This window comes from Onychostoma macrolepis, chromosome 18 (assembly GCF_012432095.1).
Source record: "Onychostoma macrolepis isolate SWU-2019 chromosome 18, ASM1243209v1, whole genome shotgun sequence".
Taxonomy (NCBI): Eukaryota; Metazoa; Chordata; class Actinopteri; order Cypriniformes; family Cyprinidae; genus Onychostoma; species Onychostoma macrolepis.
In genome coordinates this window covers 15,754,299-15,898,477 of record NC_081172.1, presented here as the reverse complement: position 1 = coordinate 15,898,477, position 144,179 = coordinate 15,754,299, and the positions used below count along the sequence as shown (strand labels likewise).

The following is a 144,179-nucleotide window of genomic DNA, read 5'->3' as shown; positions in this document are numbered from 1 at the left end:
CATTTAGGGCTACTCAAGATAAATAAAAAAGCACCAGTTATGTTCTGTACTTTTCTTTTCTGACCTGGAATTAAACATTTTTATAATATCACTTTTTAGGTAGCAAGAAGACATTTTTATTTTCATTTTTGTCTTCTGTGTCTGTTTATCACGCAAACTATGGCTCTATAAGATTTAAAATATAGACAGTAAATGTTTTGACAGCTAAATAAAATATATATTCCATATGGTAACATCTAAATTAACTGGTTTTATTCAAGTCAAAAATGTTTTATAACACAAAATAAATAAAATTGAATAAAAGTGACAGCTTATTTAAATTAAAAATGATTTATATTCATAATTATAATTTTTTTTTTTTTATAAATGTATTATTATTACTTTAAATGTATTAATTTTATTACTGTTTGGGTTATCTATCATGCATATTAAATGTTTGTTTTTTGTTTTTAATTAAAGTTGAAGGTTTTTACATTTTAATAAAGCTCCATATAAAAGAGTGAGCCATCTCATCACTTTTACTGTAAATACTTAAGTAGAACACCTGGATATGTCTTTATTTTAGGAGCAAAATATGAGGATGTTACCTTGCTATTTAATGCTTGGATACTAGCACTACCTTAGCAACAACATTGCCGATGGCTACATCTGGTAGAGGTGTGCACAGTTGGCTACAACTGTCAGTAGAGGAGCGCTATCTCACTTTTCATTACTGCTAGCAGTCAATTCAACTCTGCACTTCTGAGCTCATCTGGAATGAACTACCTGTCTGAGCCTTCAGTCAATCGAGCATAAAAAGAAAACATACTGCCATATGGCCAAAAATATGTGGACTTGTCATTTTAATTGAGGGGGTTTCCTGTTTAAGCTACTCATTTTACTAAGAGATAAAGAAAATCAAGTCTACAGCCATACAATCACATTAGTCTAACATTTTCAGTAGAACAAGGTGCCACTTGGACTATTTTTAGGGCCTTGAACGTGGTAGTTTGCTGTCTACGCGAGGTCAGAAAGCTCTCAAAGTTCATCACAAATATCTTAATTTGTGTTCCAAAGATGAACGAAGGTCTAACGTGTTTGAAACGACATGAGGGTGAGTAATTAATGACAGAATTTTCACTTTTGGGTAAACTAACCCTTGTACATTTGTAAAAACTAAAGGTCCCAAAAGGTGGTTTTCACAGCAATGCCATTTTGGGTTCCCCAAAGAATCTGTCAGTAAACAGTTCTTAAAAGAACCATTTTTTCTTAGTGTGAAGAGCATTTTAACCTTCTGTACAATGGTAAGGTTTCATGGGTGTTAAAGGTACTTCATGGATCCATGGAGGCCAATAAAGAACCTTTATTTTTAAGAGTATGTTGCTGTTTTGTCTCTGGGAAGGTTTTTGGGAACAGCTATGTGGATATTAGTTTAAGCAACCTGGAATACACATCACAACAGCAGTTAACATGGTGACAGAATGAAAATGATCCATAAAAGTACATGGACACATGTTCTTCTTTTTGAGATAATGCTTGCCTTACTGAGCCAGACGAGTACTTGGACATGTTTCTTCTTTCCTGTTCAGACACAGCTCCAGCATTGTTGGACTGAGTTTTAGCTCAACCCCTCTTTGGCAAGCTGAAACTGATCCGAGTCATTATAATAATAACTGCCTCTAAGGGGAATGCCCAACAACATTTGTCATGCACCGAGCCAAAATAAAATTGCGAAATTTCTGTAATATGATTCATTATGGCAGCCCCTGTGTGAGGGGGCTGAATGTGTGAGTGTGTTAGTGAGAGACAGAGACAGACATTTCAGGTCTCTAGACTCCTGCTTATCTACATAGACGACTCAGGCTTACGGTAAATTGCAAAGACAACGATCAATAGTTTGGAGCCTGTGTCTAACAAATAATTTTTTTCAAGACAACAGATATATTGACTTTTGAAATGAGTGGGTGGGTCATTTAACTCTTACGCTTGAAAGCTGCCTTGCTTTTTTACCATTCAACAACAGAAAAAAAATACTGTACTATTTGGGGTCGGTAGGATTTTTTATCATTTTCTCTCATGCTGTCCAAGGCTGCATTTGTTTGATTAAAAATACATTAAAATGCTTTATATTGTAAAATATTATTACTATTTAATAATGTTTTAATAATAAAGAAAATATGTAATACTGTACATACAAAATACTCTACATTACATTATCATTCAAATGTTTGGGGTCAATATAATTTTTTTTTTTTTAATACTCACCAAGGCAGCATTTATTTAATCAAAAATTTTATTATTATTAAATATTATTACAATTTAAGAGAATTGCTGTCTATTTTAATATATTTTTAAAATGTCATTTATTTTTGTGATGGCAAAGTTGAATTTAAAATCTACTCCATGCTTCAGTGTCACATGATCCTTCAGAAATCATTCTAATATGCTGATTTGGTGCTCAAGAAACATATATTATAATCAAGAACAAAACCTAGACAAAATATTCAATACTGAAAATACTGCAAAAATGGGTTATGTAATTGAATTGTACTACTTTACCCCAAAATTTGTGGGTTGTATATATTTTATGCATAATTTTTGTATGCTATGCTTATTATAGTAAAATGCTGGTAACACTTCAGTATAGGAACTAATTATCATAGTTGCTTATTAGCATGCCTATTATTAACATATTGGCTGTTTATTAGTACTTATAAAGCACATATTCAGCATAACCATATTCTACATCCCTAATCCCAATACCTAAACTTAACAACTACACTGTAAAAAATGATATGATGAAAAAGTCATGACAACTTATGTTTTAAAGTTACTTTAACTCATAAAAATAATTTAAGCAATTTCAACTTTTTTTTGTAAGTTATGCTAGATTCAACTTGATTTTTGAAGTCCGTTTAATGTTATTGAAATTCAAGGAGACCAATTTAATTCAGTGAATTTAACATTTTAAGTTCTAACTTACTGGCACACTGTAAAAAAAAAAAAGTTGAGCCAACTTAAAAGTTTGCTCGACTTATTTTTGTGCACTGTAAAACCCGACAAGTTAGGTTAACTCAAACTGTTTGAGTAAACTTATTGCCTTAAACCATTTAAGTTTTTAAAAAATTACAATTATGAGTGCTCTGAACTTATTTCAGTTGAGTTCACTAAAATAAGATATACATTGCAATTAAGTGATTAATTGAGTAATAATTGAGCATTAGTGATGAACACTTGCTGTTAACAAACATAATCACTGAAGAAAAAGAAACACAAGAACAACTAACTTTAGTCACAGCCTTAGATGAAATCAACTGAAATAAAATACACTAAATCTCTCAAGATCTGATTAAACAACCCCACAATCAGCATCACCAGCTCCATTTATTAATAATCAGACTGACTTTATTTCTGTCAGACATCTACAGAAGATCTTATTGAGAATTAACTAAGGTTTAGATGTTGATTTATTGTTTCATTTGAAGTAACCATGTTAGAGATCAGTGTCTGCTTTAGTTGGGCTCTTGACCCTTGACTTCTGTTTTAGTTTTTTTTTCCCTCCTATTTTCCTCTGGCTGTTGTAACCATGTGTTCCTCAAACATATTTGTTATAACTCAAAAGCCCAGAGAAAATGATCAGTAGTTGGTTGTTATATGTTTATAATGACAATCATCTGTTAGCAAACTGATCTCATCCCAGCTAACAAATTTATGTTCTGAGAACGTTTTTGTAACGTTCTGTTTTGGTTGTGGGAACGTTATTTGGAATGTTCCAAAAATGTGGAAATGTCCAGTTTGTTTAACGTTGCTAGAACGTTATTTGATGGTTAGCATAACGTTCCTACAACGTTCTTGCAACCTAAATTTCACTAAAAATATAACGTTCTATGAAATTTTATTTGGAACATTCCAAGAACGTTAAAATGTCCAGTTTGCTTAACGTTCCTACAACGTTATTTTTTTTGTTAGCATAATGTTCCTACAACGTTCTTGCAACCTAAATTTCACTAAAAATATAACGTTCTATGAACGTTTATTTGGAACATTCAAAGAACGTTAAAATGTCCAGTTTGCTTAACGTTCCTAGAACGTTATTTTATGGTTGGCATAACGTTCCTGCAATGTTCTTGCAACCTACATTTCATTTAAAAATATAACGTTCTATGAACGTTTATTTGGAACATTCCAAGAACGTTAAAATGTCCAGTTTGCTTAACGTTCCTACAACGTTATTTTTTGTTAGCATAACGTTCCTACAACGTTCTTGCAACCTAAATTTCACAAAAAATATAACGTTCTATGAACGTTTATTTGGAACATTCCAAGAACGTTAAAATGTCCAGTTTGCTTAACGTTCCTACAATGTTATTTTTTTGTTAGCATAATGTTCCTACGTTCTTGCAACCTAAATTTAACTAAAAATATAACGTTCTATGAACGCGTTTATTTGGAACATTCAAAACGTTAAAATGTCCAGTTTGCTTAACGCTCCTAGAGCGTTATTTTATGGTTGGCATAACGTTCCTGCAACCTACATTTCATTTAAAAATATAACGTTCTATGAACGCGTTTATTTGGAACATTCAAAACGTTAAAATGTCCAGTTTGCTTAACGTTCTTAGAACATTTTATGGTTAGCATAACGTTCCTGCAACCTAAATTTAATTTAAAATGTAACGTTCTATGAACTTTTATTTGGAACATTCCAAAACGTTAAAATGTCCAGTTTGCTTAACGTTGCTAGAACGTTATTTTATGGTTAGCATAACTTTCCTGCAATGTTCTTGCAACCTAATTTTCATTAAAAATATAATGTTCTATTAACGTTTATTTGGAACATTCCAAGAACGTCAAAATGTCCAGTTTGCCTAACTTGGCTAGAACATTATTTTATGGTTAGCATAATGTTCCTACAACTTTATTTCCACCTACATTTTCTTAAAAACACAACACCCTAAAAACATTTATTTGGAACATTACAAAGTTTAGTTTAATAAAATGTTATTTTAAGATTAGCAGTATTGCAACATTCGCTTTCAACATCATTTTTATTAACACAACCTTCCAGATACGAGCAAGTATATAATTACATGTGCATTTCAACAGGTATCTGAATTATTAAAGATAATCACTTTCAAAAAGTTAATTAACACATTAAACAAATTGGTGAAATTTGCATATCATGTAAAATAATAATAATAATATGTAGTTTAATATTTATGACAATGAACTATAACTTCACAGCTAAATATAAACTATGAAATTAACATTTAATAATTGAGAACTTCTATATGAATTTGAGTGTGGGGTGTGGGTGCTGAAAACTGTGGTCCATGTCCCGTCTCCACGCTCCATCTATAAAGTAAACAGATTGGCTGATGTTACAAAGTGATATTACAAAATGCCTATAAAATAATTAGTGTGGCTATGCCAAAAAAATTATTAGGATCTGTGCTGCGAGTTCTACAAATATTACATTACTCAAGAGTCAAAGGTAGTTTCATTTGACTTGGCATATGTTACTTTCAATGACAAGCTTCTAGCAGCATTAAGAAAACGTCTTCTGAAGCATCATTAGATTAAGAAAAATATAAACATTCAAATAATACATTTTCATTGTGTCACTTCCGAAAAACAATTTTTAGGTCAACATAAATTGACCTAATTTATTCATCTTGATAGGTATACACATGCACACTACTGGAAATACATCATAATAGGGTAGTTAAGTCAACTGCAATTTCCATTTTATACCAATTTGAAACAGGAAAAATCCTTCAAATATAGTTAACATTTAGAAGTCATCAATAAAGTTATTAAATGGCAAAAGTTGCCTTGTTACATGTTATTAGCTGATAAACTGTTACATGAACTCAGTTAAGGAAGGAAACTCAGAGATAAAACAGGTAAGATTAATAGGTTCTAGTAGGTGTTTCTGGGTAGGGATGCTAGCATTGACCCATTAACTGACAGTAAGAATTTTCGCTATTAACACATCAGTTAAATTGTTAAGGAATAATTTGTAATGTTTTCCTTTAAAAAAATGCTGCATGGATTAAAAAACTGCATTGTCAAAATGGCATTGAGAGCAAAAAAACAAGTTACACTCAAGTTGTTAGTTAATCCTTTAAATTTTACAGGTATTCAGAAACAAGATAAATAACAGAAGGTATAAGTAGCTTTTTTTATTATGTGTCAAAGCCTAAACTATAAACTTTTAGAAGCTTGAAAATAAAGACTTCCAATGGAAAGACAAAATGATGAATGAAAATCAAAAATAAAAACATTTGTTTGAAGATGAATGAAATTCATTCAAAATGAATTTGGAACAACATGAGGGTGAGCAAACCATGACAGATTATTATTATTTTTTTAACTATGCTGATCTCAGTTAAAATTTTTAAATGTTGCCAAGTAAATATAAAGTTGTCCTGACATGTGTCCTACCTTGTGTATCTTGAAACAATCTGCAGAGACTACTTTTCAGATAGTAGTAGATCTGCCAGGATCATAACTTGAATGGCTGATGCCATTATTGTCCCTGAAGACAAAACACAAAATTAGAGAAATTTAACTCACAATTAAGCAACATTTATGGACAGCTTATTTTTATGAATCATAAGACAATTTTTAACCACTACAAACTTAGCATTAGCAATTACCTGACATCTTTATAAGAAAACAAAGCAACTTTAGGATAAGGGAAAGTAGAAGTTTTTTTTCCCCCATCTATATTAGTTAAGTATATAAATGTATAACTATAATCAGAACTTAAGACTTCACTGGTATTTTTCTGAAGCAACACAAAATACCAAAAGACTTTGACGGAATGATAGACAAACTGAAATTTAAGATGTTATTCACTCTGCCAATTCAGTCTGCATCAAATTGGTGGCACACTACATTACATCAAACATGACTGGTCTTTAGATGTCATTCTTGTGGGATGTTAGTTTGTTATTTTTCATCTGTATTGTGTAACGTTATTCACAATTTGATCTTTAGGTTTAAATTTCAATCTAATATTCACAAAACAAAAGTATACTATTGCTTCAGAAGACTTAACATTTGTGCTGCTGGTCATTTCTGGTCATCATTACATCTGCATTAATAGCAATTCATCAAAATATAAAAACTGAAGAACGATGAATTTAAATAACTGTTTATAAGGTGACAAATTACATCTTGTACAACACTAAAGCCCATCAATTTGTTTAATGTGAATTCTACTTACTTTATTTTAGGCTCATATTAGTATCAGCCGTCTTGTTGCAAATGACATCACACCACCCCTCGCTGCCTTTGCTCTGAAAAGATTGATTTCAAAAGCATGACAACAATTTGTTAGTATGAATTTTAAGAAAGACAGTGAGGAGCAAATAACAGTGTAAAATGTTAACTAAAGTTAACAAAACAGCCATTATAAATGCTCCTCAGCCCCTTTGTTCACTGCGTTCGGCGGATTTAGTAAACTTGATCAGCATCACATGGATATTCTAGATGAAACTGACAAAGCGGATAATAATGATTAACTAAAAGTTTAAAGGCATTGTAATACAGAGAAAATGTCTTTGCTTTACCTTACTTGAGAACTGTGGCGAGTGACGGTTACAGATGACGACATCCTGTCAGCTGTCTCTCCAGTTTAAAAATACAATTCGCGGGACTCGTTTGTCTGTGTCCAGCTGTGAGAAACCACACACACACACACACACACACACACACACACACACACACACACACACACACACACCTTAATTTATCACTGACAAACTGTTGTGTATAACACTGCATATTTAACACTTGCCGTTGATAACTTTGATGTGGTTGTCCTTGCTTCTTTGCTAGCTAACATTACAATGATAACTGAGCTGGTTAATCTTCAGATAAAATTGACAAAACACAAAATAACGTTCAAAAGTGCTTTAAATAGGAATAAAAAAGTGAATGCTTACCTGTTATTTTCCGTGACGGCGTCGCGAGCCGCCCGGCTGTGATCCAGTGACTGTGAGCTGTGGGGGAGGGACGGATGTGTCTGACTGAAAAATGCGCGGTTTTGAAAAACACCGGATAATATTTTGTCTCGAGTAAAATTAATTTCTTTAAAAGGATTGATCTATGCTTAATATGAAACAAATTGATGTATTTATTGTATTATCTTTAGTTATGAAGGCTATTTAATTAATATTGAAAGAGATAAAGCAAACGTGATTTCTAGAAAAACAATGTTAGAAATCATGAATTAAGCAAATTTTTCTTTAAAATATTTTGTGGTCAGCCATTTAGACATAATAACCATATGGTAGATTAAATTAATTTATACTTATTTAGATTGAGTTCCCCTTAACCTAATTAGATTTTGAGTTCACATCACATATATATTGAGTTGAAATAACTTTTTTTGTTAAATTAACTAATTTAATTTAGCAAATGCCACTGATTTACAGTGTATGACATTTCACTATAGGCCTATGACTTCAAAAAGTTATAAAAGATATATAATTAATAATGATAAAGTATATAATTATAAAAGATTCAGTGACTTTGCCACATCCTAATCGAGGTTGTAGTTTCATATTTAAATACATTTTATTTTTCTATCATATTCTGTTCTATTCTTGTTTTATATAGCCTATAAGTTTTTTTTTTTTTTCTAAAGATGTTTCTCCCAACATTATGGTAATGTTAATAAAGTAGCCTGAAATCATAAGGACATGAATACTGTTCTCAGAATGTTTTGATAACAACATAATAACATTTAGCAATTAATTATTAATTTAGAAATTATATTACATTACAATAACGTTCTAAGAATGTTGTTCTAAAAATGTTTTCTCTCAACATTATGAGAACGTTCATTAAGTACAAATAACGTCCTAAAGACGTTCCAAGAACATTGTTCTAAGAACGTTTTCTATCAGCGTCATAAGAACATTCATCAAGTACAAATAACGTCCTAAAGACGTTCCAAGAACGCTGATTTTAGAATGTTTTCTATCAACATTATGAGAATGTTCATTAAGTACAAATAACGTACTAAAGACGTTCCAAGAACATTGTTCTAAGAATGTTGTTCTAAGAACGTTTTCTATCAGAGTTATAAGAACATTCATCAAGTAAAAATGACGTCTAAAGGCGTTCCAAGAACGTTGTTCTAAGAACGTTTTCTATCAGAGTTATAAGAACATTCATCAAGTACAAATGACGTCCTAAAGGCGTTCCAAGAACGTTGTTCTAAGAACGTTTTCTATCAGAGTTATAAGAACATTCATCAAGTACAAATAACGTACTAAAGGCGTTCCAAGAACGTTGTTCTAAGAACGTTTTCTATCAGAGTTATAAGAACATTCATCAAGTACAAATGACGCCCTAAAGACGTTCCAAGAATGTTGTTCTAAGAACGTTTTCTATCAGAGTTATAAGAACATTCATCAAGTACAAATCACATCCTAAAGGCGTTCCAAGAACGTTGTTCTAAGAAAGTTTTCTATCAACGTTACAAGAACGTTCATCAAGTACAAATGACGTCCTAAAGGCGTTCCAAGAACGTTGTTCTAAGAACATTTTCTATCAGAATTATAAGAACATTCATCAAGTACAAATAACGTCCTAAAGGCGTTCCAAGAACGCTGATTTTAGAACGTTTTCTATCAACATTATGAGAACGTTCATTAAGTACAAATAACGTCTAAAGACGTTCCAAGAACATTGTTCTAAGAATGTTTTCTATCAGAGTTATAAGAACATTCAAGTACAAATGACGTCCTAAAGACATTCCAAGAACGTTGTTCTAAGAACGTTTTCTATCAACGTTACAAGAACGTTAACAACGTTATAAGAACGTTCCAAAAACATTATTTTAATAACGTTTTGTACTAACATTAACACAACTTTTAAAGAACGTTAGTGAATGTTCTGGGAACGTTCCCTGTTAGCTGGGATTGTGTGTCTAATCTCTGATTAAATGGATGTTGTATTGATTATAGTAAGAGTGATTCTAAGAGCCAGTGGTTCCGTGACAGTCAGTTAATAGAAAGGACTTTCCAAACAGTTTGTCCACAAAAAGTTTTAATCTATGGTAGCAATTAGACTCTTACTAACTATTAATAAGCAGTAAACGGTTTGTTAATAGTGAGAATTTAGCTGAGCTCTGTTTGATTTACTGTCTGTGTAAAGCAATACAAAACAGTCACTTATGAAATGACATAACTATAATGATGCTGTTTTAGAAGGCAGCACCCTGTGTAGTCAGTAGAGAAGTAGAGAACTGCAGGCCACAGGTCTCTAAAAGACTGAAATCATTTCAACTGATTTGGGAAGAGGGCATCTGTAAATGAGCTCGTACCTCACACCTCTAATGTGATGCTCCCGTTGAGACTTGCTTCCTCTTATTAAGCTGTTTACACCGAAGAAAACACATTGTTAATTACTGCTAGCAGTAACGGTCCCTATACTGCCACAGGGCCCTGCTTAATAATTGAGGCACATTTCCTACTCTCTTGGTGATTATGTGACAACACACAAGGCTTAAAACACAAACTAATCATGGTATATTTCTTTTTAGCTCTGATGTACAAATGACACCAGGTAGTGAGCAACAGGGAACAATAGCAGAAAATAATGAGAGCCATGTGACATGTGTTTGGTTCATTTGTGCAAACGTTCCAGTGAAGCTTGAGATGCTCTATGGATCATCTTAAATCATGCTGGAGGATATGATCATAAGGTTTGATACATGCTTGTTCTTGTAGCTTGAGTGCTGATACCATTAAAATAAAGGGGAGAGAAACCAAATGTAATAAATGTATGAAATATTATTACAATTTAAAATAACTTTTATATTTTAATACATTTTAACATGTAACTCTTTTCTATGATGGCAAAGCTGAATTTTCAGCAGCCATTACTTCAGTCTTCAGTGTCACATGATACTTCAGAAATTATTTGAATATGATTAATTAATTCATTTATACTGGAAACCACAATAGATTTTTTTTTTTTTTCAGGAATTCTTTAAAGAAGTTCAAAAGAACAGCATTTATTTGAAACATTATAAATGTTAATACTGTCTCTTTTGATTTAATGGATCAATTAAAAGCATGTTTTTTTTGTTTTTTGTTTTTTTTGTGGAAACCACCGATTTTTTTATGTACCAATATTTCACTCACATTGTTATCCTATTACATTTGCAGTGAAACATTTCATATGAAATTAATAAAATCTTTTTCACTCATGTTCTCAGAGTTCTCTAACTCACAGTATCAAACATTTTTACTCCGATTTCCATTTTAACCAATGAATTGCAGATTCTACTATCTGCTGTGAACATCTTCATGACAATGTAACTAATGTAATTCATGACAGTTACAGATTATCAAGTCCACTTAAAATAGCAATTACTTAAAATGGAAAGACACACTGCTTAACTCGCTCTTCTGAAAAATTATTTTCTCCTATTCAAATTCATAAGAGTCCATTTAGAACTGAGGAAAAGCCTATTTTTTGTACTATCCTATTAAATAATGTGACACACTTTTAAGCATTGAGGGAGGAATAAATGAAGAAGGGGGAGAACAAAAACAAAAATTAAAAGGAAATACAGATTTCTGAGACAGGCCTAGAGGAAAAAGACTAAATGTACAAGTGTTTTTACACGCCGGATGTAAATGTGTCTGGAAACATTTGATATTAGGTGAGGATTGTTGAATTGAAATATCAAGACTTCTGTTTACTGCTCTGCGGTGAGCAGATAAAGACTGAACCCAGAAACAGAAAAGGCTAAAGAGGTTTCAGTCTAATCATGTGTTCTGGATTGCAGACTTGCGACTCAATACGCAGAACATCATCAGCGCATTCAAAGTGACAATGGCTTATCCACTAGAGTGGGTGTTTCTGGAAGACCGGAGAAATATAAAAGAGGTTAACAATCTCTTCAAAATATGCACACATGCTTCATTTATGCAACCATACATGTTGAAATACTTTAAGTGCAGATCAAAACAAAACGATATCAGTATCGAAAACCATATTAATATTTATAGTCACGCTATCTATACTCGTAAAGATACAGCACTACTGTGAGCTTGTGTTTAAGAGCTATACATGCTACTTTGTCTTTGTCGCCATGACAACAGAGAGTTGGGAGCCAGAGAGGGCTATATGGCTCCTGACACCGAGCATTCTTCTAACAAAAGAAGCAAAAATTCCATACCATCAATGTGTATCTGACCAAACATGCACAAGGCATGCATATTAATGATGAAATATACAAAAATTGACACAGAACACATGCAATGTGAGCTCTTGTATGAGATCAATGAGGTTTTAAAATAAATATAATATTTACTAATCATCGGATACAATGCACCTTATTGTGTACATACATGCTTTTACATTACTTAAATTTAATATTTAATTTATATATAAACTCATTAATGCATAGTGTGTAGTGTATACCTTGGTTAAAAATAAGCATACTTTTTTTTTGTTTGTTATCAACATTTTTATTTATTTTTTATACATAACATCCAAAATAAAAAAAATAAAAAATAAATAAATAAAAATAAAAAACAACAACAGACACATACTCAATATCTCAAAGTCCAATCAAAGGGAGGGAAAGAGGGAAAGGCAAGAAAAACACAAAAGTCACTCCTTTATACAGTCACGTATATCAAAAAGAAAGCACTGCCAAGCATCGATGGTAGAAGGCTTGGCCCCATTGATTCGTGCTGTTGTACATTCACAAGCCACTATGTGTAGGAGACTACGGATCCAATATGTTTTTCCACACATGTGCGGTGTAAACCAGTTTTGTATTATTGTCTTCTTCGCAGCTGTAAAACCAGCAAACATCATTCTCTTTTGCATTGAGGTTATACAGAGATCAGAATCATCATTAAGAAGACACAAACTTGGATTAACAGACCAATCCATTTGCAATAAGGATGATAAAACCAGGTTTACATGTGTCCATAGACTGATGACGACAGGACATTCCCAAAACATATGCAGAAAAGTACCTGATGATGTAGTATTACATATATGGCAGTTGAGATTCGGTTGTAGTTTCATTTTAAATCTTTTGTAAGGAGTTATGTATGCTCTATGAATGACTTTGAAGTGAATAAGACGATGAGCCAGATTTTTAGATGTTAAACTGAGATTAGACCACACTCTCTCCCAGTCGACAGATAAATTAAGGTCAGATAATTCCCTATTCCAAATAGTTTGAATAGAAAGAGGTTTTGTAACGCAATCAATAATCGTATTATATATTAAAGACACAGACGGCCGACCAACAGATGGTGCAATCCAATCTTGCATAGGATGAGAGGAGATGGGAGATGCCCAAGGAACTCCATACGCTTTGAGAGCAGAACGTAACTGAAGAAAGACAAAATATGCGGATGCTGGTAGACAAAATTTGGTTCTTAATGTCTGAAATGAACATAGGCCCTGGTTATCATATATATCACCGCATGTGTTTACACCTAAAGAGGACCAAGAGGGTTGGACAAATGGACGATTTCCGCATACAAAATTAAAATAATAAGCATACTTTTAAAAAGAGTACTTATTACCGTAATAACGTTACGTTTTTGGACACTTAAGTGCATGTTTATGATATTTACAATTAAATGGAAATGTATTATAGTTTGAGTTTAATTAAATGCAGTTAGTTAAACTTAAAAGTTAATTTTAACCCACTTACTGTCAGAGAACCATCAGCCTCGTCAGGTCCCAACACTCAGCCAGCACAATCACTCTCACCTGAATTCTAACCACGCGCACCTGGTACCTCCTAATCAAGACCAGTGTTGGGCACGTTACTTTAAAAAAGTTATTAGTTATAGTTACTAGTTACTTCTCACAAATAGTAACTGAGTTAGAAACTGAGTTACATCATTATAAAAGTAACTAATTACCAGGGAAAGTAACTATTGCATTACTTTTTTTTTTAAATGTTCAAATGTCAAATAACTTGGATGCCCCCAATATTAAATATGTTAAATTAATGAAATGGACACTAAATAGAATAAATTATTATTATAAAACATTGTACATTAATCTACACTATTTATCCACTAACACTTCATCAGTCAGTCAAGCATTATAATATGATATTATGATAATTTAGCATTATATGATGATAGAACTTTAGTAATTAGAATAACCAAGTATGAATGCATATTTGTCATGTTGACTGAACTTATGACTGGTGGTGGTGCTTAAGATAAGATAACAGAACTACTATGAATTCTACTACTAATTACAATATAAAACGCACTAAGGATTAATGAGCTGCTGGGTTCATGAATATTAATCACATAGTCTGCGTTCGCTCTAATTGATTTGCTGAAATCAAAACAGGGACGATAATAGGTGAGTGCCAGCCAATGAGATTGCCGTTTGTGCATTAGTTCCGCCCACTATACAGGAGAACCCGGCAGTTCTTAAAAGCTGAAGAATTCCAAAAGGAACATACAACAAAGAATATCGTTTACATGTAGCTCGTCAATTCTGCATGTTATGAAAGACTCTCTTGCTCTGTATCTTTCTTTGCGCGTGTGAGACAGAGACGGCAAGCCGCGCGACTTCACACTAGAGTTTATGGTACGTCAAATACAGGTACCCTACACTGCGCATCCATTCAGATGAACTGAAAAATAAAATGATAATAATATTATAATAAATTATAGTAACGCCACATTTTATTGTCAGTAAAGGTAACGGCGTTATAACGGGGGAAACAGTAATTCGTTTGATTACTCGTTACTGAAAAAAATAATGCCGTTAGTAACGCCGTTTATTTATAACGCCGTTATTCCCATCACTGATCAAGACCTCCATTTAACCACTGTCACTTGCCACTCACATTTGTCTGGTCTTGATCGTCATGATCTTCGGACTCACCTGTCGCTACTACTTCTAAGTTCCAGATTAACGTTCGTCCGTTTAGACCAGATCCTCTAAAAAGGATTTCTACAAGACGGATCCACAGCAACCAAGCCCGCTCACCCTTCAGGATTTCATCCAAGCCCTCAACCCAGCACTCACCCCTCTCACCACGGCCACTACATCTGCCTCCGCCAGTCCCATGGCCCGACCTGCTACCTTTTCAGGAGACGCGGTGAATTGTAGTGGCTTCATATTACAGTGCTCGTTGTATTTTGAGATGCAGCCCGGAGCGTTCCCCACGGAATGATCTAAAATTGCCTTCGTGATTACCCTGCTTACAGGATGCGCTCTACAGTGGGCGGAGTCTCTCTGGAATTCCAACAGCCCAGTGACACAGACCTTCAATGCCCTCACAACCCATTTCAAGGAAGTCTTCGGGCAGGCTGATTCAGAGCTATCGGTGCAAGATCGTCTGTTCCGCCTCTGTCAGGAGAAGAGCTCGGTGTGGGATTATTCTGTTCAATTTTGCACCCTCGCGGCCTCCAGTGGCTGGAATGAAACTGCTCTTATCACTGCCTTTCATCGTGGTCTGAATCCCCATATTCGCCAACAGATGGCGATATACGATGACACTATCAGACTAGAGACCTTCCTCTCTAAGGCTATTCGCATCTCTCAACACCTTACTGCTTGTGAAGAAGACATACCTCTAGCTTCACCGCTCTCGAGGACATCAACAGCTCCAGCACAAGAGACTATGCAGATCAGTTTCAATCCCCTTACCCGTGTAGAGTGTAAGAGGAGAATTAACTCCGGACTCTGCCTATACTGTGGGGCAAGTGGTCACCTGCTCCAAACCTGTCCTGTGCGTCCACCCCGCCCAGCGGTGAGTACCATCCAATCAGTACTTTAACCTGTATGACCATACAACTTTTTTCTCCTCACACTTCCATTCCAGCGCAAGCTCTCGTCGACTCTGGATCGTCGGGGAACTTCATCTCAATAGAGACAATGAATCGCCTGCAGCTGAAGCAGAAACTTCACTCTCAAACATTGAACGTCCAAACTATCCAAGGGAAACCACTGGGTCGGGGCAAGGACCATTCTCCCACCATAACACTCCGTGTAAGATGTCTGCATGAGGAGATCCTTTTGTTCCTGGTGCTGGAGCATTCCTCCGTAGATGTAGTCCTGGGACGTCCGTGGCTTACACAACACTCTCCCAACATGGATTGGAAAAATTATGAGGTTCTTCAGTGGAGTGAGTATTGTCAATAACATTGTCTGCTCCGTATATATCCCCCTACCAGTGCGTCCATCCAGAATTGTTCTACCAGCATGGACAGTCCTGAGCCCGTAAAGAAATTCACCATACCTTATGAATACCGGGCGTTCCAGGACGTCTTCAATAAGCAGGCCACCACTAAACTACCACCACATAGGCCATGGGACTGTGCCATCGACCTGCTGCCTGGAACCAAACTCCCGAAAGGTAGAGTGTATCCTTTGTCCATCCCGGAGCAAGCTGCAATGGAGGAATACATTCAGGAGGCTCTCCAACAAAACTTCATCCGTCCATCTACTTCTCCAGCGGTGTCGAGCTTCTTTGTCAGCAAGAAGGATGGAGGGCTAAGACCATGTATAGACTCCCAAACTCCCAAACCATCAAATTCCTGTATCCTTTACCTTTGGTTCCAGCTACCCTTGAAGAACTTTGTGGAGCTCGCCTTTTCTCCAAACTAGACCTGCGAAGTGCCTACAACCTCATTCGTATCCGTCCGGGAGACGAGTGGAAGACGGCCTTCATCACATCCACTAGCAACTATGAATATCTTGTGATGCCGTATGGACTTGCAAACTCACCGTCAGTCTTCCAGGGATTCATGAATGAGGTGTTCCGGGAGTTCCTCCATCGGTTCGTCATCGTCTATATAGACGATATCCTCATTTACTCCCGGAACCTGGCCGAACATCGCCACCACGTGGAGTAGGTCCTTCAGAAATTGAGAGAATCCCAACTTTACATCAAACTGGAGAAATGCGAGTTCCACCGTACCGCCATCCAGTTCCTCGGGTATGTCATCTCTCCCCAAGGGTTGCAGATGGATAATAACAAACTGCAAGCCATTCAAGACTGGCCCATACCCTCTTCTGTGAAGGAACTACAGAGATTTCTCGGCTTTGCCAATTTTTATCGGCGGTTCATCCGATCCTTCAGCACCATCACGGCACCCCTTACCTCGATGCTCCGCCATTAAACTCAAGAATTTATTATGGTTTAAATTATGGAGGTCGATGCCTCTACAGTGGGTGTTGGGGCGGTACTCTCCCAACATCACAGAGAGCCTCCAACACGCCATCCCTGTGCGTATTTCTCCCGCAAGCTTTCCCCGGTGGAGCAGAACTACGACATTGGGAATCGTGAGCTGTTGGCCATCAAGCTCGCTCTGGAGGAGTGGAGACATTGGCTGGAGGGAGCTGTTCACCCTTTCCAGGTCATTACGGACCACTGGAACTTAGATTACCTCCGGGATGCGAAGCGGCTAAACCCCAGACAGGCCCGCTGGGCACTTTTCTTCACCTGTTTCCACTTTACAGTTACCTACAGACCGGGTACCGAAAACTCCCGAGCAGATGCTCTCACCCGTCTGCATCAGCCCATGCAAGACACTACCGCCCCGAGACCATACTCCCTCCAGCCCTCTTCGTAAGTCCTATTGAGTGGTCACTTGAAGACATTCGACAAGCCACACTCACGGAACCTGCTCCGCCGGGAGGCCCAGAGGGGAAAATCTACGTCCCTGCCTCTCTCTGTCTTTCCCTTCTGGACTCGCTCCATTCTTCTCCAGGCTCTGGACATCCAGGCGTACCCTCTCGCTCCTCCAACATCACTACTGGTGGCCCAACATGGCCCGTGAAGTTTCCCAATTCGTTAGGAGCTGCTCAGTTTGTGCCATTTAAAAAAAAACCTGTCATCTACCTCATGGTAAACTGGTTCCCCTGCCCCTACCAAAACCGATCCTGGTCCCACATCGGAGTCTATTTCATCACCGACCTGCCCAGGTCCGTCTCCTACACCTGTATCCTCGTAGTGGTGGATCGGTTTTCTAAAGCTTGTAAATTGATTCCTCTTCCAGGGCTACCCACCGCTATGCAGACTGCGGAATCACTCTTCAGTCATGTCTTCAGGAACTTCGGCATCCCCGAGGACATCGTCTCCGATCGTGGGCCACAGTTCATCTCAAGGGTCTGGCGAGCCTTCTTCAACCTTCTAGGGGTCTCCGTTAGTCTCACGTCTGGATGCTATCCACAATCCAACAGCCAGACTGACCGGAAGATCCAGGGCATTGGGAGGTATCTTTGGAGTTTCTGCCACCAGAACCAGCATGGCTGGAACCACTTCCGCTTCCTTCCTCCCGGCCGAGTACGCATAGAATTCACTCCGTCAGCACTCCACTGGTCTCACCCCCTTCCAGTGCGTACTCGGTTACCAACCCCCATTGTTCCCCTGGAATGGAGAACCATTAGAAGTTCCAGCCGTAGACTTCTGGTTCAGAGAGAGCGAGAGGGTCTGGGACTCGGCACACGTTCAGCTCCAACAGGCAGTCCGGAGACATAAGACCCAGGCCGATGCCCGTCGTCTTGCTGCCCCACCATACCAACCTGGCAATAAGGTATGGCTGTCTATGCGGGACATCCGTCTCCGGCTGCCCTGCCGTTTACCATCAGGAGGCAGATCAACGAGGTTACTTACCAGCTGGATCTACCACCCACATACCGCATCACACCTATCTTTCACGTGTCCTTGTTGAAACCCCACACTAATCCCATGTCTCCTTCCTCTCCAGGGCCTGACGAGCCGGAGATTCCCCCTCCTCCCGAGATCGAGAACGAGGAGTCCATCTACAGAGTCAACTCCATCCTGGATTCCCGACGTCGGGGCGGCCGCTTCGAATATTTGGTTGATTGGGAAGGCTTTGAGCCAGAGGAAAGGTCCTGGGTGCCTAGAGATGACAAACTAGACCCTCTCTCCTGTCAGAATTCCACCAGCTTCATCCACATAAGCCAGCACCTAGAGAACGCGGCCACCCTCGTCATCAGCAGCGGGCGTCAGGAGCCGCCCGTGGAGGAGGGGGTACTGTCAGAGAACCATCAGCCTCGTCAGGTCCCAACACTCAGCCAGCACGATCACTCTCACCTGAATTCTAACCACGCGCACCTGGTACCTCTTAATCAAGACCTGCATTTAACCACTGCCACTTGCCACTCACCTATGTCTGGTCTTGATCGTCACGATCTTCAAACTCACCTGTCGCTACTACTAAATTCCATATTAACGTTAGTCCGTTCCAATCCCTGCCCCATACTCCTGCAAGAGAGTTACAGTCTGTCATCTTCAGCCAGATAAGTCTGTCAAGCTTTTCCATGCTCACCTGCCACCGCTGCTCTGCGGCTCCCCTTTTTCCTGTGTCAATAAATATCATCTCCTTAACCTCATTCTCCTCGTTTGATCTCCTTCTGTTGTGTGACACTTACATCTTCTCTACAATTACATGTAATTTCATAATTACTTCTGCTGTTTTGGAAATAAGATTAAAGTGTACTGTCAAACTGAAACATTTATGGTAAACTAAAATATAATTCAATTCGATTCAAAAAGCTATATGACGAGGGGTGAGAACTAATGTAAGTGACATTTTTGGTGAAATGGAGATATATACATCAAATGAAAGCTCTTAATGAGCTCTTTCTACTGGTAAAAGTACTGTCATCCATGAGTATAAAAATTTGTATTATAAACAATTGAAATCAATATACAAAGTCAGATCAAACCATGGTGAAATTTTTGTTTTGTCCCTCCTGTAAAGTTGGTGAAATTTACACACTTACGCCCTTCTGGTTCTCGCCCCTCGATGTGACATATTTACTTTTGTCAAACATGTAGAGATGAAAAGATTTTGACAAGGAGGCATGTAAACACACACACATATACACACAGAGTGATTGCATACTGAGATAAGGCTGCCAGTACTGACATTTTTGAGCAGAAACATGATTTCTCTTTGCTTTTGACATTTCCCAAGGGGAGATGGTAAAAGCAAGAAGGAAAAAGAAAAAGAGCAAAGGGAAGAGAGAGAGTGGGGGAAGACAAGCTGCCCGAGGACAAGCGTTGAGTGTTATTAATGACTGGCAGCACAGCATAGCTCCACTCAGGAGAAGTCAGCTGAGTTACTCTAGACAGTGACAATTACGAAAGCCGCTCTGATAAAAATTCATTTCTCAAACACTACAGCAGACTGCAGGAAGAGGATAACCTCTTTCATGCAAGAAAATACAGAGGAGACCAATTAAAAAGAGAAGATTATTTCATTTTTTCCCTCACAATCTTTATCAAAGCAATGCGTTTGCTTATTTTCTACTAAATGAAGACTTCCAGGCCAGCTCTCCCTTTCCTGCACATGACTCTCTGCTAATTAAAAGGTTTTTCTGCCTCTTTCACTGAGTGACAGCAAAGAGGAAATCAGCACCATGCACTGAGAGCACAATAATGAGAGGATTTAAAAGCTGAAATCTTGCAGTTTTTACACACATTCACACTCAGTGAGGCTTAAAGAGCTTAATTCATATTTAATTAAATAGGAAGGGACGTCAACCTATAAGAGAAGTAGGAAGAAATAAGTAAATAAATATTAGTTAAACATGCAGAGAAACAGCTTCAGGGTATTTTTATGACCCAGGAATGGGAAAGTAACAGATTTAAATCTTTTTCTTTTTTTATAGGAAGGTCAGAAATATTCTTGGAAATGTTTTACCATGTTTTTTCATTACTTATGAAATGCCTTCTACCCTTCTTACTCTTGAAATAAAAAAAAAATTAAATACAAAAAAAATTATTCTTCTAAGATGACTGTCCCTCATTTGACATCAAGGTATAGTAATTAATTTTCCATTGACAGTAAATTCAGTACAGTCATCATTTCGGTACAGTCATCATTTTCATATTTTAGATAATTATCATGTATAAAAAGTATAAAAATATAGAAAAAAATCAACTAATTTGCAAAAATGTTACTTGTGTATATTTAGAATATATAAATTGCTACCTATGCAATAAGCCTTAGCAAGACAAAGAAGATGGACATTTTGTTTCAAAAATTTTTTAAATGTCTACTGTAATTTCTATCGCAGAATGCAAATAAACATAATACATCACTTGAGATGTGGAGGAAATAAAATGGCGGTGGAAATGTTCATGTCTAAAATAACACATTAAAGGAGACCTATTATGCCCTTTTTTACAATATGTAATATAAGTCTCAGGTGTCCCCAGAATGTGTCTGTAAAGTTTCAGCCAAAAATACCCCTCAGATCATTTATTATATCATTTTGAAAATGGCTATTTCGAGTGGAAGCAGAAACACACTGCTTTCGTGCATGTCTCTTAAATGCAAATGAGCTGCTGCTCCCCGCCCCCTTTTCCAGGGATGTGCCTTTATACTGTAGCTCATAGTGATGGGAAGTTTGGATCATTTTACTGACTCGGACCTTTGAGTCTCGTTCAGCAAAATGAACAAATCTTTTTTCGAGTCATTTCGTTCGTTTCGTTCATTTTAGCAAAATATAATTAAAATGTTACGTGTTACTTCCCTAACACATCTACTACTTATGCAAACGTTGATCACACTACAAACAATACAAACTATAATGCTATAAGAAACAGAAAAGATTAATTCATGGTTTACCTGGGTCTTGATTAGCTCACCTCACCTCTATCTGACAAGTCATCGGGTTTGAGTCGTTCATTCATCACGTGACAGCCCCATAAGCTAAACCAATGCAGTCAGAGCCGGAAAGAGAATTGATTAGTTCACCTACCGAGTCTTCGGGTTTGAGTCGTTCGTTCTTTTGTCACGTGACCACTTGCTGGATCAGTAAAATACTATAAAGTAAAACTGTATTTTTGTATTTTGGATCATATTTAAGAATTATCATAAAATTATCAAAATATGTGTAATAAGCATTTTCCTAGAAATAAAAATGGTCTGTTCATTTCTGTCACTATGTTTTTGTTACTGTTTCTTGAGGATCTGTGTTATTTTATAAATAAATAAAACCCTGTTATAAATAAAATATTGATTGATTTGTCCTTTCACTGTCTTTGTCTATCAATAAACATATAATATAACTATATAATAAAAAAATCCAAAATTACAAAGCACTTATAGTTTGTTCATTTTTACTCCAGTTTTGACTTTGCTGGTATAATTGTTTTTCCTAGGCAGACTTGACATATTGGTCTAATGTTTGTATAAGAAGATTGGTCAAAAAGGACACAATGACATGAAGTGAAAGCAAATAACATTTTGAATATGAATGATTAATGTTAGTTTAAAATATTAAGGTTATGATCTGACTCCGTGGCTTTAGTATATTTTAATTTTCTTGTATTTTTTATTTAAATTGTTTTAATTTATTTTGGAATAGTTATCCTCTTTGCTAAAGCTTTTTCTGGCACAAAAATAAACAATAAAAAAACAATTCAAGAGTGTGTACACAGTGTTAATGTCTAAAGTGTCATATGTTACAAAAGTATAACACTATAGTCTAATCTAAAGGGTTAACTCAAAAGACATAAATACAACAAGGTATTGTATTTTATGAAGATTAGACTCCAAAAAAATAAATTAAATTAAATTAAAGCATAACAAACTCTTTATTATCTTTATTACTACATTCAGTATTATGGAAAAGAACCATCGTGACAGAAATTAAAAGCAATAATTTGAGACCAGAAATGCATCACATAACTGTACGAGTAAATAATAATAATAATAATAATGACTATGCACCCGTTTGTAAGGAAGGTTGTAAATTAACTAATTTCTCTGCCCAAAGTCACGTCACGTGACAAAAGAACGAACGACTCAAACCCGAAGACTCGGGAGAGGAACTAATCAATTCTCTTTCCGGCTCTGACTGCATTGGTTTAGCTTATGGGGCTGTCACGTGATGAATGAACGACTCAAACCCGAAGACTCGAAACAGGTGAACTAATTCCAGTACAGAACCTATAGGATGTTGCGCATGCGTGACTGAACGAATCACTCCCTGAGATGACTCGTTCTTCCCGAGTCACATTAAGGATTCGTTCAAAATGAACGAAACGTTCAAGAACGACCCATCACTAGTAGCTCATACCTCAGATACTTTGCTAAAAAAAACATGTGTTTGGTTTTGATTATCATGTCTATCATGCTGAAATCATGTGTTTTAAACTTCTGATATACGGTTTTCTGAGTGCACACACCCGAAGCACGCACACAGAAAGCGGCTGTCACAAGGCATGTGAGTGCTAAACTAAAAGTTCTCTTTCATGTCTTATTGCGCTTAAACTGTCAAATACACATAAGTTTATGTTAAAAACACACAAGATAAAAAACAGTCGGTTATGTCTATTTAGGTAAGCAGCTGGGAAAGAAATCATATTAGATCTGTATGGAAGCAGCTTAATATCAACCTGATCTCACAGAATTCCGTGTAATGACCATGGACTCTTAAACCCCCGAATCTGTGGTGGCATCACGGAATCGCCGAAAATTCTGTGATGGGCTCACAGAATTGATACCAATGTAAGTCAGTGACAGGCATCAGCCGTGAACCACGCACGGATTCACTGGTTCAACACTTTAAATAGGAAAACCTTAGCATCAATATGCCGACGCGATACTAGGAATTTTATTGTCATAATTAAATTATATATTGGATAACAACATTGCCATTATACTGCTTGTTTATGGACAGTTTTTGCAATAAATACCTGTGACTGCACTTATATTTGCCTCTGAGTCTTTTAAATTGTTCAGAAGTGGGTAGGGTTAGGGTAGGGGTGGGGTTAGGTACTCCAGTGAAAGTATAAATTTATATACAAAATATAACTGCATCAGAGTCACTCTTTTTACGTGGTCCGATGCAGCGCTGGTGTTGAACCAGTGAATCCGTGCATGGACCACGGCTGATGCCTGTCACTGACTTACATTGGTATAACTTCCGTGAGCCCATCACGGAATTTTCGGCGATTCCGTGATGCCACCACAGATTCGGGGGTTAAGAGTCCGTGGTCATTACACGGAATTTTGTGAGACCAGGCTGCGTAATATACAATAAATAAATCAATAATAAATCCACTGCTCTCTTGTCTGCTCTGAGGCTGGGACTAGTGTTCTGTGCTCATCAGTGCAGGCAAAGACAGAGCAGTTAGCATGCTTTGCTCAAAATTTCACCTTGGCGTTAGAACCGGTGCACTGTTAATGCTTGCGAAAACACAGTGGTGGCATTGTGGGTGGAAACGTGCAGATTAAGGGGCGGTAATATAAAATCCCTTTTCTACGTCACGGGGGGAGCGAAATCTGAGCACCTCGTTTTTTCACAAGCTTGCAGAGATAGCCTTACCAAAAAAAATTACTGGGTTGTTCTTTTTCATGTTTTCTGGGTTGATAGATGCACCAGGAACCCAATTGTAGCACTTAAACATGGAAAAAGTCAGATTTTCATGATATGTCACCATTAAATAAACTAGCACGTGTAAAAAGTACGGGCTGTACGGGCCAAAAACACAGGGGCAAAGGTATAGCAGAACACACAAAAGAAACACACAAAAGAAACAAAAGATGAGGGCCCAGAGAGTGATACGGGATCTTAACAAAGGCTTGAAATTGATTCATTATTAAACATGACACCTCTAGCACAGAGAGAAGTGGAAAAGCTGTTAAAATGCATTTCTCACGCAGAACCCACTTCCAGACAGCAGCAGGAATGGAGTATCCGGGCAGGCTGTTCATGCTGCTGTGAAAACTGTGAAGACACACACATGTGCAAACAGACACACACGTGCTGAGAGATGTGTATAGTGCTTGGAGTTCAGTAAGAATCAGGGCAAGGATTAAAACTCTCTCACACACAGAGAGACATCACTCAACTCATTCAGTCTTGCTCGTCTAGGTCACCAATTAAGCCTGACCCACAAAAGCTGTTGGCTTGGCAACAGTGCTGCATAAGAAGTCCCCCTAACCAAATCTGGCCGGCATATAGCTGTCAATCATCTGTGACACATGTACACTCTGAGACCTAAATAACAGACAGGGGCATTGGCAGATTTTTTGATTGGAATCAAGGGCTGAACTCAAACAATTATTTCATGGTACTAGTCTTTATTAATATAATTTTCTAACACTTCATATTTTAAAATATTGCATGGCAATTCACCAAATAAATGAATACAAGTACACATCAATTTGAGTTTTGTTTTTGTTTTTAATCTAACCTGCATATTATCTCAAAGCTTCCACTAAAAAACAGTCCATTGCAATATAAAAAACAACCAGTTTAACAAGAAGACAAACACTGCATAAATATTACGGTAATATTAATAATAAAGTCCTCTGAGGTCATTTTTACTACAATTGATAACTGAGACACAATTGCGTTTGTACAAAACAAGAGATAACAAGAGTACAAGATATGAGAGACTTGAAAGTATTGCCACTATTTGCCGTAAGTTCAATGTTTTATAAAATTATCTCAAATTATGACTTGGTAAATCGCAATTTTGCATAAAAAAAACATAATTATGAGATAAAAAGCCAAAATGATAGAGTTCGACATAAGTCGAAATGATTAGATCAGTCATAATTATAACTAAATGTTCAACTTTTTATGTCATAATTATGATTTTTATCTCATATTTTTTTATTCATAATGACTTTTTTGACCAAATATGAACTTATGTCGGAATTTCAACTTTTCTCTCTCATAATTTATCTCATAATCGTGACTTCGTATAATTTTTAGTATTATTTATATATAAAAATCATGACAAAAAGTTGAAATGAAGAGATATAAAGTCATAATTTTTATCTCGTAATTCATACTTTTGTCATAATTTTTTATCTCATAATTATGAAAAAGTTGAAATTATGAGAGAAGTCATAATTCTAACTAAAATGTCGACTTATGTCATGATTGTAACTGTATGTTATTGTAACTGTACTTTTATCTCATAATTATGACTTAGTATGTAATTACGACTTTGTTATATATATAATTCGACTAATTACGAATCCATTGGCATTCACACAGTCAAAGTAGACAAAGGAATTTGTTGTTAAAAGGTGAAACAAAATCAAAACAGATCAATCTGAGGATGAGTCAGAAATATTTTATTGGGAATGAGGTTCTTGTTAACCTCAGTTAGAACTGACAGAGCAGAAACCCTGTTGAATCTTTCTGAGCATATGCTACTCTGTTGCTATCTTTCTTTCACTGTCCTTTTCTCCTCATTCTGTCTATAATCTCTGAAACATCCATCTTGGATTGGAAATGATTTGTAGCGAGTGAGCAGATTTGGATGAGCTGGGAGAAATTTCCACTCACCCTGGTGCCATGGCACATGTGCTGAGTTATTGAGCCAAGAAGAGCCAATGCCTGGCAGACGGTTCCTGTGGAGGAGAGCACCAGCTTCCACTGTCCACTTTCATCACAGCGTGCTCCTTCTGATCAGAAGAATTAGGAAAAGATTGGAACAGCTTTAATTTTGGTCATTTATTCAGTGTTAAAGTCATTTTAAGCAGATTTTCTGTCAGTCTGGCTCTAGCTGTGCTTTCTGGAAGACCTCATTCACTAAATATGCTGTGTAATCGTGCTCTCTGGTGATCTTTTCTTGTCTGTTTATTTCTGTTTTCTGTTATCACCCTCTCTCCTTTCTCTTTCAGCCTATCACTGCTCTTTTCACTTTCTTCCATTCATTTTCCTCACTCTTTTTCTCTGACAGCAGCGGTCAGACAGCCTCTCTTTAATAGAATCCAGATGAGTTAGAAAAACAGGCTGAGGAGAGGGGCCCATTAAAGTGTGGACCCTGTCATCATTCCTCACGTGCTTCTACAGTCCCGCCGGTATGAGCTTTACACTGCACAGTGTGTTTGGGTATCTACATATGCTTCTTAAATCAGACAGTCAGTAAAATTTTGTTATGATTGATTTACAGTCACTCCGATGCAAATTAAATCTGTTTGATTTTCTGTCAAGTCCCTCTGGAGTTCGGCCAGACTGACATTTAGCTGATCTGAATCATTCCAGAAATGCAGAAAATGCATAAGGAAGAGCCCACTTTATTAGTAGGGTACAAGGGATAGTTCATCCACCCTTGTGTCATTCCAAACCTGTATGACTTTCTTTCTACGGTGAAATATATATAAGATACTTAGATAAATGTCTTTATTTAGGGGGAAAAAATATTTTGTGTTCAGCAGATAAAAATAAATGCTTACAGGTTTGGAATGACATGATGGTTAGGAAATGTTGACAGAATTTTCATTCTCTGCTGGTCTATGCCTTTATAGGGAAAATGTCGTTTTTGTTTTTTTTAATGATTAATACAAATATATATTTTCATCAACTGGTTTTGGAGCAAGAATATATAAAAGATTCAGTGTTATGAAAATCCAAGTCATAAAAAACAACCTTAAATATCTTAAATGGAATGATAAATATCTTATTTGTTATTTTAAGAAGTCTTACATTTGGGGATGGAAATATAGGAAATGCAATACAGCCTAATGTGACTGTTAAAACTTCAAAAGGTCCTCATCTAAATAAATAAGAAAGGTGCACATTTCATAATAAAAATTCAGCACTTTTGTGCTCTACACTTTTGCAGTTTCAGAGCAGTTCGCAATCAATGAATATTGCAAATATATGCCAAATGATGGCTTATGATCGACTATTGATGAATTATGGCAAGGTTTACTTTATGGTGTTTATATTGTAATATGTTGTAGATGATAATAGGAAAAGCATAGACATTTCAAAATAAGAGTCCTGGGCCTGGGTTCACAGACAGGGTTTAGACTAGGCCAGGATTAGGCCATAGTTCAATTAGGACATTTAAGTAATTTTTATTGCCATAGAAAAAAACATTACTGGTGTGCATCTTGAGACAAAACAAAGGTACTGATACATTGTAAGATTAGTTAGTGCAAGTTTCTTTCAGTTTAAACAGCTCAGACTTACATTTTTGTCTGGGAACAGACTTAAGCCTTGTCTGTGAAACCCGGGGCTTGTGTATTTCGGGCTTGTTTACAATTAAGTCCATTATTTGACAAATTTTCAAAAGTTTTTATTGCGCTCCTAAATGTTCAACCTAGTAGCACATGTGCACATTGGGAAAAAGCATCAGGCCCTGTTTATAGAAGCCAGTTTCCCCATTAGAGTAAAAAATTAAGCAATTTATTTTATTATTTTAAAGCCATTTTATTTCTCATAATTCAGCTTTATATATCTCACAGTTGCAACATGACTTTTATCTTGAAACTGCAAGTCATGACAAATTTATCTTGCAATTACAATTTTGCTTCTTGTAATTTTGTTTCTCAAAATTTCACATAATCACAATGTGACTTCATAGATCATAAATGTGACTTTACATATCAGAATTGGGACTTTATATCTCACAATATGACTATTACTTATTTTAAACTTTCATCGCTTTCATTTTTTTTTTTTTACCCTGAAACAGGCTTCCTTGTTTGTTCTTATTTAGTGATTAGGGAGAAAACAAAATGTATAAACCAGAACCCTCAGTATTTGTATATAATTTCAGTAGAATTAACATGACTAAATAAGGATGGATTTACTAAATTTATTATAATCAAATTAAACTAAAAACAATAGACTAATTGCAACCAAATGTATTTATCTAAGTGTAGATCAACGTTCAATTTTACCTTAAAAACAATTTAGTAAATTTAAAAAAAAAAATCCCCAGTGTACTGATGTGTACTTTAATGCATGTAAAGAAAACAACGTTAATGGCAACAGCAGTATTTTGTATTCCAAGGGTAAATATGATTGACTGTAAAAAGAAACAATATTAAATGCAATATTGAGATTTCAAATTAAAAAATGTACAAATCTGGCTGAACTATTCATGGGGATAATGACATGCCACTGAAAAACTGTCTGCTTGAAGTGTACATTTTCACACTGATATGAGCGAGAATAAGTGAGAGATTGAGAAAAGATAGTGAGAAAGTGAGACAGTGAGTGCGGATGTCCCAGTAAATGGGGCGTTGAATAAAAAATGACCCATTCTTCATACACTACAAATAACTGACAGAATGTGAAAGAATAAAAGATGACCCATTCCTGTTACAAAGACTAAGCTAGTTTAATTGCCATGGCTGATTTATTGGATTCTACTGTAATTGCGAGAGGTTTATAGAGGCGATATGATGTAAACGGGTTTGCTCTATAAATGAGTGACAGATAAAGGCCCAGCAGCAGTTGGACTAATGTGTCTTTATTGCATTCCTATTTCTCACTAAGTCCACAAACAAGGCCTAGCTTGACAGGTGCTGTCAGACAGTTGGGCCACCTCATTTTCCTTGGTGGTAACACAGGCTCAGTAGTGTCTGTTCATGTCAGAGTGCCACAATCAGTTTGGTTTATTTTGGACACCATTACTCACAATGATGAGGCAAAGGGACAGATGGGCCGGTGTGTGGGAGTTCATGTTGTCTGCTCCCTGTCACTTTTCCTCTCATTTCCACAGGACGGTCTCTACATAGCATCCAAAACAGAGATGGAAAGAGTTAAGACAGCTGATGAGGGAGTTTTAGCAGGCTTATCCTCAATGAAAATATTATCCTGCAAGTGGCCGCGGCAGCCATAAAAGAAAACACAACAGCAATAAAAAGCTGACATTTCAATTAATGGCCGACTGCTTCTGCTGAGAATTAAAAGGGAATGGTCACAATCTGTCTTCTTCCAAGCCCACCTGTGTCACAAGGCTTTTATAGCAGAGCACACAATGTTTCCTTAATCACATCCATAGGGAAAGACACATCAACTGCTGGCTCATACATGCATCATTCTGTCAGATCGAGTCAAGCTACGTGCTTTCTCTCTAACTCCAAGTTGTTAGTTACATTTCAATAGGAAAACATAAAATATAGATTTTTAAAATAAATTATAATACATACATACATATATATATATATATATATATATATATATATATATATATATATATATATATATATATATACATATTAAATACACCTACAATAAAGGAAATATGTATTACTGGTCAAAAGCTGGAATAATGAAGATGCTTTAATGTTTTTGAAGAAAAAAAAAAGGATCTTATGCTCACCAAAGCTGCATTTACTTGATCAAAAATACAAACGGTAATATTGTAAAATATTTTTTAAATATTTTTTTTCCTGTGGTGGAAAAGCTGAATTTTCAACAGCCATTAGTCATGAGCGTCACATGATCCTTCAGAAATCATTCTGATATGCTGATTTGCAGCAAGAAATATTTTTATTATTATATGTTGAAAACATTTGTGATGCTTAATATTTTATGGAAATCGTGATGCCGTCATTTAAAAAAATTCAATAAATAATAATAATAGATTAATTAAACAGGCATGCATCAAATTGATCAAAAGTGGCAGTCTTTTTTTTTTTATATATATATATAATAAATGCTGTTCTTTTGAACTTTGAATTTTTTTCATTTTTCTTTTCTTATTTTTTTAAGAATTGAGCACCAAATCAGCATATTAGAATTATTTCAACATACCAAATTTACTAAAATAATCTTAAATAAATAAGTGTTTTTTTAAAAGATTATAGTATGCTTGATGGTAATAGCTCATGCAGGGTTTTCTTTCAGTGTTGGCCAAAGACTTTATTCACATCCTCTCATAGATGGATACCAGGTGCTAAAAGACATGAGAATCTTTTAAATATAAACTGCTTTTGGGGAACTGCAGTTTTAATATGGTTGTAATGGAAGAGCTCGATCCCATAAAGTCCATAAAGCAATAAGCCCTCTGCTCTGTTGTCTCTGTTGTAGGCTTGCTGAGCTCGGCTTGTAAAAACACTGAGATCTCATTGGCCTATCACTGGGATGCCATAGTCATCTGGTTGATGCCTGGGTGGCTTCAGTTTACAGGTTCAATAATGTGTTCAGTCATGCAACAAACAACGAATTTCAAGAGCAATTAAGAAGGTTATATGGTGGCTCTTGTGGTTATTTCCATGGCCTTTACGCCTTATTAATGTAATTGCATAGAACTGTGGGTTACTAACTGTAAGTCCTTTAAACTAAAGCAATTTAATCATTATAAGGTGTATGAATTTGATTATTTTTCACTATCCATAACCTCAGAGTTTTCCCTAAATCTTTATAGTAACGTTTTCACTAGTAATCTGCAAACCTACTTACAGTAAATCTTCATTTTTGATTCATTACCAAAAGTTTCATTGAGAGAAAAATTGAAACTTGAGTCTGGGGACTATTCGGGATGTCTTGTCCTTCGAATCTTCAGTTTAGCACTGCAACTCAGGCCAAAAAGACACATGAGAGGTGACGCTGAGATTGAGGAGACATCTGTGTGTGGGGAAAAGATTTAAAGAGCCACGCGAGTCTGCTGTTGTTAACATTAAGTCAATGGAAAGTAAATCAGAGTTCTGAATTCCTGTGACTTGTAGGCCCTGTGAAGCACTTCCAAATATAGGAAAGAGCTGTTACGATTCACTAAAGAGAGAAGTGATTCAAGAAATCAAATGCAGTTGGATGGTGACCCACTTACACTATCCTAGAAAATACATTGGTGTTCACATTATTGCTTTATTTGTTTATTTAAAGCTGAAGTGTGCAATTGTTTCAACATAAAGATACTTTCTCCAATGCAAGTTTAATGTCAGAGACAACCAAGTAAGCCATTTGTAGGCTATAAATAATGTGGCAACATAAATTGTTTTTTAAGCATCCCAGCCAGACCCACATAGCAAAACTGGTGCAACTAATGGTGAGTTTGAGGCTATTTTGGGACTATATGTTTGTCCAGACAATAACATATGGGTTTAGGGAAACCTGTCATTATTTGGCAATTCATTTGTGACTCTAGTTGCACAGAAATGACACACTACAGCTTTAAGAGAGGATCAGTATGCACTTAAAGAGTGAAGGAATTTAATTAAATAAGAAATTGAATGTTTTATAATTTGAATGTAATTTAATCTTAACAGGAGGTTTTAACTGGCTATCTATGTCCTTAGAGGCATATGTCCAGAGCTGCTTACTAAGCATTATATTGATGTAATTGTATCCACTCCTCCAATCTCATTGTGTGTAAACTATGCCCTTGGGTCTTTTCCGGGTCTCCTCCTCTCATCCCCAAGTCTTTACTTCCTGCCGCACGCTTCTTTGACTGCAGCCCTTAAACCAATGAGTGTGTTCAAGGAAATAATTAACACACTCCTTCCTCTCCACACAGAAACCTGATCTGTCCACAATCAGCCTCACGTCTACTTCAAATCAAATTCATTGACATAATCCAGCCACTGCTCAAAAAAAATGAAAGGAACACTTTGAAAACACATCAGATCTCAATGGGACAGGGGCTTGGACCAAAACCGAAGATGAACGAAGGTCTTACGGGTTTGGAACGACATGAGGGTGAGTAATTAATGACAGAATTTTTATTTGTGGGTTAACTATCCCTTTAATGATTTAATGGAAAAAAAATAAAGGTCATTATGCTGTGCTTTTGTCACAGGCAATAAAAATCTCTCCCTCTCTCTCTCTGTCTCTCTCTCTCAATTCAATTCAATATGTGCTTTATCGGCATGACAATTGTTACAATGTATTGCCAAAGCATAGTCTTTACATTAAATATAGAACAGATATGTATTTAAATAATAATAATTAATTAATTAATAAATAAACACATGCATGTATATATAATTAAACAAAATAGAACAAATCAATTAAATGAATTCTAGAATTATGAACAATTTAAAATTTAGTGTGCGTGCGTGCATGCGCATCACTGATTTGTTGACTCCTCCCACTTTTTGTGAGAGGCATCAATGTATCTTGCTGCTAGTAAGATACAATCTTGTTTTTCCCCTAATAAATATTGAAGTTGTGTTTTCTTGTTTAACATTTTGAAGATAAAATGTCTTTCTAATTTCTTCATAGTTAGGGCAGCTGGTGAGGAAGTGTTGCTCTGTCTCCACTTCCCCATGGGTACAGTATGCGGCTCTCTTTGGGCAGCCAGTGCTGTCGATATCTGCCCGTCTCTATAGTCAGAGTATGGTTGCTCAGTCTGTACCTCGTCATGTGTCTTCTTAATTTACAGACTTTCACTGTACTCAGGGCCAAATAACATTCAAGTTTACTTTGTTTTTCTGTTGTTTCTTTCCAATAGGTTAGATAATTTTCTTTTTGTGTTTTTATAATTTGGTTGGGCCAAATTTTGTGGATGAATATTTCAGTGTCCTGATGCTGACTGTTGTTAGTCATGTTAGTTTGTTTTTGCAGCTTCAGGACCATCTCTCTCTCTCTCTCTCTCTCTATATATATATATATATGAAACCATTTTATACTGAGATATTTCAAAAAGTACACTGCACAGGCTGAAAAAATACTATAAATATTACATATTCATAAATTAGTTCAGTGACTAATTAACTGATGCATTAAACATTGATTTACTCATCTACTCACTGATGACTGTTGAGGTCTTCAGTATAAGATCACAGATGGGTTCAAAGGTTAGGGACTATCAATGAGGTCACAGGTGATTTCATCAAAATGGATTCTGGTGAGGTCACCGATTACTTCCTGAGCGAGGTCACTACTGACCTCAACAAACTAGCTCATTGATGATGTCATTAATGTGCTCAGATTCAGTAATGATCCAGCAGCATGATCTGGTAGTTATCAATTCACAAACAAAAAAAGGGGTAACACTTTATTTTAAGGAGCAATTCTCACTATTTATATCCTATATCCTACTATTTATATAGCGCTTTATTGTGTATTGCAATACACCCAAAGCGCTTTATACAATCATGTTGGGGGGTCTCTCCTCAACCACCACCAGCATCACTTGGATGATGCGACAGCAGCCACAGGACAACAGCGCCAGTGCGCTCACCACACACCAGCTACAGGTGGAGAGGAGAGAGTGTCATAGAGCCAATCAAGTGGATGGGGATTATTGAGAAGCCATGATTGACAAGGGCCAGAGGAGGGAATTTGGCCAGGACACCGGGGTTACACCCCTACTCTTTACGATGAGTGCCATGGGATTTTTAATGACCACAGAGAGTCAGGACCTCTCATCCGAAAGACGGTGCTTTTTTACAGTACAGTGTCCCCGTCACTATACTGGGGCATTAGGACCCACACAGACCACAGGGTGAGCAGCCCCTGCTGACCTCACTAACGCCTCTTCCAACAGCAACCTAGTTTTCTCAGGAGGTCTCCCATCCAGGTACTGACCAGGCTCAGCCCTGCTTAGCTTCCATGGGCAACCGGTCTTTGGCTGCAGGGTGATATGGCTATTTACTAGCTGCTTATTAGTATTAGTACTTATAAAGCACATATCAATGCCTTATTCTATATGATCATATTTTAGATCCCTTAATCTGACTCCATACCTAAACTTAACAACTACCTTAACTATTAATAAGCAGCAAATTAGGAGTTTATTGAGAGTTAATTGGTTAGCTGACATTCAGGATCAGGGCCACGCCCCAAACGATCACCTGACTTCTTGAAACCTCCATATATCGGGCTGCCTCATACCATACTGTTAGTCTCTTTCTCTCGAACCCACCCTTCCCTCCCTTTCTCGTCCATTCAGCCAACCTTATCCCACATTCTCTTCTTTCAGGTTGTATTGGGGGGTCCTAATTGTCCGGCCTAAATATATGATCGAGACGGTACCCCCAGCCTGAGTCTCTCTGAGCCATCAATTCTAGATGCCCTGATCAACCTGATCACCATCCCATTCCCAACACTCTGTTCATCTAACTATTTCATAGCTTGTTTGTGGCGTGGTCCTAGTTAGTGAATAGTGAATATGTGTTCCCTATTCTAAAGTGTTACCAAAAAAGTGTTGCTGAGAAAATAAATGTGTCCTTTTTTTCCTCATCATGTTACACTTTTAGAAGCCCCTTTTAGAACTCCTCCATCTCATCTCATTAACAGTTGTCCCCATAAAGAGTATTGGAATATTCGCTGTTAGTCACAGACCATGAGTCCCCTGGTGAATTTAGGTAAATTGGGCCACTTTTTGTCATTGAAATGAATGGCAAATGTGGCCCAATTTTTCCCAATTTCATCCTATATATAACTCTTCATAAAGACAATGGATGTGTTCAGAATTGCATATTAACAATGAGTGTGTATACGCTGTACACAATATGTAAATTTTCTGTGGGCATAGATTACCCAGGTGACCTACTAAAGGTGGCAAAATATTCAATATACAGGTCATGCTGAACAGAACAGTATCCCATAATGCAATTTGCAGTGTGATGAATTAATTAGATAATATAAGCATAATCAGCCTGTAATAGCTATGTTTAACATCTCTTCCTTAACTCACTATTTCCACAGGTTAAGGTGATGGTGTCACGTGGCAACAATTTAGTATATTACTATTTATTATTACATAATGCAGTAAGCTATTATTTTATTCTGAGCACAGCCAAAGAAGTTTTCAACCCAACACACGTAGTTGATTGTTATTTGAGTACTCTGGTGATCAATATGAGTTTGTGGTTTGTTGCAGTAATGAGCATCTTCTGAGAACTGATACATCTGTAAGCACTAACACACACACAGAGGGACTCCGACAGGAGTGACACTTTCATCACCAGCCCACTTGACACACCGCAGCTGCTGCTAGCTAAAATCCCAGGGTGCTTTGCCTGTCTGTTCCTTCCTACAGCGGGCAAGCACTAAAGGGACACGTACGATTTCTTGGCACCACCGAACAAGCAACATCAACATGATGATCAGAAGAACTAGCCCCACGTGAACAGAGCCGGCTCTGAACAAAATATTTTTGCCAGTTCATAAAGAGTCTGGAGAGTCAGATGTGGGACATGAAGAGACGTGGCGCCACATTTTTGTGCCAATGAATATCATTAGCTATCACTGCTTCTCTAATCAGTCTCCAGGAATATTCGCCACAAGCCGAGCAGCAAGCTTCCTCCCCGCCCCCTTGTCTTCCCTCATTTTCATTTAGACTGTGCCAGCACTAATGCATAAATTTTGAATTCCTTTTATTAAGAGGCTTGATTAAATCTCCCAGGGAAAGTGACTGTTTTGCATGCAGGCTGTTGCACTTGATACTGATGGCAGAGCCTTAACCTTTGTCTGGGTTCTTCCTTTGGGATTTAAGCAATGTAGACACAACAGAACATCATTTAAAGCTGAAATACACTACAAAGACTTTTAAAATCTGAACATATTTTGAAACACTAGGCCTCATACACTTGCTGAGAGAAAAACTGGGCATCATACACTAAACGACTGAGGATCACACACTATCAGACTTTCAAGTTGTTCCGAACACAACAAACTCGCGTAGAAAAGGTGCCTTGTTTCTAGGAGATGCATGACAAAGGAATACGCTATCCCAAGTGGATTCATTCGAAAACACGTAGTGTGGCCTGTGTAAACAGTATCTGAAAACGATAATGCTATTCATATGTTGCTAAAGAAATATGTTACTTTGTACAATCTTCATATTACATCCTTGTAAAGAATATTTGCTGTCCTGTGGCAAAACGTGATGGCAATTGCATTTTAGATCATACATAGAATGTAAGTGGTGAGATGTTTTGCTAATGAAATTATTGTGTAATTTCACTGTCACGGCTATGGAGGCCGTCAATTAACTTTTACCCTGCTCCGAACCGGCTGAGGAGGCTACCTCTGAACTCTCGCTCCGTTCTCAACCAACCATAGTGTCTGATTTCGAACTGTCTGTATTGCCTGTGTCAAGGAATCTAACCCTGAACTGTCTGTCCTAATCCCAGAAAGGATAAATGCACCCCATATCTGTCCCGTTTACTCGGTCACTGCCAATGATTTAAATTGTCTGCCTGTCCTGTTTTCATCAGAGAGTTGACTTATGGACTGTCTGCCCGCTCCGTTATCACAAGGCAAAATATTGATGAACTTTTTGTTTTCTGCCTCGGTCCTTGAGACCATATATGCTCTCTCCGTTGTTTGTTTTTCCTAGGCTTTAATCTCTGCTGTGTGTTCCTGCTCCGCCGTGGAGGTCTGCTGCCCTGTCTGCTCCGCACTGGCGGTCTTCTGCTCCGCCGTGGAGGTCTCCAGCCCTGTCTGCTCCGCACTGGTGGGCTCCTGCTCTGTCTGCACCGCCGTGGATTATCTCTCTGCCTTGCCCTTTTGGATACTGTTCACCCATCGTCGACCTTCCCTTGCCCTAGGATTACTCTTTGTCTTGTCCCTGCCATTGCTCGACCCTGCCTGTATTTATGACTATGCCTGTAAATAAAAGCTTGCACTTGGATCCGCACGTCTCGCGTCTCGTCAGCCCCGTTACAGTGCTCAAGGCGACACAAGTTCGATTCACGTCTCGAGGTCCTTTGCCGAACCCGCTCCCCTCTCTTCACCCAATGTTTTCCTGTTAGCTCTCCATTATCCTGTCTCATTAAAAGCCCTTAAAAAGTGTGGACAGAGAATGTTTGGAAATGAGCGTTCTGAAATGTATCTGGAATAACGTAGGCATAACCTCTGAATTTCGTTAACACTTACAGACTGTAAAATTGCCCTGTGCGGTGTATTACAGCCTTTAGAGACACTATTGCATGTTCTCTTCAAAAATTACATCCGTCTAATTGCTGCCAAAACATTATTGTAAATCAGATTTTAAAAAATAAGCAGGATTTAAGACTCCATTTTACCATTTATGAAGCTAATACACTGAAAGGGATATACAAAAATCAACCTAACGAGTCCTGGAATTAGCATTGTCAATCATTATCATTAGGCATCTGCTCTAATATCAGTATACAGCAACAAAATAAGAGATATATCATGAATTATGAGATAATGAGTGGACTCGAGTGCAAAACAAAGCTCAGTTATGGCACTGTAATTGAATTGGAAACTATTGTTTGTATCATTAGCATGTAATCGCTTTACATCTTCACACAAAGCAAAGTGGTCTAAAGTTCCCCAGTGACATTTTGCCATTGTTATCCATTGCTGCAAAAATGATAAGCGAAAGGCCACAGTACCCACAGCCACCATTGTTCGTGACTGAGTGCAAAATATGAATAAAATGCTGTCTCAAGCAATAACGGACTGTGGAGTTCTGCAAAGAAGACGTTAAGTATAAAAGTGAGATTAGCGCTAACACAATAGCAAAAATATAATGATGTTTTAAGTTGAGCAAGGTGTGATAAAACTGACAGAAAGTCATTTTATAATATAGCAAAAAAAAAATCCTTCTTTATACTTCGTTAATGTTCGGCTCATCTCTTTATTCTTTTGTTCCATATCTTTCTTCTGTGTTCCTCAAGTCTCAGACTAAAACAACGGGCTAATGGGTAATCATATTATTCTAAAGACTTTGGATTGAAAAATGTTGTTAGTGTGGGTAGTGTGTATTGTGAACTAATGATAGCAAAACTGCCAAGAGGGAGCATACAATATGCATACATTAGATAGCAAACGAGTCTGCTGTGAATAAACAGAGAGATGACATCTGCTTAGCATAGGGAGAAAAATGAAATCCAATTGCTTTTAGCCAACGAAAATATTTCATCACAGCAAATGGGTTTATATAAAGCTTCAAATTTGACTGGCTTGGCCCAAGGTTATGAATGGCAGGTTTATCTGGATTAATTTAATAATTTGCAGCTGTGTGTGAATAAGACATTTTTTTAAATGACAGAAAGAGAATGTAAGAATAAGGATCAGATACCATATTGTATTATATCATACACATTTTCTGCAGAAAATAGCATTGAATAAAAGAATAGTTCACCTCAAAATTCAAATACTGTCATTATTTTTATTCTTTCATTCTTTTCATTCTTCTGTGGAGCACAAAATATTCTGATGAAGGTTCAAACTGCTTCCTTACAGGCAGTGAGAAGTGGATGATGACCTGGAGCTGTCATAAAAATACATAAAAACATAATAAAATAAAAATATGAAACTCTTCAGAAGTCATATGATAGTGTTATGTTAAAAACTCACTGACAAGTCATTATCCATTAAAATCTTGCCTGGAAATTCACTTTCATTGTATGGAAATGAGAAGCTTGGACATTCTGCAAAAGATTTTTCCTTTTCTGTTCTACGGAAAATAGAAAGTCACAGAGGTTTTGATAGACACGAGGAAGAGTAAGTGATTTTTATGTGAAGTAAGCAGTAAATGTTATTGTACACATTTCTCTGCATCAGTGACCTTAGATCATCACCTTTAGATAACAAGCTCAGTTATTGAATTAATAAGCATCTTGACAGTCTTCTAGAGTGCACACGCACGCACGCGCACACACACACACACACACACACACACACACACAAACCGATCAGGTAAACTCTCTTTCATACTCTCCCACTCTCCTCCCCCACATGTCCATCAACAAAATGAGTTCAGACAGGCAGAGGACATATGAGATTCAAAAAAAAAAAAAAAAAATTGAGGATAAAATGAGTAACCATTAAATAGGCAAAATAAATTACCACAGTCAGGATTTGCTAAATGGTGAAACCCAGTGCACAGGACCGGATGTGCACAACACATTTGTCACAAGTGATAATGTGCAAGTATGCAAAAGTAATGCTAATCATGTTATCTGCTACATAGTAGAGAAATTGTGCTTTGGCTGAACGGTGATAAAGTAGCAGTACAGACTCTGCATTTACATTCAAACCACAGAGGTACAAATGTGAGGAAAACTCCTGATTCAACAAATTCTTTCACCTACTTTACAGAGGAAACGTGGGCATTCGTTTCAGAGTTATCAGCAGAGTCAGCTAATTTAATGCCTGACTCAAAAACTGAAGATACTGCAAAACCAGAGACCCTTAAGCAGGAAAGTACACCCCAATGGCCTTGACCATCACTTAATATGGCCTATGATACACGTACCGTGAACGGTCTTCGTACTTGTTTTAGTAATGGAAATCTCTTGGTCTTTCCTGTGCTGTTTACTCAATGCAGTGCACAGCAGTGTTCTTCTCTTGCTGTTTTCTCAGTAATTATTTGTGCTCTTTGGAATCAGTGTGCCATTCAGAATTAATCTGAATCAATGTTTTTTAAACCCCAATTCAATTTTTGAATTCGAATTAAGATATCGTAGTAAACAGAATTCAGATATGTCATTCTAATTTGAGCTGGGACTGAAGATCAAGCAGAACCTTTGGGAGACTCTAAATGCCATTCACTCCTGGAAAAAGAGCATCCTGATGGATATGTCTTAATCACTAAGAGCATCTCTACAACCAGAAGAGGCTTCAGTGAAGAGCTCATGCCTGAGGAACCCAGAAGAAAGAAGCCCAGAGTCACCAGTGTCACCTGGAGCACTGCATATCAGGACCTACATATGTAAATACTGTATATATTGTACATAGTTACAGAGTAAGTTTTAATATTCTGAGTAAGTTTTAGTTTTTAGAATAAGTTTTTATTTTTTTCGATTACATATTTAGCCCAGTGTTGTGTGGTTATTTTTTGGTGATTGTCAGTGAGTTGATACAGTATGCGGTTTCTAGGTTTTTAAAGCAGATTTTATTGCATTGCTACATGGTTGTCAGGATGTTTTGGGTGGTTTTCCTGTGCATTGACATTCATTTGTCAAGGTTTTTCTAAACGATTGTTAGCGTGTTTCTGAGCAGTTTTTGGACTTCGCTAATTGATCTTTCATGCATTGCTTCATGGTTGTTTATTATATTATAATCGCTTATGAAATCGGGTTCTAAACATATGCCAAAGATCACATAAATACTAGTCATCACAAATAATTTTAATACGACAAAACAACTATTGTAACAGATGTAAAATATCACAATAATCTGAACATAATAAACCAGAGTGTAATAAAACAGAAGCTCTGTTATGTGCGTATTTGTGCTTCAATAATCAAAGCGTGAGTACCTATCACGATATACATTGTTGAACAGAAATTCATATTGTTAATGGTGATAGTACCTTAATGCAATATAGTCGACATTCGGTAATATAGAGGAGGCGATAGGATTATTTACACTTGGTGACAATATAGATGAACAACCAGTATGAATTTTGCTATTAGTATATCGCCTATTGTGAGAGTACATGTATACGGTTTAAGTTTGATAGGCATACAGTATAGCTGTCAACTGTTTGTCCTATAGTTCACCAACACTTGTTGTCACCAACAAGTTAGTGTTTCATTTTGCTGTGAAATTGAGGATTTTGAAATCTGTAAAGTTTAGTTTCCATTTATAATCAGTCAATTAAAATATTTAATCACATTCAATTGCTTGATTGTTTTCAATATCAAGCAATAAAAAGAGTTTTAAACTATTTTTTACTGGTCGAATTACAAAGATAATTCACTGCATATTTTTACCAGCACTTTGTTCAAGTTCTCATGTGTTTGTATTTATTTCATTGTCTTTGCAGATGTAAGTTGTTGCAGTTAATATTAAATGCATAGTTCATCCAAAAGTTAAAATCTGCAGTTAATTTAATCACCCTCAAGCCATCCAAGATATAGGTGACTTTTTCTTCAGTAGAGAGGTTGTTTTTTCGGAGTGTCTATTTACACTAAGTGCAAATAGCCTGCCTTGTTCGCAGAAGCTATTTACACTAACTCCGCCCACCAATGTGTGATTGGGCTAGTCAAGATTACAAGAGACTGATACCAATTGTCAGTTCCAGTCCCAGTTCCTCCTTTTGACACGACCGACCGGGTTCGAATCAGAAAAGCATTTATTTTTATTAGTGCTGTCAATCGCTTAAAAAATTTAATCGCGTTAATCACAGTCGTGGACAAGTCGCAATTTAAAAAAAACTAGGATTTACCTGTAAATGCGTTGAACAAGAAATGCATGACAAACTAGTTTAAGGAAACAGAACCTTTCACACTTCCGCCAGATATGAGACATAACCCTTATTATTATTTTATCATTATTCTTTTGTTTTTATTCAGCCATTATCAGCCTTTAAACTGCCAATAAAACGTTTACCAAGCCACATCGCTTCAATCCCAGTATACATTTACCCAACTATTATCAAAAGTATTTCTAAATAAATACAACAAAACATTTCTTGCGACCTTACGTGAAGTAATATGACAAAATGCATTATGAAGAAGAATTGGACCTGTTCTGCAGCTGCATTAGAGCTAACATTAGCATCATGATACATAAGACAATTTATGAGATTAATAATACACTTTTACTCAGAACTCACTTAAAACCACCATCGAGTGTTTGTAATAACTTCCTTTTACGATCATATGTGGAATTTGGCCGTTTACTGTTGTTAAAATATGCTATAGCCTTTTATATCGCTGCACAAATTACCATTTCAGACCTACACATTCATTTAAAAAAAATCTCATACAGACCATATCTATCGTAATCGTGTGTTCATTATCTTATATAGTGGCTGTTGTCATGTTTATTTCTGCTGTGTAAAAGCCTTAACATGCTCTGCTGAAACTCAGGTTGTTTGTGATGTTACCGCCTCTCCGGTCTTAAGTTGCCAGGTATACATTTCAAGTATAATACATATTAGTAAAAGGATCTATTTTCATTTTTATTTGTCTATATACACTTTGGGCGGCCGCGGTACATTATAAAAGTAGGCCAAAAAACCGCAAACCACGGCTCTGTAATTTTTCCCGCGACTGTATTTTCAAAATAGCCCACTTGTGCCGTTACCCTGGCAACACTGGTGCTGTACCCTCATCACACAATGATAGATAACCTTCCGCGCTGCGATGACGGGAAGTTGGGGTCAAACCTTATCAAACGATTAATCTGCATTAAAAAAATATTAACTCTTTAATTTTTTTTTTTGATTAATCGCATGCGTTAACGCGTTAACGTTGACACCCCTAATTTTTATTAAAAATGAAGGAAATAATCCAAAATTTGAAAATAAAGTATTGGGTAGGGTTAGGGTAGGTGTAGGGAGGGCTTTTGTCCCAATAAGGTGGCATCCATTTAATAATTTGAATTAAAATTAAAATTTACACTCAATAAGTTATTATTGCATAGGCCTACTGTTTTATAATGTTTTACAATACGAGGTGCCGATAATTGCCACTATTTGCAATAAGTAGTATAAATCGCAGAAAACCCTGCTATTTTAACATAGTAAATAGAATCTATAGCTATCTGCACTTAGTGTAGCCTCTATCGCTATTTACACTTGGTGCAGCCGCTGCCTTTTTTTCTTTTTCTTTTTTAGCTGAAACCATGGTCTTTGAATCATAAAATGCAAGGCGGCTGCCCTTTTGAGAACAAAATTAATGTCTCCTGACGATATGGTCTTATGAAGTGAAATGATAGGTCTGTGAAGAAAATAAACATTGTTTACAATATTATTACCCGTAATCCTCAGACAACGGTGAAATCCGATTCTTTTCCGCCAACTGGTTCTTTCGGACAGTTCGTTTCAAAGAACTGGTTCGATTTTAATAATCACGCAATGACTTACCGCAAACGCAATTATATTATTAAAGCAGCCAATAATGCATATAAAGTGAATAAACTTTATCAGCTCACCTTTTTTTTTATATAAACAATTGTGTTCGACTTGTAACGGTGCTGCATCAAGAACCGCGCGGCGATCGGTCCGCTTTGTAATTGCTCTCGCGGTACTTTGATGTCATACACCGATCGTCTGTGCAGTCGAACACACCTAAATCTGTTTAGACGGGTTCAAGCAGGAGACTGCAGTTTCACTATATTTGCTCCAATTTATGGTAAATAACGCAAACCGTGTATTGATTGTGCATTGATTAATGCTGACTACGTTTTAGAGTAGCACTTTATTCTGGTTAATGATAAAGAGACAACATTAATATGTTTTTCGTAAGTTTAAGCCGCCTCCTGTATCCCTATTTACAGTATGCTGTCATTACTGTGGATATATATTTGGAAATGTTGCAAGAATTATTCATAATGCTGGTGATATAGTTGCAGGATGGGTTCATTTAAAATAGCTCACTGAGACTCGGGTACAGATTTATGAATTTTATTTAGTTTCAGAAACTAACTGATCTTGAACGTGGTTACATAACTGAAGCATTTTAACTGGACTGTAAAAAAAAAAACAGGACTGTGTAGGCTACTTAATGGCTCTAATGATGGAAATAACTACAATCCCATGATGGAGCATTGCGAATTTGATTCGTGTTCAGCCATTTCTCCGGTCTTCAGTGTAACATTATCCTTCAGAAATAATAGTAATATGCTGATTTAATGTAATATTTTCCATTATTATTCATGTTGAAAACAGTTGTGCTGTGCTTGTTGAATAGAAGTATTATTTAAAAAATAAATAGGCCTAAATAAATACAAAATCTTGCCAACCCCAAACATGGTTAAGGCTGGGTGATAGCCTACATCAAATATTGTGTGTAGCCTATATCGTGATACTGTAACAAGTTTAGCTAATAAAGATAGTAAGCCAATTTTGCTCATGTTTCATGACAGAAGTTTACATAGAAGTACATGAAGTATAGTCTTAAATTGTGAATTTTGCCCAAACATGTGCCAAAAAGGAAATGATCAACTCTGTGTTTGTTACAAAATGCCCATATGATCCCAAGATGTCATTGTTGTGCGAGCGTTAAAGTTCACTTACAGTCAAGGCTCAGCTTTGGCCTGATATCTCTGTGTCATTGACTAGAGCTCTACATAGAATATGAGTCAGTATGCCAGGGAGCCAACAGCCGAAAACAGGAAGTCCAGCAGGGGCGTTCCAGCAGGATGAGGAAGAGGCCCTCAGGTGGAGGTGACTTCTGTGCTGTGGATGAGTAAATCAATTTCCAGGAAAGCACAAAAAGAGGATGCAGCATACACTTTATGAGCTAACTTCCAAATTCTGCTGCTTCAAAGCAGCAGCTTTCCAAACTCCATTCATCACATACATGGGGGTTCCGTAACTAACAGCTGAAAATGACACTTTATTAGATTAAAACATATTCAATATTTTCTCTAGAATGTAGGCCCTATATGTAACAACCCGTGAATGTACAAAACACACTCATTCGAAAAGCAATGCAGATTTGCACATAGTTGAGGAAGAAAAAAATAAATAATTTATTGGGTATGGAACTGAATAACTGAATTTGGGTCATGAATTTAGATCATATGCAAAAGCAAACCACCAGCTCGTGTTCAGATACTGTCAATGTAACTACAGAGCCAGATTTCCTGGCAGCGGTTCTGAGGTCAGTTGTCCTCCATGACAGACAGCAAAGCGGTTTCTTCATTTCTCTCTATGGGACCCGCAGAGGTTCATACGAGGCATTTTCAAGATTTTCATCGTCCTTTCAGACCACATTCTTTTCCTGCTATTAGAACAGACAACTGGACCTCAGAGAGAATAACGACAGACCTCTTGTGGGGATATGAGAATATATCATTAGCCACAAATAACATTCATCATGCATAACCCTTTAATTATAAATGAGGAATTAAAGATTCCGTATATTGTAATTATTAAAATATCTTTTGAGATAAAAGATAAGAAGAATGATGAAATGCAAAATGTCATGCTGCCCTTTTCAACATGAACTTTATGATACAAGTTGAATATTAACATGTTGTGTACTAGTACTATCTAAATGTTATGGTTCTCTAACTGGGGTTTCAGCAGTTAGACACCTCTGTTAGATTTACGAGATCTCATGTTAACCTATAGCGCCCTCCTCTGGTTACAACTTCCAATGCAGTCACAACAGCAAGAATTAGATAATAAAAGTTGTTGTATAAATTCCTATAGCATATAAACGTCAGCAGGACTTTAATACTGTAAGAAGTTAATACTTATTCAGCTATGATGCATTAAATCGATCAAAAGTGACTGTAAAGATTCTTACATTGACACCAAAAATAATCAAAGAATCCTGAAACAACCCCCCCCCCAAAAATAAACCTTTTAAAAATATTAAAATAGAATATATGAAATATATGAAAACTGTACAGTATTCACTGTATTTCTAATCAAATCTATTCACATAAAAAAAAAATGGCAGACCATTACAATGTACTAGGAAGATAATCTCCAGGCGAAAGAAATAAAGTTTGGTCTCTCATGACGTTACATTGAGACTGAAATGATCAAAGATTAAAAGACACTCACTCAATGACAAATAACAATGAAAATCACACATATGGTCAAAGTTTTCTTTTAATCCAACTTATAACTATTGCATAGACATGTTTTGTACTTAAGTCGCTGGTAAAACTTACTACATAAACATGGCTTCCTAGTTAAACAGAAAATCTTGTATAAGAAATGTAGAGAAAAAAAAGCCCTTCATCTTCACTTTACCTCGGAAATACACAGTTATCCAAATATTGGTCAATTTCTGAAGAAAAAAAAAGAAAAAAAAAAAAAAAAAAAAAGGCTTTCAGTATCTAAAACTAGAGTTCTAGGAGACAGCTTCTTGACAAAATACAAAAAAAAAAAAAGAGAGACTTAAAAGTACTCAATCTTGAAATGTGTAAAAATATAAAGAGAAATGACTATTTCTCTGTCTCTTCTAGGTCTATCACATTACAATACAAATGGCAGTTTGTTTTAAAGGACAGAGCTAGAAAGATTTCTTGTCGAAAAGCAACAGTTTTTGGAAATGGCCTTACAGACAGCGACATGGTCATTCTTGTCTCTTATCTTCTCAGAAGAAGCTTCGATCGCTTCTTTTCTGAACTAACACTAAACTCAAAAAGCTGACAGTTTACATCAGCTTCACTCGAAACAAAACCATAGACACAAAAATATTAAAAAGAAGAAACGCAAAGATTAAAAAGTCTCGCACTACTTCACACGACGCAGACCTGTTTTGGTTGAGCTGAAATGGATCAGAAACAGGAAGACAGATGTGGATTTTGCTGTGGTGCTGCAGGCTACAGCTGAATCTAGTCAGCAGGATCTGTATCTAATGCCTGTTATAGACATACTTCAACAGCTGTTTTACCCACACCAGCACAGCAAAGATCTGTGGGATACGTGCCCAACCTAATTCCACATACACACCCTGATCTACAGAGCGATGCAGGCCCGACTCACATGTGAACCACAAGAAACGCTATACTACGCCGTTTTAGCCTTCAGACTTGTCATTTGCCCAAGCATTCCTCAACCACAGCCATCTTTACCCACACCGCACCTGCCTCCACCCTGAGTGACCCAGCCCCGGCTAATAACACTTCACTTACATGCAGAAAAGCCATCATTAAGTGCTGCCATAACTAGGATGTAGTTATTCAGTAAGAATAAACCTCATTGAAGTGTCAATCGTATTTATATACACATAACTGAATTGAAAGTACACAATTCTCATACAAATAAAACAAATTATAATAGGTAAAAAAAAAAAAGTGTTGATTTTCCCCTCTAGATTATAAAAATATTTTAAAAGTAGCTAATAGCTCTTTCCCATTTCAAACTCGCTATTCACTAAAGTGCTCTCAGATTCGACTAACAATTAAAATCATAAATGCAACAGTCAGCGTACAGTATATGTATCTATACAAACGTGAGAAACCAAACATAAAGCTATTCAGACCCTGCAGAACACTAACAAGAAAAAGATCACTAGTTTCTAGATAAAAGAATTCTCAATGGAAAACATTGCTCTTAAACAAGGGGATAATAAAGTGAAGAACGTGGGTGTGGGTGTGGGTGTGTGTGTGTGAGTGTGGGTGATCGGATGTCGTCTGGTCTGCTTTGTTCCAGTTGTTGTTGCTGGTGTGAAGAAGCTGTAACACTGGTGTTTTCTGATGTGTGAGTGAGTCACTGAATGGGGTTTGCTCTCAGTATTTGGGTACTTTGGTGTAATCCTCCTGTTGGACACTTTTGCAGAGGCACATGGACAGGATCATCCCTAAAAGCTGAAGTAAGCAGAGAAGACAGTGATCATAATCTGGTTCCCCACTTCTCCCTCATGCACGCACACACACACACACACACACCAGGCTAAATCATGGCAGACGCAGTACAGACTTTTACAGTTTTATATGAAGCTGATAACAATTACGACAAACAAACCTGTATTTTTAGTAAAATGTTGGTTAATGATAAAGCTATAGTTCCAATAAATCTAATAAAACAATTAGTTTGATCATCTTTGATCAATTAAACTAGCTATTTAAATAACTATGTAATAAAACTTAAACAACTTTATTTAATTTAATATAATTACAAAAGATTATGCCAAAACATATATATATATATATATATATATATATATATATATTTTTTTTTTTATTAATGCAAAAGCAAGATTTTATTTTTTAAATAATACTTTTTTTCAGTAAGGAATGAATCAAAAGTGACTAAAGACATTCATAAATGTTACAAAAAAATTTATTTTTATTTTTCAAATAAATGCTGCTCTTTTGAACTTTCTATCTGTCAAAGAGTAATGGCTGCTGAAAATTCAGCTTTGCCATCACAGGAATAAAAAACATGTTAAAATATATTAAAATAGAATATATTTCACAATATTACTGTGTTTATTGTATTTTTTATCAAATAAATGCAGCTTTGGTGAGCATAAGAGATTTCTGTCAAATACATATTTAAAATAAAAACAAATGGTTGCTAATAAAAGGAGATTTTTTTCTCAGAATGAATATAAATACAACAGATTACGCAAAAAAAATATTTTTTTGTTTGTTTTTGTTGATGGAACAACAAGGCGTACCATATTTGTGCACAGTGCAAAGATAACAAATGAATGTTCATATAATCCATACACAAATACATTGTTAGAAGTAAATAACCATGAATTTGAAATGCATTTTACATGACACACTTTCTATATTTACCTCAATCACTGCTATTCCAACACAGACTCCCAGAATAACTCCACAGTTCCTTAGGAGCCAGTCCTCCACACTAGATACACAACCCTGGACACAGGGAATGGAGAGAAATGAAAAAAAAAAAAAAACAGAACAACTGGGGAGAAAAAATTTGTAAAAAAAGTGAAAAAAGATATGCAGGGTTTGGAAATGATCCTGAACAGATGGAGCTGTCCAAAGATAACATAAGAACAGACAAACAGAACAAGCCAAACTCAAACTAGGGGAAAGAAAGTGAAAGTCTAGAACAGTCAGTGGTCTAGTTTACAGGAAACATTTTGATTTACAGTAAATTATTTGTTCGCTTATTCAAACAACGGGACTGGGTATATCCTACAAATATGATACAGTTTCCAAATGAATTAAAGTGATGGCATTACGAGAAAGTATTCAGCATCACCCTTTAAATGTAAGTGGCCTGGTCTATGGTCCAGTTTACAGGCAAATATCAAGGTATGAAAAACTGCATGTTTGAGTTTTGCCTGGCATTTGAGACCTAATAAGCAGAAGCAGCACCTGTGCCATACTCATGAATCAATTCATTATTAATGAAAGTGCCAAATGCCTGAATGGGGACTCAGAAATATTGGCATGGAGTGAATAGTTAGCAGGCTGAGAAAAGCTGATATCCAGTCCAAAAAGGAAATCCATATGTTGTACTAAAAGCAAATGGAAGGAGAGAGAGAATGCGGCACAGATGGAGAGATGTCACACAAACGCCAGGTTAGAAACAGAATTTAAACTGATTTTTTTTTTTTTTTTTCCTATGGAACATAAAAGATATTTTGAGAAATATTTCCTTTTTTTTTTTGTCCCCAGTAAATTACTGTAAATTACCCCAGCGACTTAAGACTGGTTTTGTGGTCCAGGGTCATATATAGGAATATGCTGTATGTGTGTACCGTAGTGAAGACAGGCCAATCAGGGGACAAAGCTTCACACAGGCCTGTTTCTTTTATATCTGTGCCACTGATGGAGTCATTTCTGCAGGAACATGGATATAGATTCTGAGAATTGTTCTTTTGACTCTTTATCACCACATTCTCCGTCCAGTTAGATGGTCCAGTCCAACCACAGCACTTAATCTGTGAGAGAAAAAAAGCAGGAAAGAATTTTATATTACAGTATTAAAAAAAATAACAACATAAAAACCTAGACACATTGTTGCAGAAATCCTAAATGAAAATAACCTGAAAAAAGCTGCTTGTTAAACAAGAGATAAAAATCCACGAGAAAAGTCCTAGAAACGTAATCATCTGTCATTTCCAAGATGTGCAACAGATATTACTGTAAGAGACTGCGGGAATGATGGAAAAAAATCAGGGAGGGAGGAAATGGCAGACAATAGCTGAAGGAAAAGCTCACCGTTCTCTGGAGGTAGTCCCAGGCATGCTCAGATGTCTTGTTATGACCGGTGTAGTTCACCACGACGGTGTTCACAATAGTGGACATCTCATGTTTCAGCTAAAAATAAGCACATGGAGACATGTTAGGATGCATTGCGATTTACGCTTTCTCGTCACCTGAAAAACACTCACTGTTATCTGATATATCAACAACAACCAACATTCTTTAATTCTTGAAACTAAATAAATATTCGTACACTACCATTCAAATGTTTAAATATTTTTGCATAATTTGTTGCATTTATGTTAAATTAATTGAAGCAAAAATATTTTATTAGCTATGATTCTCTTTATTTCTTTTTTTTTTGTTTTACATATTTTTTAAAGAATCATATGAGCAATAAATAAATAGATAAAACACTTTAACACTTTACAATAAGGTTTCAGGTTTCATTAGTTTATTATATTAGTTAACAATGAAAAATACTCCTACAGCATTGGTTAATTTATAGCATTTGTTAATTTTAGTTCATGTTTGTTTCAACATTTACTAGTACATTATTAAAATCCAGAATTGTATTTATTAACATTAGTGCACTGTGAACTAACATGAACAAACTATTTCATTTTTACTAACATTAACAAAGATTAATAATTGCTGCTCATTGTTAGTTTATGCTAGCTAATGCATTATCGAATGTTAACAAATGAAACTTTATTGTAAAGTGTTACTGACTTTTTGGAATCACCAAATCAATATTACAAAAAATGTAATACTGTGAAAAATAATTTCATTTTAAAATCATTGTTTTCTATTTTTGTTATCTAAATGTTTTTAATATTTAAATATTAAATAAATATTTATTTTAATACGGAATTTAATCACTGTGATGACAAAGCAGCCATTACTCCAGTCTTCAGTGTCACATGATCTTACATAAATCATTTTAATATGCTAATTTGCTGCTCAAGAAACATTTCCTATTATTATCAATGTTGAAAACAGTTTTGCTTCTTAACCCTCTGGGGTCCGAGGTCATTTTGGGGCCCTTGAGATGTTTTGACATGCCCTGATATTTGTGCTTATTTCAGCAACTTAAAACATACTACTGACCAACATGTACTTTTTTTTGTATTCAGCACAAACTGTGCTACAATAATATGTGACCAAGATGGATGTACATGTTTGCATTTTTTAGAAAAAAAATATTATGCGTGGTTAGTAAGTTTTGGGAAAAAAAATGTAGCTGAAATAAGGCCTTAAAACCCATACTAAATAGTCCTGACCAAGACTTTTGAGTAATCAGTCTTGTAGCCTAGAATATTTACTTCAAAATTATGTGAAAATCATTCTGCTTACTCATTCACAGAAAACAATATATTGATTTAAAATTTTCAAGACATGTTTTGTGATCGAGGGTCTATATGCGAGGGAGTGGCAATGGCCATGAATATTAAGTGATTTTCACCTGAGAGACAAAGGACCCTCCCCTATGGGCCCCTAATGGCCCATCAGTGTGACTGTGACTTTGAGGCAGGTAAGAGAGAATGTGAGGAGATTGAAAAAAAGTTTTTTTTTAAATTATTTGTATTTTATTTACAACACAGTATAATCAAAACATACATAATGAAGGTCAAAGACACATTATTGTGCACACTGATCTAATATACCAGGATAATGTTTTCAAGGCGTTTTGATAAATAGAAAGTTGAGATGGAAAGCATTTATTATACATTTATTACAAATGCTTTTACCGTCACTTTTGATCATTTTCATGTATCCTTGCATAAAAGTATTTCAACTCCTTCTGATTGTCATTTAACTGACAAAACCAGCACTAACAATTTAAAAACCATTCTTTAAATAAATAAATAAAAATGCATGTGTAGGAGGGCTGGTGAAGTACACTGCACTGAGGGGGTTACGGCAATGATAAACTAAAACAGAAAAACACAGCTTATGCACAGAGGGTGTAAGAGACTGCTGTGAACCTCGCCCTGTTCTGGGAAAAGCAGTCAGCATGCCCTGTGGTGAAGCATACAGAGAAAACAGAGCATGCCCTAGCACAGACTCCAATTACCTGCTCTGCAGGAAGACTAGACACGCTATACTAAAAGTAAAATATCTATATAATAATACGATAAGGCAAACACAGAAAGAGACTAAACACAGCAAGTTAAGCAGAGAATTAAGCATGTCCTTTTGGCTGGGGTTACTTAACTAAAACTGGTTTAAGATAGGCTGACTAAGTACAACGGAGTTAAACTCCTGCATTAGAGGATGTAATGCATCCTTCCTAATACTACAGAAAGGCTGATGAGATGAAGTGCAAGTCCTGTTGTTTTTTTAATCATGTTTGGTGTGAAATGTTTGTGCATTTTCATTTAGCTCTTAAAGAGGGCGCTGTTGTGTAGAGATAAAACGAGGGCTGAAGAATCGCCCACATCAAAGACGACACCTGTTTTTGTTACTCACGGAAACATCTCACATACCACACACACAATTTTGTGCCATAAGGTGACTGTTGTGTAACGGAAAGTGAATGAGTTTCACTTCCTCCATTTAAATGAATTAGGAAGTGGAATACAGCAATGAATGCGCAAATCTTCCTTCGGCTACTTAATTTAAAATCCCAGTTTCTACACCGTCGCCACCCGTTAACTTGCTCTGACACATTTCCTGTTACTACCTATCACGATGGGTTAATCAAAGGGTTAAGAGATTACAGAACAGTCACAACAGCCGACTAGAAAAAGTGTTGCAAGCTTGTAATGTGTTGCACAAAACATCCTTTTTTTTTTAAAAAAGCAGAAAAAAAAACGTTACCACCAAAACACTTCTGGGTCATTTAGAAGAAACGTACAAAATATTTACATATTAAAAGTGGTGGTTCCAGATAAACTAAATCAGAACAGAAGTTTTCTAATCAGACTAGTGTTGGGGAAGCTAATTTTAAACAGCTTCTTCTTTTTTTTTTTTAGCTTTGTTACATTTATTAGCTACACTACCAGCTAACAAACAGTAGCTATACTGTAACTATACTGAAGCCATTTAAAGTGATAGTTCACCCCCCCAAAAAAAAAAATTTAAAAAAATAATATGGTCATCATTTACAATACCTCAAGTTGTTCCAAACCTGTGTTCTTTCTTCAGTTGCTGGTCTCCACTGATTTCCATAAAAAGTCTATGAAAAACGATGGGGACCAGAAACTGTTTGGTAACAAACATTGAAATGTCTTTTATGTTCAACAAAAGAAATACATTTATACAGGTTTGGAACAACTTGAGGGTGAGTAATGATGACGGAATTGTCATTTTTGGGTGAACTACTCCTTTAAAATTTTAATATCTTTAAAATAAATAAATATAATTTCTCTTTTTAAATATAACGATCACATCTCATTGAGGATTATAGAACAGACTAGATATTTGTCTTCTACAGATACATTTACACTAAACAAAACTAATTATTTTATGTGCTGTTGTAATTTTGTGTTTTTTTTTAATATTTATGATAAATTATAATAAAAAGTGAAAATACAAAGAATAAATGTTTTTTGGTTTTTTTATCCGTCAGCGCCACTAGCCTCAGCAGCACACCAACAAACGGCGCTGTTGCACTTTGGGTGTCCCGAGTTCGAGTCCTGGCTCATGGAGCTTCCCCCTCCCCCTCCCTCCCACTTTGCTTCCTGTCAGCTAACTGTTCTATTATTATAAAAGGCAAAAACGCCAAAAATAAATCTTTAAAAAATAACGATAATAATAAAAAATTCAGAAATATTAATAAATACTAAAATGGTATATAAATAGCACTAAAAGAACACTTTTAGAGGTATGGTCACCTACCCGGTCTCTCTGGAAGTAGATGATGACAGCAGCCGTCACCTGGGCAATGAGGATGAGGAGGAGGCAGGTGAAGTACTGCAATCAGAGGACAGAACAGTCAGTTCACTGACAATTACTGGACACTCAAATAAAAGCGAAAACCTCAAAGCCTACTGTGTCATAGTTTGATTTAAATATCCTTTAATTGATATCTTATAGTCATTAGATAATGTTCACACATTAACAAACTTTCAACAATGCTTGATTACATAAAGCAAATGAAAAGAGTGACAGCTAGTTAACTTTTTGTTTAACAATTTTCTAAATGGGTCAAACAGTTTAACAAAGACCCTTGCTGACCGCTAAGCTTATCCAGTGATCTAGCGGGTACTAATATAGCCCCCAGTTCTTGCACGGACATCCCCTAAATCTCACTGGCTTATCCCTGTCACTCCAGCTCAGTAAATCCGGCAGCATTAACCTCAGAGAGCCATTTCAAACTAACTCTTTATCATGCTAATGGAGAAGGGTTTTCTGAAGCTCCCTCAGCAGACGCTCTGGGCAGGCATAACTCTGGGCTTGTTGCGACTGATTACTACAGCGTAGCAGCACCTCTCTGCCTGACAGCTTCTGTGAATGGTCCAGTGCTCAATGAAGCTGTGCTGAAAAAAAAAGTGTCAAACCTCAAGCTATTAAAACTGTTATTTTATAAATACTGTAAAAATAGTGACCAAAAAAACCCAAACACATAATGCAAGTTTTGCTACAACTGAATATGATTAGATGCATAATATAATTTATATTAATAGCCCAGAGAATAGAATGAGCTAGCTTTGATGTAGTCAGCAGTTGATGTGTATGTGTATATGTATATGCTCCTTACAAAAAATAAACAAAACAAAATTACATTAAATTGAGACCAAAACATGCTGGCTTTGATGTAGTTAGTAGTCATATTATGTATATAAATACATATGCACTATAAAAAGAATAAAATATAAATAAATAAATAAAAATACTTATACTAGCCAAGAGACCAACGCATGCTGGCTTTGATGTAGTCAGTCGCAATATTATGTATATAAATATGCGTTATAAAAAATAAAATAAAAATACTTATACTAGCCAAGAGACCAAAACATGCTGGCTTTGATGTAGTCAGTTGCAATATTATGTATGTACATAAAAAAATAAAAAATAAAAAAAATAAAAAAATAAAATAAAATAAAATAAAATAAAATAAACTTACCAGTCCAAGCAGGCAGCGGACCTCATAAATGGCACCGATGCAGCCCAGGAAGCCCATAAGCATTGACAGAGATCCAATCCCAATCAAGATGTAGGCGCCAACTTTCAGCGTTGTGGAGGACTCATCTGCATGAACAACAAAGACAGAAAACAATTAATCACACTCTCTGACAATGCCAACTTAATAGAAAAAGCACATAAAAAAAAAAAACCCTTCAGATTTGTAAATGCTGAAAATGAATCAAGATCACTTCTCTTTAGTGATTATTCGATCTAACACCACAAACACAACAATTAAAACCTCACTAGCAAAAAACAGCCCTAATTTTAAGTTTAGGAGATGCTGAAAATGAAACTGAGGTTGTGAGGAAAGGGGAGGGTTCATGACAGATTTTCAGCGCTCATTTCTTTCTCTTCTACAGCTACAATCTTGCTTCAGGCTTTGCAGCTCAATTTCAGATGTGTGCAAAGGAAGATGCCACTTTGACATGAAAATACGGTCTAAAAAAAAAGGTGCTGGTGTAGTAAGTGAAAATAATCACCATGTCATAGCACTTCTCTTATAAAAATACCTTAGCAATATTTTTAAACAGTGTAACCTAGAAGTATGCCAACTGAATTTTGTGTGTCTAATAATGGTATTTGCAAGGCTTTCAGACTGCTTAATATTCATTTCACTATTTGAGTAAGACCAAGTAAAAGGGCAAACCAACTTTTATCACTTCTATCAGTATGGCAACAAGACTTCTAGGCTTCTATAGTTGCTCAGTATATAAATGTGGTTTTAAGATTAGTCATGTGTAAATTTTTGTCATCATGCATGCATCTAATGTCAAAGTCCCTTATTAAAGTGGTACAGCAGTTTGTGCCGAGTTGTGCTGCCTACGTGAGTAACAAGTTGTTCTTGCTATCCTTAGCTACATACAAATCAGTAGCGTTTGAGTAATTAAAGATCTGAAACTAGCAGTCAAGAGATCGAAAAGTATAGTCTGCACAAAACAGACAATGAATGCATAACCCTCCTGCAATTCACAGCAGAAATGAGTGGCTGCTTGTAGTTGTTCTTGAAGATTCTTTAATAGATAAAGAGGGCATATGTGGCTTGTGGTTCTGAAGAACCATCAAGTCCTCTATAACCATGTGATCCTCAAAGAAACCACAAAAACAGTCATATGCGTGTGTGTGTGTGTATAGAGATGATAGACAGACAGACAGACAGATGGCTGCATTTGATCAAAAATAAATTAAAAACTGTAATATCATGAAATATTATTAAAATAATGGTTTTCTATTTTATTCTAATTTATTCCTGGCAAAGATGAATTTTCATCGGCTTTTACTACAGCCTTCAGTGTCACATGATCCTTGAGAAATCATTCTAATATGCTGATTTATTATCAACGTTGGAAACCGTTATGCTGCTTATAGGGGTGTAATCTCAGGCAATTCATCAGTGACCACAGCTCGTTAGTCTAGAAAAGAGCATTTCGTGAAATATTACACTACATACCCATTATATTTTACTTTACCTGTTAGTGATGTCTTAATTATTTAATGTATGTTTAAATAAATCTGTTATGAATCAAGTTATGACAGGCACTGTGTAAATAAATATATTACAACAGCAGATAGAAATTATTTCAATTGGTTGTGTATATTGTTAAAAGGATTTCTATTTTGAATTAATGCCTTCCATTAAGAATCCTGAAAAAAGTATCAAAAAAAAAAAAAAGGAACAAGACTTCACTTTTTTCTTTTTCTTTATTAATCAGCATATAATGTTATTGATTGACAGCCCTAACAGTAAAATATTCACAGCCTTTCTTCCGATATTCAGTCCGTCAGTACATAAATTAATCTAAAACAAACACCAGTTCACAAAACCATGAGGTTATTTTGCCCTGGTACAACGTTAAGAGCAAAACTGTGACATCACGGTTGTGACAGATAACTATTTTGTTTTATAAACTGAGAATAATAAATGGCCGGTAGATTACCTCTCAACTCAAGCAAGAATTCTGCGTCACATTTCAAAACATATGCTTCCTGCCTAAAGCATAACATCTGTCTGAGGGTACATTTAAAATTTCCACAACCACACCGTGTGTTTGCTCATGCATTAGTTGCCATGATGTTCTCAAGGTACTGTTGCAAACACTCCTCTACATCTGCAAAAATGCAGTCCCAACAGCGGTTTCTACTGGAAAAATAACCTTGGAAGGGATACCATTTTATACCATCAGCCGAAACCATTTGCTTTGACCTTTTAAGCACCATTTATATGCTATGAAAGGTAAAAACACCAAAGAATTTGATATTTTATTTATCATTAATATTAAAGAGCAAGTACTTGTTTATTTCTTGCATTTAGCTTTAACTTTATGACCCTGCACATAGTTGAACATACCAGCCTCCAAACAACCGATCACTGATTCATGTTGTAACATGTTCTGGGTGTTTAGTTGTATAATTCTATTGCACAAATGAATGTGCCATTTGAAAAGGGAAGTAAAAGAATAGTGATGAGATCACAACAATCTGGATAATGAGAAAACTCCTAAGATGCCCTTTTATAGCCATGCAGTTGTGTGGAAGTCTATAAAAAAACCAACCAAGCCGAGATCAGAGAACACACCTTCCCGTTATTTTCGAGCTCAATAGGGCCCTAAACCACAGACTGACAAAGTCAACAAACAAACTCCTTGTGCAACGCAGTGTGGGAGCGACCATGACAGGACCCTTACAGTAAAACACGGGACTACTGGACCTCGTGTTAGCAAAAGGGCAAAGATGAGGGTCTCCAAGTATGAGGATATCCTAAGATATTCCCTGCTACCTCCAGAGGAACAGCTGAATCTTAAAAAAACAATGTTTCTAAAATGGTCACGATAACAGAGACTCCAGCGCTGTAATATCTGGAGACGCTGGAATGGATAAACAGGGGACAGATGTAAAATATGAGGTGAGATGAGAGGGGAAAGAATGGCGGTCTGACTAGCTTGGCAAACAATTTTAGAGCTGGTCAACTTCACATAAATATTCCCTTGCAGTAATTTAACCGAGCATGTGCTATATATAGACTTCTCTAAACTTCCATCTTGACTGAGGGAATTGGTTTGGTGGCTTGGTCTTATGAAAATATTTAAGTTTAATGTCTATTTTCAAACACTGGACTTCAATCTTCAGAAATAGTGTGAAACGGACTTTAGCTTAAAAGTAAGAGCTTTCCAAAATGAAATGAAATTAAATGAAATAATAAAAAATAAATTAAAATAAAATAAAATAAAATAATATAATAAACAAATTTCCTCACCCTCACGTTATTTCAAATCTATGCGGAACACAAAAGAATATATTTGGAAGAATATCAGTAACCAAACTTTTGGTGCCAATGCACTGTTTGAACAAAAACAAACAAACAGACATTTCTCCAAATATTTTATTTATTTATTTATTTTACACAGCTCTCTGAAATGCTTGATTCTGATTGGTCAATCATGACTGGAGGACTACAGTATTAATAGTAGGCTTACAGTAATACTGTTTAATGTTTGTCTTGTTACTAAAATTATTGTTTTGTACAATATAATGGATTATATGATAAACAGGTACCATTTTAAAACAGTTTATTCTCAAATCAATAGTTCACGTTTCTGTCATTGTTTATGTTGAAGAGCTATAAAATAAATGATACGACTGTACATTATCCCTTAAATGTCCATCTTGATTGAACTTGTTTGTTCATCTAGGCTCAAAGCTGCTTGCTAGGAACTGTATTTCTTCGTGGAAGTTTTCAGTTTAATAAAATATTTCAACTCCAATCAATATTGTTTTGTCTAATTATTTACTTATCTCACAACTAGCTGTGTAATAAGCTTGATAAATGTACATCCAACTGTTTGTTATTAAAAAATAAAACCTGACAGGGTGATCAGGACCCCAATGTGAAAAATATATTTTCCTGCCATTTCCTAATATATTACTCAGCTCTTTGCCAAATAAGTAAATAATCATCATCCTTTACTTACATTTAAAAAAAGTCACACTGGTTTGAGGGCGAGTAAATTATTAGAATTTTTGTTTGTGGGTCAACTATCCCTTTAAAATGGAGTTAAGTTTAGTTCTGTGCCAAACCTGTGCTGAACAGTTTGGAAGCATTAAATAATAAATCAAGAGGATTTACGCTGGTTTTCCACCCTCGTTTTCTTGTTCCACTCTCTTTTAGCACAGAGTCTCCGTGGCTTTGGCTGTCCAGACAGAGGCAGTATGGGTACGAGTATGATTCTCCATAAATCATGTACATTTAATCTCTGCTTGGCTTTTGTACCTCGTTCATTTAACCTTTCTCTCTTCCCTTATTTTGCTTTCGCTCTCTGTTTAAACCCTCTCCGATGAGCATCAGATGGTTAACTTAACATCTGTGCGAGCGCATGTGAGCATGTATAAACACAGAGAGTGCAGCATAGGAGGGGGTTTGTGGAAAACTTGGTTAATGGCAAAAAATGAAAACTCCCCACGCCAAACGCACGAATAGCAGCTGCTTTCACTGTGCATTCCCATGTACATCAAATAAACACCAGTACGAACTCAAGAGGATGGAAAAATGTGTAATCAGCGACATATTGCTCTTACTCACCGATAACTGTTAACTGCCTGCCAAACCAGAATAAGTTTGGAGTTAATAAGAATTTTCAATGTTTTTAAAGAAGTCTCTTATGCTCACCAAGGCTGCATTTATTTGATCAAACATAGTAAGAACAGTAATATTGTGAAATATTATTACATTTTAAATTATTTTCTATTTAAGTATATTTTAAAAATGTCATTTATTCCTGTGATGGTAAATCTGAGTTCAGTTATCATATACATGATAAAAAATAAATTCAATTAAAAATTCAATTCAACTGTTTTTGTGGGCGAGATCAGGTCAACCTGTACTATGTGAACAAAACTGAAACAGACCTGAAGTAATGATACAATACTATGAGAAAAATAATTGTGATGTATGAACTTATGATTGTCCAGCATGAGAACATTTGTGCTGCCATCATAAATCTTTCCATCTCTGACCAACGACAGCCTGGAGATGCAATCTGTTTTAATAAGACATACTCTCAGGAACACCATTACATACATCAGAACAGGAAATTAGGTTGGTGTTTTTGTACTTACGCAAAACCATGATGAAACTCTGGTTATCCAGGATGACCCATAGTCCAAAGCCCATGATTACAGCTCCAAAAATCTACAGGGCAAAAGAAACAGGCATGAACAAACATGAAGGACATGTTGCATGTGTGTTTGTCACCTTCTTGACCCGTTTGGTTCCTCAGAGCTGATCTTAGTTTAAACTGTGACTGGACTGTGGATAAGAGCACTGTGCTGCTGCCATTAACATACTCTAGATAATTGCTAAAGAGAGACAAGAACTCTCCACTGAACCGAGTTCTCATGCACTCCAGACCTACAGTTTAAAACTAATGGCTCCAAGGTGTCCTCTAAAAGAACTGGATCAGAAAAGTTGATTTTCCTCTTGTCAGGGGGCAGTTCCCCTGTATCAGTCTGACATCAGTGGCTTGTCCTCTACACCACTATGGAGAGGGTAGTAGTATAGCAGCAGGCTACTGTACAATTAAAGGGTCTTCAGAAGGAAAAATCAGAGAGAGTCACACACATGCTTTTCATTAGCCTTTGACCCTTTATATAAGAGACATAACAGGTCAAGTTGAAGGTTTCCAAAGAAATGTAACACAGAGCAAGGATGAGACCTGCTTCCTTACTAAGTGTGAACAATTTCCTAACAGGGATTTCTTACATACACCTATATCACACTGCTGGGTATTTTGGTTTTTGCCTAATAATAATGCAAATACATGTACAATGCCATGACAAAATAGTTTTAAAAAAAAAGTAAAAATAAAATCTTAATATACTAAACTAAATGTCGTCAATGTACTCTACTACTAAATATATTCAATAATGTATTTTAATTTTTATTTACATGTCCACATACGCCATGGCCAAATGGGAAATGTGGCAAATGGGGATAAAGTAAAATACAGAAAAGAAAAAAGAAAATATGTATACGAGTTTCAACTCATTAAGTGAATAATGAACCTTTGGTTCTAAAAGCTTAGTTAGCTTATACTCACTGTTGAGCCACTTATGCACTTATGCATAAATACAATTATATTATTACAAACATTTCTAAATAAATAATTGTAAATAAAAAAGAAAAACATTTTACAGTAAAACAGCATTTTACTGTTTTTGTAAAGGCTGTCTTTTTAATTACAATAATGTAGTTTGCTAATAATGCCAAATGCATGACAACATGATTGTGCCAAGTAATAATTTGAGCAGTCGGTCTGCTTTCAATTTTTTGAAACAGCAGCATTTTTTACAAGCACAAAGGTCAGAAACTTTTAACAAATACATTTTCTTCTAGACTTTCCAAAAGGCTCCATTTTCACTTCTCGGTAGTAACCTCCCTTTTAACCTGTGTTAGCTCATAGTAGACCTGAAGACCCGAGCTAATGACAGGGAGCCATATGGCTACTGCGCTGAACCCAAGGCGAGTGTTTCTGCTGAGACACGGAAAAAAGGTGTAGGAGTGTGTACACTTACAAAGAAGAGGAGGTTGAACAAGAACAGGAAGTACTTGGTGGCGGCAATGCATCCTTTGCCCATGACTGCTGCTCTGTAAATAAGAGAGGAAATCTCATCAAAACTCTGAAAGACATGAAGAACACCAATGCGGATGGAGACATCTCAGAATTGACATTGAGCAGGTCAAGTTTTGGACATAACAACAATAACTAAAGAGTTTCTCTCAGCACGTCGCTAAAAACAGTCCGCAGGTGATGATGTGTAAGCTCTCGCTGAAACAAAGTGGAAAAAACGTGCTCTATAAATCACAGCTGTTACTTCATTTAAACTCTTTTCTGGCCTGGTTGATTAGTTTCAGTTCCATTAATTAATGATATTAATATCACTGTAAAAAGTTTTTTTTTTTTTTTTTTAGGGTTTCCAGTTAAGTTCCAGTGTAATGTAAAACTTTTTTTTAAGATTCTTAGACTACTACAAAGTTTAAAGAACAGCATTAATTTGAAATAGAATTGTTATAATAAAGTAAACATATTTATTGATCAATTTAATGCATCCTTCCTGAATTAAAGTATTAATTAAAACAAAAAAAATTCTTCCTGACCCCAAATTTTTTGAACAGTGCAGTACAGTCTTGTTCTGAGCAATGTGCAATGTAATCCAACTGAGCAAAACATTGCAGTGTTTACTTGTTTGTGTCAAAAGAAAGACACGTGACAGAGAATCATGCAAAGGTATAATTAGTACTGGTTTGCCAGCTCTAAGCAAATATGTTCAATATGACTCATGACTTATTTATTTGAGGGAGTCAACAAATGGGCAGTTGGTCTCTGCTCATTAAGCATTAAGTAACATTACTGTCAACATTATCTGTCTATTCTATTCCTTTTATTTATTTATTCAGTAAAAGGCTTTGTAAAATTTTGATTCTAAAGACATTTTTGCTTACAATAAACAATTTTGGTACTGTGATGTTTCACACAAAAACTCTGCCATCAATTAATCACCGTCATGTAGTTCCAAACCTGTATAAGTTTCTTTATTATGTTGAACACAAAAGATGATATTTTTAAGAACCAAACAGTTGTGGGTCCCCACTGACTTAGGGAAAGAAATGCTATGGAAGTTAATGGGGACCATCAACTGTTTGATTACCAGCATTCTTCAAAATATATTCTTTTATGTTCAACAGAAGAAAGAAACTCGTACAGGCTTGGAACCTATTGAGAACCACTGACTTACACCAGTCCATCGATGTAATCTTGACTCAATGAAATTGCTCTCAAAATATTGGCACTCTCTTTAAAAGCCTCTGTGAATATTTAATGAAGACACCGGGAATAAATGCAACCACGAGAGCATGACACCTCCATTTCTCACTTAGACGTTTTTTTCTTCTCACACACAGACACACACTGGAGTAATATGCAATATATCAGTTTATGAAGCCAGAGAGTCACAGAGTCAAGCTTACTTGGCGTCATCTCTTTAAAGTACTCCAGGGAGCTATAAACCAGACTTTCACATTTCTGTGCTGAATACAGCCTTTTTCTGTATTTTATTCATTTACAAAGGGGAGTTCAGAGAAATAACAACACAGCCAATGTATTTCTTTCCACTGTAAGCATGTTCACAGCCATGACAAAAATAGTTTACGACACAGGATTGGACTTTTCTCTTATTCTTCAACATTCAGCAGTTTAGCTTGAGAAAACAATCATAAATATGGAAGGGGAAGTACAAAATGGCAGTAAAGTTTCATCGGGTGTCAAGAGGATTTGGTTTTCTATTCAGCAGTTTCACGATTCAAATCCACAAAACATACTGCAGCAGCCTTTCGAACCCTCAGCAACAACAGCCAAAATACATGAACAAACATACACTTTGGCTTGTGTGTGAATGTGTTTATGGTGTAGTTGGGGTTGCAGGAAGCAGTGTTGCCTTCTGGAAGTTGAAGTATACCCTGTCATCTCTGTTCTTTACTAATCTCTTCAGTCGCTGTCAGCTGGACTGTAACTCAACCGTGTAGATGTCGCCTATTCTCTGGTCAATCACAACATCCCCTCCATAATACAATGATGGCATGCTGCCCCATTCCGTACAATAGACAAAAGCTGTCCTATCCTAGGCTTTTTAGCACAACACAAAGAGGCATCTGAACACACCCAAGCAAGCTTTACACTGCTGATGTTAGATACTTACTATAGATCACATGACCAGAAATTTAATCCAGGATAATCACTATAGACTTCCCCCAGCAAGTGTTCTTTGACTATTATTTATTTATCTGATAAAGAACGTGACAGTACTTCAGCATGCTTTTTACAGATGTATAGGGTGTTAAACATACACAAAAAGGAGTTAACTGTCTTACATTATGTTGTAAATAAATCTATCAGTACAGTACTGTTGAATTTTGAACAGTCGGTGCTGAAATATCCATCTAAAAGTTTGAACTCAATATCCTTACATGATTTTTCTATGTACATATGAAGAAAAATAAATAAACACTTCAAACCTTTAAAAAAAATCTTACTGACCCCAAACATTTAAATGGTAGTACATCTATTTTAGCAGTTGATATCAAATTACACTTGAGTTAAATTGATTTTGTTCAAAAAATGAGTAGCATACATGATGTCATACAACAGTTTGGTTGATTTATAGACCACGAGTGAACGGATTTCCTGCACACACCTACATCACACTGCTTTCTGATCACACTAAAACCTTCAAATTGGCTGTTATTAAGCCTCTCATTAAAAAACCACAACTTGACCCCAAAGATCTAGTTAATTACAGACCGATCTCGAATCTCCCTTTTCTGTCAAGAATACAAGAAAAGGTAGTATCCTCACAATTATATTCTTTCTTAGAGAAAAATGGTGTGAGGATTTCCAGTCAGGATTTAGACCGTTTCATAGTACTGAGACTGCTCTCATTAGAGTTACAAATGACCTGCTCTTATCATCTGATTGTGGTTGTATCTCTCCATTAGTGCTACTGGATCTTAGCGCTGCGTTCGACACTATCGACCACAACATGCTTTGGAATAGACTAGAAAACTTTGTTGGCATTAGTGGAAGTGCATTAGCATGGTTCAAATCTTACTTATCTGACCGCCATCAATTTGTAGCAGTGAATGAAAAGGTATCATATCAATCACAAATGCAGTATGGTGTACCTCAAGGCTCAGTACTAGGGCCGTTGCTTTTCACGCTTTACATGTTACCCTTTGGTAAATATCATCAGGAAACACGGTGTTAGCTTTCGCTGTTATGCTGATGATACTCAGCTCTATATTTCTTTGCGGCCCGGCGAAACACACCAAACTGAGAAACTAACGGAATGCATAGTCAATATAAAAAACTGGATGACGAGTAATTTCTTACTGCTAAATTCTGAAAAAACAGAGGCGTTAATTATCGGACCTAAAACCCCCACATGTAATAACTTGGAACAGTGTCTAACACTTGATGGCTGCTCTGTCAATTCTCTGTCATCAGTTAGGAACCTAGGTGTGCTATTTGATAGCAATCTTTCCTTTGACAGCCACGTTTCTAGCATTTGGAAAACTGCATTTTTTCATCTTAAAAATATATCTAAATTGAGACCTATGCTCTCAAAGTCAAATGCAGAAATGTTAATTCATGCATTTATGACCTGAAGGTTAGATTATTGTAATGCTTTATTGGGTGGTTGTTCTGCACGCTTAATAAACAAACTCCAGATGGTCCAAAATGCAGCAGCTAGAGTTCTTACTAGAACCAGGAAGTATGACCACATTAGCCAGGTTCTGTTAGGTCATTAGGTCAATTAGGTCAACCAGAACCGGGAACACTTCCCATAACACCCAATGTACTTGTTACATCAAGAAGAATGGCATCGCTAATATTAGTCTGTTTCTTTCTTATTCCGAGATCACCGTATCCATCGTATCCAGATCAGACGGTTACTGCAGTCACCCAGATCCAGTCCGTATCCAGATCAAATGGTGGATCAGCATCTAGAGATGACCTCTACAGCCCTGAACGTCAGCAGAGATCAGGACACTTAGATGAGCCCCAGAGACAGATCCTCAGTGAAGACCTCGTCATCGGGACAAAACCTCAGGAACCAGATGAGTCCTTTACACAATCGGACTTTGCTGAAGTTGGAATTGAACTGCTGGTCAGAGGAGAACTGGCCCCGACTGAGCCTGGTTTCTCCCAAGGTTTTTTTCTCCATTCTGTCACCGACGGAGTTTTGGTTCCTTGCCGCTGTCGCCTCTGGCTTCCTTAGTTGGGGACACTTAATTTCCAGCGATATCGTCGACTTCATTGCACAGATACTATTTAAACTGAACTGAGCTGGACGATGACATCATTGAATTCAATAATGAAATGCCTTTAACTGAAAATTGAGTGTTTAATCTTGTAATTTTACATTATTGGAATTTGATTTTTCACACTATTTTCCTATTTTGATATTGGAAAGTTGCTTTGACACAATCTGTATTGTTAAAAGCGCTATATAAATAAAGGTAACTTGACTTGACTGTTGGGTATTTTGGCTTTTTGCCCAATAATACTAAAAATACACGCCATGGCAAAATGGCAAAAAATAAATAAATAAATAAAATAAATAAATGAAAGCAAAAAAAAATATCTACTATTGAATGTCTTCAAAAATGTATGTTTTAGTCGGCGCCTCTGCGCTCACAACGACCCGAGTTCGATTCCCATCTCGAGGTCCTTTGCCGGTCCCGCTCCCCTTTCTTCACCCAATACTTTCCTGTCTGCTCTCAAACTGTCCTGTCAAATAAAGGCATAAAAAGGCCCAAAAATATAACTTTAAATAAATTGTAAAAATGTACGTTTTTTAATTCACAAATGTGGCAAATGAGAAATTAAAAATTTAAAAATTAAATTAAATTAAAAAAAAAAAAATCAAATATCATACATTATTGGGACCGAAGTGCATCGCATTTATAGTACTAAGTATAGTTCTGAACATAATTCAAAAAAGTTGAACACTGAAGACAAAATAAATACAGAGGAAACTGTAGCCTATTTGTTTATTAAATTATGGTGTGATTGCAGTCTTTTTTATGTACTCACTGCAGTATGTGATATCTCTCAGCAAATTATTTAGATTTTTTTGTACATTTTTAATAGAGACAATATGGCAGCCAGAAAATTACAGGGGGGGATGGGTACACAACAAGTTTGTCTTTAGTGTGGGAGCAACTGATTTAGGCCTATATGTCTGGAACACGTGCTCAACAGAAAACAGATTAAAAGGAGGTGCAGGAAAATTATTAATGCTGTCTTCAGGGAAAGGAGGAGGTAGAACCTTTAATTAACCATCATTAAGTTAAAAACATTAAATGCTATTATCATATACTCTTTTGGGTGAATGCCAAGAGCACGCCTAACACAACTAAAGGAATTTCAAGTCTTCTTTCCTTAAATTCTCAAGTTCAAATGTCAACCATAAAAAAAACAGTTCAAACATTACCAAGTAAGGCTTCTTAAGTTTGTTAGTAATTTAGACTGATCCAAAAGACCCAAATTATGGGCCAAGAAATAATTCACCCCTTCTGGGTCACACAAGACACTATTTTTTGCATAACCCTATGATTTCCCCCCCAGCCAACATCTTTCATACTCTCAGGGCATTCCTATGGCAACCATAATTGAGGCAGCGTCAATGCTCCACTTAAGGGGGGAAACAGTCTCACGCCCCAGTTACCCATGAGTCTCCCCCTCTCTCCCCTCCACCAAGAGGAAGGTCAAGCCATAGCTAAATGAGAGCCGGGTCTTCAACGGCCACATCACAATCACAGGGGGAAACAATTATCTACTATGCCATCAACTAAATTTTCTGCGCTATATTTGTCAACACGTGTTTGTTAGCCTACATCATTCTCAAAAAAAACCTAAAAAAAAACAAAAAACCCTCTCACCATTTCAGGGGGTTGAAGTCTGTTCAAAGTTTTTTCCCTCTGTATTGCTGCACTTTTAATTGTACTGCCTGTTTACAAAGAATCCCTTTTTTCGTAATCTTCCTTTTTAAGTCACTTTGGACAAATCAGGTACATTTATCATATTGCATTAAGTGAAAAAAGCCATCTAAAGCATCACACACAACCTCTGCCTGACAGAAATCCTCTCCTTGTGTGTGTGAAGGGCTTTGACACTTGATCACACTTTCATTGGTAACTAGATTGCAGACCACAAGAGAATACAAGCATGAAAACCAATTTGTGCAGTGTAGAATTTATATTTTTTTAAGTTGTAATGAAATGGAAATAGTGACAAATCTGTTCTTCCATGTTGTGACATACAGTACATCTGAGTGTAACAGAGGATTGAAAGCAGAGAGAATTTCTCTCATCTCATTTCTGATCACTTTCAGCAGAAATTGACTGACCATTCATTTCAAACTTTGCATTACATTTGTGACAAATAGATGCACATGTCGTTCTGTGTTGGTGCTTTGGAAAAAAATCCAAATCACAAAAGTGAGCAGAGAAACAGCAGTATCCATCCATTTTGCCGTCTTCTACACAACTGTTATCTACAAACAGGGGTAAACAGCTGCCACTCTGATGACACAAACGTACCGTGCACTCTCAGAAATAATACGAAAGCTGTGACTGGGGCAGTAGCAGGCCATGAATTTTGTTTTGAAAAATGGGAGGGGAATTCCCCCTTTAGGTGACTCTTATTAGGGGGGTTTTTTAATTTGAGGGAGGATTTGGGGTATTTTTAAACAAGTCATCTAACCTAAATATTTCACCATACAGTGTATTTGTGTTTTACAATTTACAGCAGGTAAAATAATTATTGAACGCGTCACCATTTTTCTCCGTAAATATATTTGTAAAGGTGCTGTTGACTTGAAATTTTCACCAAATGTCGTCGGTAACAACCCAAGGAAAACGGACAAGGAAAACAAAACAAAACAAATAAGTTCAGAAATTAAGTTATGTCTAATAAAATGGAAAGACCCAGTGAAAAAGTATTGAACTACTGAAATTTGTAATACTTTGTACAAACGCAGCTTCAAGACGCCTCCTGTATGGAGAAACTAGTCATATGCATTGCTCAGGAGTGATTTTGGCCCATTCTTCCACACAAACAGTCTTCAAATCTTGAGGGTTCCATGGGCCTCTTCTATGAACTCTGATCTTTAGTTCTTATTTTCTATTGGATTCAAGTCAGGTGATTGGCTGGCCATTCTAGCAGCTTTATTTTCTTTCTCTGAAACCAATTGAGAGTTTTCTTGGCTGTGTTTGGGATCATTGTCTTGCTGAAATGTCCACCCTTGTTTCATCTTAATCATTCTGGTACTGTAGGTGTTGGGACTGAAGCAGCTAATATTAATTTCCACTGACAAGTGGCAGGATTGCTTTCTATTTACTGATAGATTTAAGCTGGTGTCTTGGCTTTCCATGCCTTTTTGAACCTCCCTTTCTTCATGTGTTCAATACTTTTTCCCTGTGTCCTTCCATTTTGTTATACATAACTTAATTTCTGAATTTGTTTTGTATGTATGGATTACTAGGGTTGTTACTGACATCTGGTGAAAATTTCATATCAACAGCACCTTTAGAAATATATTTACTGAGAAAAATGGCGACGCGTTCAATACTTATTTTACCCGCTGTATAATTATGTGTTTATTCAGATTTATATTGTTAGGAAGATACTTGAAAAAGAACTTTGATTCACTTACTATATATACTGGCTATGTTTAAAATATATCGACTGAGTTTACGTGAATAGTCGTCAAGACGGGTATTTTGACAATTTTTGGGGTAATTTACACGCATTAAGGCGCAAACGTAACTCAATTCCCACGCCGAAATTCAAGCCCTGCCCGAGTACCTTTTCAAAAGGAATTATTTTATACATTTTAGGCACTAATACTGTATGTACCTTTAAGGTACCAATATGTACCACCCCAGTGACAGCTTTTGTACTTATTTCTGAGCGAAAGCTGGGTAGATTACTTACAAATTGTAGACCATTACTGATTATAGATTACATGATGAAAACTGTAGTTAGTTATGTAACCTAGGTTACTCAATTAGGTAATGTATTCTGACTACTGTTTAGATTACTTTTTATCTAACTTACTAAAATGTACCATTAAACATACAATATTTATATAGCCTAAAAAAGCAAAGATATTGCTGCTTCTTTTTTTATCATCAACATCATAAAATGCATTAAACATTACACCATAACACCAGGGTTTCCCAAACTAGGCTTAATGTAAGAACTGCAGTGGGTTTGCGAGTTGATAAAAAGCTAATAATTCATTGAATCAAAAAATAGCAAATAAACTTAACTCTTGAAAACTGAAAATAGAAATATGTACTTTGAACTGTAAACACATGAATGTGTTGTTAAAAAGAATTAAATATGAATTTCCTTGGAAGTATTTCAAGTAAATATTTCATGTCAAAGGGGTGTGGCTGACAAAAATGTTTGGGAATCCCTGCATTATGTGAACAAACATTAATAAACATGAAAACAACAATGACATTAGACAGCCTAAGTCTGTAATCTAATTGTGAGCATTATAAAATGTAATGGACTCTAATTACAAGTACTTCATTTTTGGAATTTGATTACGTAATCCAGATCACATGTAATCAGTTACTACCCAGCTCTGTCTGAGAGTGTGGTTCAGAAACCAAAAAACATTGTGTATGTTTTAAAAAACTCCGGTTATTGCCAAGCAATCGAAAAATTGTGAAAACACCCTAAAATTAACTCTAGAGATTGCTTTGTTAGTGCAGTTCATTTAAATTAGTATGAACACTGCCATCTGAAACATTGGTGCACACCAAGCAGAAAGATCTTAGTGTATGACGGAGGAATTCCTGGCACAATTTTGACTCTTTTACACATTATATAAGCTCTTTGTGAGTGTTATAAGCTGGTCAAAATACAGTACCACCTTATGCACACACATACAACGAGCTGATTTAGCCCAGCACATAGCAGTTTTGGATGTTTGGTAGGGTTGCAAAATATGTCATAAATGCTGCCCAATCAAGGACCAGTTGCAGACTGTGTCGTAAGAACTAGTCTGGCCAACAAGCAGTTAGCCAAGGGGTAATGAGTCTTATTTTTCGGACCAAACTACTTTTTATGTAACTGACTTGCAAAAGCTATGCCTTAAGGAAAAAAGAAATCAGATGACTAACATGTAAGACTAGTCTAAGCCTTTATGCAACCAGCCCCAGGTTGTGACCGTATGTATCCTTGTGCCTTTTGTTTTGTATCTTTAGGTTAGTTGTTAAAAATGCAAAATGAACCAGGACTCTATCATTTTCTTTTTTGATCTGTACCAAAAAAAACAAGAACCAGCCTACAAGTTTGAACACACCCTAAATGAGTTCCTGCATACGTCACCAGAGAGAAAAGACTTTGATTAAATGTTACAATAATAATAATAATAATAATAAATAAATAAATTTACAAATGAAACATTTGCACAGATTTTCATTTCATGTCAGCTTTAAACACCTTATATAAGCCTAAATAAATATGAAACTGAAAGTTAGTTTATTGAATAAGACATCAAATACAGTGTGTACTAATATGAAAGCTAAGTTACAACAAGGAATGTTTTTTAGAAAGCCCCCAACCCTAAATTTCCCTTATGAAAAAAAGCTGCCTATTAAGTTTCTGCTGCAGGCCTGTCTTGGCAAAGTAGCTCTCAAACGCATAGTGGCATCCCATTTTTAGCTGGCTCCTAGAGCAGGAGTTTTCCATCTAGGAAAAGTCAAAGTAAAAGAAGGGGAACATCTGTATCCTGGCCCTCTCTCTCTCTCTCTCTCTGTGGGCTCATTCCAGTCAGAGACACGTCCTGGGAGGTCTGCCAGCCCTTAACCTTTTATGGACCTGAAGAAGCATCCACTGCTTAGCCCCAACTCAGTTCTGACCCATTTCCACATCTGTGCTTTCATTACAGACAGATGTCGCCGTCCTGACAGCAGACCAGTGACCCTAATATCCTAGAATGTGTTTATTAAATGTTGTTTATGTTTTTCCGTTAGTTTTTCCTTTCAGGTCAAGTAGTACCGTGGCGGAGCAACAATTTGAAGAGAATCTTGCTAAACTGGTTTCCTAAAGTCAATAAGTTTATAGCAACTTACCTGAATAATAACACATCCTGTTTAATGGCACACACATTTAACTCAATCGTCTCCTTACGTATTGAGATTTATCACCACTAGGGCTACTGGTGCATTCTAGACCTGCTGGGACGTTGGGAGTTGGGAAGCCATAATTACGATGCAAGGTGCATACACGTCACTTCAGCGCAAGATGGCGATGTACATTTTCTACAAAAAAATTCAGTATGATTTTAAAACTCAGCTTCTACAAAATGAACAAAGATTATGTTTTTGTTCAATTTATGTCTGGTAAATTGAATCAATATATAAATTGTAATTGACAATTGTACAACACTTATATTTTGTAGATGCAATTTAGTTTGACCGAAATTGGGGGAAAAAAACATAATTCTAACAAATTTACAGTCAATATGGAAGCATTTTCTCACTGACGCGCCCCCAACTTGAAAACTTGTAAATTCAATCTTTCCAACAAGATTTGAAAAAACCCATATACACATCATGTATATATTACACTGGCCAAGCACTCACGACTTAAGTACTTGCGTAAAGTATGTTTCTGGCTTTGCTTTCAAATGTCTGAGCCATTAAACAAGATGTGTTGTTATTGAGGTCACTTGAAATAAATATACTGGTTTTAATGAACTTGCTTAGTAAGATTCTCTTCTTTCTTTTTTTTTTATTTTACAAATTGTTCAAGTTAATGGTACTTGAAGAGAAAACTTACCGTAAAAACATTTACGCTAATGCACTATTGCGCCCCTTGCGGCAATATTGAGAATGCACTGGCTCTCTCTCTCCATTCCATTACAATACACAAATTTAAGTAATATAATCAGACTACTTTTGATTACTTTTAGATTACTTTTGACCTAACTTGTTTAAATGAACTGCAGATTCATTTGTTGGTGAGTTCAATGAAAAGCTTATAATTAATTCAATCATAAAAAAGTTAAAATTAAAATTAGTCAGTTTAAAATAACATCATTCAAAATAATACACTTACAAAAAAAAATGAAATATTTTATGTTTACCTGCATGTTATGTGACCATTAACCAACTTCAGAGAACCAAGAACATGCAAATTTGATATTTAATTATTAAATTATTTATTTTAAAATCTCAGTAAATATATTAGGTGAAAGATGTCCAGATAACAAAAATTTTTGAGAATGCTTGAATTACAAGTAAATAATAAATAAAGTGAATTTGTGCATTTTAATGTGTTTTAAAGATAAAATATGTAATCAAATCAACAAAAAGTAACTGTAGTACCTAATTTTTGGAATCTGATTACAATCCATGTAATCAGTTATTACCCAGCTATGACTTTCTATACATTTTTATTGAATTCCATTCCATGACACGTCCAGGCCTCGAAATCACAATTTTAAAGCTCCTTCATATTTACAGGTGTTCCAGGACTGTGGGAACATACAAAGCTAATACAAAGAGTTGTGCCTACACACCACGCGACTAACGTTAATTCTTCTTTTTAAACCCAAAGAGCAGTCTCGCTGCTCACTGTTTCAACGCAGAGGACTTGTTGATCAGCATGGGCTTCCGAGTTTCTACACAAGCCTAATTAACATTAAAACTAGCGAAACACAGCTGCAATGCATTGACGTGCGTGTGAACGGAGGGAATGTGTGTGTTAAATCGCGTCAAATTCAGCTGTTTGCGATTGTTCCCAGGAACGCAGTGAGAACGACACAAGCTGCCAGTGCCACATCAGCGAACATTTTAAACTATATACAAAGAACAAAAACACACTTAAAAGAGCACAGAACTAGTTTACCATGGTAGAAAACGCGAATAAGGTACAAAGCTCCTCAAAACCTCATTTACTTATAAATTTAGATTAACACTACTTCAGGCCAGCAGCCAGTTAAATCACTTTTAATACTTTCTGTACTAACATTTTAGAAACAACTGAAAATCATTTACCTCTTTTGTGTCTTAAGTCGTAAGGAAGATCCGTTGAGCAGCTGTCAGTAAGTTCGTTGTCGCGCTAGAAAGACTGAACAAAAAGACTTGAGCAGCAGACAGAAAACACTTTAACCCTTTACTGTCCTGCCCTGCCGAACACAGGTTACCATGGTGACCACAGTTTCCGCCAAAGTCGGAGCTCTGTCATAACTGCTAATTTATAATAACATTGAAAGGATATCCTTCAACTATTGTTTAATGTTTCAAGAATGGTTCTGTCAGTTTTATTACATATTTTATGAGAGAAGTGGAAAATACCATGTTTCCTCTCTTTTTATTGTTGTAACTTTCCGAAGAAACTCTACCACATCCTAAACCATGTATTGGGTTTTGTGTTTTATAGCTTTATGGAACGGAAATATGGTAATAAAAATCATAATTTCATGTATCTCTCTCTCACACACATGGGCTTAATCTGCATGATGAACATTAAAGTTACGCAACTCTTCCCACATGAAAAAAATACTATAGCCTAGTAATTGCTGTAGTGTTTTTGAACCATACTATAGTAAAGTGTATTATACTGTATTATAGCATTTACATCACTTTGTTAATGAATACCACAGCAACTACAGAATTACCACAACAAATTAATTCAAGTACTTTACTATAATATGGTTCAAAAACATAGTATTTACTATAAATTAGTTAGGCTACTGTAGTATTTTTTTCACGTTGGTTAACACCAAACACATTTTCATTAAAAGAGTCTCCGCAAAATTTTTATGCAATGTAATTTTCTTAATTCCTAAGAGCTGGACTTGATCCCATTACTGTCATAATGCAAATAATCAGTAACGGAGTCATGTATTGTTTTGACAATTCTGCCATCCACTGGTCAAAAGCGGAAAAAAAAAAAAAAATCATAATGTGTGCGATCGTCTTGAGCAGGATTATTCATTCAAAAAGAGCAAAAATTAGACTAAAAGGGTGAGGGATTAAACAAAAACTCAAGACATTACAACTATTATTACATATGAAAGTTTCTGGAGCTGCATTTTCTCGAAATTTTCAGAAAAATAGTTATGAAGAGGATACTTAAATACTAGGCTAATAAGTGCTCAAGAGGCTACAAGATTCTAGGAAAAACTAAAAAAAAAAAACAGTTCCTAGAATACCTTTAATATGTGCCAAGGTCATAAACTGTTTAATTCAATAGTTCCAGGCCAGTTTCAATTTCAACAAACTGTTGAAAATCTGACGAAATCTAAAGCATGTATTATTTTTTTTTTTTTTAAAAGACCTTGAATGACAGTTGCAATAAATGAACTTTTCTTTATTCCAAAAAGATAACGATGCAGGTCCATAACAATAACATCTTTCAATAAAATATTTACACACATTTAAAAAGTACACTAACATCCCTTCAGAGGCATTATGTATACCAGACAGTTCAGACAGCTGAAGCCACTAGCAGCTAACTGGATATTATTTCTAATTGCATGGCAACACAATTCTCATCAGGAGACGTGAATAACTAATGATTCATGTTTGGCATTTGCCATCATCATATTTAACTGCATGAGTGTTAAGAGGGATGATAGCTTGCTTTTTAATGAGAGGAAAAGAACACACAGTAACAGCCGTGCCTGTACAGAATTACTAGTTAGGACTAGTTGGTTCTGTCAAAGAAAACATATCTACAGGACAGTGAGAGGAAAGGTTTGTACTGAGATTTGAACTATGAGCTGTTCGAATGTAAAGACTACAAAAAGACGAAATCAAACTGGCTTGTGAAAGAAAAATGAGCCTCTACCAGGCTGGTCCTTTGAACTTCTCTATTACCTATTTTGAGCCATGTATAGCAGAGGTTTGGAGTTGGGTCGAGTTAAACGCGAACCTAATTAAACCCTGCAAATGGTAACTGCTACTTTTGTCCCCATACTATACATAAACACACGCTTTTTTCTATCTTATATGAAAACAACCAACAGCACTGTAGCCTCATATGCAACATTTAACAACAGATATTTACCGTATAAGTTCTTGCTAAACATATTCCACAAGGCAGCAAACGTGTAACTACATACACAGCTCATTTTGATTTTGCAGTTTGTCTCAGCAGAACTCGCACAAGACGACTTATCAAGGGCATACAAGATCATTTCTGGACGGAACAACTCAGACAATAAACATGCAAGTTATACCACAAACCTTAAAAGAAAATCTAAATGAACTTATGCAAAAACTTGTGGGCAGGTCAATAAATAATCAGAATTGCAAATCAACAAAAATATATACACAGATCATTTGAAGAATACAAACACCTGGCAGTGTGCTGACATGTGGAACGCTTGTGCAGTTTAGCATATTAAGGCAATATTAGGGAAAAGTGAGGGAAAATACTGCTACATTGCTTGTTAAAATGAATGAAACATGCCATTGTGCTACACAACCATGTTCTGTGGAATTAAACAAAAAAGGTCTTGCTTGTTCATATACAGTGACATTTTAATGAAAAACTAGACACTAAGAAAAAATCGAAAGTTGTTATCTGAAATGTGAATAATTAGTTCAAACCCATTAAGTGAAGTTCCTGAAACAGTCCATGCACCAACTAACTGAACAAATGAACCTGTTGCGTCTGTCATCCATAAAGTATAACTATGCTTTTCATAACCGTTCCCATCATTCGACATAGAGCAGGTTGTTCCTAGTAATACAGCAGTGATACAAAATACACCAACCAGGAACAATGTCTTTACTGCTCAAATTCTGAATGACCTGCATGTAAAAACACACAATCTAGTGTTTACTAGCCACCTCACGCACGTCACATGACTAGGAGCTCATTGGCATTATTACATGAAATGATTTACAGTTTTGTTGATACCATAGCTACAGACAATTACGCCAGCAGTCCAAGCTCGGCTACAGTGTGCAATACTTTACACGATAAACGGTGAATGAGGAGAGCTACACTGTGACTGCAGAAAGATCAGAAATAAAAATGCGATTCATTTGACCATATTGTGAGAAGAAGAAAAAAAACAAACAAAAAGAGATTGAGTTGCTCACTAAAGGTAAACTCCTGTGTTGTGTGTAAGCTGAAATTAAAATAAGGGCCTTGGGGTTGGCGTTGTCCTTGCGGTAAGGCTCAACGCCAGGTGAACAGGTTGATGTTGTTGGTTGTGTCACTGTTCAAAGCTTCTGATGGAAACTCCAGCCCAGTGGCCCGTCACTCAACTCCCCAAGCACCAGGTGTGTCGTAATGGTGCTTGCAGGGCTCTCAGATCTTCTTGGGCCGGCGTCCCAGATGGTAGTAGTAGGACAGCGTGACAGTGAGGAAGAATACGCGACTGAGGAGGAGGAGGATGGCAGCATTTGGTAAAGAGCCCAGTTCCACCAGCGTGACGGAGGTCACTGTAACATAGTGAAGCGAAGATATACATGATCCAAATATCAAGACAGTTTTGGAGGAAGCACATGGTAAATGTATTATAACTATCACAATGAATAATTAGATTTAAGGCCCGTTCACACAGAGGACGATAACTATAAAGATAACGATAAAGACATAGTTCTAAAAAAATTTATAAATTAGAATAAACAGACGATATCGTCCGCTGGTGTGGACGCTAATATCTTTATCTTTATAGATATCGTTCTTGGTGTGAACGGGGCTTTATAGTACCGTTCAAAAGTTTCAGGTTGTAATGTTTTGAAAGACGTCTTTTATGCTCACCAAAGCTTTAATCAAAAATACAGTAAATATAGTATTGTGAAATGTTATTTTGATTTTCAATAACTGTTTTCTCTATATATTAAAAAATATATATTATAATGTGACATTTGATGGCAAAGCTGAATTTTCAGCAGCCATTACTCCAGTTTTCACTGTCACATGATCCTTGAGAAATCATTCCAATTGGTCAACTGCAGCAACATATTTGTATAAAAACCCCTTAAAGGGATAGTTCACCCAAAAATGAAAATTTTGTCATTAATTACTCACCCTCATGTCGTTCCAAACCCGTAAGAAATTCGTTCATCTTCAGAACACAAATTAAGATATTTTTGATGGAATCTGAGAGCTCTCTGACCCTGCATAGACAGTAACGCAACTGTAATGTTCCCAGACCCAGAAACATGGTAAGGACATCGGTAAAACAGTCCATGTGACATCTCAACTTCAGTTTTGCGACGCTATGAGAATACGTGCGCAAAGAAAACAAAAATGCATGAATGTAATTGGCGTTATCAGCATTGTTTACACTCAGGGTAAAGCGTGTGTATGCGTTTCGCTACCCTCCAAAGTGGCAGAAGACAGTAACTTCGGGGGAGAAGAATTGTTGAATAAAGTCGTTATTTTTGTTTTCTTTGCGCACAAAAAGTATTCTCGTAGCTTCGCAAAATTTCAATTGAGTCACTGATGTTACATGGACTGTTTTACCGATGTTCTTACTACGTTTCTGGGTCTGGGAACAATACAGTTGTGTTGCTGTCTATGCAGGGGCAGAGAGCTCTCGATTTCATCAAAAATATCTTAATTTGTGTTCCGAAGATGAACGAAGGTCTTACGGGTTTGGAACGACATGAGGGTGAGTAATTAATGACAGAATTTACATTTTGGGGAGAACTAACCCTTTAACCTGTTTCACTGCAACATACAAGTGTTTTTGGTCTTTTATATTACTCTGTGCTCTTTTTTTCTATAAAAACTTAAATTTAATTAGAAATTAATTTTACTTCTTTAAAATGTTTTAACCAATTGCATATGTGCATTAAGCCATAGACAATGTATGTTACAATGTACATGTATGTACTTGAATGGATCTGTTTAGAGACGACAACCACTAGAGGGCAGTGGGATCATGATGGTAAAGGCCCCATCTAGAGATGACAAGACACAGCATGCATTAGACTAGTTCTTACTGATACAAACCTAAAAACTGGATGGCAAAGTAGCAGGCCTCGCTAAGTAACGTCCACTGGATGATAACCTTCTCAGCAGTGTACAAGCCATTCCACATGATCAGAGAGAGACCTGTCAAAAAGAAAGCAAATGAGGAAGTGTTACAGTATATGTACACTATAATTCAAAATGAAAGTAGAGACATTTATAATGTTGCAAAAGATTATTTTGTTCTTCTGAACTTTACATTCATCAAAGACTGCAGAAAAAAAATGTATTATGGTTTCCAAATATATATCAAGTAGCATGAAGAAATATTTCTTAAGCAATCAGCATATTACAATGATTTCTGAAGGATCATGTGACACTAAAGACTGAAGTAATGGCTGCTGAAAATTCAGCTTTGCCATTAGGAATAAATTACATTTTAAAATATATTAACATATAAAACTTTCTGATCAAATAAATGCAGCCTTGGTAAGAATAACAGAGTTTTGACCCCAAACTTTTGAACAGTAGTGCAAGTAAACAAGAACAACTTAGTAACAGCTAAACATTAAAACAAATCTTGTCTCTCACAATGTGTCACAACATTTATTAATATGCTTCACTCTACAAACTATCATGATTGAGGTTTGTATATACTAAAGACAAATTACCCTTTAGAAGGTTTTAAATACTTTATTTTTCTCTATGAGTTTTCAGTTTAGTTTAGTTAATTTTCCAAGATTAAACCAACAATGAATAGCCTACATGTAGTGAAATTAAAAATGGCAGATAAAAAGAGAAAATGTTGAGAGAGATGACACAAATGTTCACTGTTCCAGTGAACTACACCTAATTAAAGGTAACTTATCACTGTGGGGGCTGAGACATAAAATGTTCACCCAGAGACACTAGAGAACAGCAGCTGACACATACTGACAGACTTAACAATTACCAGGAGAATTAAATGAGAATCTCATCTATTTAATTTTTGAGGGCAAGATTTGAAAAGGGAGCAGGTATAGAGAGGAATAATTGCACTACTAATTTGTGCAAATTCGTTGTCTGCAGTGGGCCAGAAAGAGTCCGATTTAATGTGCAATTAAATGAATGAGCAGCGGAGAGCGTGCCGCCCCTCAGGGAATATTTCCTCCTCGCTTCTCTTCACAATCCACTGGCTGACTGGCCATTTACTCACATAACAAACACTAAAAAACATCCTAAGAGCCCCTTGAGCAGAACACTAAAAAGACACAGAGTCTGTTTACAGCTCATCAATAGATGTGCTGACCACATGGCAACCTCTTATTAAGAGTGTGAGAGATCATTAGGTCACGTTGCATTTTTAAAACACTGAATGAAATGAATATGACTTACTGAGAATGGCCCCTCCATAGAGACGTATAGAGACACTGGTGGCTGTTTGTTCTTGATCAAATACAACTTCATACAGCTGGTTAGGGAAGGCTAGAGCCTATAAATCACACATTAAAAAAGTGATAGACTCATTATAACACTAACGATAGTAAGAGAGCACTGGTCCTGTATAAAGCTTCAAGTATTGAAACTTACCATAAGGGCCATAACTGTGAAAACCACAGCGGAGAAAAGGATCCATAACCTTGAGAAAGGAAAAACATCAGAGTCAGTAGAGAAGACGGCAAACTTTGATTGTGAATTTTCTATTCTAAAATGCCAAAGGCACTTTAGCAACGAGATATAGTGCAGAGGGGTTCAAAAGCCAGAGATGAAACATCTGGGATTGCATTTAAACCTGGAAATAAACTTCAAGAAACATTTCAATGTAAAATGAATAAGAAATATAATGATTCTTTAGAGATAGTCAGATGTTGCTCTACCATTAACGCTCTTTGGATCATCTCAAATCACGCTGGAGAATATAATCATCAGGTTTTATACAGAGCTGCTGTCATTATAATAAAAGAGAGACAAACCACATACTAAGACATTTTGAAATTCATGTTCATTTTGACTCTAATTGTTATGCTGACTGCTGATAATATACTCAAATCTTTCAAAAGTTAGGGGTTGGTAAGATTTTTTATTTTTAAAAAATAAATACTTTTATTCAGCACGGATCCATTGAATTGATCAAAAGTTACAGACATTTATAATGTTACAAAAAATTATATTTCAAATAAATACTGTTCTTTTGAACTTTCTATTTATCAATGAATCTTTAAAAAATGAATCACGGTTTTTATAGAAATATTCAACAGCACAACTGTTTCCAGCAGTAGTTGTAAGGATGTTTTCATGGCTACAATAAATTCAGTAAAATAAAAACTAAACAAAAAAAACACAGCAGTTAAGATAATGTTTTTACATTTATGTATGACAAAAATTCTAAAAAAAAAAAAAAAATTATTTTTACCTTTTCTGGTAAAATCTTACTAAAGAAGTCCTTAAGTGAGCTCATTAAACCAAAATGTCGTCTAAAGAAATATTACCTACCTCAAATTTTTGAACGGTAGTGTAATTTAAAATTTAAAAACGCATTTAATAAGAAAAATCCTTCAATAGTGGTTTTAGATTTTTGGACCCCACTGTACATTTTCTAGATGTTCTTGAATGGTGCAAAATTCAAATTGAGATATGGAGACAAGCGACTCAGATAATGCACCTAAATTAGAAGCTAATAATATTGCAGGGGATTCTTCTTACATTCATGCTTTAGTATCCAGAGACAGACAAAATGATATGCGTTACTTAAACAGTGGCTGAATTTATACAATTACTGAGTCCAGGGTTCAGCTGGTTCATCTGTGGCCTGTCAAAATAACTGCGCTTTAATTAAAGGCCTGCTATTTTCTGCATTGGTGACCCAAGGCAGAAAGTAATAAATGAGGTTTATAAGAGCAAACTCCCCTAAGCACTGCAGTGTAGAGCGCAGTGGAACAGCACAGGGACGTTGTCTTACCTCAGTCCCACAGGCTCTCGAACCGCAAACTTGATCTCATTCCCCAGCATCTGACTGATCTGAGAGAGAAAAGGAGGAAGTGAGGAAGAAAGTTGGGAAGAGGGGGAAAAAAACAGAAGGGAGACAAACACTACACTCAGAATAATAAAAACTGGTAGTGACACTTCTGACAGGAACTTCCATTCTGAATTCACTTCAGACGAACAAAAACAACTATATCATTCGGAAGAATTGATAGTGCATTGCGAGTTGTCCACAGTTGTGTGGTGCGAATCATGAAGACGTCTTTAATTTAAGTGAAGAAACCTGTTGTGAAGACTGACGTCTGGGGGCCAACGGTGGATAGGTGGATTAATAACGCACTATATTTAGCATGAAATCCAATTTGATAAAAAATTAGCAAATGCAGCCACCCACATTGTGTCTCTGATGATTTCCACAGATTCACACATATGCAGGTTTATGGCTGCCATTCAATGCATCCACCTACTTCTTCATAGCTGTTAAACAAAGATGGCAACACTACAAGGAAATCAACGTGTTGGCAAACTCAATTGTTTAATCACCTTTTTGGGAGGTGGGACTGTTCTATCATTAGCAGTATATCACGGGTTCCCATATGGCTGCTTAAAACAGTTGAAAAAAAGAAAAGAGCATTTATTGCTCCTAAAGGAGCATTTTGGTTTCTAAGGAAATCTTTCATTTTTGAACCAAGTGACTAATTTGCACCAGTAACTATTCATTAAAAGAACAAATTCATAAAAATCATTTGTTACAGGAATCACACTTGAGCATCATTGGAGTTCAATTAATGAACAAATGGCTCTTATGAGTTGTGGATCTTTTCTGTGCAACAAATGACTCTTTTAATGAATATTTTAAAAAGATGGGTTACTAGTTTGAAACGTTGTCCTTGTATAAATTTAATGCATTAAGTGCAGTGCACATAACTGAAACTCACAAATTTCACAAGTAAAGAAAGATGTATGAAGCACAATTCACAAAGAAGTCAAACGTGAAACTCCTACGTGAAGATTCCTATTGGAATCACTGGAATTTACACAATATTTTGCAGAGTAACAGTAAACGTGGTAGATTTTCTGTAAAGTAAAAGTGTACATTCTCCAAGTAAAACGGACATTATAACTGAAATAATCAAAAATGGATTCGAAAGCAGAATTGAATAGAGAGCACTTGTGAATCAGCACTGAATCTGCAAAAATTAACGTACAGTCCACATGGCTATTACTTTCATCCAGTGAAATTTTCATTTCTAAATGCGTTTAGGTTCACGCGAATCATTCGTGATCCAGCTTCACCTACAAAGCGAGTATAAGTTGTTTTTTTTTTGTTTGTTTTTTTTATGAATCTTTGCGAATCGCCTTTCCTAATAATGTGCTCGGCTAAATGTGGCTAAAGTTTATAGTCACAGGCCCCGTTTACACTAGTGCGTTTTCGTTTTAAAACGCATAACTTTTGCTACGGTTGCGCCTATCGTTTACACTACTCCGGCGTTTTCAAGGTCAAAAACAGAGACTTTTGAAAACACTGCAGACCTCGTTTTAGTTTGAAAACTCCAGGGTTGTGTTTCAGTGTAAACGGACCAAAACGGAGACTTTTGAAAACGATGGCGTGGCTGCCCACATTCGCTCTGTGTATCCTTGACAAATAAACAATAACATCATGCTCGTTGTTGTACCCATAGATATGTATAAGTAGATTCCCCATTTGACCGCTCCAAGCACGCAAACGCGTCCGCAATCTAAATAATAGGGATCTACCTATACATATCTATGGTTGTACCTGTATGAATGGTCACGTGGCATGCGTTTTTGGTTGTGTAGTGTAAACGGAGATCGTTTCTCAAACTCAGCGGAAACGGCAGTGTAAACGGGGATCGTTTTCATTCTAAAACGCCGTTTTAAAATGAAAACGCACTAGTCTAAACGGGGCCTCAGAGAACTGCTCGTCACCCCATGGAAGAGAGGGGCGGGGTGAGCAGAGCTCATTAGCATTTAAAGAAACATGCACTGAAACAGCTTGCTGTGAACAGAGCTGTTTTTGACAAGGTAGAAAGGGTGTTGTTTTACACTATCATTGAGAGATTTTAACCAAAGTATATCATATCAACTTGTTGAAAAATCTGATGACCCCTTTAATGCTTTTAATAGAAATCATTTATGCTCAAGGCAACATTTATTTGGTCAAAAATACAGTAAAACTAATAATAATGTGAAATCTAACTTATTATTTAACAATCAAAATAACTGTTTTCTATTGTAGTATTTTAAAACGTAATTCATTCCAGTGATAGCAAACCTAAATTATAAGCATCATTATACCAAACTTTAGTTTCTTGATCTAATATGCTGATTCAGTGCTCAATAAATATTTAGTATTATCTTGAAAACAGCTGTTCTGCTTAATATTTTTCAGGATTCTCTGGTGAATAGCAAGTTTAAAATATTTTAATTAGAAATCTTTTGTAGAATTATAAATTATATTACTGTCACTTTTGATTGTACCCTCACTGATTACAAGTATTGATTTCTTTTTTATTGATTTCAGAAAACACACACACAAAAAAAAAAACTAAAAAAAACTTTTGAATGATAGTGTATATGCTCAGCAAAACAGTCTGGGTAAAAATGAATATAAATGTCAAGAATGTCTTTTGTATTTGGTTTGTGGCCTGAATGTTAAGATAGAGATTAGTAGACCAGCACCCCAGAATCACATGATTGATTGCTCTTCTGTAAATCTGTGCAAGAAAGAAACATTTTTAATTTAAGCCACATCTCCAGGTTTGCTGATTGATGACATTATAAATGCTGTGAGGGATATGAGCGGGAAATGGTGTTTCATTTATCCTCAGCGGTGCTCAGCGAATGCAGATAAAACACCACACCTCCAGAATCCCACTTACTGTGGCAGACAACCACAGCGTCAGTGCATCTGTATAGGCTTCCTTAAAAAGACCGTGAAATGAGACAGAATGGGAACACAACAGGGAGATAAGAAAGAGATAACCAGTGTAGGAGACAGAATGGAGGCAGAGAGGTGGCAAAATAAGCATGCAGAGATAAAGAGAGAACACACACTATGAGGACTGGTATTGCGCAGGTCCCTGTAGATCCTGCCAGAGTGATACAGCAGATGCTGCTGCTGGGCTTCATACTAGGATGTGCTAATGACTCGAAAATAAATTAGATTTGGTGACTGCCAGAACGCAGATGCCCAGAGCTGCCCAGACAATCACCACAATAGCACCAAAAGTAAACAAGAGACATAATAGGAATTGTTTCGTTACATCTAATACTGCCGCCACACAGCACGTATTTCAACTCATCCTCTGCCGAGGGACTGTTCAAGTTAATGAAATGACAACATGATCCCACAATATCTTTCAACGAGCAGACAGACAGGCTCATTTTACGGTTGAGAGTGTGAAGAGTGCTGAAAGAGCAGAGAGTAAAATCAGATTTCTGCATGACAAGACAAGAAATGTCAAAACAAATAGGCAGGCAGCTATAAAACACAATGACATAACATTACAGAGAGTGGGGTGCCAAATTGTGCCACAAAAAATTGTGACACTGATGGTCAGATTTTATTCTTCCACTATATCATTTTGCGCATTTCAAATCATGCTGGAATACATGACTATCAGGCAAATGGCTTGTTCAAAAGAAAAATTATTCTGAAATTAGATTATATCATTATTTTGCATCACTTTGGTTTTGATCTAGATCAGACCTCATGTACGTGCTGTTCAAAACCATTTAGGAGGATCGGGATACTGCGCTCCAAAAAAACCAAAGTGAAAGGGAGGATTCAGGGTGGATTTTAGGAACAAAATGTAATAAAACTTAAAAAAAGGTCATCATGTTTATATTTTGCATTTGATTTAACCGCTACAGTGATAAAGTACATAAGCTACCTATTAGGCCTTTCAGCACAGTTAAGTAAAAAAAAGTTGCTGTCCCTGTGTAAAAAAAAAAAAAAAAAACAGCTGTCAATGTCAAACAAAAGAATATAGGCCTATATATTAATTACAACTATACAATAATCATCAATAATCAGTTGCTAGTATATTTGTTTGTTTTTATTTCATTGTTGTGGGGATCATGAGGTATTCTGACTCTTTAAAAGAAAATGGAAGGGGTTGTTTGTCTCTTCCTGTTGGTCTTGACATAGCTAGCAGCTATACATTATGATATAAGATCCAATTCAGAGCACTGGTAATCCAGATTTTGTCATCTGCAAATGTGTGTATCTGGATCAGGATGATCCAATCCAATGTTGCTTTGGAAAAAAAATCCTGGACAGCAAAACAAGGGATTTACAAATCCAGATAAAACTTTTTGAACAACTGGGGCCCAAGTTTGGCACAAGCTTGTGGAGTTAGCGCTACTCAAGTACTGCTGTCGTTAAAACAAAATGGACAAAACCAAAGCTATTCTAAAATTTTGTTTAATTTTATATTGCTATACTGATAATAGAGTTATAATTAAATCTGAAATGAAAAACTGCATTAATTTAGATGTTCCTGTCATTAAGAACAAGGCCAAAATCTCGTGTTATAAAAGATAAAGTGATATGCAAAGGCTATTTAAGACTGGGCTATGACAAGACAGCAAATGCTAGATTAAGATACTTTTCTCCGCTGCTCAAATACATAAAACATAAGCTAATTCAAACAACCAGTTACTCTTGAATTTTTAAACAAGCAGAGACCGTCTCTAAACTCTCCGTGTGGTACCTCATTCAAGATGAGGTTTTGCTAACAGTTTGATGATTTAATGGAGTTATGAGTTATGACTAAACAGAAACTTCTGCTTCCAGGTCAGAGGTGATCAACTGTAGTGATAGATTAAACTTAAATGAAATCAATCCAGTTTTAATTTTCGAGCAGTCGTATTTCACTACGATTCACAGCAGCAAAGATTTCAGGCTCTAAAGCGTACTTTACCAACTGGCTAACTGCATTTTATCTGGTGGTTGGTTCTGTGACAGCCATCTTATTTGAACAGCGTAAGCTGCCGCGACCTTTCTAAACTCTTAAATAGCCCAAATATTTCAATTTGGTGGCTGCTTTGGCCTCTGCAAAAAATTCTCAGCGAGTGCCGACATCCTGATTAGAGGCTACCGCAGGTCAGACTCTGAACGCAGAAGATAAAAGCCAGGCATAGCAATGAGAGTGATCTCATGGGAGCTATTACCAAAGCCCAGTTCGACTTTTGTGAAAGACATGTAAACGAAAATTGCTCTTTTGAGGATATCAAAACATTGCAAATGGACATAGAGAGATCATTGTGTATATTACCACATCTTTACACTGCTCTGTCTCTTTCTGCAGCTATCAAATGTATTGCTGATGCAAATGCAACTTCCATTCAGATGCCTTGCGGGTCATTTACACCATGCACAAATAAAAACAGCGCTTCACTAGGGTGTGTATCGTGTGATTGTGCATGTGTTCTGACGTGCATCTGTTTGAATGCGAGTTTGTGCCATTACTGAATCATGCATCTGTACAGTCATTCTAGCACGTGTGGTTTTCACAGGAACAGACCCTTCTCCAGGAAGCAGACCTGAATCATGAGCGTGAGACGCATTTAGCAAGAATAATGCAGAATAGTGTGGCACAGGGTAGAGAGAAGGCAGGAAGAGGAAGAAATAAACAATGTTGTTTTGGAGGGAATAATCCGGTCTGTGTGACCGCTCGCTCCTTCATCCTTCATCAAGCACCGGTACATGCGTGAAGGAAAACGTTTGCAATGCAGGGAAAGGAAAGCAACAGAAATCCTACTGTAAATCTGTCATTGGAGGAATGTGACTCAGTGTTAGGATGCTTCATCTTGACTACTAATCTAATTAACAACAGTGATGTAAATGCACCTTTATAACAGAACAAGATGATATTCAAAAATGCTCTCTGTTAAAGTGATAGTTCACACATTAATGAAAATTTCACCCTCGTGTCGTTCCAGACCTCTATGACCTCCTTCTTCCATGAAAACATAAAAGAAGATTTTTTTTCATCCCTCGTGGAAAAGCCAGTGGTATACAGTGTAGCTCTGGACACAATTGATTTTCATTGTATGGACAAAAATTAAAACATTCTTCAGAATATCTTTTTTTGTGATACAGATTTTTAATGACATGAGGGTGACTAAATGATGACAGAATTTCTGTTTTTGGGTCATAACAGCTCTTATTTAGGATCCCAAAAATAATTCCAAATTTAACTTATTTTACAATATTTATAGTATTATGTTTATAATTTTGGGATATTCTATTGAAATTGATATTTTCAAAAACATTTATAAAAATATTTTTAAAAATCCTAAACTTCTGAACTGCAATGAAGATTCTGATTCATTTTAGTGAATTGGTTCTTTTGCAAAGATTCATATAAATGAACAGAATTCACAAATAAATTCTATATAAATGCTGGTCATCCCCACTTTCTAATTTTCTATTTATATTCTAATTTAAGTTAATTGTATTGTTTACATATCATAATCTAACTCCATTATTGTTAAATCAGAGAAATACTGCTTACGTTATACTGCTACATCAGCTTCAAGGTAGTTATAACTACTTTTTCATAAGGTTAGCTTGAGTTTAATTTAAATTGAAAGTAGCTTGTAGCTTAGCCAGCAAAAAAGTCCCTTCCCCAACATTTGATGGATCTACAGCTGTGCAAATCAGAAGATCTTTCATTCCAATCTCTGCAAATGGAAGCTTGTTAGATGCCTAAATCATAAAATTCCTTTTCAAATTATACTGAATAGCCACAGTGTATTTACCGGAAATACTGCTAAATAGCCTTGTTACATCCTACAAAGCCTCTATATCAGAGAAATAACCACAGAGCTGAATCAGATGTGCTAAAAAGGGAAGCGCAGGATGTGGCCCTTACCACAGCTCTTAGTAACCCTAACGTCTCTAAACAAACTAAGACCCTTCACTCTATATACAGGAAACTCAACCCTCTGGCTCATGGAGAAAACAACAGCCGTTTCACCATGTCACGCTCACTTTCCTGTGGGTGTGCAGCTTGAGGACGACTGAAAAGTAAAATGGAGTGCTTCCTTCGTTTATTTTTAGTTGCGAATGGGTCCATCGTTCTCTCTCGCAAAACAGATCAACAATTTTCTAGCTCACCGGCGAGGACAAACAGCCTCAGATATGGGTACAAGCATCAGAGAGCGCACTTCTGAACATGACTCATATATAGTATGGAAGTTTTTCACATCCCCTAGAGATGCTGGATTACTTTGGGCACTAAGTGCAGATCTAATCTCTGGATTAAGCTAATCATGTACAAGCAAAACAAGAACAAATGAAATCAGAACACCAGTTATACTTGCTTTATGGTAATAGCAGTAATCAGATAATCAAAAACAAAATGCATATGACATTTTGTGACAAGAACATTCTTTTCAAGAGCTGCATTTTATTTTGCAATGTTTCTTGAGGTGCACCTACAATGTTAGTATTTTTACATCAAAATTTGCCATAATTTAGAAATAAAATGTGACATTTTATACCCTTCTAATAGGAACACTGAAGTCTTAAAAACTACCCACCAATTTAAACAGTGTTAACTGCAGCGACTGGGTAACATCTTTGCATATGAAATAAGTATTACATGTGGATCCATTACAGCTGCCAAGATCAACTAATCGTGAAAAATTTGGGATTAAAGCATCATACTCCGATCTATTCTCATTGCATAAAAGTTTCCAGCTCTGAGCATTGTAGCCAGTCACAGTATCATTTGTGTTGCAATGATCACCTTATTGCAACACAAATGATTTCATCAAACACAGTGCAGACACGATGCATCTCATTGAGCAGTGTAGACAGCGTCATTTGTCTAAACAGGAGTTTTGGCGTGCAGGCTGACACATAAACAGCAATTAAACATTTTGTGACAAGAATGTCTGACTGTATGAGTCCTTGCATACTAAAAAATACTACAGGTTACAGATTAGTTATTAGAATTAACACACTTACACATGGCTGTAACCAGGATTTGAAAATTAGTAAGGTCTGGGAGTGTTCAGAACTGTGCTATAATAACACCTACAACTCATTATATACACTACATATAAACTTCAAAAGAGAAAGACATGTAGATGTTTGTGAAAGATGTTTACTCTGTTTGTGGAATGAACCTTAGATCTTATTTATTTTTTTATTACATAACTCACAACTCTCTCTAAAGCCCCGTTCACATGAATTGCTTACATGTCACAGCATTACTGTGCAGTCTCTATTTTTAATATTACATGGCTGGATACTTTTCAAAGAGCCCTTGTGTGTGTGTGTGTGTGTGTGTGTGTGTGTGTGTGTGTGTGTGTGTGTAAATATATAGTGCTGCTTGAAAGTTTGTGAACCCTTTAGAATTTTCTATATTTCTGCATAAATATGACAAAAACATCATCAGATTTTCATGTAAGTCATGAAAGTAGACAAAGAAAACCCAATCAAACAAGTGAGAGAAAAACATTTTCTTTGTCATTTATTTATTGAGAAAAATGATCCTGTGTTACATATTTGTGCGTTGCAAAAGTATGTGAATCTTTGTTTTCAGTATCTGGTGTGACCCCCTTTTGCTGCAGTAACTGAAGGTAAAGTTTCTTGTAAATGCTGATCAGTCTTGCACAATAACATGTAGGAGTTTTAGCCCATTCCTTAGTGCAGAACCACTTCAACTCTGTGATGTTGGTGGGTTTCCTCCTATGAGCTGCTTGCTTAGGTCCTTCCACAACATTTTAATTGGATTAAGGTCTGGACTTTGACTCAACCTTTCCAAAACATTAACTTTGTTCTTCTTTAACCATTCTTTGATAGAATGACTTGTGTGCTTGGGGTTGTTGTCTTGCTGCATGACCCACGTTCTGTTGAGACTTTGTTCTTAAACAGATGTCCTGAAGTTTTCCTTTAGAATTTGCTGGTATAATTCAGAATTCATTGTTCCATCAAAGATGGCAGGCTGTCCTGGCCAAGATGCAGCAAAACAGGCCGAAGCCATGATACTACCACCATGTTTCACAGATGGGATAAGATTCTTAAGCTGGAATACAGTGTGTTCTTTTCTCCGAACATAATAGCTTCTCATTTAAACCAATCAGTTCTATTTTGGGGTCACCCATCCATTAAACCTTTCTCCAATAGTCCTCTGGCTTGTCCACATGATCTTTAGCAAGCTATTTTCTTTTTGGAGAACAGTGGCTTTCTTCTTGCAACTCTGCCATGCACACCATGGTTGCTCAGTGTTCTCCTGATGGTGAGCTCATGAACATTACCATTAGCCAATGTAAGAAAGGCCTTTAGTTGCTTAGAAGTTACCCTGGGAACTTTTGCAACCTCACAGACTATTACAAGTTCTGCTTTGGAGTGATCTTTGTTGGTCGACCACTTCTCGAGAAGGTAACAGTGGTCTTGAATTTCCTTCATTTGTATAGAATCTGTCTAACTGTGTATTTGTGGAGTCCAAACTCTTTAGAGATGGTTTTGTAACCTTTTCTAGCCTGACGAGCAACATCAACTCTTTTTCCGAGGTCCTCAGTAATCTCCTTTGTTCGTGACATGATTCACTTCTACAAACATGATCAGACTTTGGCAGATCCGTTCTTTGAATAAAACGGGTCACGTACTGACTTTTCAAAGTCATTGCACAATTGGTTTCACTTGGTTCACAAACTTTCAAGCAGCACTGTTTATATATATATGTGTGTGTGTGTGTGCGTGCACGTGTGTGTATGCGCGTGTGTGTAAAATCAGATTAAAAACATTAATTTGACAATTGCAAATAAACTTCCCTGGTGATAAGTAACAAATATTTTTCTCTTATGGCAAATTGATTATTTAAGCTGATATGCGTTTCAAAAATTGCAGGTCACAAAATCTGTTCACAAAAAAATATGTTCCTCATAATTGTGTTTTGTTGCTGTAATTCAAAGAATATTTCATGTATCATGAGTTCTGGAAGGAAAAAACACACTCTAAAACGTCAGATCCACAGATGCACTGAGAAGACAGACAAGTCAAGACAGAGGTTTTCTTTAGCAGACAGTTTGTATCTGTCTGCTTCAAATGTTGCATGTCACTTACAACAGCAACAGTCAGGTGGTTCTTACAATCTGACATTGCCATGTATTAAAATTTTACCGTCTACTGGCAAATAACATTTTATTTATTCAACAAGGCCAATTTTTACTCACATTTGGCATGTGATCATTTTGGACTTTTGGACTGGAATTTTGTAAAACCTAACTAATGGCAACATACTACTCAAAAAGTAACTGGTAAGATGAACCCAAAATAAAATCAGGCTACATTGCAAAAGATTGCATTGTGTGTTTTTCTACAGCTCTTATCACACACTGACAATATGATTGTGAACGCAAACATTAACATGCGTGTCAGCGAGTGTAAGTTGGTATGCAAGTCACATGGAGCTTGGGAGAAATTAATAAAGACAGAATAATGCAAGATACAAAGACTGACCTTTGACCTATGCACTTCTCCATCATCATCCTCTCCACCGACACCCAGGATCTTGCGTGTTTTGAGTCGGCTCACCAGATCGGTCTGACTGTGTTTCTTCATCAGAGGTGGATGAGGTTTACCAGCCATTCCAACAGTCTACAGAGGAGAAGAGGAGTGTGAGAGCAAGATCAGATCTGATTTGTCACTACATGTTCACACACGTACTGTTTGTGTGGCCACACACACACTCCTGTGCACTGGGAATGGAGTTCTCATTGTTCTATTTATTCTAATAAGACAAGATCTATACTATGCACAATCCTCAAGAGCACCAGGCTGTCCTGACATTCCAGTGAACCCCCAATGAGGCAGCAGATTCCAATTATATTTTGTTCTCAAAAAGGCAGCAAAAAGACATCACATGAGACAAAATCAGTCTTGACAAGTTGCACGTTTCCAGTCAAATTGGGACAAGCTTCTATGAGAGAACTTGGATGTGAACGCCCTGACATGTGGACACAAGCCACTGTGATTTTGATATTACTTCTCAGAATTGTGACACATGAGGCCTTCAAATAGGCTGGTTGCTCGGACACAAGTGAAGAATTACTGGAAAAAGGACATTTGAGTGTCAGAAGTAGACAGTGCTTGGCCTGCAGGAATATGATATCTCAGGTGAATGAAAAAAGGTGCAGGGTACCTGTGAGTGTAAAAGGACTGTCTTTCAGTGTGTGTGCTGAAGTCACCTGCTTTGGTGTACTGGACAGCAGAGCTACAGACAGCAGGCGCTTCCTCTGCAGAAGGAGAGAGGAGAGAGGAGTCACAATCGATGAGGAAGAGGATGAAATACGCCGGAGGCTCCAGCACTACTGAGCCTGGAGAAGGTCAGGAAGCTGCAAGAGCAAAAAAAAAAAAAAAAGGGCAGACTTTAAAAGGACAGCATCATCAGTGAGCTCTTCAAATGACAGGATGTAGTAGTCTACAAAAAAGTGAAGTAGGATTAGTTTCAGTATTAATAAAGATGTAATTAGACCAGCAGATGTTTAAATACAGAAAATTCTGAATTATAGATGTTGCATAAATTAATGAATGAATCAAGTGCTGCAACACATTGTAATAATTTTTGGCCACTCTGTCTAAGACTGACGAAGCAAACCTACTGAAATCAACAGATCATGGATAATCAGGCTACTAATTTAAAAGTATAAAATATCATTTGCATATCAAATGCTGCGTATAATAAATCCATGAATCAGAAATAATGTTTTAAGTGGTCTGCATAAGACAGTCTGATGTATACACACAGTATACAGTAAATAAGTATAAATGTATAATAAATCTATACACTGCTGTTTAAAAGTTTGGGGTTAGTAGAAGATTTATTTTTTATTTTTTGATTAATATTTTTTTATTTAGAAAGGATGCATTAATTTGAGTGACATTTCTTACAAAAAAAAAAAATCTATTTCAAATAAATGATGTTCAAGCCATTACATGATCTGATGGATCAAAAATCCAGAAAAAAAGGGTTCCACAAAAATAGTAAGTTGGCAAATACTGTTTTTTGAGCACCAAATCAGCACATTAGAATGATTTCTGAAGTAATTACTGCTGAAAATGTAGCTTTGTCATCACAGGAATTCATTTATTTTTTAAATATATTAGGATAGAAAACAGTTTTTTATTATAATAATATTCCACAATATTACAGTTTTTACTGAGATTTTGATCAAATATGTGCAGCCTTGCATTTATACATAATAAAATAATATATTATAACAATATACACTTTTTAAAATATTTGTTTATATTTCATGCAATTTTTTCTCTCTGCCAACAAAAATAGTTCCAAAATGAGTCAGAGCATCAAGTTGTGTGTTATTATCAAGCAACAAATGCCGTATGAAATACATTTTATTTTTTCTCCAAAATGTTTTTTTGTTTTTGTCTTCTCCATTTTAATTTTTCTGGATTTTGTTTTTTTTCCATTTAAATTTTTCTAAACTCTGTTTTAATGATTAAATTTAAAAATATTTATCAAGAATCATGTCTAATTAATTGAAATCATGAAATGTACACATTTTATACACAATTTAATAAAAGTTTAACAAAACTGACATTTTTAAGGTCCTATGAAATACTTTTTTTCTGTCAAATTCAGTTTTATTTTTATCAATATGAAAATAAATAAGTAAATAAATTCTAGCAAATAATTTCTCTGGTAAATATTCCTTAAAAAAATTATAATAATTAACAACAATATTTTATTAGTTGTAGTAGTAGTAGTAGTAGTAGTAGTAGTAGTATCATCATTACATTAAGTAATATATTTCTCTTACAGTTTCAAGTTAAACTAGGGATGCACGATATTATTGGACTGATATAGGAATCGACCGATAATGGCTTTAAATGTAAATATCAGCATCAGCCCGATATGAAAAATTATGCCGATATGACTTGCCGATAAGAGGAATACGTTAAAGGGGTCATATGATGCTATTTTAATAGATCATTATTTGGTGTAACAGAATATGTTGACATGCTTTAATGTTCAAAAAACACATTCTTTTTCAAATACTGTACATTATTGTAGGTCCTCTATGCCCCGCCTATCTCAAACGTGTCGTTTTCAACAAAGCCCCTCCTTCCGACAAGCGCAGTCTGCTCTGATTGGCCAGCTGACACAGTGCATTGTGATTGGCCGAACACCACAAGAACGCGTCAGAAATGTAACTTCCCTTACCATAATCGCGAGCTTCAGCTTTCAAAGTAAATATCAAAACAGTTAATAATGTCGTTAGTTTGAACAGTCAATAGCAAATACAAAACATACTTACAGTCGCTGATTCAGAAGCACCAGATTGTCATAGCAAAGTCAGAATTGACCCTTTTTTTTTTTTTTTTTTAGAAATAGCCTTTGAGCACAGCCAGCTTTGTACTCTCCTAGGTTCATAAAACTGTCGTCCATAAAATGCGTTGCACAAATTCGAACATTTGGGTTGTGCTGTTCTGTTGTAAACAAATCTTAACAATGATTCCTAATTGCATCTACTTTCGGAAGGCCAAATAAATTGCTTTTGCTTTCGCATACAAACACACAGCTTCGCCCTGACAGGGCTGCATCAACACTACTGCAGTTACTGAGAAAACGCCTTCTTTCTTTGCGTGAACATTTGGGCGGCATTACGCAAATATTTCCACATTGTGACGTAGACATGTGGGGCGTGTTTTAATAAGGCGTTTTAGCCCGGTCTGGATCAGGCTTCTCTTTTAGATAGAATAAATTCTTTTGTGGGAGACTTTGAGCTTTGTAACTCTGCAGATCTTATACATGCACAAACAGCTACATAACACAATAAAGAAAAGGAAAACAAGAAATCGCATCATATGACCCCTTTAACTCACATGTGCTAAGTGTGTGCTAGTGATTAGATCACATCAGCGCTGTGGCTCATTCTTGAAGTAAAGTTTTGTCTGAATGACAATTAGATTGACTGTTTTGGATCGCTGCGCTTAATCTGTGAAAGCACATACAGAATGACGTTTCGGTGTGTGATAGAGTAAACAGTAATAGCACGTGCAGCGGCAGCAGTGACAGCCTCCCCCGGGTCCTAACGCCCGCTCGGCTGTTGGCCTACTTCTAATTAAATTAAAAGTAGAATAGCCTACACAAGTAACATTTAGACTGTGTTTCTGATTAAATAAAGCAGTAATTGCTGTCATAAAATAATGAGTATGTTTTGATTTAAAGGTCAGAAGCTATAGCTTTACATGGAGAAAAAAAAAAAATGACACTTTAATATAATATATACTTATAATATAGAATATATAATTATAATATATATAATATTTAATATATACTGATTTATTCATTAATGTATAATGTTTTATTTTTTAAACAAATCTAAAAGATTTTCAGAATTCTTACAACTCTTTTGCTACTCTTTAACATCTACAGATGCAGCGATTAATATATAGTTTATTTATAGTTATTTTCAAAGCTTCAATGTACTGTCAAAAAACCTTCATTGTTTATTTAATTCTAACAAATAAGTTCTTGTTAAAAAGTAACCAAAATTAACAAATATTTTGCTTATAATTTCTGCACAGGAGAGACTTAGTGTTGTTTCCAAAACGAAAAAGGAAATATATCTGTATCGGCAAAAATGATATCGGCATATCAGATATCGGCAAAAATCCAATATCGTGCATCCCTAAGGTAAACCAAACTTTTATTTTGACTGGTTGCTGTTAAGACCTTTATGACAGATTTTCTCAAAAGAAACGGTAAAATGCTCATGAAGTGAGTAGTCCATATCATGTTTTGATTTAAATGTACTGACCTACTTTTGATTTATTCACCCCAAATTGGGCAAATTCCATGACGTTGTGCATTTTTCTATGGGGGACTTCAAATGAGAGATGATGAAAAATTTGGAGCTAAATCCTGGTAGCTTTGTGTTGGTATATTAATAAGTACATAAATGTATAATCTGCTAGGGCTGTAAATCTGAATTAATGAGCACAGATTCACTTTTGAGTGAAAAAAGTGTGCTCTGCTGCCGTCAGCAGCGACTCTAGAGAGAAGTTCACAGTTTGATCATGTCCTTCTGATTAGTAACGAATGATCACACAGCAAGACCTTCTAAACACTGGGCTGCTCACAACCGATAGTGTTACATACTGTACTATAGATGAAGGGCAACGGAATTGTGAAACATGCTCATCTGTCAACTTGTGGTGATACATTGTGACTGAAGACTTCGAATCCACATCAATAGTCACACTAATGCTGCCAACTGTGCTGAACTGGTGATTCCTATGCATCATTACTTCCTTAACTGAGTGATTTAGCCTGTGTGTTACTTTACCATCACCGATAAGAGGCCATGCTTCAATAAATGTGCTGCAAATCACATACACGAGCCAGGCGATGCCATTCAAAAGCGTGGTTCCAATGCGTTTCTCGACATGAGGCTGCTGGAGTGATGCTGATGCAGTTGCCTAGCAACCCCACAGATTGCGCATTTGGCACCCTCCCTCATTATTGAAAGTATATATTCTGTGATGAGACTCTGTTCATCTTGACGCCTCACCCCATTGTTACCCTTCTGGCGGTCAAATCACGCCTTTGACGCAATTTAAAGATCTTGCGGCCACGTGTGAGTTTTATCGCCTGGTTTTGTCGGGTTGAAGGCTCCTTGTGATGAAATTTTAAAATGCGGCTACTGTGTATAGAATTCTGAAGCTAATGACATATGGAGGGAAGAAGCAAAGGCTTCATTGTTCATTACAAAAATCCCAAGCCTATGTTTCCACAAAGGCATCCAGACACTTCAAGAAGACTTCAGCCTTAGGTTGTGAGTTCATAAGGGGAATAAAATATTAATAGATTTTTTAAACAGCAACACATTTCGACAGTGGGAAAATCAGACAAGTGTGCACTTGTGTGAGTGAAAAAGAAATTCAGTTGCAGGACAACAACATTTCTCCTTAGCATCTGCGTCTTGGGGATATTAAACATACAGTGAGGAAAATAAGTATTTGAACACCCTGCTATTTTGCAAGTTCTCCCACTTAGAAATCATGGAGGGTCTGAAATTGTCATCGTGGGTGCATGTCCACTGTGAGAGACATAATCTAAAAAAAAATCCAGAAATCACAATGTATGATTTTTAACTATTTATTTGTATGATACAGCTGCAAATAAGTATTTGAACACCTGTCTATCAGCTAAATTCTGACCCTCAAAGACCTGTTAGTCTGCCTTTAAAATGTCCACCTCCACTCCATTTATTATCCTAAATTAGATGCACCTGTTTGAGGTCGTTAGCTGCATAAAGACACCTGTCCACCCCATACAATCAGTAAGAATCCAACTACTAACATGGCCAAGACCAAAGAGCTGTCCAAAGACACTAGAGACAAAATTGTACACCTCCACAAGGCTGGAAAGGGCTACGGGAAATTGCCAAGCAGCTTGGTGAAAAAAGGTCCACTGTTGGAGCAATCATTAGAAAATGGAAGAAGCTAAACATGACTGTCAATCTCCCTCGGACTGGGGCTCCATGCAAGATCTCACCTCGTGGGGTCTCAATGATCCTAAGAAAGGTGAGAAATCAGCCCAGAACTACACGGGAGGAGCTGGTCAATGACCTGAAAAGAGCTGGGACCACCGTTTCCAAGGTTACTGTTGGTAATACACTAAGGCGTCATGGTTTGAAATCATGCATGGCACGGAAGGTTCCCCTGCTTAAACCAGGCCTGACTTAAGTTTGCCAATGACCATTTGGATGATCCAGAGGAGTCATGGGAGAAAGTCATGTGGTCAGATGAGACCAAAATAGAACTTTTTGGTCATAATTCCACTAAACGTGTTTGGAGGAAGAAGAATGATGAGTACCATCCAAGAACACCATCCCTACTGTGAAGCATGGGGTGGTAGCATCATCTTTGGGGTGTTTTCTGCACATGGGACAGGCGACTGCACTGTATTAAGGAGAGGATGACCGGGGCCATGTATTGCGAGATTTTGGGGAACAACCTCCTTCCCTCAGTTAGAGCATTGAAGATGGGTCGAGGCTGGGTCTTCCAACATGACAATGACCCGAAGCACACAGCCAGGATAACCAAGGAGTGGCTCTGTAAGAAGCATATCAAGGTTCTGGCGTGGCCTAGCCAGTCTCAGACCTAAACCCAATAGAGAATCTTTGGAGGAGCTCAAACTCCGTGTTTCTCAGCGACAGGCCAGAAACCTGACTGATCTAGAGAAGAGTGGGCCAAAATCCCTCCTGCAGTGTGTGCAAACCTGGTGAAAAACTACAGGAAACGTTTGACCTCTGTAATTGCAAACAAAGGCTACTGTACCAAATATTAACATTGATTTTCTCAGGTGTTCAAATACTTATTTGCAGCTGTATCATACAAATAAATAGTTAAAAATCATACATTGTGATTTCTGGATTTTTTTTAGATTATGTCTCTCACAGTGGACATGCACCTCGATGACAATTTCAGACCCCTCCATGATTTCTAAGTGGGAGAACTTGCAAAATAGCAGGGTGTTCAAATACTTATTTTCCTCACTGTACATACAACCCCTAGTCTGAATATGTCAGAATTTGTTTGTTTAATAATTTAGTTTACTTATTCATTTTTATTTATTTTAATTTTATTTGTTTTGAAACTGTGGCAACTGTGGCTAGTCCAAATTGCTTTCATCATTTGTAAATTTTAATATTTAAGATATCATCATGCGTAATATTTATTTACAATACCTTAAAGGCGTGTGTGTGAATTAGTGACATGACATGAAGATTAAAAAAATATATATTAAATTTGTTAATTGCAATCATTTGTATGTTCATAGGTGTATACTTGTATGACTGTACCGGAAATGACACTCGGTTTATTGTATTAGACATATTTATAAAATGCAAGGGCAGTGAAAGATTATTTGACTCAGACTTACAAATGCAATTATATGCAACACCAGAAGGCTAATTAATGCTAATGATGATTGCTTTCTACTTAAATTCATTCAGCTTGACTGACAGTTCTAATATTGTTTGTAATTTATTTATAACAAGAATTCTTCAAGTTTATTGATGATACAGTTATAAAATTCCTGACATATTCAGACTAGGGGTTGTATGTACAGTGAGGAAAATAAGTATTTGAACACCCTGCTATTTTGCAAGTTCTCCCACTTAGAAATCATGGAGGGTCTGAAATTGTCATCGTAGGTGCATGTCCACTGTGAGAGACATAATCTAAAAAAAAAATCCAGAAATCACAATGTATGATTTTTAACTATTTATTTGTATGATACAGCTGCAAATAAGTATTTGAACACCTGAGAAAATCAATGTTAATATTTGGTACAGTAGCCTTTGTTTGCAATTACAGAGGTCAAACGTTTCCTGTAGTTTTCACCAGGTTTGCACACACTGCAGGAGGGATTTTGGCCCACTCTTCTCTAGATCAGTCAGGTTTCTGGCCTGTCGCTGAGAAACACGGAGTTTGAGCTCCCTCAAAGATTCTCTATTGGGTTTAGGTCTGGAGACTGGCTAGGCCACGCCAGAACCTTGATATGCTTCTTACAGAGCCACTCCTTGGTTATCCTGGCTGTGTGCTTGGTCATTGTCATGTTGGAAGACCCAGCCTCGACCCATCTTCAATGCTCTAACTGAGGGAAGGAGGTTGTTCCCCAAAATCTCGCAATACATGGCCCCGGTCATCCTCTCCTTAATACAGTGCAGTCGCCCTGTCCCATGTGCAGAAAAACACCCCAAAGCATGATGCTACCACCCCATGCTTCACAGTAGGGATGGTGTTCTTGGGATGGTACTCATCATTCTTCTTCCTCCAAACACGTTTAGTGGAATTATGACCAAAAGTTCTATTTTGGTCTCATCTGACCACATGACTTTCTCCCATGACTCCTCTGGATCATCCAAATGGTCATTGGCAAACTTAAGTCAGGCCTGGTTTAAGCAGGGGAACCTTCCGTGCCATGCATGATTTCAAACCATGGCGTCTTAGTGTATTACCAACAGTAACCTTGGAAGCGGTGGTCCCAGCTCTTTTCAGGTCATTGACCAGCTCCTCCCGTGTAGTTCTGGGCTGATTTCTCACCTTTCTTAGGATCATTGAGACCCCACGGTGAGATCTTGCATGGAGCCCCAGTCCGAGGAGATTGACAGTCATGTTTAGCTTCTTCCATTTTCTAATGATTGCTCCAACAGTGGACCTTTTTCACCAAGCTGCTTGGCAATTTCCCGTAGCCCTTTCCAGCCTTGTGGAGGTGTACAATTTTGTCTCTAGTGTCTTTGGACAGCTCTTTGGTCTTGGCCATGTTAGTAGTTGGATTCTTACTGATTGTATGGGGTGGACAGGTGTCTTTATGCAGCTAACGACCTCAAACAGGTGCATCTAATTTAGGATAATAAATGGAGTGGAGGTGGACATTTTAAAGGCAGACTAACTGGTCTTTGAGGGTCAGAATTCTAGCTGATAGACAGGTGTTCAAATACTTATTTGCAGCTGTATCATACAAATAAATAGTTAAAAATCATACATTGTGATTTCTGGATTTTTTTAGATTATGTCTCTCACAGTGGACATGCACCTCGATGACAATTTCAGACCCCTCCATGATTTCTAAGTGGGAGAACTTGCAAAATAGCAGGGTGTTCAAATACTTATTTTCCTCACTGTACATACAACCCCTAGTCTGAATATGTCAGGAATTTTATAACTGTATCATCAATAAACTTGAAGAATTCTTGTTATAAATAAATTACAAACAATATTAGAACTGTCAGTCAAGCTGAATGAATTTAAGTAGAAAGCAATCATCATTAGCATTAATTAGCCTTCTGGTGTTGCATATAATTGCATTTGTAAGTCTGAGTCAAATAATCTTTCACTGCCCTTGCATTTTATAAATATGTCTAATACAATAAACCGAGTGTCATTTCCGGTACAGTCATACAAGTATACACCTATGAACATACAAATGATTGCAATTAACAAATTTAATATATATTTTTTAATCTTCATGTCATGTCACTAATTCACACACGCCTTTAAGGTATTGTAAATAAATATTACGCATGATGATATCTTAAATATTAAAATTTACAAATGATGAAAGCAATTTGGACTAGCCACAGTTGCCACAGTTTCAAAAACAAATAAAATAAAAATAAATAAAAATGAATAAGTAAACTAAATTATTAAACAAACAAATAAATGATGAATAAACAAACAAATAAAATAAAACAACCAAATGAATAGATAAAATCAAAACAAATCAACAAATAAAAAAGCTAACTAACAAACAAATAATTAAAAATAAACAAAAACTATTGCAGCTGATATTAACATGCATCTCCTGAGAATTAGATTTCACTGAGGGGAAGATCTCTGATTTCGTGACTACAATATTTTTTGTGACTACCAGCATGTCGCTTGCTAGGGATTTGCAAAACTACATGATAAAAATAAACATGCATACAAACAAATGTCATAACCTGTGTATAAAACATAAACAGCTGAAAAATAAATGCATAATGAATTTATGATATCTAAAAGTGGCAACGCAACCTTTGTGAGAAAAAAACATTTATCATTCTGAAGAAGCCTACAACAAGAAGTGACTACATCAATCTCAGCGCATGCTGTCCTGTGGGATCTGTGGCTTATCGGCTTTGCATTCAATAATAATCCATCTTCAGAAAAGTCATTAGATGATCAGAACTTGGCTGACTTATACACACCTCAAAGCCAGAGGCTGAATGGTGTTAGTCACCCACAACTAGGGTGTAACGATTCATCGATATGGATCGATAAATCGATACAATGCATCGATGCCACGTGTAAAATATCGATATCTGTAGTATAAATAGGCACCTTTATTTTGGCACTGTCCACATTTTCACATAATGTCCGTCTATTCATTACCGCCAACGCGTGCATTCTTGTTTATTCTCATGTATCAGGACTGCCTGAAGGCACACGGCGAGCATAAAAGAGGCTCGGGATTGTTGGCGGAACAGTCGAGCGCTGTCTGAGAAGTTTTCTGCACACACATCTGAAGCGCACACACACAGACAGGCGCGTCTACGAATATCCTAGTATCGATCGAACATTGTCTTGGCAAATATCCTAGTAAACACAGTCGGTTAGGCATATGTCTTAACGTAAACAGTTGAGAAAGAAAACGCATGTGTATCAGTATATTAAATCCGTGCTTTCGTTCTTAAAGTGAAAGCAAACTAATAATAAAACTAATGCCGTCAAAGAAAAATACAAGTGCTTACTGCTCCTGACTAAATAACCTTTGTAACATCAAAATTATTTATCTACATTTAATTTATACAGTGAAGACTATGCAGTTATTTTACATTGTGATTTCTGGATTTTTTTTAGATTATGTCTCTCACAGTGGACATGCACCTCGATGACAATTTCAGACCCCTCCATGATTTCTAAGTGGGAGAACTTGCAAAATAGCAGGGTGTTCAAATACTTATTTTCCTCACTGTACATACAACCCCTAGTCTGAATATGTCAGAATTTGTTTGTTTAATAATTTAGTTTACTTATTCATTTTTTATTTATTTTAATTTTATTTGTTTTGAAACTGTGGCAACTGTGGCTAGTCCAAATTGCTTTCATCATTTGTAAATTTTAATATTTAAGATATCATCATGCGTAATATTTATTTACAATACCTTAAAGGCGTGTGTGTGAATTAGTGACATGACATGAAGATTAAAAAAATATATATTAAATTTGTTAATTGCAATCATTTGTATGTTCATAGGTGTATACTTGTATGACTGTACCGGAAATGACACTCGGTTTATTGTATTAGACATATTTATAAAATGCAAGGGCAGTGAAAGATTATTTGACTCAGACTTACAAATGCAATTATATGCAACACCAGAAGGCTAATTAATGCTAATGATGATTGCTTTCTACTTAAATTCATTCAGCTTGACTGACAGTTCTAATATTGTTTGTAATTTATTTATAACAAGAATTCTTCAAGTTTATTGATGATACAGTTATAAAATTCCTGACATATTCAGACTAGGGGTTGTATGTACAGTGAGGAAAATAAGTATTTGAACACCCTGCTATTTTGCAAGTTCTCCCACTTAGAAATCATGGAGGGTCTGAAATTGTCATCGTAGGTGCATGTCCACTGTGAGAGACATAATCTAAAAAAAAATCCAGAAATCACAATGTATGATTTTTAACTATTTATTTGTATGATACAGCTGCAAATAAGTATTTGAACACCTGAGAAAATCAATGTTAATATTTGGTACAGTAGCCTTTGTTTGCAATTACAGAGGTCAAAGCGTTTCCTGTAGTTTTCACCAGGTTTGCACACACTGCAGGAGGGATTTTGGCCCACTCTTCTCTAGATCAGTCAGGTTTCTGGCCTGTCGCTGAGAAACACGGAGTTTGAGCTCCCTCAAAGATTCTCTATTGGGTTTAGGTCTGGAGACTGGCTAGGCCACGCCAGAACCTTGATATGCTTCTTACAGAGCCACTCCTTGGTTATCCTGGCTGTGTGCTTGGTCATTGTCATGTTGGAAGACCCAGCCTCGACCCATCTTCAATGCTCTAACTGAGGGAAGGAGGTTGTTCCCCAAAATCTCGCAATACATGGCCCCGGTCATCCTCTCCTTAATACAGTGCAGTCGCCCTGTCCCATGTGCAGAAAAACACCCCAAAGCATGATGCTACCACCCCATGCTTCACAGTAGGGATGGTGTTCTTGGGATGGTACTCATCATTCTTCTTCCTCCAAACACGTTTAGTGGAATTATGACCAAAAGTTCTATTTTGGTCTCATCTGACCACATGACTTTCTCCCATGACTCCTCTGGATCATCCAAATGGTCATTGGCAAACTTAAGTCAGGCCTGGTTTAAGCAGGGGAACCTTCCGTGCCATGCATGATTTCAAACCATGGCGTCTTAGTGTATTACCAACAGTAACCTTGGAAGCGGTGGTCCCAGCTCTTTTCAGGTCATTGACCAGCTCCTCCCGTGTAGTTCTGGGCTGATTTCTCACCTTTCTTAGGATCATTGAGACCCCACGAGGTGAGATCTTGCATGGAGCCCCAGTCCGAGGAGATTGACAGTCATGTTTAGCTTCTTCCATTTTCTAATGATTGCTCCAACAGTGGACCTTTTTCACCAAGCTGCTTGGCAATTTCCCGTAGCCCTTTCCAGCCTTGTGGAGGTGTACAATTTTGTCTCTAGTGTCTTTGGACAGCTCTTTGGTCTTGGCCATGTTAGTAGTTGGATTCTTACTGATTGTATGGGGTGGACAGGTGTCTTTATGCAGCTAACGACCTCAAACAGGTGCATCTAATTTAGGATAATAAATGGAGTGGAGGTGGACATTTTAAAGGCAGACTAACAGGTCTTTGAGGGTCAGAATTCTAGCTGATAGACAGGTGTTCAAATACTTATTTGCAGCTGTATCATACAAATAAATAGTTAAAAATCATACATTGTGATTTCTGGATTTTTTTTTAGATTATGTCTCTCACAGTGGACATGCACCTACGATGACAATTTCAGACCCTCCATGATTTCTAAGTGGGAGAACTTGCAAAATAGCAGGGTGTTCAAATACTTATTTTCCTCACTGTACATACAACCCCTAGTCTGAATATGTCAGGAATTTTATAACTGTATCATCAATAAACTTGAAGAATTCTTGTTATAAATAAATTACAAACAATATTAGAACTGTCAGTCAAGCTGAATGAATTTAAGTAGAAAGCAATCATCATTAGCATTAATTAGCCTTCTGGTGTTGCATATAATTGCATTTGTAAGTCTGAGTCAAATAATCTTTCACTGCCCTTGCATTTTATAAATATGTCTAATACAATAAACCGAGTGTCATTTCCGGTACAGTCATACAAGTATACACCTATGAACATACAAATGATTGCAATTAACAAATTTAATATATATTTTTTTAATCTTCATGTCATGTCACTAATTCACACACACGCCTTTAAGGTATTGTAAATAAATATTACGCATGATGATATCTTAAATATTAAAATTTACAAATGATGAAAGCAATTTGGACTAGCCACAGTTGCCACAGTTTCAAAAACAAATAAAATTAAAAATAAATAAAAAATGAATAAGTAAACTAAATTATTAAACAAACAAATAAATGATGAATAAACAAACAAATAAAATAAAAACAACCAAATGAATAGATAAAATCAAAAACAAATCAACAAATAAAAAAAGCTAACTAACAAACAAATAATTAAAAATAAACAAAAACTATTGCAGCTGATATTAACATGCATCTCCTGAGAATTAGATTTCACTGAGGGGAAGATCTCTGATTTCGTGACTACAATATTTTTTGTGACTACCAGCATGTCGCTTGCTAGGGATTTGCAAAACTACATGATAAAAATAAACATGCATACAAACAAATGTCATAACCTGTGTATAAAACATAAACAGCTGAAAAATAAATGCATAATGAATTTATGATATCTAAAAGTGGCAACGCAACCTTTGTGAGAAAAAAACATTTATCATTCTGAAGAAGCCTACAACAAGAAGTGACTACATCAATCTCAGCGCATGCTGTCCTGTGGGATCTGTGGCTTATCGGCTTTGCATTCAATAATAATCCATCTTCAGAAAAGTCATTAGATGATCAGAACTTGGCTGACTTATACACACCTCAAAGCCAGAGGCTGAATGGTGTTAGTCACCCACAACTAGGGGTGTAACGATTCATCGATATGGATCGATAAATCGATACAATGCATCGATGCCACGTGTAAAATATCGATATCTGTAGTATAAATAGGCACCTTTATTTTGGCACTGTCCACATTTTCACATAATGTCCGTCTATTCATTACCGCCAACGCGTGCATTCTTGTTTATTCTCATGTATCAGGACTGCCTGAAGGCACACGGCGAGCATAAAAGAGGCTCGGGATTGTTGGCGGAACAGTCGAGCGCTGTCTGAGAAGTTTTCTGCACACACATCTGAAGCGCACACACAGACAGGCGCGTCTGAATATCCTAGTATCGATCGAACATTGTCTTGGCAAATATCCTAGTAAACACAGTCGGTTAGGCATATGTCTTAACGTAAACAGTTGAGAAAGAAAACACATGTGTATCAGTATATTAAATCCGTGCTTTCGTTCTTAAAGTGAAAGCAAACTAATAATAAAACTAATGCCGTCAAAGAAAAATACAAGTGCTTACTGCTCCTGACTAAATAACCTTTGTAACATCAAAAATTATTTATCTACATTTAATTTATACAGTGAAGACTATGCAGTTATTTTACATTTGATTATTACATTTCTGCAGCGTACTTGAAAAGCACCGTTTATTGAACTTTCAATAAACGTCTTTGTTCTATTGTATTTATTTTCTGCTATTGCTTGTAATTTGGTTATCTGTAGAAAATATTTTTTAGCACTGAGTCCATAGTAGCAGCAATAATTGTTTTTCCAATTGTTTATTTTCTTAATTATAAAAAAAAAAAGAAAAAAAAGAAAAGTGTATGCCTATTTTTTTGTTGTTGTAAACTTCCCAATTAAGGTGCAGGATGTAAAAATTTCAGATAAACAGTGTTGGGCAAGCTACTTGGAAAATGTAGTGAGCTAAGCTAACAGTTACTCTTCTTTAAATGAAGCTTAACTACACTAAAGCTACAGCCCTGGGAAATGTAGCAAGCTAAGCTACGGCAACATGGCAAAAGTAGTTTACTACATCCAAGCTATTTAAAAAAATATATTTTTTTAAAAATATTCTATTGAACCAACATCATACCAAGTCAATGCTGTCTCAGTGATCAATAAAACTGTCAGTCAAGCAGATAGACAGGCATGTTCAGTTTAATTGTTTATTCAACAGCTGTTCCAAACCAATTTGGCAACATAATCAGTATCAAATACAGGGCCGGATTGACCTCAAATTGTGACATAGGCAAAATACATTTTTGCTGTCGGCCGGAAACCTCCTATTTGTAGTTGGTATTGTGGCTTTATTGTATACAGATACATTTATATAAATGGTAACACTTTCACAATAAGGTTCAGTAGTTAACATTAGTTAGGGTTAGGAGTGAGTGAACTAAGAATGAACAATACTTCTGCAGCATTTATCTTAATGTTAATTTCAACATTTACTAACGTATTATTAAAATCAAAAGTTGTTTGTTAAAATTTGTTAATGCACTGTGAACTAACATGAACTACCAATGAATGACTGTATTTTCATTAACTAACATTAACAAAGATTAATAAATACTGTAACAAATGTATTTTAATGAAATCGTATTGTATAGTGTTACCATATAGATGTTTAGGCCTACAGATAGGCTATGTTTATTTGCATCGTTGATTGTATCATTAGATATTAATATAAACAAATATTTCACCAAAATCAAGTTCAAATACGAAGCTTTTGACCAGCGAATGTTTTTTTTTTTTCCTGACTCGTGTCCCGTTTTCCGTCATTGTGTGGGCGTTCAGTTTTTTTCTGTTATTTGGCCAAAGTATCATATTATGAAAGACACAAGCTATTCGGCTGTGACTTGACAACAAATGCTAGAGAAACTCTTCTCCACTCCTCCAAAAAAAAAAAAAAAAAAAAAAGCATTAGCCTTTATAAATAGTGTTTTTTGAGTAAAGAAACCGCTGTACTTATTCAATCAACAGTTCTTTATTTATCTTCAGACTGCAAACAAGCTGAGATGCTCCAAAATGTGCGCCGCACTTCATTGACGAGAGAGGCAGGAGGAATAATGAAGTTTGACTGACAGTTTGAGGAGCCAATGGCGTTACAAGCTTTAGTGTCTGTGGCGTCACTTACTGATCCAGGATCGGTGATCCGTAGCTGTTATATTTCTGATTTGAGCTTGAGTTTCAGAATACTTTCTTTGGAAAATTAACGTTAACTTTTGTTGACGCTACCGCGCTACTTGATCAAAAAAACAGCTTAACTACCGAAAAGCTATTTGATTCAGAAAGCAGTGACGCTACCACCACGCTACTGAGAAATGTAGTTAAACTAGTAGCGTCACTACTGGTAGCGACGCTGCTGCCCATCACTGCAGATAAATGTTCATGTTATATATTTTGATTGCATTTGTGAGTTAAAATATCATTTAAATAGGTATATAATATCATTAAATTGCATTTAAATAGGTATATAATATCATAATATCAATATATCGATCGATATACTCCTGTATCGAATCGAAATCATAATCATATCGTATAATTTTTTGAGGTATCAGCAAATATCATATCACTGGGTATGAGAAACGATATCGTATCGTATCGTGACGAACCATCCGATTTCCACCCCTACCCACAACATCTTAGTTAAAAAGTCTCATCAAAGTGCAGCCTAAATGCATTTCATAAGCAATATAATTGAAATCCACGCATTTTAACAAACAGCCACAACCTGATATACTGTTGCTAGTGCATTAGTCCTAAACACTGGGACAAAACATGGTGCTTTTATTTCCTGAAAGCATCTGTCATAGCCGTGCCGATGATGTGGGTGTTTAGTGTTGCAAATGCATCTCTCTCATTGCTCAGTGAGCTTGTGTTCTCCATTAACATTACGGCTGAAATGATTTCTAGTTAAGATTAAAGCCCATGGTGAAGGTCTGGACATTTCCAACCATTAGCAATCAGGACAGCAGAGATGACAGCAAAAACTTTTGGCTTACCTGCCTCTGTTCCCAACCCACAGAATATGGAAATAAACATACTTTACCTCCTAATCACACTTTTTTTTTCTTGTTTTCCAGTGCAAGTGTCTAAAGATTCTTAAATAAGATTCTTAAATTTTAAATTTTATTTTTAATTTTAATCTGTTGCTGCACAATTAAACTTTATGGTATTTTGACACAAATTCATATTTCACTTAGTAATATGGCTGATACTCACATGAATAAAACTTTTGTGTGATTTTAAAGCCATTTCTGTTCAGATTTACAAATATGGAAACACATTACAGCAGGTCAACTCGCCACTGGTCGTCCAATGTAAAATTCGAGCAAAACCATGTTGAAAACCACTGCTATCAATCACCGTCAGATTACACCCAATTTTTATCAGAGTCCATTAGGTTGCTCCTACAGTAATTGCTGCCATCATTTCGCTCTCTTCACTAAGGCAGGGAATGCTGTGAGAAAAGGGCAAATAAGCTGCAGGCTAAAGTGAACAGGCCACTAATTGACAGCCTGTGACAAGAGGACATAAACAGAGCAAGGAATCTCCTCTTGATGCGAACTAGCTGCTGGACAAACACAAGCTGAGACAGGAGTTATTAAACCTGATGCCACACAAAACTCAAGCTGCTTTTCAGTTCAACAGGAAGATAGGAGAAAATACATTTGACCTCTTTGAAACTACACTAAAGGAACTTCTATTGTCATGAAACTGCTGCTTCAGATCATTATGTTTCCTAGTATCTGCAATGAAGTGCTCCTTGTATGGTTACTGCTACACGGCATAAACTTCTCTCAGTAAAGCAGGAGATTTCACCGCTCGACTTCTGTTAAAGATGGACTGCTGGATGAAATGTAAATAAACGTTTTAGTTAAAAATATACAAGTGGATTAATATAAATAACGAGGTCGTGGACATTTATTAACTAATGGTATGCAATGTGTATATTAGTTTGACACACAAAAGCATATTTTACTCTGTATTTACATTGCAAATGTTTTGTTGAGTCTCGGCTTGCCATGCCACTTGCTTGGACTGAATAAACTTGCACTGCCAGTGCAGCTGCGGAAGAGACCTACTTAAAACAGACTCCACAGCTGTTCAATCTCTCATCTCCATCTCTCTCTACATACCCATCCATTGCATGTACAAGTGCATCAGTCATTTATGTTGTTTGTTATGGTTTGCTTGACTAAATATTTATACGTACATACATATTCATACTTTATATATTATGCCAATAACTGATTTAGGAGAGATGTCTAGATTACATCAGCCTCCATTTTCAATGCAGCTACTCTAGAACAGTAGAATCAAATATCTTTGCACTCATATTTAAAGGTCAATTTTGGAGGCAACTCTCTGCCAAGAACAACAACATTTTAAATGTTACCAGAGACAGAATAACGAGAAGGAGACGGTCCACTTGTGGAAAAATGAATGGGAGAAAACATTGATGCTTAACCAAGCCTCCCACATTTACGGGCCATTATTCGAAGCATAAACCATAATATGTCCACCCTGTCATGGACATATATTACGGTTAAATACGTGTTAATTGCAAAATTAAGATGCAAATAATGTTTTCTGAAAGGCATATGATGTCCCTTTTCTAAACAGGGTTATTAAAAAAAATTATATAATAATAATAAATAATGTAATTACATCCTCAATCACATTGATATACCCAGACACCCTTCCTTCATTTTAGTTTTAGCAATATTAACTACAAATGAATGCTATGTCCAGCCTGTCATGTGTATGTCCATCCTATCAAGTCTAAGTGGCCGACAGGGTGGACATTTTGAGCTTCAATTAGCATATTATCTTACAACAAACTGTGACTAGCTAAATATTTAGTCTGCTTGTTGAAGAGAATTTGGTATATTTAAACTTACATATTTTTTAAATACTGTATTCAAATCACTTCTGGGATATTTTATGCCGAAAGGTTGGACATGTTAAGCTTTGGCGAAGCAAATAAGCAAACTCATTTGAAGAAAATTTGCCAATTGAAAAGTCACCAACTTAATTTCACCTCAGCTGTTGAAATTCCCGCCACTGAAGAGACAAAAAATCCGTTGTCCTGATGTCACTAAAGGGGATGGCCTTTTCTTAAAGAGGCGGATTCCCCAATACGATAGGGTGGACAACCATTCAAGGGACATGGTGTCACGTGTCTGCCCTTCTAAGTTCCCGTTTTCCCTTATTTGGTTTAGTTCCGGTTCTTATTAGTTTATCATCGTTCATTGTCCCCACCTGATTTGTATTATCTTGTTTGCGCTTTTGTTCTCGTCCTGTTAAAAGTCCTCAGTTTTCCCCTTGTCTTTGTCTGAGCTAAACGTTAATAAATGGATATGTGTGTTGATGCTACTCCGTTCTCCTGACCTGCATTTAAGTTAAACTACAACCACGAACCCGTAACACATGGACAAACTCTTCTTTTTTTTATTAAATAAAAATATAGTTTTTATTACCAAATGATCGATACACTCAAATTGAGTAATCTCTTATTTAACAAAATAATAGGAGAATATTTTTTAAATTTTATGATTTAACAATATTCTACTATCATTCAAATTTAATGAGCGGTGCATGGGACATAGCAAAATAACCCGCATCCTCTTACACAAAACTAAAAGCTAGCCTAACATAACACACCCTTTCATAGTCATTTTTATGTTAAGTTATCATGGCAAATGAGTTATTTATGACACCAAAAGGCACCCTACGGTGATATTGACCCGATTACTATGACAGAACGTCCAGTTTCAGCAATCAGAGCTTTGCTAATGAAGCACTTTTTAGAAATGCCGTTTTTATTAACACTTTGTCTCTCATACCTTTCCTGGACATTTCATAAAACACACAAATGTGGGTGACACACCAAGTACTACACATTGAAATTGCATGAATTATTTAATCATCACTAACAATGATTTCACAATCATATAGCACAGCGGCCATAAAAAACACAACAAAAGTAATGAACTGAAGGGTGTTTCCTTCTACCTGGACCTGCATTTCCCATAGTTGCTGTGTCACTCAGGACAGTCGTGATGGCTTTTGAAGCTTTGTGCTTGAGGAGCTTTCCTGCACTTGTCTATTTACACCATTTCATGGTCTGTCACAAGAGCTTACTGTGAGTGACAGGACAAAAAAGTGGAACGTTCTTGTTGATGCACCCAGCTGAGGCATTGGTTCCCTCGGCAGAGCTCAGCAGCAAACACAACCTATATTTACACAGAAACGCAACCGAGAGACTGAGTGGCACTGCGTTGTGTTGGTACACCTGCACAACAAAACATTTTACAGGCAGGAAGTAAACAAATTAATAATTAAAATGAGATATCAAAGCCAGATGGGTAATGCAGCTGTATCAATTTCTTATTTTTAAATAAAAATTCCGTGTCCAGTTCTGGCTGTCCTTTATACTGAAAAAAACGTTTTCTGAGATGCTGGTTGGTTTTCATTCTCATAGGCCCTGTTTACATTCACTTTGGGTAATCAGATCACAAACGGTCAGTCGAGACCAACTGACATTTACAGCGGATACTGGCGTGCATCTCAAATACGTCTCTTGTGCCCATCTGTGATTGATTTCACTGAGGGGAAGATCTCTGATTGTGATTACATCACTCAATACATCAGCAGATAAATAATACAAGAAAAATTTAAATGAATAAATATGAAGACTAAAATTACATTTTGTCCAATAAATGAAATATATGTAAATGTACATAAATGTACAATAAACTAAGGTTTTTTAAAAATTAAAAAGGCATTACAACATTAAACGGAGTATGAAAAATAAATAATAATAATGATTTGCTAAAGATTAGCTATGTTAGCTATGTTTATGTAACTTTTAGAGCAATTCGATAGAATAATGACTCTCAAAGAGTACTTCTTTCATGAATTTGAGTATTTTAGTGTTCCATTCACCTGCAATGAACCGCTGAACAGAACTGAACATGAAAATCATTTGTTTTCAGATGTTTTTTTTTAATAACTGCTTCTCAATTCCCACCCTTAACAATCATAAAACACCAGTGAGGTTACCTGAACTTGCATACTTCAAGAAAGCAATGTAGGAAATTGTAACTGTGAATTATTTTTTATTATGTAAATGTAGAAGCTGATTAGAATCTCGGCACCATCTGTGTTAGATTTAGCACATGCCCTCAGCTATCAGTTGTGCACTGATTCATTTCTCACTCCCAGACGAACTCATTGTTCCTTAGCTGCCTGCATGAAGCTATCTTTGTACAATGACAAAAACAAAATCAATGCAGATCATATGCAAAGTCGATCCACATCACACTGAGCCAAACGCACAGGAGGTGGACGTGCTAACAATCCAGCAGAGTCTCTTGCAGTCAGTCAACAGGTCTTGTATAAGATCATCCACTGACATTAGATGTCTCCCCTTTGGCTGATAAATAATACAGAAGCTGCAGTTTGGTTTAATCAACAGACCAGCAGTACGTCCCTAGAGACATGATGACATTAGACCTAATGTTACCAGAAAGTTGTATATCCATCCACAATTTTTACAGAGGTGCCAGAAAATGAGAACCTGTCAGCACTGGAAAAAAGTCTAGACACAACCTGACAAGACAAGACACTGCCACAATATCTCTGTGACATTTGAAATATTATCTGATAACTGATGGATCTCAGTCTGACCAAACAATACATGCAATTACAAGACACAAACAAGCACATATACAACAGACAATTAAAAAAAACAGCAAAAGGAAAAGCTGTATTTAACACTGAAATAAGCATACAAATAACACACTGCTCTCTTAATTGGACTTTTATATGATAAACATAGACACCACTGTGATTCATAACACTGCAGGCAGGAAACATCCCTCCAGCATTACTCAAGAGAGTCATCGAGACATCTTACTTTCTTTGACCAACAGACACTATGTGATGGGCCACAGTGTGAAGTCAATTTGTAGGAGGAGGCCAATTCACTGTGTGTTCCCTTGGGAATTTTTTGTTGGTTTTAGAATGGTGGTTTTATAGTTTGTGAGTAAAATAAGGTCTGTGGTTTATTTATTCATTTATGAACAGTTGAACCTCACATGTAAATTTTGAAACTGTTGAATGCCTTTACTAAAAGGGATTGTTCACCCATAAATTAAACTTTTGTCATCATTTACATTTACTCTCATGTGTTCCAAACCTGTATGACTTTTTTTTTTTTCTTTTGTGGAATACAAGATATTTTGGCAACTTCGGTCCTGGAGGGCAGGTGTCCTGCAGAGTTGAGCTCCAACTAGGGATGTAACGATTCACTCAACTCCCGATTCGATTTGCGATTTTGATTTCACGATTCGATTCGATTCACGATTCATAATTTTTTTTAAGAAAATGAGATTTAAGACAAATTATAAATTAAATATGTTCTTTTATTATTGCTTGGACAAAATGCTGCACGTTTCTTTGTGAAATTGAAATATAACACTATAATAATATACTAATATAGCACTTGCATATTATTGCTCTTTTGTTGGTTTTGATTGCTTCTAATGTCCTCATTTGTAAGTCACTTTGGATAAAAGCGTCTGCTAAATAACAAAATGTAAATATAATGTAAATGTAAATAACAACTAAACTGAAATTTTAAAACAAGCCCCAAATCAAATAAATAAGTAACATAAATAAAATAAATCTCTTCATAAAAACTAAATAAGGCTTTGTCTGTGCTCTTTCCATTTAAAATTAGAGGCAACCACTGCATTTTAATCATGATCCAAACAAAGATGCTGCATACATGCAGCAGGAGCAGTTTTTAACCTAAATTAGACTGTATAATTTCGAAATTTGAAGCAAAAACAGAATGGTATGACTTCAGTTTTGAGAAATTATACATAGAAACAGCAGACGAGGTTGAATGAGACACAGATTCACTCTCTGCCAGCAGGTGGCGCTTTAAGCGTTTCCTTGGTTTCCGCTGTAAACAAAGCAGCGCTGCACTTATGAACTTTAATATGCATTATACAGAGGCAAGATGAGAAGAAAAATACCATCTAAACTTTTCTAAAGACAGTAAGTTCCCCTCAGACATGCATTCATATAAACTACCCTAATTGAATCGCGATTTGTTTCGCATCTCAACCGATTTGAATCGTCACATATTTGAATCGATTTTCAACCGGCTCGCGGTTAATCGTTACATCCCTAGCTCCAACCCTAATCAAACACACCTGAACAGGCTAATCAATGTCTTCAAGATCACTAGAAAGTTACAGGCAGGTGGTGTTTGATTAGAGTTGGAGCTAAACTCTGCAGGACACCGGCCCTCCAGGACCGAAGTTACCTATCCCTGCCCTAAGGTCTCGTGGACCTAACGGACACGCGTACTTTACGTATTTTAAAACAGTAGATAAATATACAACTATTGATTTAAAGATGTTGATTATGTACATAAAAACAGCATATTTTGTTTATTGCAAAATACAAACTATTTTGGTTTGAGAGAGCAGGGAGACTGACAATGTTCACAGAATAGACTATCAATTAAAAATACAAAAGTATCACATCGTTTCAAAAATAAAAATAAAACAAATGTTTGCTTTAAATTAAAATCATTTAATTATTAATTTAATTAATTTTATTTTTTTGGACAGCAGGCTAAAAGGTTAATTTATGAGCTGTTACATAAGCATAAACTGACATCTTTGTTGTAGTTGCAGAATCGATTTATGCCGTAGAACAAAATGGGAAGTTTTCTTGAAGTAATGTTAACCACAGACCTTATTTTACTCATAAATCAAAAACCACTTTTCTAGAAACTCCTAAGGGAACCAAAGGCTCGAAAATACTCTTCAGGGTTTTAGGACTACAAATGAACAGCTCTATAGGCATTAAGAGATTAAAGGATCATGCTTATTGACATTATATATACTGTGTGTATATATATATGAGACAAGTCTGCTCACTTGGAGTGGGTGTGTGAAGAGCCGCCAGCGGAGCCCATGTCATTTGCGCTCTAAGCACGCAGAGACAGATGGCCTTGAAATCAAAACATTTGCAGAGGAGATGATTCAGTTTTGTTTGGAATGGTTAGAGTGAAATAATAATAATAATACTCTGTCTTAAGCCATTTCACCCTTCGCCAAGCGGAGGATGGCAGGATGAGCGCACACACGGAAACCTCCCTCCCGAGATGTTCAGAAGAGGTTGGCCCCCTGAGTGGAAGCAGCTTGCTGACAGCTCATTAAGCCTCTGTTCATGCTAATGTGATGAAAGTGTGAAGGAAAAGCCACTCAAACATCTTGTCCATCCCAGCATACGGCTGATCTTTCGACCAACGTAATTCAGCAGTAAACAACAACTGACACCGGATCTCCTCAAAGCATAGGAACAGACACTGCACCAGCAGGATGTTCAAGACGATTGGCTGCACATCCTGATATCGCCAACATGGCCCTCGAGCCAAAAAAGCACCTCAAGGAATTCTACTTACTCGTTCCTTGTCATCGAGCAAATCACACATTCATCTAAAGTGACTCCCAGCACAGCAACTACAGGAGCAATTCTGGGTCAAGTGACTTGCTCAAGGGCACAACAGTGATAGAGCCGGAACTCTCCAGGTTCTTACCAACTCCATGTTGCATGTCCATTGACAAAACTAACTGTGACTGCATTTGAGCTGAGCAGCAGGGGGTGTTGGGATTGAAGGTGAAGCCAGAGGTGATGTATATTGATAGGATTGTGTGCCAAATTTATTCATATAGCGCATTTACAGACAGACATTGCCCCAAAGTGCTTTACATTAAAAAAAAAAAAACAACAACAAAAGATCCCTAATATAAGGGGGAGCAAGACCAGATAGCGCTTTATAAACAAACAGGAGAATTTTGAGGTCAATCCTAAATTTAACAGGCAGCCAATGTCAAGATACCAATACATGTGATCCCTCTTTCTTGCTCCCATTGCAAACCTCACAGCTGCTCTTTGCACTAGCTGCAAGCAGACTATCACCGTCTGAGAGAGACTAATATATAAAGAATTACGATAATCTAACCTAGATGAAATAAGGGAATTCAATTTTCCTGGAAAGAAAATGCTTAATTTTGAAAAAAAAAAAAAAAAAGTTACCTTTAATGATGGCACTGACCTGCCAGGAATGTTTTTAAAGTGCATAAACTCGCGCTAGGCCGAGCTTCTCATGATGTTCTTTGGTAATGTAATGTTCTTTGCTGGTTTTCTGTAGCTGCTTTTTGAATAACTGAGGAAATGTAAGCATTAGAATTAGTAACTTACAATGTTTCTTCTAATTTGTTATGTTAAATACAAATTCAGTCATATTAGAAACATTAGGCTGCTTTTAGCCTTACGCTGGAGTTGGTTCACTTCCCGGCAATGAAACTAAGTAAATAAATAATTAAATAAATTAGCACAATAATATCGTGTATCAGCGATCTCATAGGCTGACGATAGGACGATATGAAAATTAAAGCATATCGCCCAACACTAATGTGCATTAGTATCTTGAGTCAATTTAGTTGTTTTTTCGAGAAAATAATGGGTCGTCTTAACTGTAACTTCAAAAAGCCCAGAAAACACCAAGGCAGAACACCGTATAACACCAGTTACGGCTCTTTCACTTTGTTTGGAACGCTCAAAATGAGTTATGGCATTCTGCCTTTGTTTAGCTGCGCATCAATATGAAGTTACGGTGCCGGCTTGGAGTTATAAGGTGTTCCCCCTTTGTTTTACTGACCATTAAAGACTGCTGCTTTTTAATTACAGTGTAACTTGTATACTTTCATACATGATCTGTCAGATTATTAGACAAACAAATTAGATTGCGATCTACCAAGGAGTTGGGGGAGTTCTCTGGGTTCGGGCTCTATCCCGAGCTCAGAACCCTCCCTCCGGAGAGCATGCCAAATATGCTTACTAATTGCTCAATCATATTATATATTAGTGCGAACTCGTGAAATCCATATCCTACCTTGTAACCCAATAAAATCAATTTATGTAGATCATTTTCATTACTAAAACATCTAATTGCCAAATTTCCAGTGTCCTACCTATAATTAATTTGGCTGGACAAATAAAAAAACTTTAAAGTCATTTTTCTCAGTTTCGCACTTTGGTCTTTTGCCTTTGTAGGGCAGTATAGCATTCATGTACTTTTTCTAAAGAACATGATTCACCTAGAAAATAAAACAAGATCATCGGCATAACAATGGTAATAAATACTATACTTCTGAAAAATAGTGCCCAAAGGAAGCATATACAAAGAGAACAGCAGCGGCCCCAAAATGGATCCCTGCAGAACACCACATAGTAAAGGAGCAAATGTGGAAGAAAAGTGTATATGACTTTCTTCTTTCAGACAAATACAATCAGAATGATATTAAAAATATCCTGGCTCTTTCAAGCTTTATAATGGCAGTGAATGGCTGTTGATATTCAATAGTCCAATAGAAGTCCAATAAAATGCATCCATCCATCCATCATAAAAAGTACTCCACATGGCTGGGGTGGGGGGCGTTTTCCTCTCTCCTCTGTACTTCTGTGTTCATCACTTCTCACCGGAGCTTACACTACGCCTATATAAGTCATCCACTGGAACTATTCCTTTTAATTTGAACTGAATTCAAATTGTGGCAGCAAAACTTATACAGAATTGTAATTTAAATGCAAGGAAGGTGAATGAAAATTAACTGAAATTCTAAGAAATGTAGATAAATCTAATTTTAACTAAGCTAAGCTTATCAAAAATAACTTTGGATGTTGGCTTAATAAAGATGGTTTGAAAGTTCTGAAAATATAAGTTTAAAAGCCTTAAAGTGTAGACCATACTGAAGACAGCTTTTTACAAACACAGCAGACATCAGCATTGTTTTGGCACATGAACAAGTTGTTGTTCATTGTGAAGTCTTATTATACACTAAAATTACCATTCAAATATACTTAATGATATCCCTTTCACATCAGGCTCTCTCTTAAAAGCCATTACTAAATATCAGGCAAAGTATAATAGGTGGGCGATCCAGGGCCCTTTCTGACACTATGAATGTGTGAATGATACAGTAAAGTGAACCGGGGCATTCACAGCGGCACTGCAGGAGAGAGGAAAGCACACCTCATGTGTCACGGCCTAATGTCTTTCACAGCTTGTGAAATTACAGCAAGATGGCCCAAAATAGAACTAGACTAAGTACAGCTGTTAAGTGTCTGAAACCTTTGATTTCTCTATTGAGCCAATCATTTAGGCTGTTCTTTGGGTACTTCAAACCTAACAAAATTCATTAAAATGTGTGCAAATCTTGCAAGAAAAGCATGAAAAACAAAACATTTTTCTAGAGTAGGCAGGTTTTCATGGTCCTCACCTCAAACATCAATAACTGTTATTTCCATCAGCAGGAGTCTCCACCAATGACATTTGGTCTCCTGTAGCATCTGTGAACAGTTTCAGGCTACTTGGACTGAGGTTCTAAGCCTGGCATATTGACAGAGTTGTAGACTCATAGGGTCTCTCTCTCACACACACACACACACAATTATATACGTTTAGCCCCCACAGAGTGGCACATACTTACATTCATAGTGTTTATTTGCAGGTATTTCATTGCCTTGGCTCTTCCATAAACACTTCCATAAGGGGGTTTTCACAGTGATGCCATATGAACCTCTGAGTGAACAATTTTTCAAAAATCCATTTTTTCTTAGTCTGAAGAACGTTTTAATAATCAAAAGAACCTTTTTCTATAAAGAACCTTTTGTGCAATGCTAAGGTTCCATGTTGAAGGTTCTTCCTGGAACCATAGATGCCAATAAAGAACCTTTATTTTTAAGCGTTAATGTTACCAGTTGCAAAAGCATTTTTAAATGTGCAAGACCTATTTTTTAGTTAAACAACACAAGGTTTAGCTCTTTTCATTTCACATAACACTGCATTGTATTCACAACAAAAAAGCCTGAATTTCCAGTTTCCCATGTAGCAGGGGCTTAGTGGTTGCAGTCAAATTGCCACACTGGGAAACATTCTTGACATATGACATTGCACAGAAAAGTGCTGATTGCAGGCGTATCAACAGACATCTTTATATATTTTGACCTGTCCTCACTGGTAAATCCTGCTTTTTTTTTTTTTTTTTCTTTTTTTGACATGAATCAACTTTTTAACAGTGATATCACGCCCCTAAAGCTTTATGAGTCATGCTCTTAAATTGGTGTGGTGGGTGCAGCTGCACAGAGAAGTTCAGAGATACTTGAAGACAAGCAAGTGATCAAAACCTCCTCACCATTCTGCCAGCACCGTCTGCTGTCACCAATAATTTGCAGAGCCAGTTAAGAAAGATTCAATACTGAGGTTTAGGTTAGAGCTGAGATAATGCATAAACAAGTGTGTACATCTCCAAACAAATCTGCACAGCTAACACGAAACCAAAATGGACACTATTTACATCCTTAAAAAATAGTCTACTCAAAAATGAAAATTGTGTCATCATTTACTCACTCTCACGTCTTTTCAAACATGTATGCATTTCTTTCATCTGCCGAACACATAAGATGCATTGAAGTTAAATAGAAATCAAAACTGTTTAGTTACCAACATTCTTCAAAATATCTTCTTTCCACAGAGGAAAAACAGTTATATAGGTCTGAAACAACATGCGGGTGAGTGTATGATGACAGAATTTCCATTTTTGGGTGGACCATCCCTTTAATGCAAATTTAATGCAAAATGTCCTGGTTCCTGATCTGTAAATGGATAATAGACATTGTTAACCAATAACCAAAAAGCAGGATATTAGTAAATTGGTTTTTCCTTTCTGCTATATAAAGCTTACTTTTCACAATTCAGATAATTCCCCACACTTTCCTCTTCTTCTCGCATTTCACTCAAAGTAAAATGGGTTGCAAAAAGCATTTCTTGTTGACTGTGGCTTTATGACATTATGACTAAGCAAAGCTGAATGTATTCTGTATTTTATGACATTTGATTTTAGTTTTTTTTTAACTGTCCAGCACACTTGTACTGTACAGCATGCTGTCAACTAAGCATGTAGCCTATATATTGTATATTCCTTTACTAATAGCATGCAGTACATGAGCACAACAGATTTCACTGATTCAAGTGGCATGTGTATCACTGTCATCTCAACCTTTCGCATCCCAGCAGTTTTAAAAGCCAGAATAAAACAGGATTCCGATAGAGATGAATGCATGGATTTCCATCAAAATTTAGCACAGGCATACTATGATAGCATGCAATTTAAAACAAAAAAATGCATTATATTCACTAAAAATCAAGAATTTTCACTTTTAGAAATTCCATGACATTTTCAATAATGACTCGAGCTTCAGACTCACATTTATGGTAATTTTTCTACAACTTAAAAGTCATGAACAGTCACAAACTGTAATTCTGTTGTGCAAGATTTTGCAGGCAAAAAAGGTGCATGGAGGCATTTTGCAAATTATTATAATATCTAGCTACCTCTGGAATATTAATTTCAACGATTCTTGACTTCATAATTCTAACACATACATAGTATGTGAATTGGGACAGAGTGTCTGTGACTCAAGTACACTGAACCTATTCTAAAGTTTGAAAACAATATTTCCCTTGACAATGCTATCATTTCAACCTTGTCCCAAGCACTACACCTATTGTTCTTGTGTTGTTCAATATAAACCACCAAAGAATAACACTTCAGTCTTTCTCATTCCCTTTTTTCCTCGCACTTTATCTCTCTCTCACACACACACACACACACACAGTCACTCGGCAAGAAGGTGAAAACAAGCTTTTTCACAGTTGTCTGAAGAATCACCACCAAGGACTTGCTTAGTATTTACACACAAAAAATAAATAAATTAAATACAGAAAAAGAAATAATGTATGTGTAGAAAATCCATTGAAATGACTATTAGTCCAGAGGTTTATGCATATCTGGTGATGTATATCCTCTTTAAATTAAAGCAGCCGTGACTCAGTGTCCTGTCAGTTTCTTTAACAAAGAAGTCTGGTGCTTAAATGTTGTTATTTCCCTTACCTGAAATGACCTGAACTCAATTAACACACTCTGTGTGAGAGTGTGTGTGAGTGTTTGTGTGTGTGTGTGTGTGTGTGTATATAAATGCACCAACGGAAGTTCGTCCCAGTGTAGGTAAACCTAAAGGCTTATTACTTCCAGATTTCAGGTAGCTATTAAAAACAGCATAACGCTGTTTTAACCATAAAAGCATTTCATTTCCGGTGCTTTATAATGGTTTACATCTTCCAATTCATATCCCCTAAATGGCACTGTATTTTCAGGGCAAAATTAGTACAAGCACAGCGCAAATGTCTTTCATGATAATCTAATTTGGGAGCTTTTCCAATTGCCGAGTGAGAAGTGAGCGTTCTTCCTCCCATGCTCTTCTGATTGTGGAGCTTCTGTTTGTACCTTTTTTTTTTTTTTTTTTTTAGAGAAAGCAATAAACAGCACATTAAGAAGAATGGCTTCAATTGAATCTGGATCTATGAATAAGAATTTCTACCGGGACAGATTAAATCACTGCCTCCTGACACAAATATGCTCTTTTTGTTTGAAATGATATTGACGGAAGTGAACTTTGCTGAAGGCTATTACAGTGCTCCAATTTGTTTAATAGAAAAATCATAAGATGCTGTTTTCTCAAGGGGACGCTGAACATCAGCAGCACACAATCTGATGCTTGAGTGCTTGCCTATGACCATTCATCCTCAACAATAAGGGCTTTCTGGCTACAGGCAGCTAATAGAAGACACACTGTAAAGGGTTAAGCAGGAAAGCATTATATGTGAAACTCGGCTGGCTTCTGAAACAGTTTTATAATAAGTTAGAAATGGCATTTTCAATGACGGCTCCCATCAGCACATCACCGTTGTCTCCAATGTTCCTTCTCATTCGACTGACTTACTTGCTATCCACGCCTGTCAGTCTTGCTTCAACTCTTCTTGACAGAGTACATCTTCACTATAATAAAGGTCTAGTTTGAATGGTTATTCAGCAAGATTTAAACCTGCATTATGTAACCAGATCATGGATTTCAATCATTCAGTCAGCAGGAGGCCAGGTTGTTGGCATACATTTGCATTCATTTACATAAATTTGTCTTAATTTCTCTCAAAATTATTTGGGTATATGTTTCACTGATAGGAACAAGGTACTAAATAGGACAAGGAATAAAAAAAATTGCCTAAAAGTCAATTGAGCAGCAAGTCAAGCCATATCGCATCTGCCACCATGAAAATAAATCAATAACAACTACTTAACGTAAGGGCTTGTAGTTATTTGTTGCCATTAACATTTAAGACCTTATTGAAACATATAAAACACTCCCATCATCACTAAAAAATGTAAGATATGTCTTGATTTTGACAACTGGGATATTCATATGGGAATTGTCATATGGATTCAGAACACTTAAAGCTATAGAGTATGAATTGCATGGGCTACATTTTAGGTGTTTTTTTGTAAAAAAATAAATAAATTCTTCTAACTAGGGTAAACGTACCTATTAAGCAAACTTCCATTTTGAGAACAGATTATAAAAAGAAAAATTAATTTATTATCCTACTTGATGTCTTAACCAATTGATATGTTTGTTACTATATACCTCCTATAATTTCAAGTCAATCAGATCATTGCACACTGAGATAAGTGTCTCCATGTGTCCACATTGTCTGGCGGCCATATTGAAAGCTGTCTGAAAACTTTCACCAAAAGAGTAGCCCCTTAAATGTGTGTTTTTTAGATTTTTAAGCCTTTATTTTGGGTATGTTTCACTACTTATTGTAAAATTAAGATATTAATGTTCAGACTTTTGCATTTTATAACCTGGAACTTGGATTTGGGAAATAATTACATTAGATCCAAAAGATAGTTTTAGCAACATAGCGCAGATGCTACAGAACACAGTTAGCTGACTAGCTGTATAAGATTGTGTGCTACGCTAACATATTACTTCACAGGCATTACTGGCTTGTACTTTTATATCCATAATATTATAAATTGACAGTTTATTGCTGGTCTGTGGTTTTACAGTGCTGTAATTTTTAAAGATTTCATATTATTTTAAGGTGAGCTTAAAGGGTGCGCTACTATGAAAATCACACAGCTTCAGTGTGACATCAATAAGAAAAAGTATAATTTCATAGATATTGTTAATAATAGTTGGTCATATTAAAATATGTATGAACTTAATACATGACCTAGACTATTTATTTAGCAAAATCCTTTCATTTTAATGAATATTACATGAAATGTATTAAACATTTGCTGTTCCCATTAGTGCACTCTCTTTAAGCTCTTCCACACTGAACGTCTATGTAAATACTTCATAAACAGACTTTAAATATTAACTGATGGTTGTCACTTTAAGTTGAGTTAATCGATTTTCTATGGATTCTATCAACTCAAATCTGCAGACTGGCTCTGATCTTTGACAACTAGCATCAACTTTTCCAGACGGAAAATCGGGGCAAAAATCGTGTAGTGTATTCCAGCCTTAAAAGACTATAGATAAATTGACATCCATTTAAAAAGAGGTTTCATAATGAGACAAGTTTCTGTGTTCATCCCCATGAATTAAACATTTTATTTGATTTTTGAATGTGTTACTTTGCTGAACATGGACTAGTCTAGATGTTGCAATGTGCTTAGATGACACTTCATTATGAATATATAACTGATCGACTTGAATGCCTTGTTGCTTGATTTTAGTGTTCTGTTTTTTTTTGTGATTGACTTTGTAACTTCAAAAAATATATACATTTACAATTATTCTTTAAAAATGTTCCTTAAAATAAACAAGAGTTTTTCATAAAACATGATGTGAGCTTAATGGGAACAGGGGTGTGCTTAAAGGGTACAAAAATTTACACATTAAGTACAGCCACACTTTTTGAATTTAACGATGTATACAGTATCTTAATTTAAATGCTTTTGTCATTTAAAATAAAATTAAATATTTTTGTGTGAGAGATTAATATTTTATTTTAACAACTTTTTGTACTGAAACCAATATTTTGTGCACTAAAAACGTCTCAATGTAGATTTTGGTGAGCTTAATAGGTACGTTTACCCTATTCTATATGGCATGAGCTGATTAACAGTTGACCCTTTGGAAAGACGTCAGCATGCTTTGTGATTACATTTTTGTTCAATTTTGTTATGTTCAACCAACTGAGATAACCAGATTAGTCTGAGTAAGCCACATCATGTTTGGCCTTGAATTTAAATAAATGAATTAAAATAAATTTACAAAGAAAACAAAGGACAGGAAACTCCCTCCGCCCATTCCAGGCCTCTCTGCAAGCAAACTCAAAATAACAGACTGTAAACAGAGTGAATTAAGGCCACTGTATTGCGTCACGCAGAACACAAACAGGCAGTATATGTCTGATGTGTGCAGGAAGCTGGCTGCATAGCCTACATTCCTCACTGCATATGAGGGATGAAACAGGAAACTGTGTAGTGTAGTGAAACCTGCAGGTACACTACCATTTAAAAGTTTGGGGTAAGTACAGTAAAAACAGTAAATTCGTGAAATATTATTACAATTTAAAATGTAAAGTGTAAGTGTAAAATGTAATTTACAATAATATATTTTAAGATATAATTATTCCTGTGATGGCAAAGCTGAATTTTCAGCAGCCTTTACTCCAGTCTTCAGTCACTACGTTTACATGGACATCAATACTCCGATTTTAATACGATTAAGACAATACTCTGATTAAGAGTCTAGCATGTAAACAGAGATTTTTGATGACCTTAATCCGGCTAAAGTCATAATCGAAGTAAACACAAGTCGAATTAAGACATGTGGAGTATTCCTATTTTAGTCACATTATTGAAGTGCAGTACAGACATGTAAACACTTTAATCAAACTATTACCGTCGTGTGGGATTTTTCGCAGCATTTTGCGACAGGATACACACACGGCAGCGGACAACCGTTTGACGGCAAATAAAAGAGCTTCAACACCGCCGTCGTCTGTATGCACGTACAAATAATTAACTGTACTTGAAGCTTTCATAAAATTAAAAATGAAACACCCAAAACTGTATATGACATCATCACGAAGACGAACTATATGTTTATGTGTGAAATTCTGGAGGAGACGTCAGATGGCGTCGTGTGGTGACGTAATGACGCAATGCCATTAATCGATCTATGTACAATAACATGTAAAACGGGAACATGAAAGGATTATTCTAAAAGCAACTCATGTAAACACCTTAATCATAATATTGTCTTATTCAGAATAAGGTAAATAATTAGATTACTGATGTCCATGTAAACGTAGTCACGGTCACATGATCTTTAAGAAATCATTCTAAAATGCTGATTCGGTGCTCAGAAACATTTCTTAGAATTATCAGTGTTGAAAGCAATTGTGTTTCTTAACATTTGTAATGAATAGAAAGTTCAAAAGAATTTTTTTTTTTCTTTTTAACACTATACAGTCATGGCCAAAAATATCGGCACCCATGCAATTCTGTCAGAAAATGCAACCCTTCTCTCAGAAAATTGTTGCAGTTGTAAATGTTTTGGTACTCGCATGTTTTTTTGGGGGGGGTTTTTTGTTGTTGTTTGCATTGGAACAAAACAAAAAAAACAGAAGAAAAGTCAAATCTGATATAATCCCACACAGAACCCAAAAAATGCACTGGAAAAAATTATTGGCACCCTTAACTTAATATTTGGTAGCACCCCCTTTGTAAAAAATAACTGAAATCAATCGCTTCCTGTAACCAGGAATGAGTTTCTTACACCTCTCTACTGGAATTTTGGACCACTCTTCTTTTGCAAACTGCTCCAGATCATTCAGATTTGAAGGATGCCTTCTCCCAACTGCTGTTTTGAGATCTCTCCACAGGTGTTCTATGGGATTCAGATCTGGACTCATTGCTGGCCATTTCAGAACTCTCCAGCGCTTTGTTTGTAACCATTTCTGAGTGCTTTTTGAAGTGTGTTTCGGGTCATTGTCCTGCTGGAAGACCCATGACCTCTGGTGGAGATGCAGCTTTCTGACACTGGTCACTACGTTGCGCCCCAAAATGATTTGGTAATCATCAGATTTCATGATACTGTTCGCACAGTCAAGGCATCCAGTGCCAGAAGCAGCAAAGCAACCCCAAAACATATTTGAACCTCCACCATGTTTGACTGTAGGGACTGTGTTCTTTTCTTTGAAGGCCTCATTTCTTTTTCAGTAAACAGTGCCATGATGTCCTTCACCAAAAAGCTCTACTTTTGTCTCAGCTGTCCACAGTACGTTCTCCCAGAAGGATTGTGGTTTTGTCGCATAAGTTTTGGCAAACTCCAGTCTTGGTTTTTTATGCCTTTGTGTCAGCAGTGGTGTCCTCCTGGGTCTCTTACCATAGCGTCCCTTTTCATTCAGATGGCGACGGATAATGCGAGCTGACACTGATGTACCCTGTGTCTGCAGATCAGATTGAATTTGTTTGGAAGTTCGGGGTTCTTTATCCACCATTCGAACAATCCTTCGTTGTAATTTTTCATTAATTTTGCTCTTCCGTCCACGTCCAGCTAGGTTAGCATGGGCTGTAAACCTCTTTATGATATTGCACACAGTGGACACAGGAACATTAAGATCTCTGGAGATGGACTTGTAGCATTGAGATTGTCCATGTTTTTCTCTCAAATCCACAGACAACTCATTACACTCCTTTCTTTTCTCCATGCTCAGTGTGACACACAACACAAAGGCTGAGTCAACTTTTCTCCATTTTAACTGGTTGCAAGTGTGATTACTATATTGCCTACACCTGTTACTTGCCACAGGTGTGTCTAAATACAAATTACAGGAGCATCACATGCTTGAAAAGCAATTATTTCTTACAATTTTGACAAGGTGCCAATCATTTTGTATTCATTTTTGAGTTTGACTTTTCTTCTCTGTTTTTTTTTTTTGTGTGTTGTTGCAGTGCAAACAAAAACAATAAGCACGTGAATACCAAAACATTTGCAATTGGAACAATTTTCCGAGAGAAGTGTTGCATTTTCTGACAGAATTGCAAGGGTGCCGATATTTTTGGCCATGACTGTAAATGTATTTACTGACACCTTTGATCAATTTATGTCCTTGCTAAAGTTTTCATTTCAGAAAAATCTTTCCTGTAGTGTACAAGATCATAGAGTGTAGCTACTGTACACTTCAAAAATTATATAAGTCCAATGAGAAATGCAACGAGAAATGTGTTTGTTTAAAGGTCAGTACTCTTTCGCTGGCTCTTCTTCATTCTAGTAGTTTTGGACTTTATTCTAACATCTACTGGTGTGGATGTATGAAGTTTGTTTACTAACTGCTGCCACTTTACACCTTGTTACTTTTCATCTAAACACACATACTCATGCATATCATCATGTTTATGCTTTTTAAAGTACTCGTAGTGACATCTGAAATAAGTAGTAGTAATAGCTCATACAACACAGCAAGAATGAACCATTTTCTTCATCTCGTGCACATAATTTCTCCAAAGTGTTGTTCATTTGTAAAACTGAGCTGTCAAAATGAAAATGGAAAATCAGTGTGGGATGTCTATGCGGTAAACTACACTGCACGTCAACAGGTGTGCTAAAATCCCATTTGCTATATCTATCTTCAAGCCCAATTATCCAGAAGCTCATAAATAGAGGGATGAATAGAGCGAGAGCACTGGAGTGAACAGATGCAGAACATAAAACATGGACTAGTAGACCGGCTAATTTTGGAGATTTACTGTACTTATCTCTCTCTTCCATCACCGCACCCTCAAACACTGCCGTGAAAGTTCAGTGATGAATTAAACCATAGACCACCATTGAAACAAATGTGAAAGAGATTTGTGTTCACACTGCCAATGAAACATGACACCGGCACACACACAACACAATGTTCTACTATGAACGTACATTCATTGCCGCTACAAAGCCTTAGTTGCGTCAAAACAGTGCTTCTCTTTGAAACTCTGTCAGTTTTGCCTACGGCCTGAAAGCCACTATTAATGCTTCTTTTATAAGGGTCTGACTGTAAACGGCACCATTCATGAGCAGAGCATATACCGAACCCTTATACCACCAAATTATGATGAATTTAGCGGAATATTCTGCAGTCGTGCTCAAAAGACCAGAAAAGCTTCCCACCGCAGCCACTACTGCTCACAAAAATGATGACTGATTAGTTTCCTGCATGGAATCTGTGCTCACAGATATTCTCTGAAAGCTTTGAAGATTTCCTCAGAACTTAAATGTCCATGATTTACAATATTCTACACATCCTCCAACCATATTGCAACTGCATTTCGCAGAAGCTTTCTTTAACATATTTTTACAATATTTAAAATTTATTCCACAGAATCTGGAAGCAATTTTCCTTCATTATCAGCACAGATTCTGTGTGGGATGCTGACTGGCTCTCCTCAAAGTCAGTCCAATCTAAGATCAATTGGGATTTGTTTGGATTGTGAAAACTGGCCATTACATACTATAATTGTGCCAGACTGATCGCAAGTTTGCTAAAACAGCTATTGTTTAACATTATACAATATTCTGTGTAAGTAAGGCAAGTTGTTTCATTAAAGATGTCTTATTTTTCATTCGGATTAACATTCACCAATGTTAAAAAGTTCAGGTTCAGAGTTTGAAAGAAATCTCTTATGTTCACAAAGGCCGCATTTATTTGATTAAAAATACAGTAAAAACTGAAAAAAGATATAAATAGCCGTTTTCTAGTATATATTTGAAATTAATTCATTAAATTAAAATAAATTTTCTCTCGCCATTGCTCCAGTCTTCAGTGTCACATGATCTTTCAATTCAGAAATCATTCTAATATACTGTTTTTGTACTCTAGAAACATTATAATTATTGTTTTTACTATCAGCATCATGATCAATGTTGAAAACATTTGTGAGGTTTAATATAGAATACAGAAAGTTCAAAAGAGCAGCATTCATTTTAAATAGAAATATTTTATAACATTATAAAATGTCTTTGCTGTCACTTTATTAGATTGATTTAATGCACCTTTGGTGAATGAAATACCTCAAATTTGTGAACAGGCCAATATAGGGTCAATACAGGAAATATCAATATAATATCATATCAATATATATATATATATATAATATCAATATAAGGTTTTGATTTCTTGATGACCTTTACGTAATTAATTTAAAGAAAATCTTTAAACTAATTATCATACAAGAGTTGCAGGTATTTTACAGACATTTAAAACTGGCCCATGTAAAATTACAAACACTATCGAAGATAAATTAAGATAAAAAGGCCAAGGCACTGTGAGGTCTGAAGCTCAGTACAGCTTGAATTTAACAACTGCTCAACACAGAGGAAAAAATATATAATTTATCAAGCAGTGGAATGTTATTGTTTGACTGCTGCTCTGTCTACTAATCTTGAAAAGTCAAATAACTATGTTTCCACTCCAAGCATGGATTAAAGAACTGCTGTAACTATTTAAATTGAAGTGGAATTACAACAAGTACGTTCCACTGAGAAAAGAACAGAAAACACTTTTAAAGAATCTCAGCAAAAACCTGGTGGCTAACTGCATCACCATTTAGAAACATATTAGAAAAAGTCATTAAATAGCTCCAGCTAAACAGATCTTTGGATACTCGTGTACGGTATTTTAATAGCATTTCACTTGAAAATCACTCCTAGAAATTATATCAGTATGTCCCCGAGCCCCATAGTGCTTTACTTATTGGTCTCCGTTTGCCTCACACAAGTGAGAAAGGTCTACTGGGTAGTATTAGAAGAAAGCACAATCTGACAATAAACCATAGCTAAGCCAGAGCTAGCATAATGAGAACAACAACAGTTAAGACAGCATGACCATCTCTAACAGTGGAAGAGCAACCTTTCTAATTTAAGACGGTCATGTGCAGCAATGTGTTGCATAAACACATTCAGTAACCTTACCTGCTTCCATTTTGTGTATTCTGCACAATAGAATAATAGAGTCAGTCAAGAGCACTGAAAGTGCACATAGCTTAACTTAGAAATGAAACACAGTGTTAATTTAACAGTGTGAGACATGTAAGGTTCAATAGATTGAAAGTTTGAATCCAGTTAAATTCACAAACAAATAATTGATAAAAATGTATATTTCCTCAAATTAAGGTAATTTAAGACTTTACAGACATGTAAATCATTGAATACACATTACAAAAAAAGTATAATTCAATTGATTTTTTTATATAATTATTATTAACTGAAAAGTTCAAATGAAAGAACTAAAATGAATCATTAATTTAAATGATTAAATGAAATATGTACATTTAAATAAAATTCTTTATTATAAAAATATTTATAATATTTTGGTAACACTTTACAATAAGGTGTCATTTATTAACATTAGTTAATGTATTAACTAACATGAACAAACAATGAACAATGCATTTATTACACTATTTATTAATCTGTTTTAATGTTAGTTAATGAAAATACAGTTGTTCATTGTTCGTTCATTTTAGTTCACAGTGCATTAACTAATGTTAACAAACAACTTGTGATTTTAATAATGCATTAGTAAATGCTGAAATTAACATTAACTAAGATTAATAAATGTTGTAGAAGTAATGTTCATTCTTAGTTCATGTTTACTAATGTTGTTAACTAATGTTAACTAATGAACCTTATTGTAAAGTGTTACCAATATTTTACATTTATTTATAAAATTATGTATTCTAAAAATAAATGAAGGAAAAAATTAATTAATTAATTAATACGTTGTGATTTTAAATATTATAGTGAGTGTTGGATGATAGCAAAAAAATAAATGTAAAAATGAAGAGAAAAAAAACAAAAATCAAGCACCACTGAATATTCAAGATGGACACTTAAAAAAAAAAAAAAACCTGATATACGTTTGGAATATATTGTGCATCCCTAGCCACATATGAGTACTAATCTTCCTTTTTAAGAAAATCATTTTCAGCAGCGATTGACAGCACTTCTGACTGAGCTTAAGCAGTTTTGAATTCTAATATTTCTACACAGACGTCAGCTTGTCTGCGTCATGCCAAACAAAAGCAGGTTGGGTAGACAGAGCACAAGTCAAAACGACTCAAATCAATCCACTCAACGAATTCAATCCCAAACGGCACCCTCTGTAACCTGATAAGGCCAAGCATGAGCTTCAGGGGCTTAGATGCTTTAGGCAGATACTTATTCACCTATTTAGAATTATTTAGCCCCAAAATGTGTAACACATTGTTTTCTTCTTGCTTTAACCATATGGAACCTTGGCTAAAATCAAAGGGATTGTTTTCAGTCTTGCAACAATGCAGTCTCAAAAGAGCCTGGGCTGCCTAGGCGTAGTAATCCAATCTGTGAGAAATCCAGGGGAGGACATCTGTTCATTTTGTGGCACAGCGGTGCCCTGCTGACATAACAGTGTTGGAGGAAATTAAACTAGAAGCTAAACTAGACCCACACTCTGAGGGCCCAATCAGAAAGAACACAGTATCCTTTTCTCAGAACAATCCACTTCTGTGACAGATACTTGACATAAAAATAAACATCCATATATTTTTATATAGTATAGTATAAATGGTCACCACTTTTAGTGCTGTATATGTCAGCATTCAATATTCTGTTCTGAAAGTGGTTTAAGAAAAACAACAATTTAAACAAGTTACAAGCTTTCAAAATAAATGATCATACTTACAGCTTTCAAGTTCATGGCCACCAAGATCAAATATTGAACAGGGGTTAGTTTGCATGTAATGATGTACAGATGATACAATTCTGGGCAATATTGATAAGCTGATTTTATAAGCCTACTACAAGAATAATACACAAATAAAATTATGTTTTAGGCATCACAACATTATAATGTGCATATATTAATTTTGAGACCAGTTAAAACTCAGGGTCATTAACGTATAAGGATTTTCGACAGGCAAATTTTAAAATACAAAAAATAATAATATCTTTTGTAGCTGTTCAAACATTAAGAAGGTTGTGTACACATAAATTCATATTATAATACATGCTTAACATTTTTTTAGATGTTCTCAGTAATTACAGTGTTTAGAAATATTATTTGCATTTCTTTTGAGTTTTTGTAAATAATGATCTCATATTTTTGTTCTATAATTTCAGAGTTGCCTTCTTAATTGTAGTTAGCAGACTTATTTTATCTGTAAATTGCATAAAACTGATAAAAATATTTTTCAAAATACCATTCACTTAAGCATACTATAGCAGTGATTTATATTTCAGCCACAGAAATTAGATTATTTATTTTTAATTTAATAGTCATTGCTATTATTGGTCTCACCTCATGATGAGTGGTCGCTCCAAATGACACAAAGACCTTACATCATTAAAAATCTATTTAAAGAAATGTGTGAAAAGTTCAACATATGGCATTAACTGCAGTAAATTTGTTTTAGACCCAGCTATTTCAAAATTTCGCCCAACCTTGGCTGCTCAATTGACCCTTCGCCGGGAGTTTGATTAACAGGCAATCAAACTCCCGATTAAGAAGGGTCAATTTAGAGTAGCGGAAGGTTGCTGGCTCTGAAATGAAATCATAAACATCTTTCTCAAAGCAGAAAATGACATCTGGAGTTTGTGCTTGACTGCAGGGTCAGAATTAACATGCTGCCTATGGCGAGCGTTTATTTTACTTTGCTTGGCAGTGGAATCTGGTAAAATAGATTAAAATTAAAATTAGATGCTCTAAATTATAATTTTTAGCATTTTTTCTTATATTGTACAAATATTAAACATAAACCGCCCGAAATGACCCAAATTGCATAAAAATCTATTCCAAATTATATTAAAATAAAGCATTTTTTTGTATATAAACCATTAATTGAATATAAAAGCACAAAAACTGTGAATCTGGGACATATATCTATAATGGAAAACACTCTGCAGTGGTCGCATCACATGATATTTTCAAATTCTGTCAAAATTTACAAGCACGGAATTAGCCACCTAAACAAAACAAGCTATCTTCCCATGAAAGGTCACTATGAAATTTATAATAAAAATCAATGCTTGTAGAAATAACTTAATATTCATTGTTTTTTTGAGGTCATACCACATGATATCCAAATGTGGTAACTACATACCAGCCATTAAAAAGGTAATTTTTTCCAAATTTGAAAGAGTTACAAACCTGCTTGATGCTTCTATGGGTCCTTGGCAAATTGTTATATGATGCAACGTACTATCTTTGAATGAATTTCAACATAAAAGTGCCAAAATGGTAGTTTCTTGATGGTCGCACCACATGATATTTCATAAAATGGAGCTTATTGGACAAAGTTTGTTTGAATATTATGATGGAAATATAAATACAAATGCTTTGCAATATTATACAGGATTACAAAACACTTTGGAAATCATACCAAATAGTGCAGAAAATGAATCTGAATAAAGTTAGGGTAATTTCAAAGATGTTTCCAAAACAACAATTATGGCCGGATGGTCGCACCACATGATGTTTTGACACTTTGAATAACAGAAAAGTTACAAATAACTAATGTTTTTTGAAAAGTTAAAGGTAGTACTTCTTATATATGGCATGTTTTTTATGCATTTAAACCAATTTTTAACTCAAAAATCAGAATATGCATATTGTATTGTATTGTATATTATGTCAGAAAATGTATATTTGTTACATATTGCTATCTTTAAATTAATCACTCATATAAAGATTTAGTTATATGACCCAATATAGACCAAAATAATCATGATTATGTTTTTTTTCCCATAATCAAGCAGCCCTACCTAGCATGTTGGGCCAAACATTTAACCCAACCAGCTGGGTTAAAATAACTCGGCATGTGTTCTGTCCAATATTTAACCAGCGCTGGATTGCCCAGCATTTTTTCGAGTAAAGACTTTGAGGAATGTCTTGACTTGTGTTTCCTGAATGCTCCGCATTACAAGTGCAACCAGATGAGCTACTGAACAGGTTTTTGCAGTTTTGCAGAAATGTAGTCAAACTGACATATTTCCAACGAGTCAGGGTTGATAATATCAACAAATAATAAAAAATAATTAAAAAAACATGAAAAAAATAAATGCAAAATATCAATAACAGAAATTGTGAATAGATTCCTGGAGGGATAAAGTACTGTGTCCACTACAATGATCATATCACATTCTAAACTATGTTGAGCACGCAAAGATATCATATATGCACAACCTATGACTGAAGGGAACATATATTATTTAAGAATAAACAACTCAAGTGTCCATCCCAAACAGACGGTCATCTTTAGAAACTCTAAAATAACAGGTAATTATGGCACTAACTATACTCTAGCCTAAATCCTTTTTTCAGTGTAGCATCTTCTACCAAACTGTCCATCATCATGGAATCATGGGATACAGCAATTGAAGATTCTTTAGTCTGAAATATGGTGCCATCACAGTTTCAAACAACAGTGCTTGAAAAATCAACCCAGTGATAGAATAAGACAGGACAGAAAGCAGGTCACCATCTGCTTGTCTTACACAGAGTGCTGCACTCTTGTGAAATAGCAGCAGAGCGGTTTCCCTCATTGCAGTGACATTAAATCATCATCACCACTATCGACATGATTAGAAATCAAAATGATCATATTGAGGAGAACTTCTCAGCCTCAACGAATGAAAGCAGATAAAAGCTGCAAGTAGCCTAATGGATAATGACACTCTCTTTACAGGTCACTTCACAGCATTGCCAACCAGAAATGTCATTTATTACGGAGATATTTTATGCAACTCACTGTAATCAATCTTTGAACAAAAGAGGAAGGCGTTTTCTTCCATATTTCCACTCCACAGACAGGCATAACTACATATTCTGTTCTCATGAGACATCTGAAATGGACCGAAGGGTCCTGTTTACATATAATCTGGATTTCGATTTCCATGCCCTTTCAAGCCCTCTATTTCAAAGAAAGCAAGTGGTCAGTATCTGCACTTTATATAAAATGCATAACCCCTGCTTCCTTATGTTACCATGGTAACAGAATCGGGAAGAACGGGACAGTTTTCTCCTCCTTTGAGTAATAAATTCCCACATATTTACCGCCCACACCTGTCTCCAGAACGAAGATCAGGAAAACACATGCAATACAATCACTGCTTTATGCTTTTATTATCAAAAATGGCAGCAGCACAAAAAGTGCTATGGACTTTGGATCATTGCAGCATGGTTTTTCTCGTAAAACTCTAGCGAGGCAGGCCTGAGGATCACCATTCACACCAGCTGCTTGAGGAATCACCTCAGACGGCACGACCACGATGGTTCTTTGAATTCAGCGGTTACGTGACAAACCACACAAAAACAAATGGTGAAAAAAGGACTGTGGGCACGAGGACATAAAACAGCCAGACATTACCAAAACATTTCCTTGCACCTGTCCTTGTTTCATTAAGACTATGAGCAACAATTCTCTGACCTTAAGCAGCGCAAGTTAAACGTCAAGAGAGGGAGCAAAGATTTCCAAGAATTCCTTTACAATGCCAAGAACATGATTACAGCAAGACTACTGACAGTAAATACTTGAAACCACAACAAAGCTCAAATGCTGCAAGTTTGAGAGGAGGAAAATGTTCATTGTCTTTGTTGTCACATGTGTGTCTTTTCCAAAAGCTTCTTGCTATGAAATAAGTATGGAAAGGCTTTTAATATTATTTGAATTTAAAATTCAATGCATGCTTCACTTGAAATCTCTGTCTGTGCAAAGACCGTGGTTTAAAAAACATTTCCGAGAGCAACCAATGCAGTGATGCAGACTTACAAACTCCATATTGATTTAACATTTAACAAATGTCTAGATGACTATTCACATAATTTCATTATGAATCTCTGTACTGTTGCCCAGTAATCATCAACTTAAAGTCCGAGCATTAGGCTACAGTATACACAAGCTGCTAAAAATCATTTCTTGTACAATTATGAAGATGGACTTAAAGAAGGGTAGAAGTCTAAATTAAACACTTCAACAACCGTGTCATTCCACAAAAATGGTGTGTCTTGTGTCAATCAAAGTATGTTTTTATAGGCATTTTTCATCAATCAAATAGCTAACTTTTCCTTAAGAGCTTTAAATTTTTGGCTGGAAAAAAATGTCTTGGTAATATTCTTTATATTAGGCCTAATATAGCCTATATATTTATATAATAATGTTATTTAGTATTTAAAAACATTGATAAAAATCCCTTCTCATAAAGGATTTTAACTTAAATTGTTATCATGATTATTATTAAAAACTGATTATTTGTAGTAAGGCACATCTGGTCTAAACTATATCCCAACACAGTTTTTCTCCCTTTTAGTTTGACATGGTCGCTTTAACATTTACTTTAAAGTCACCTTTTCAACATGAAAGATATATATTTCGCGGAAAGACCAACCGTAAAGAGAAATAACAATATTAAAAGCTGTGCGCACTGACAAACTAATGTGAGGGAATCTCTCTCACCAACCTCCAGAGCCGCGCGAAACGCACCGGTTGGTAAGAACGACAATTATTTATTAACGTTAAAAATGTGACACAAGCCACTCAGTAAGTGGGATATTGCATCACACAAATCTTTCCAATCCAATCTTACGTTTTAAAGGAGGTGCTTTCTAAAGAAACGTTTATAACTGTCAAACCAGTGTGCGTTTTGAGAAAGAGAAAGTTGTCGCGTGCTCCAGCGCGTACCCTCAATGCCCAAGCTGCTTGTTTGTGTGCTCCATATTACTTTATAAAACACATGTTGAGCGGCATCAAGCGTGGTCTGTTTAAGAGTGAATGAAAATAAACTTCCTAAAACAGAAAAGCGCACCACTCTTTACCATTCCTGCGACACCGCGTCCGTTTCACTGTTACAAGTCAAATGAGAGTAGCCAGTACCTACTCCTGTGTATAACTATGTGAGGTTGATAGGTGTAGCGACCGCACAAAGATAATTAATCTCTGATAAGAATCCAAAAATAAATATTTTTCTCACCAGTGTGGTTGAAAGGAGCTTCTGCGTTTCTGCTGCGGTATCTTCGGTATGCCGTCCGATTATTCTCTTGATAAATTTACATTGCAGTGCTCTTTGGGTTTGCAAACAACCAAGACTCCGACGGATCTATAAATTTACCGTAATGTCACACACACACAATATCAGCGCAGCTCTGTTTACCGTAATAGACACAGCGCGCTCGTGTACACGTGACACACAGATTGCTCACAGAAATACGAATGAATGGAGCCTCTGCTGCTATAAGACACAGAATACTAGCATTCTATTGATATTTCTGAAATCTCTCTATATCTTTAAGTCTCTATATCTTGAAGTGGTTTTGTAACGATTTTCACAGCTGAAAGAAGATTATAAAATAGTGTTGACTTTCAAACAAGGATGATTGAGGAAACAAATATTGAAGGATTAAATTATTTAAAACACATTGGTCAACCAACAATCACAATAATTAGAGGGGACAGTGTCCCTTTTGATGTCTATAGTAGTTGTAGCACTGGTTCCAAATGCATTTCGGATACCTACGATATTATGGTGCAGAAGTGTCATACGTTAGAGAGGCAATCGTGCAATCAAATTGTTTCTTCAAAGATGCCAAAGCGGTGAATGTGGTTAATCTGTACATATTGATCTGAAGAGAACTGGTTTCAAGTGGTGAGGAGTAGCCTAGGTGCCATAAATGATCTGTTCATCTAAATAACCTTGTGTCTAAAATACCTCAGTCTGATAGCTTACTTGCTATTTGCGAATAAACAAATCTGCACGTGAGAATTGCATCAGCTGTGACTCCGTAGTAAGAAAATCTTCCACGGGAGAGTGAAAGCATGCATTGGCTGTATAGTTTAGACATGAAAGCAGCCCACATAGAATTCTGAAGTAATCTCATGAGACACCAACCCACACACTCTTTAAAAAATGTCTTGCCAACAACATAATGTTTAATATTTAAACGTCAGTATACAGTAGCAAAAAGGGTACTCACACTCAGCTTTCAATGTCCTCGTTTTCCCAGTGAGGCATGAACTTGAATAATATTATATAAGCATGCCTCTATCATTGTGAGTTCTACTGATAAGCATTTGTGAGTTTTTTACCCAAGAATTCTTGTAAATATGTACTGTTTGCTAGCAAGAGCATGTTGGAAAAAAATTATGATATGAAAATAGATATAGTTTACTTAACGGTAAAACCCATTTCCTCCAACTGAGACATTACTAGAAATATTTTGACACTAGTGTTTAACTTTTGAATCTGTTTAAGGGAAGGAATAAAATGTCCTGCAGCTCAGTATTGAAAAATGTGATCAAAATGCCAAAAGCTGTCCTGTTTGTAATAAGTGGTCGGCTACATGTTACCCAGTCTCTCTTGGTTTTGATTTCTGTCATAATTAGGGTTTCCAGTCTGTGTTGACTCATTCATTACTCAGGGCAATTAAAATGATTATAAGGATCGTAAGACTTTAATGAGAACAGTAATTTGCACATTCAGTTCAGTGTAGTGCTTCTTCCCACAAGAGCTGGATTACTAAATAGTGCAGTGTTGAGGGCCATTACATTTAAATGCCTATTGGTTTGTATTGTGAAAAAAAAATGCAGAGACAATTATGAAGTAATTTATTAGATACCTAAAGGATGAACATTTGATCAATCTGAGCTGCGAATTTCATCTCAGCTTTGAGACTAATCAAAGTATTCAGTTTTCAGCCTGCTACTCAAAACAATAAGTTCTTTTTGCAAAGTACAGTTTAATTTTGGATTTTGATTGACACATTGGATTTTGCATCAAGATAAATCACGACATTCAATTTCTAGTCTGCTATACTGGAAACCAGACCTTATTTTCATGTTATTTGCCTTATTTTCTATTACTGTCCTTAAAATAGGCTTCTAAAAGCTATGCGAATAGATGCAGCATTCATATACTAATTAAATATGATTTATCAGACCTCTAATAGCAATTTCAAGGCTTTTCACTTCATGCAATACAACTTTGGGTATCAGATTGTCAAGATGTCTGTCAGCTAGAAAAGAATCAGACATTTTACAGACAGCATATAATTCAAAGATAATTCCACATCATTTTTGCAATAGTCTTGGAAAAAAGGCCTTTATAAGAAATGATATCAATAGTTTCCTTTGATGAAAACTCCTCCAAATAGCTTTGAAAAACTGAAAAAGAGGACAAGTGTTAAATGTGTCGATACTGCGGTTGTTAAAAAGGCACATTACAAATCTGAGGGAAAATAAACAATATTCATTACTCATGCAAAATCTTTGCATCTCTCTAAGGATAGAGGCATTTATAAATGTCAGACGCAGGCTTTTGAGAATAAGAGGATGTGAATATCAATGCATTCTCACAGCCTTTCATCAAATCTTTGCTGTGTCCGATGTTGTTTTTTCACTTTAACATTCATTCACAATGTTATATCAAACATAGTTATTCTGTGTGTAAATGGAATGTACAGAGAGTTGAGTCTTACATTTTTCTGCACACTGAAAAGCAGCTGAATTTTAGCTTGTGCATGAACAAGAGCTTGTGCACGAAAGGAAAACAGAATGATTCAACAGTATTAACAAGACTGCAGAAAGCAAACATTTAATTCTACCACCTACACACATCTGTATAGATTACCCATAGATCTGAGCTCAGAGATGCCACTTAGATCTATCAGAACATGTCGAGACGGAGCTTTGTTCATTTTGTTGCCCTGCTTTTAAGGATAGCATTGATCTGAGAGCAGTCATTAGAGGGGAGGGTGTTCCTTTACATTGACTAAACCTGAAAGGGGCAGCGAGATCCCTATAAGTCTCATGGCTTACAAACTTAGTCAACCCAGTCCAAAATTGAACAAACATGACCTAACCATGATCAAATCAATAACACTGGATGTTATTGTGCACTCTGCTGACCTCCTTTTAAACCCCTTTCAGTTCTCCACTCATCTGGAACTGACTGACATTACAGTAATTCAATATCAAACTGGCCTGAGATGAGCTAATGTTAGCTTTGAGTTTGGTAATAACATTATAAACATTACAAGAACACACGAATGGTGTACTTTAAAACAATTTTCACTCAGGAATTACTAGTAAAATTCATAAAGAATTACAAAGAAACATGTAAAACACTGAATTACATGAAGTAGTCAGACTGAAGTAACTTTCTAGTAATATTTGTTTTATTTACTGTTTATTGTTTATTTTTATTGAGAGCCAAATTAATAATTGTCTTATCAGGCATTTGAATGCACCTGATACTGATTTTTAAAGGGGTTATTCACCCAAAAATGAAAATTTTGTTGTCATTTCATTATCATCATCATGTCATTAGACCCCAATGACTTTCATTGTATGGATAAAAACATAAAAAAATATCTTCTTTTATGAAAGTGAGTAAATGAGTAAATTGATCATTGCAATTTTGTTTTGCAAAATTTTTGCCAAAAGTTTTGTGTTTTGCCATTGTCACGGACCAGTCAGGCCCTTCACTCCACCAATCACATCGCTCCACATCCCCTGAGTATTAATCACACTCACCTGCACCTGATCACCATGCCAATCACCAGCACTATAAAGGATCACCACACACACACTTCAGCGTCCGATCTTGTCATTGCTACGTGGACTCAACCTCTTGGTAGCCTGTATCTGAAAAGACCATATCCTTCCGAAAATCTAAGAAATACTTACCCTGTCTGACTTACCTGCTGTGTTCTCCCACCTTGTGTCCTCCTCTCTTCATAGAGCTCTGTCCTCGAAGTGTGTGTGTGTCTCCCCAGATCGATCCTGTCTCGTCTCCCTGTACGCCTGAGGAAAAGAGAAGAATCTCAAGCACATCATACTACCCGTTTGATTTACCATTCTGAAGTCACCTCACCTTGCAAGAAACCCAAAGTCACCTGAGTGTCTCACCTGTTTTAATAAACACCTAATTCTCCTTTACCATCTTCGTGTCAGAGTCCATCCATAACAGCCATATAGTTTGATTTTAATTTGTGTATTGAAAACGTAGACAGCCACTTTCAAGCTGTGTGAAACTAAGCAAGTTCTAAACTTGCCTTTAATACACACAAACTCTGCTCTCCACAAAATTGCTGAGTGAATGAATTCTCCCAGTCAAAAGAAAGAAAAAAAACCTGGTTTGTTATCATAAATTATGACCGTATTACGAAAATTTGTACAGTCTTCAATGTGACAGAAATCATGTTTAAATGCTGAAAGAACTTCAAATAGACTTTGAATAGCATTAGTAGCTTTTCAGGTTCACAAGTGAAAATGAAAAGCTCTGAAGCTTATAATTGACTACATAACTTAAGCTCAAATGGTACAATAAAAAGCACTGAAAGCATTGTGTGGCAATAAATACATTTTTAATAAGTCATGAGAGTGCAGCTACTCTCGGCTCCTTGATAAAGTATGTTTAGACAACTTTTGGATTATAACTCCATGGACTCTTAGGAGTTAAAACCTAAAACCCTTAAGGATTTGTACCTTTAGAAGCACAACAGCTTGTCACTGGGCCAGAGCCCTTCTAACATACAGTAAGGGCACATGTTTCTACTCTAATATTATTCAAGTTCATGCCTCGCTGGGAAAACGAGGACATTGAAAGCTGAGTGTTTTCCCCTTTTTGCTATATATTGACTTTTAAATATTAAACTGTTGGCAAGACATATCTGCTTAAAGAGTGTGTGGGTTGGTGTCACATGAGATTACTTCAGAATTCGTAGACTGCTTTCATGTCCAAACTATACGCCCAATGCTTTATTCTCCCTTGGAAGATTTTCATACTACGGAGTCAACAGCATAAATATTCAGGGGTAGATAAGGTACAAAGAGTTGTTCTTTAAGGGTTCTGCCTCAGTGACAAGCTGTTATACCCCAAAGGTACAGTGTTTGCACATTATTTCTGATAGTGTGCCAGGTTACATACAAATACCATGACATTGGCATTTAAATTGCTTTAAGTGTTGTAGGTTTTACCTCCTACATCAGTTCCTTATTCAGGTCAAGCTTGCCAGACAATTATTACTTAAGTTTGCAAATGCACTGAAGACTTGGGTCAAGGACAAAACTCATTGATATTTCGAGGTTTTAAACATTCATCTATTTGAATGACTAACTGCAGCTGAGGTTGTATTTGAGCATACGTGGTCTCTTTTCTTCACTAAACTTACACACAATTTCTTTATAATATTGCAGAATTAATTCATTAAACAATTGCGAAGATGGTATTTTAACAAAATTCTGCATCTTATTTACTAGCAGACAAATTGTGCAGAACTGTATTTAAATTAAGTCACTGTCAAACTTTTCAGCACAAACACAGCTAATTGTATTTTGTAAATTTATTTATGTGAATTTAACAGATTACAGACTGCGCCTTAGTCACCAAAATCAGAACTATTTGTCCAGTACAATTAAAGTTGTGCTATTGCCATCCATGATGAAGATACATTTAAAATATCAGTGGAAGTAGAGAGATCTTTTTCTTTTTCTTTTTTAACATATGAGTTCAACAAAAAAAACAAAACAAAAAAAACATAAATAAAATAAATAAATAATAATTAAATGTATACATGGATGAATTGTTC

The 144,179-nt window shown here is 36.1% G+C and overlaps 2 protein-coding genes and 1 long non-coding RNA gene across 6 annotated transcripts; all 3 read right to left on the bottom strand.

The window, feature by feature from the left end:
• Positions 1-5,320: 5,320 nt before the first annotated feature.
• On the bottom strand, positions 5,321-7,979 carry LOC131524709 (uncharacterized). Its single transcript, XR_009267052.1, has 4 exons — positions 7,560-7,979; positions 7,214-7,286; positions 6,427-6,520; positions 5,321-5,334 (listed from the first exon to the last, which is right to left on the bottom strand). It is a non-coding gene; the product is annotated as an uncharacterized LOC131524709 (long non-coding RNA).
• A 39,319-nt stretch (positions 7,980-47,298) lies between these two features.
• cd82b (CD82 molecule b) lies at positions 47,299-74,099 on the bottom strand. Its single transcript, XM_058752017.1, has 9 exons — positions 73,949-74,099; positions 61,882-61,954; positions 60,427-60,499; positions 55,256-55,380; positions 54,028-54,102; positions 50,200-50,298; positions 49,737-49,919; positions 48,799-48,882; positions 47,299-47,859 (listed from the first exon to the last, which is right to left on the bottom strand). Exons 2-9 carry the CDS (start codon positions 61,942-61,944, stop codon positions 47,782-47,784), a joined length of 780 nt encoding a protein of 259 aa, XP_058608000.1. The 5' UTR covers positions 61,945-61,954; positions 73,949-74,099; the 3' UTR covers positions 47,299-47,781.
• A 1,152-nt stretch (positions 74,100-75,251) lies between these two features.
• On the bottom strand, positions 75,252-138,723 carry tp53i11b (tumor protein p53 inducible protein 11b). 4 transcript variants are annotated; one of them, XM_058751704.1, is made up of 8 exons: positions 138,566-138,723; positions 93,027-93,173; positions 92,299-92,436; positions 81,772-81,830; positions 80,403-80,451; positions 80,208-80,304; positions 78,876-78,977; positions 75,252-77,353 (listed from the first exon to the last, which is right to left on the bottom strand). In XM_058751704.1, the coding sequence occupies exons 3-8, from the start codon at positions 92,425-92,427 to the stop codon at positions 77,220-77,222; spliced, it is 570 nt and encodes a 189-aa protein (XP_058607687.1). In that variant the 5' UTR covers positions 92,428-92,436; positions 93,027-93,173; positions 138,566-138,723; the 3' UTR covers positions 75,252-77,219. The 4 variants fall into 4 exon arrangements, with proteins under 4 accessions (XP_058607687.1, XP_058607689.1, XP_058607688.1 ...); XM_058751706.1 differs by having other exon boundaries at positions 93,027-93,074; positions 138,566-138,699; XM_058751705.1 differs by lacking the exon at positions 138,566-138,723 and adding an exon at positions 138,411-138,473.
• Positions 138,724-144,179: the final 5,456 nt, after the last annotated feature.

Bases quoted from the DNA above. Each gene is read 5' to 3' on its own strand.
- cd82b (XM_058752017.1), bottom strand. From the start codon at position 61,944: ATGGGCAAAGGATGCATTGCCGCCACCAAGTACTTCCTGTTCTTGTTC. The intron at 54,103-55,255 runs GTAAGTTTATTT...CTCTGATTGCAG, and splicing joins TCCGCTGCCTGCTTGGACTG to TACTTCACCTGCCTCCTCCT. The intron at 49,920-50,199 runs GTGAGCTTTTCC...TTTCTCTCACAG, and splicing joins GGGACTACCTCCAGAGAACG to ATTAAGTGCTGTGGTTGGAC.
- tp53i11b (XM_058751704.1), bottom strand. From the start codon at position 92,427: ATGGCTGGTAAACCTCATCCACCTCTGATGAAGAAACACAGTCAGACC. The intron at 80,452-81,771 runs GTAAGACAACGT...TCCTTTCTCAAG, and splicing joins CGAGAGCCTGTGGGACTGAG to GTTATGGATCCTTTTCTCCG. The intron at 78,978-80,207 runs GTAAGTCATATT...TCTTTTTGACAG, and splicing joins CTATGGAGGGGCCATTCTCA to GTCTCTCTCTGATCATGTGG.